This window comes from Peromyscus californicus, unplaced genomic scaffold (assembly GCF_007827085.1).
Source record: "Peromyscus californicus insignis strain IS unplaced genomic scaffold, ASM782708v3 Scaffold_16__1_contigs__length_79575227, whole genome shotgun sequence".
Classification (NCBI taxonomy): domain Eukaryota; kingdom Metazoa; phylum Chordata; class Mammalia; order Rodentia; family Cricetidae; genus Peromyscus; species Peromyscus californicus.
In genome coordinates, this window is record NW_026294458.1 from 10582329 (window position 1) to 10724941 (window position 142613).

Sequence of the window (142613 nt, forward strand, 5' to 3'; positions counted from 1 at the left end):
AAAGCTTGCTGAGGGAAACTGGTCCTAAGTCTCAGGATCGCAATTCCTAAGGTGGCAGCAGGGTAGCAGGCAGAGATAATGATGTCATAGACCTCAGGACAGAAGTTAGGAATGGCATCAGGGCCTCAATGTGTCACCAGAGAGTCATTAGACTAGGTGATATGTTTGAATCATTCCAATACAGAGTTTAGCATTTAAACTAGGCCTGGTGACCCAAGTCTGTTCATCTTAATCTTAGCTACTAGAGATGTTGAGGAAGGAGAATCACACATTCAAGGTCAGCCTGGGCTACAGAGTGAGTTAAATGCCGCCCTGGTCAGCTTAATGTGATTCTCAGGGGAGAGAGAAAGGAGGGAGGCAGGGCACTGAATCCAGTGATAGAGCATTTGCTTAGCATGCACAAGATCCTGGGTTCAGTCCTTCGTTGATAGAAGAGAGAGAGGAGGGAAGGGAAGAAGCGCGGGGAGGTGGGGGAGGATGGATGGATGAGAACTCAGTATTTCCAGCTGTGAAATGTGACCCAGGCCAATATAAATTCGGGGCCAGAGTTTTCAGAGGCGGGCACTCTCTGTGGCCCTGCCAGGGGCCTCAGTATAGAAGGGTAGCACTAGAAAGGGGTGAAATCCCAAGTGAGGCAGGAATGATAGTTAGAAATACAGCTCCTCACAGACCAGAGCAGGAATGTGCGCATGCCAGCAAAAGCCAGAAGCAAATTGGCTGCTGTGGGGGAAGAAGAGCCTCAGCGTTAGGTTAATCACAGCCAGCTGCCTGACTCCACCCTTACGGCTCCTAAAGGGCCAAAGCCCCGTGAAGGCAGGCATTTAACTTCTGATTTATTAACTCCATTCCTATGTTCAGAGAACAAACATTTTGGGGGGCATCTACCATCTGTGTAGTTAGGTGCCTGGACACAGAGAGAGGAAAAGACATCATGGGTCCTGAGGGGTCTCTCTCTCTCTCATACTGGGCTCAGCAACATCTGATCTGCTAGAAACCACAGATTATTGTACAAAACCATCATGCCGTTAGTGTACACATTGTCACAACACCTGTGGAGGGAGAGTGGGTTTTAGTTCTCCAACAGAAAACATCAACCAACAGAATGCCAGTTCGCCTTCATCCCATAGAGGCAGAAATCAGCCAGCTTGGGAAGGTAATTCCGCATCAGTTGCCCCAGAAGACACTGCCCGGTTATGTGAAGAACCCTTTACACTCAGTGCCCGTACACCACAGTTGGATGACGGGCCTGACCACAGAAGCAAAGAGATTAAAGCCAGTGACCTGGTCCTAGTGATCACAGGCTGGTTCTGCAGCTCTAAACCCAAAAGAAGGTGACATGCGGACATGTGAGGGGAAGAGCAGGGTCAGACTGAGCTGAGGCAAGGGAGACGTGAAGGTGCCAGGTTTAAGGAGGTGCCACCTCTGGGCTTGCCCCCGCTCAGTTCTGAGCTGTAGGCTCTTCCTTCCTGTCTGGCCTTGGTGAAGAGGCAGGAGGTGCACACAGAACAGCAAGAAACCCCTGTGGCTCTCAGCAGATCTTCCTTCTTTTTCTCTCTTCTTTCCTCTTTTTCAAGGGACATTGTCATTGTCTCCACACTGCTGCTGTCTTTATCCTTTGAGCTGGTGAGATGGGCCCCGGGAATACCGCGTTTTGTGCAGCTGATTGTACTTGACCTCAGAAGAAACGATAGGAAGCCTCCATTCTCCTTTGTTTGGAAGAAGGCTTTCTATTCCGTGCTTCTCAGTGTAGCCTTGAGGTCTAGCACATGCTCTGACTCGTAGGGAAAAAAATCAGTTTAGGGTCAAAGAAATGAGGCAGGTGGCTGCGGAGGCTGGACTCTCACCTCCACAGGCAGCCAGCATCCTCTCTTTCCTAGTCTAGGAGATGCAGGAGCGCTGCATTGTTCGGAAGCGGAGAGGCTCAGCGAGGTTCTGGAACCTGACCTTGATGACACAGAGCCTAGATTTAGCCCATTCATGTTGCTTCTCTATTGATCCCAAGCCAGAAGGCTCTAGAGCCCAAAGGAAGCTAGAACTTTGGCTCCTGGTCACTACTGATCAGCTAGCAACTTGTTAGCCTGGCTCTTTTGGGGGATTGGGGAGGCTAAAGGAATATAAATGTGTAATGAGTTTGGTTAACAGTGAAAAAGAGCTTGGGTTTGCCAGCATAATTTGAGTCAGTTAAAAAAAATACTTAGAAATCATTTTTTTTTTTTCGAGACAGGGTTTCTCTGTGTAGCTTTGTGCCTTTCCTGGGACTCACTTGGTAGCCCAGGCTGGCCTCGAACTCACAGAGATCCGCCTGGCTCTGCCTCCCAAGTGCTGGGATTAAAGGTGTGCGCCACCACCGCCCGGCTAGAAATCATTTTTTTTTCCCTCTGACAAAAACAGCCTCTATAAACTTTAGTGATGACTTGGGGGATATTGATGTTATCTCAAATGCAGGTTAAAAAGGTAAATAAAAGGTGAATGATTACACTGTTTCTAGTTACATGTTTCTTGGGAACTTTCTAGCCAGTGAGGAGCATCACACCCACCTCTCCTGCTGGCTTCTTCACCACCCTTTTTGCCATCTTCCAGGTGAATGTCACTCTTCAACCGAAGAGAGGTGCCAACGAGCCATGTCATGGGCTTGCTGGGGGTTGACATGAAGACTTCCGGAAGAGCCATGGCCACTGGCGCCAAGTCACCCATGGCACCCTGTTAAGTCTGGACATTCAACGGTACTTCCTGTGGACAGTTGAGGTTGCCATGGGGCTGTTCGCCAGGGAGTCGATACTAAGGTTCTGTGAATCTGCTTACTGATGTGCAGAGGACATTCTCTGGACACACACTAACTGACGTCAGAACTCTTTTTTGCCCTACTCTGATGTGCTGTGTGCCAAGGAGCCACAGCTGGAAGGTGTGACCCTTTCTTCCAGTTGTTCCCTGCTGTGTGCGACAGCAAGGCTCTCTGACGCTGCTTGGGAGCCCACAGAGAACGGGTTCCCGCCCTCAGCCTGAAACCCAGAAAAGCACAGCCCCGGAGTGGGCAGAGTTCGCTCTCCTATCCACTCTTGCAACCACACAACCTGCCTGGTACCCAGCACAGAGGGGCTGCAGAACAGCCTCCCACCCAGGAGTTCCCTCCGGTGCCCAGACTCCGCTGGAGAATGTTCAGACACAGGCGCGTCTCTTCCTCTCTGGTAGCCCTTTCTGTTCTGTTCCTAGCTGTGAACAAACAGCTTTTCCTTTCACACCAGCCTGATTTCAAGCCTCACCAGGGCACTCACATTTTCTCCCTCAGCAATTATGCATACTAAATGCCTGGCCTCTACATCGGGCTCTAGAAGATCCATGCTACACCCTGTTCGCCTTTCTAGGCTCCATTATCTCTCTTTTCAGTCACTGTTCACCTAAATGTGTGTTGAGACAATCTAATCATTGGCAATCCAGACTGACAGCAATGGTTAACGGTGAGATAAGTCATCTTGTGGTTATGAATCAACGAGTTACGTAGCTGAGTGGACATGCTGTGTCTTTTGAAGTGCATTGTTCAATAATTAGTGCATGGAAGCTGGTCAATCGCCATCCCAGAAAGGTCTCTCCTAGAGCCCAGAGCTTTACCTGGACTCTCAAAAGCATTAACAATGAAGTCAAAACATAGGCATCCCTCTGCATGGATTGCCTTGGTTGGGCTGGCTTCTTAAACACGTACAGGGGAAGTAGAGACGGCAATGCTAGAGTTGTAAGGTGGAGGGGGCCTCCATTGGTCTTTAATCTAGCAAGGCTCTAGGCTGATAGTCTTTTTTTCGTGTTGTCTGATCTCTTGACTACACGTAGGAAGGTGGGCCATCATTGTGGCATGTGTTCTTATCAAACGCTGAACAGCAGCAGGACTCTGGAGAGACAACTTGTAGTGAAGGAGCAGATCATGGGGCCAGGGTAGCTTTCTCGCGTGCCGAGACTGTCCAACCAGAAGCCCAGTGGTTTGGTGGGCTCCGTGGCAGGCTGAACCTCAGGACCTAGATTCTGACAGGGCCTCGGGCTGTGGCAGGAGCGGGAAGGTGAGGGTGATAGGGTGGAGAGGGGTTAGCTGTGAGAGGCGTGGCTAGGGGGCAGCTGAGCAGGATCACGCGAGCCTCCACGAGGAGTCAAAGGCCCACCAAAATCTAAACCCTTCTGCCACTACTTGTCAACTGAGCAAGATTAAGTCTTGCTAAGCCCCACTTTCTCCATCAGTTAAACGTGGCACTAAAACCAGGCTAGGAAAGATAACCCGAGGAGTCTGCGAGATAATATTAGCAGCGTGTTCATTGTGAAGCCTGGCGCAGGGTTGGCTACCAATAAACAGCTCTTAATTGTCCCAGGGCTCCAGTATGGAGAGCGCACAGAGAACATGTGCGGAATGCTAAAGGCAGGAGGTGGCCTTTGCCTTCCTGTAGCCCCTGTCTGAAGCAGGGTGGGCAATGACTACAGGTAAAGGCTCTCTGTGTTTTATCCCCTTGGGGTCAAGTTGCTCAAACTAAGAGTCTCACTTTACCCATCTGTAAAAGGGGGTGATTACAGTAGCATTGTAGAAAAGAGATGGTTTTCACAGCACTAAAAAACAAGTATACACTTAATACTCGTGGGAAGTACCATCTATATTACCAATAGCACAGAAGGCATGGATATAATAGGCAAAAGTGATAGGTACTACATACGTGTTTTGTTGTTGTATCCATATGCTGTTCCAGAAGGGCCTTGTGTTGGTAACTTCAGGCATTGGAAGAATCAGAAGAAAATAGGAAGACAGCGGTTTTACAAGAAAATAGTTGTTTTCCCACCCGAGGATGTCAGCAAAAATGTGTGCAATAGGTACAAATGGCTGGTGCGGAGGCCAGAGAAGCAGGTATTTAGTGCCAGAGCCCAGAAACAAGGCATTGTAGGGCCTCCCCTGGGAGGGCTTCCACTGGGCACCTGAAAGATGGTTGGCCTGGTAGTGACCTCTGTTTCCCCTTGGAATCCACAAGTGCACTCAGGTCTGACCTTTCCAGCTGTCTGTCCACTCCTGGGCACCAGGTCCTGCATTTAGAAGCAATCTGTGCTTGGTGGAATAATACTGCATTTTGGATGTCTTGAAATTTCAAACATTCTTTTTTTCTAACAAGGGAACCTGGGTTTTTTCATTTTCATGGGACACGCAAAGCATGTTGTAGCCCTGCCGATCTCAAGTAGTACATATAAGGAACTGAGTGCTTCAGGCATCCGCAGAGAAGGAGAGACTCATTTCTAGCAAAGAGAAGCAGGCGAGGGGAGGAGAATGAGGGGTTAGGATCAGACAAGTGGAGGTCTGCCTGAGTTACTCACAGCTTGGGTCCTCCATGCTCAGCTGGCCTTTTGAGGGGCATTTTTTTTTCCCATGCGCTTTCTTTTTTTTTTTTTTTTTTTTTTCAAGACAGGGTTTCTCCATGTAGCTTTGGTGCCTGTCCTGGATCTCGCTCTGTAGTCCAGGCTGGCCTCGAACTCACAGAGATCCTCCTGGCTCTGCCTCCCAAGTGCTGGGATTAAAGGTGTGTGCTGCTGCCACAACCTCCCATGCGCTTTCTTAGTCCTTTCCTCCAGATGCCATCTGCTAGCTGCCTGCCCAACTAATAAATCAGTTCTGACCATGTTATTCAAAGCCATCTCCAAAGTAAGTGCCAACAGGGGGAGAGAATTTCAAAAGCCAACAGATTCTTAGTGAAAAATATGGTTACTGAAATAAAAACTAAAAATAATCACAGAAGGGCTAGGAATGTAGCTCATTTGTAGAGTTGCTTATCAAGAGTGATGTGCTGAGTCCCATCTCCAGCACTATAAAAAGTTAGGTTAGTCAAAGAATGGATCAGGCACAGACCAATAGGCAAGAGCCTCCATCCTCTAACTTGGTGTCTCGGCTCCTTTCATGGCAATGGTTCCGTGTGGGGATTGGCACAGCAGCCAGGTGATAACGGCAGAATTTTGACCGAGCTCTGTGTCCTCTGCCCCACACCGACACGGTTCCACTTCATGCCAAGGTGATGCATTTCCCACACAGAAACCTGGGGTGACCCAGCGGACAGTGCGTGTGTCAGCACATTCACAGTGCCCGAAGCCATCCCCAGAGACTCGGTGAGAGAGAACAGAGATGAGGCAGTTTTCGTGAGAAAAACCTCACCATCCCCATTTTCAACACCTCTGTCCTGATATTTGCATTTCAAGTACTGTTTGTGTGAAGCCGATCCAGACTCCATCGTTTCTGGTGTTATGACTTGTGACAAATGACAAGCCATCGGCATTTTGTTCTTTCCATTTGATCTACACAATCATTCAACTTCAGTTATTCTACAAACGTGGGGTTTTTTCTTGTCCTGTGACTTGTCAAGATTTGAGCTTTCCCCGCAGTGGGCCAGTGGTATAGATAGCTTGACGTTTTCTGTGCTCTCGGGCCTCTGCCTTGTCTGTTCTCTGTAGACAATAATCATATCTCAGGTGTCATAGGAGTGAGTTTATTAAGCACGCAGCAAGCAGGTGTAAAATAATAAAACAGCAAGCAGCAAAACCATGGTAGAGCCCCAGATCAGACCCTCACACCATCAGCAAAAACTGACCTGAAGAGCTCTGGGGGACCAGAACAGCCAGCTGGAGCTTTTGATGGCTCCAGGGTCCCAGACAGAACAACCTTTCCCGTGTATGAGTTCTAAGTGAAAAAAAAAGCAAATGGCTACAGATAGAGACCCCACCATCAAAGCCGGTGCTCCCAGCATCCAGCAGAAACTGATGGGGAAGTTTAGGTAATGGTTTGGGCTTTGGGGTTGAGCTTTCTCTCCACAGATGAGTCTCCTGAGGCCGAGCTTTCAACTTCCCCTGCAGGTGCTTCCAGCCACAGGATGAACGGTAGTACCCTCTGCTGGGAGTGGCTCTCCAGGGCATGGCTGTTTTTCTGTATTCTCCTATCACAGGAACTGCGAGGACCAGCCTACCCTCGGGTAAGGGATGTTGAGGGACATTTTAAGACAAATATGCTTGGGTCTGAAATAGGGGTAACCGGGGAAGCCCTGCTCCTGGAGCCAGCTTTTCAGTGAGATCAAACAGGACATGACAACTTAACCAATATAGTGTACATGGCACTCACCCCAGGCAGCATGGCTCCTTTCTGAGGACCAATGGAACAGACCACCTAATGGAAGGGGGGAGGAGTTGTGGTGGTTTGAATGAGAAGGGTCCCCACAGGTTCATATTTTTGAATGCTCGGTCACCAGGGAGTGGCACTACTTGGGAGGGATTGGAAGGTGTGGTCTTGTTGGAGTAGATATGGCCTTGTTGGAGGAAGTGTGTCACTGGGGGTGGCTTTGAGGTTTCAGAAGCCCAAGCTCGGCCCAGCGCTCTCTCTTTCTTCCTGCTGCCTGTGGGTCCAGACGTAGAACTCTCAGCTTCTCCAGGAGGCTCCCTTCTTGGGTAGAATATATCTCCTTGGACTCACAAGCTTATCCTGGTACTGGAGGCTCTGTAAACAACCGGAAAAACACAACAGTACATGTCACTTGGATTCGTCTTCTGACCAAATATTTGTGTTCTGTTGTAAGAACTGAAGGGACACTGTCTTTAGTGGGCTTCAGAAGTCCAAACACCTTTCTTTTGGTGCGCATTGGCAGCTTGGGACAAAGGAAAACAAAGAGGCATTATGGTACTGTCTGACAATGTTGTGCGGCTCTGGCGTTCACAACCGCAGCTGGAAGCGGAGCAGGCAAAGCTTCAGGATAGTGCCTAGGGCAAAGGCCGGCAGGGCTCGGGGTAGGCAGCATGCCCAACAGCGTGCAGTGGCTGTTCAGCACCAGGCAGCAGTGTCCAGAGGCAGGCAGTTGTGCTATGAAGAGGGGAAGCGCCTAGTTACGGGCAACAGTGCCCCCAGCCAAGCAGTGATGTTTATGGCAGGCAGGCAGCAGAAAGTGTTCCTCAAGAGAAAGTGGTACCCAGGGCAGGCAGTAGTGCCCAGGAGATGACAGCCATGGCCAAGGTAGGCCAAAGTACTTTAAAGAGAACAAGCAGGGTCCCAGGGCAAGCCAAGTGTCCAGAATCAGGCAGTGGTACCCAGGGGAATGCTTTGGTCCCCTATAGGAAGGAGTAGTCCCTAAAACCAAGCAGCAGTCACAGAGGACAATGTCAGGCAGCGGTCCCTGGGTGCAGATAGTGGCACCCAAGGGACTGAGAAGTGTCCTGAGATAAGCCGTGATATCCACGACGAGGCACCAGTCTCCAAACTAAGGAAGAAGTATCTTGGAGAAGGGCAGAGAGCCGAGGGGTGGGTAGCTCTCTGCAGGGGCAGGTAGCAACATCCAGCAATAAGCCGTGGTGGCCAGGGACAGAGAACAATTCCTTCAAAAAGGGCATGGTACTCACACGGACCCTGTGTGACTAGATCACTTTTAAATATTGTCTACTCATGTAAGTAGCTACTATGTAGCACATTTTGAGAAAGGAGCAGATTATAGGACATTTAACTAAAGAAGTTTGGGAACATTACGTTTCAGAAGGGACAGGAAATGGTTACTGGGGCCATTTGAAACCCAGAAACTACATGTAGCAAGGGGGGTGGCTGCATTATCTCTTCTAGACAGTCCAAACTAACAGTTCAAGGCTAATTTACTTTGTGATGCAATGGAGTGCAAGTCCACAGTCAGCTTGTTATTCATGTGTCCTCAAACACAAGGCCAGGGAAAAACTATTGACGAGGGAATCTTGGCAGGAAGTGAGGGGAACAGGTGACCCCAGTGGGTGGGCAGAGGTCAGCACTCTCTTCCTTTCACTGTGAGTGAGTAATGTTCTCTCCATCCCATGTGAAATGTACCTTCACCACATCAGCTGTTAACCCATTTCCGTCTCCTGTGTCTTGTCAGGATAGAGATAACCCAGCAGTATCTCCAAGCCTATGCTTTCCTCCACCGAGTTCTGAGTCTCCCTCCACAGTGAGAACATCTATACTCACTGTGAGAGAACACCCCCTTCCCCCAGACCCCCACATGCTTTTCCTTTACAGGGAGGACCATCTTGGGATCCAGAAAAACAGCACCAGGAGACCCGATACCCTGGAAATGGGCAACCGCCTTTGTTATGCCCTAATGAAGGCCAGATGCCAAGCCCAGAACCACAGAACCAAACATACACATCAGCTGCTCCATGTGCAAGGGTTTCTGTGGTTCTTGGTCTCTAGACAGGAAAATTCAAAGTATACTATGCTAGGCTCTGGCTCAGGTCTTGTCAAGGTCTATCTAGATGACCCTGTCCCTAGATCACACACACACACACACACACACACACACACACACACACACACACACAAGGCCAATGTTGGTTATCAGACCTGCATTTTTCACTACTCAACTGCTCATATTTTTCCTCAGCAAAAAGCATTTATTTTTGTTATTTTTTTGTTTTTGTTTTTGTTTTTTTAAGACGGGGTTTCTCTGTGTAGCTTTGCGCCTTTCCTGGATCTCACTCTGTAGCCCAGGCTGGCCTCAAACTCACAGAGATCTGCCTGGCTCTGCCTCCCTAGTGCTGGGATTAAAGGCGTGCGCCACCACTGCCCGGCCACAAAAAGCATTTTGTTAACTATTTAAATAAGCGTGTTTTATAGCTGATTCCATTCTTATGCTTTCTATTCTGATAAATAAACGGAGCTGGGGGTGGGGGTAATCATCTTTCAGAACTCATGTGATGTGTTGCAGCAGCCCAGCTGGCACAGGACCTGCTTTTCCTGTCCTGAATGAAGGAGCCGGGATCTGGCTTGGGGCTATATATACCCAGGGGAGGTGCTGTGGACATTGCCAGAGAAGAAGGTGTGTGGAGGAGGAAGAAGGGGAGGAGGGAGGAAATGATAGGATACAGACTCCAGGGGAGGCACACGACCTAACAACAGACCCAGCATGCCGGCGCCGGACCAGAGTCATCTTCAGCAAGGACTGGACCACATGGCCACATGGATCGGAAAGCCCCCACCCAACTCCATGAGCTGTCCTCTGGGAAGGTGTCCGAGTCCAGAGACCAGTTGTGAAGGGCATGGTGGAGTAAGGCTGCCCTCCACCACTCACTGGCTGGTCTCTGGACATCCTTGGTTCCCTGGTGCCTCTCAGTGATTCACCCAGCAGCAGCTTCAAAATGCTCCGTGGGTCACTAGAGTATAATGTTTTCGTGCCAATTTCCCCATTGAGAAAGGTGTTCTTAGATTTTCATACTAAAGCTCTAAAACCGGCTGTGCAAGAGAGAGTTCACACACTCACCTTGTCGTGTTTGGACATCCCCCTCCCCCCACCCCGTGTGTGTGTGTGTGTGTGTGTGTGTGTGTGTGTGTGTGTGTGTGTGTGTGTGTATGCCTGAGACCATGGGCTTTCATCTGCTAGAAAGAATACAGAGAACCCCTATCCAAGTCAAGAGGAAGGCAGGCACACAGACCTGGCTAGCAGAATTGACTTAATAAACATGGGAATGGACTCAAAGCCAGACAAGGAAAGTTCCTACCTGAGACTGTATCTGCCAGAGTGTGTTAGTCCCTGTCCCCTAACCCTGCCATAGGCACCCCGCCTCCCCCGCCCTGCTCTCAGGAGGGTGGTCTTCATGGCCTAGGAGATGCTTCACTCTTCCAAGTCTCAGCTCCTTTTCCCAGGCTATGGGCTATGTGGCTTTCCCATTGTTGCCCTGATGTCCTGCTTGCACCATCACCTGTCGCGTCCGCCTCGACCAGCAAGGAAGACGCAACACCAGGCTCTTCTCCAAGCAGTTTATTCAGGAACCTTGAGACAATTTTCTGACCCCGGGGAAAGCCATCTTCTGACCCTGACTCTGGGGAAAGCCAGCCCACGCCCTTTATAGCCACTGGGCAACCAACCCCGTAGTGCCACGTGGACAATGCCGATAGGGTCAGACATATGCAAGCAAGCCAGATCCTAGCCTTAGCCAAACAAGGAGTTGTTTATCCCAGAGAACACCTGCCATCGGGAAGGCGGAAGCCGGATGCCAGCGCCATCTTTGAGGCGCGGCCGTGCACGACTCTCTACAATCACCTCCTGGGAGAACCTCGGATTAATTTTCTTTTCAAACATGGCCACAGCTTATGCCTGCAACTGTACATACTCTTTCACGATTTAAAGGTTTTGGTTTTGTTTTGGTCAAAAGATCAAGCCAAATTTCTCTCCTCTGGCAGCCTCTGTGGCAGGATTGTAGCAGAGGAGGTCGCTGTGGGGTTGTGAAGCCAGATCATGGAAAGGGACAAGGCCACCACCCTGGTCTCTCTTCCTTTCGGGGCATGTGTCTTGAGACTGATTCACAGGAACTTTGTTCTAGAATCAGTGGTTGGACATATGAGAAGAGGGCCTTTAGATGACTCCAGTCCCTTGCTCCTGAGCTGCCACACTGACACCCAAGTAGAACAAGGCAGTCTCCATGAAGCCCAGCTGTAGTACGGGCTTGAGGGGGGAAAAGGTTGCTATTTTGAACCACTGTGGTGAGTAATTGGGTCCATAGTAACAGCAAGGGGACACAACCCTTATAGTCTCATCCGCATGCCACCTGGCTCCCTGGGAGACCCTGACCTCTCTTCTATGGCAGCTGTGGAGCAGACTGTGTCCTCTGCTCCAGAGTCAACATTCCTTTACCAAACCACAAAACATGTGTGAGTGTGTGTGTGGTTTATTATAATGTGAAGCCTTACAGCTTCTTGTAGCCCCTGATGTTAGACCTTTTATTCCTCTGGCTCCTCTGTTAGTCTGCCCACCCACACAGGACAAGCTCGCCTTTAACTGTGTCAACAGACATCGATCCGGGTGAAAACTTGACATCGTTGTTAAGCCATGCCTCTTCTTGCCAAAGTCGTTTCTCTGCCCTGAAACATCAGACAAGCTTCCCTGGTGGGTGTTGATGGGCTCTGCCTTTCCCTGAGCTCTTTGGACCGGCAAGAGTTGTGAGAGCTCCACCCCTTGCGTGTGCGGTAGGCATTAAGCTCTCTTGCTGAGATACTCAGCACCAATAACAATATTGAGCAGATCAGAACACGGCCCCTTTGTGCCGACAGACCCTGCCTTCCTTCTGTGTTGGCTGAGCCAGGCACTTACCACAGCAGGTGCCACTGCAATTAGCAAGGTAGGACTCCAACCATATGCCTCCCCAGAAATAGCCCAAGATGGATCTTCACACGCTTCACAGAAAACTTGTCTGTTACATGCATTCCCTGTCCTCCCAGTTTATTTTAATGAGCTACCTCAAAGAGGAGGCCACAGCTTTAACTAGTTACCTGCCTGTTCTTGACAACACACTCCAGGCCTTGGCAGCGGTCCCCAGGACTGTCATTCATCCGTTCTCAGAAGTCAAATGTGCTTTTAATATTATTGTTTTTATATTGGGCAGAATCAGCTCCAAATACAAACCCAGGCCATGTTGGGTCAGCAAGATGTGGAAGGCCCTTGCTGCCAAGCCTCATGGCCTGTTCGATCTCTGGGACCCACACTGTGGAAGGAGAGAACAGACTCCCACAGGTGGTGCTCTGACCTCCCCACATGTACTGTGGCACTCACACATGCACACAGCATGCACACATAGAAAAATGTATAAATAAATGTAACAACAAAAAAACCCAACCCACGTGGCATCTACCTTCTCTACATTAGCATTAAGGATGGTGAAGGGGAGGGCAGGCACAGTCAGAGCGCTTCATGTATTTGAATTTGCATTTAGATTATTATTTGCTTTGCTGAATAGCTTGATCTTTATTGGCAATCATCGGAAAATGACTTGTAAAAAGATCTATTGCCCCAGGGCTGATTTTACAGAGCTCACGCCACTATTTTAGCGCCATCTAGGGACAAACATTGCTTATTGCAGTGGGAAGAAACAGGAAAAACAAAACAAAACAAAACAAAACCCCCTTCCCCAAAACAAAAACCAAACTAAACCCTCCAAACCTTTGATAAACAGATACAGACTTACTTCTTTTTGCCTATCTGTCCCAAGGAAGGGACTCCAGTTGCGAATGTCTAAGTGTTCAGTAATTCTATGAAATGGATGTTGTTAAGACCACCACTCACGCTACGATGGAGAAGTCAGGGTAGTTTTCCATAAAACTGGAGTGTGAACATACTGAATGTGAGTCTGGATACACACTTTCCCGTGATGGCATGAAAACTTCCCATTTTACTTCCATCTTCTGTCAAAAACGAACCGTGTTAGAAACACCCTCACAGAATGAACAGCAGTAGGGAGAGATGCAGACTGGGGACGCAGTGATCGGTAAGATAGTAGTACCTAACACGTGGAAGAAAACCGTGTCTTCGGATGAGATCAGCTGTGTTCAGGGTGGAACGGTTGTCGACAAAGCATGTTGAGAATGTTGCTAAACATGTCTGTGGCTTAAAGACATTCTGAAGAGAGGGCTGAAGACTGGAGGTGGCTAATCTCTCCCGATCACCAGAAATTGTGAAGTCCTGGCCCCAAGGCCCAACGCAAGCTCCAGGAGAGTAAGCAGCTCAACCAGGCTCATCTCTAGACAGTCTTGTGGTAATGGGATCACAGTGAGCTTTCCCCCACATCACTGACATCAGTGAAGGCGTGACAGAAAAATGGCTGGCTGGAAATGACTTATTTTCATGGAAACATTCTAGTGCTTGTCAATCTGGAGAATTTCCCTGACAAAATCCGTGAGTTGGTTTCAGTTCTTTGGCAGCAATTTCTTTGGTTTTAGATGAAAGTCTCTGCCCCAGCCAATACAGTATTCAGATTACAGTGCGGATGCAGAGATAAAATAATGGATTGCCCAGTTGGAGGACCCTAACAGTGTAACAGCCTGGAATAAGAGCCTCTAGATGTAAGTCCTTACCTACAGCTCTTTCCTCCCCCGTTGACCTGGACAGCCTGGGTACAGACCCACTGTCAACAGAAATAGAGTGTGAACTACAAATGCACTTTACCAATTGTAAGAGTCATATTTTGAAAAGTTTTAAAAGAATCTTGAGGGAATTTTAATATTGTATTCTTTTTCATACTGTGTTTTACTTTACCTAATATATTCAAAACAGTATTATTGTAGTATAATTATAATATAAAAGTGGAGATGTTTTACATCTTACAGTTAAATCTTCCAAATCCAGTGCGAAGAAGCAGGGCATGTGGCTCAGCTGGCAGAGTTCTGTAGCATGCCCAGAGCCTGGGTTGACTTCCAGCACTAGTAACCTGAGCACAGTGGCACACGCTTGGAATCCTAACACTTGGGAGGTGGAAACCAGAGGTTCTTGTTCAAGGCCAGCCTGGGCTACATGGTGAGTTGGATGTCAGCTGGGCTACATGAGACCCGGTCTCCAAAACAAAACAAAAAATCCAGTGCACATGTTGTACCTCGTCATGGCACCTCTTGAACCACACATGACTCAGGCCTCCAGTTACATCATTCTTAGGCAGGCTGCTTTACTAGGGGGGATGTGCATATTCAGAAGAATTTTGTCTTTCAGTGGTCTAGGGCATCTGCTTATGTTGTGGGGGAGGGGTGTATGCAAGGCTCTGTTGTGATCAGAGGACAACTCGGAGGAACTGGTCTCTCCTTCCACGGTGTGGAGCTCAGGGATCGAACCCATGTTGTCAGGCTTGGCAGCAGGTGACCATTACCCACTGAGCCATCCTTCTGGCTCGGTCTGGGCTTTTGACATGTAACATCCACACAGGAACTGGACTGATGCTCACTGTAGGCGACTTTATTCAGTCCTTGATCACACGTGCTGGGGTAGTTATGGTGGGGGAAGTACTAGAAGCTAAGGAAGTGAACATTAGGGTATTTTTTTTCTTGCTTATTTCCTGGAGTCGTTGAACATATTTGCTTTTCAGGTCATCACTAGAACTAGAACCTAAAAAAACAAACAAAAAAAAAAAAAAAACACCTTTCTATTCCCATTTGTGGTAACACTAAAAACTTTTCAATTGGGGCTTAACTTTTAAAAACATTGATTATAATTACTTTATGGCGTGTGTGTGTGTGTGTGTGTGTGTGTGTGTGTGTGTGTGTGTGTGTGTGTGTCTGTCTGTCTGTGCGTGTGTTTGTGTGTTTGTACATCTGTGTGTGCCATGGCACAGGTGTTGAGATCAGAGGGCAACTTTTTAAAGTCCACTCTCCTTCCATTTTGTTCTGTCCTGCTTCATTTTCCAGGGTAGCTGAGCTGCAGCCTTCCCTGGGTGATTCTCCAGTCTCGCCTCCCACCTTGCGGTAGGCGTGTGTGAATACAAGCGACAAGCCCCAGCACCTGGCTTTGGAGGTGGGCTTTGGTGGGCTCCGGAGGTGGAACTCAGGTCATGGGGACTGTGCAGAAGCCCTTTTACCCATCGAGCTATCCCCATGACCTCTGAGCACTAACACCCACTTACATTAGGAATCTAACAGCTTAGCCAGTAATTGAGGAGCAGGGAAGAAGTGTCTGAATAGCCAAACTATATGCTAAGAAATGCACAGAAGCTCGTTAAAAACTCATACTTTTGCCGGGCAGTGGTGGCTTTAATCCCAGCACTCAGGAGGCAGGGACAGGCGGATCTTAGTGAGTTCAAGGCCAGCCTGGGCTACAAAGTGAGTTCCAGGACAGCCAGGGCTACACCGAGAAACCCTGTCTCAAAAAACAAAAACAAAACAAACACCTCACCCTTCTTTCCCTTCATTGTACAGATTACAAGGCTCAAAGGGGTTAGCCGCCGGCTTCCAGCGTCCGTCCAAGGCAGTCTGTTTCCAGGCTCGGCATCCATTCTGCATTCTCGAGCCCCCTCGAATGCCATTTTTCCCTGCAGATCTCAAGACAGTAGCTCTCTCCCACCGTCTTTACCTGGCATGCGTTTCCTGTTCCGGATTTATGATTGTTTATTTGTTGTCTGTGTGTGTGTATGCACACATGCAACACAGTGCTCATGTGGAGGTCAGAAGACCACCTGCAGAAGTCTGTTCTCTCCTTCCACATGGGACCCAGGGACTGAATTCAGGTTGTGGGCTTGGTGGTGCCTTTATCCACTGAGCTGACTCTCCGGCCTCTATCACCTGTTTTCTTTTTCTTTTTTTTTTTTTTTTTTTTTGGTTTTTCGAGACAGGGTTTCTCTGTGTAGCTTTGCGCCTTTCCTGGAACTCGCTTTGGAGACCAGGCTGGCCTCGAACTCACAGAGATCCACCTGGCTCTGCCTCCCGAGTGTTGGGATTAAAGGCGTGCGCCACCACCGCCCGGCCTATCACCTGTTTTCTAACAACATTCCTGCACTCACAGAGCCACTGTACTAAGTACACTTTCAGGAGCAAATTGCCTTGGTTCAGATTCTCTCCCAATTTAAAGCCAAGTCTATCCATATAAAACACTTGGAACACAGTAGGCCCTTAACAGGCCTTTCGTCTGTGTCAAATGAACAGAACAAGTTTGCACTGTTCATAAACTGTAGCCGGCAGTAGAGCAGCTTCTCTCACTGGTCCCTCCTCCAGAACCCAGGACTCCAGATAAACAAAAGGCAGGCGTCGTCGAAACTTGCAAACACCTCTCCCGCCTGAGGAGTAAACAGCTGCTGGCTGGGATGAGAGGCAGACAGCCTCAGGGTTCTTCCTCGGTCAAACCATCTGGTCAAGCTGTCTTCTGCAGGTTGCACAGGCCTGGGGTTGCAGCCCTCGTGAACTGTCACGGGTGCTGGGACAGGCTTCTGGTTATGCAGCTGGCTTTTTGAGTCACCCCTGGTGCCGTACCTCCTTACCCACATCCCTTAACAACACCAGTAAGAACTCAGGGGTTCACTAAGCTGGACTTTTGGTGCAATCATTATTTTGGACTGTTCTCTTTCTGGGGTGAGTAGACGCGTTGGTCTCCACAGGAAAGATCTCCCACAGAAGCACATGGAAATTTCTGGTGAAGGAAATTTCCATGTTGACTATTGAAAGGATGGGTCTCGGCTCAGGACCCCCAAGACCAAGTTCTCAGCACAAAGGAAATTTACTTGCCCCAGGGGGACAGAGGGCAGGAATAAGGGACAAAGACAGGAGATAGAGGAAGAGGGAGAAGGGAAAAGGAACAAGGGAGAGGGGGAGGGGTATTTATTCCGGAGGCACAAAGGACCGACTCTGGATAGAGGGGAGACAGACGTGGCCCATAGGAAAATGGCGGTTTATAAAGATACAACGGGAAACCCCATGTTAGGATGAGGTGTTTAATTTTGATTAGGCATGTTAATTAGGTGAGCCAAAGGGGGCTTTTGATTGCTGAACTTCATTACTTTGACAGCTGGACCTTGAATTCAGCCTCAGGAGGAGGAAGTGGCCAAATAAGGGAAGAGACCTTGGGAGCTAGCCTTGAGAATGTAATCTAACAGCTTTTTAACAAGGCAGAGGGAATGGGGGAGAAGAGCAAGGCCTGCCAGAGCCCTGGTTGTCAGGCTTGGGCCAGCTAGAGTCCCTTCAGCTACTACAATCTTCTAGGCCTGGAGATCCCCTGCAATCTTGAGTAGATGGGTATCTTCAGTATGCGGTGGGAGCTTGCTGTCTCAGAGACCACAATGCCTTTGGAGGCTGGCATTATGATCTTTTCCACCATTCCCACATGACATATCACTATAGTTTAACATAAAGTCTACAGACCTTTGACATAAACCTTTCCAAAGCACTTAAAGTGACCTAAAGCTCGGAGCCCAGTGATGGAAGGAACTCCCTAAATCACAAGTCTAGGCAATGAATAAAAAGTGACAAAGACCCCAGCGACATTTCTTCACAGTGAGAGCAAGAGCTGGGTGGGATCTTCTGGCTGAAACCAGTACCTCAGCTCTGGGTGGACTGACTCCTGGAAAAAGTGCCCTTGTAAGTACAAATACGACCGGGGTTCTCCTGGGTTATCACAGGCAGCCTTTGACAGAAAAAGTAAAGATACCCTCCCAAACGGGCACGGGTGTATAAATGCTTGTATAAACGGTGGAAGCCCACTGACCTGAACATGTGCTTACAAATGTGCAAAAAGCACCCTGAACCAGAGCATGTGTGTACGGTGTACAGAAAGGCAGACTGTCCACGCATGTCTCTGTGGTCTGCTGCACAACTGAGGGCAGTGAGATGAACTACATGTGGTTCAAAAGCAGCTCCCACACACTGCAACAGCAACCGCCCCACTGCCCTGAAACAGAGCAGCTGTGGCAAGAAGTCCCAAGTCCTGGAGAAATGGGGGAGATTCAAAAGTCAAGTACGCTCAAGCCAGGTAGCATCTGAATCGGGTGCCACTAGAAGAAAACCACTTGCGGTTCTCATATTTATTTTCTAGAGCCGGCCATCTTAGTTCCTAAACTAACAGGTTTCTGGTCATAAGGCCAACTGGGATGGATAGACGAAAGTACTTTCTAAACAGTAAAATGCTCATATCAGATTTTATTATTATCGAAGAAAACGAGAAACTGTGTTCTCTCAGACAGTAGGTCTTTGTGTGACTTGAATTCGTGTAGCTCAGTCTCTGATCTCTTAGGTTTCTTCTAGCTCGTTGCTATGAGACAGACACTGTGTGTGTTTAGTGGGGCCTGGGGCTGAACCCTCCTCATTCCTCATATGCTGTGTGTCCATCTTGCTTGATGGGAAGAACACCCATCCACTCACAGGAAAAAGAAACAGGAGTCCAGGAAAAAAATAACAAGATGTATTTAAAAACAGACTTCTCCAGTTTGCATTCTGAAATAGCTAACAATTATCTCTAACCCCTCATCTGGTTTCCTGCGCTCTGGCATCCTCTGAGAGGTTTCTCCTCGGACCTCGGGCAGCAGCACCAGACATTATATCCCCAGAGGGAGAGGTATTAGTTAACCTTCTGTCGGTCATTCTTGTCTGAATGCAATAGACAGATTCTCAAACCTCTTATTCACGACATGACGATCATCAGTGAAAAAAAAAATTAAGCCGAACTTGCATATTGAAAATAATGAAACACACACAAAAACCCCTGCAGATAATAAATATCGCTGATCCACCTATTTCAACCAAAGTCCGATTTCTTTCACTCCTAATAGCCCTGCAGTCCATTGTACACCTTCTGCACGGATCCTTGCTTGAGCAGCTGCTTGACACCTGCAGAAGAATGAGTGAGTGACTAGTTAACAACAATGTGACTTCCCCAGGGTCTGCACAGGTGTCACGGAGAGGCCACACGGCTGGATGACAACCCCCATTTCCAACTTCACATGTGCCCATCTCAAAACACACACACGCACACGCACACGCACACGCACACGCACACGCACACGCACACGCACACGCACACACACACACGATCACTTGTTTCTCAAGGGCCACCCCCTAATCTCCTGAAGCTCTAGGAAAGGAGAACATGTAAAACAAGGGGACGAAATCCCTCCAGCTACTCTTTAGCTCCTTCTCTCCCGCTCTTCTGTCAGTTTCACCCTTTACACTTACAGCAGGTGCAGTTTTCAGTGAGCACAGAGAAGATCACCCCTGAGCCTCCAATCCTCCTACATCTATCTCAGATTCCCTTTTAGTTAGCTCAAGCTTTTTCACCTAAGTGACTGCCTACTTCCTTATTACTCCTTCCGTGCATAGCCTTTAGCGAACAGTGACAGCAGGCTTTCTTAGAGCCTTTACAGAGCAAGGCCTCCATCCACGTCTCATGCCTCCAAAGGGGGTTGCTATTCTGCTTTCATATATTCAACCCACATGCATATGTGTGTACACACACACACACACACACACACACACACGCTATACCTTCTTTTGCTTCCTCTGTCAGCTGTTCTTTTGGAAAATCCACATCGAAAGTAATTATCAAAGAGCCCTTGATGTTGTTGTTGTCAAAGTTGGGAAGCCCTTCCCCTTTCTTCCAGAGCTTGGCTCCTGGCCTGGTAATCTTATCCCGGGAAATATGTACCTGGAAAGCAGAACGGAACCAAGTAGAGTGGGACAGGCACATCCTTAGTCCATCACATAACTTCTAGTGAGCACTGGCCACAAGCTAATGTCACAGCTCAGCAGAGAGGGAAGGACGAAAGGTAAGGGAACCTTAGGCTGACAGGCACAGAGAGACAAAAAACACAGATGCTGCTGCTGACTGTTCAGTAGCAGGGCCAGGGGACAGTGGCAGAAAGGAGCCTCTGGTTCCAGGTAACCTAAACCCACTACATGACTGCAAAGCTGGAAGGCTGGGTGTTTACCTTGTGCCCATCCAAGTGAGTGATGTCCATTTCAAAGCCGACCAGAGCCTCAACTAGTGAGAGTGTCACATTTGTGTACAGATCATCCCCTCTCCTCTCAAATATACGGTGCCTGAAACGGGAAAAGGGAAAAAGTGCTCGAAAAACCTTGCAAAAAGGTGCACACCATTCTTTCAAACACAGTCAACATTTGACATGCCTTTGAGATTAGAGAGTTGTGGAAGTCATATGAACTCAACTTCTAAGGAGTGTACAATCAGCAGAAGTACATAAAGGTGAGGAAAACCATCAACCATTAGGTTACAGAAAAGAAAGACAATGCTTGGCTGGGAACCCAGTGGAAACAATGTTTTAGTCAAGCCTTAAACACAGACCTATCACTGGTTTCCAAATAGTTAATGAGACAATAATAAACAAGAAAGCCTGAATCCTGGGCAAAATTCCTGTTTAAGCAGCAGCACTCCACACAGGAGAGAAGCCTGTGAAAGGGAACACTGAATATTAATGTGACCGCAGGGCCTTTTTACGGAAAACAATTGCTGTACTCCTTGACTCCTACTGCCGAATGCCTCTCATTTACAGCTCCTCTCATCTCTTGTTTTGAGACAAGACCTCACGTGCCCCAGGCTGGAGGACTCTGAAATCCTGATCTGCCTCTCTACCACCTGAACACTGGATTACAGGCATGTGCCACCCAGCCTGGTTTATTCAGTGCCAGGACCAAACCAGGGCTCTGTGCATGCTAGGCAAGTAGTCTACCAATGCCCAGCTCTCTTTCAACTCTTACCAAGTCTTTCTCCCAGCATCTTTTGACTTTTTAAGTCCTAAGGAAACAACTGGGGCTCAAGGCCAGCCCTCCCCTCCTATCTTCAGGACTGTTGCAGAGTCAGAAATAATTACTTAGGGGACAGGACGCAGAAAACAGAAGAAAAAGTGTAGACACATCATCTCATAATCACTCAGGGGAGAAGCAGGGGGAGAGGTGCCTCTCCCTGTGGATACCTACTTGACAACTTTGATTCGGAATCGTAAGTCTCCGGGTTCTCCGTCCACATGAGGCTCACCTGGTCAGAAGAGTTCAGAGAAGACCAGAAGTTACGCAAACTGAACATGTATTTATGTGGCACTTGAGTAGTTTTTAAATCCACTGCCTCAGGCAGTGCTCTGTGAGTCTGTCTGAGAAGGCAGTGTCTCCCTCCTCCCACATTCCAGGTAGCCACTAAGATATGAGCTAAGGCAGAAGTGAGTTAAGACGATAAACACCAGCGTCTCACCTTCTCCAATAAAGGGGTACTCCATGCCATCTCTCACGCCGGGCTCTATTTCTACTTCTAGTGTCCGTTCTTCATTCACTAATCTGAGACAGACAGAATTATAAAGGGAAAAGAAAATATTATCGAAGCCCCAGATGTAATCAGCTTTACCACTGTGCTGGGAGCCTTTTCTTGGACAGCCGCACTGTGCTGTTGGCCAAAGCTCTCTGGGCCTGTTTAGGGCTCCCAGATGCCAGCACTCAGAGCAGAGAGTCTGCGTCACACAGACATCAGGGTTGCTCTCAGTCAGAGCTGGAGGGAAGCAAACATCTGCCACAGGTAGCTCAGACATGAAAGGTGCTGCCTCTAACTTCGAGACGCACTGCTCTCTCTTGGTGGAACGTGGCGGGGGAGGGGACAGCCAGGTGGAGACAGTCAGAACATTCCCGTGTTTCCAGGAGACCCTCACTTACTTGACATTAGGGCACTCGTCACAAACCACCTCCTGGGTCATTTGGAAGCGCCCCGGTCCCAGCTGTGTGGTTCGCATCTCCTGCCGACAGTTGCATTTCCGTTTGCCAGGAGCCTGCCTGGCTACAGGCTTGTTTCTAACTACCTAAGAATGCATGAAACAGCCTTTAGTTTCCTCAGGGGAGCAGTGCTCTGCACACATGCCTTCTCAGCCAGCTATCCCTCACAGAATCTGGAAGTTCACAGATTTGTTGTACTCTGGGGGTACAAATCAAACCCAACACAAGAACGAAGCAAACATATATTTAACGACTCTAATCTCAACCCAGAGTTGTAGGAGTAGAGAGAGGGGAATAAGAAGAGACTCCAAAACAAGGTAAAATACCAGCATTTCCAAAGCACACCCAGGGCCACTGAATGAAAGCAGCTCATAGGATTACTATGTTATCAAGAAATCTGAGTTGTGTAAAACATAACCCCCCTAAAGAACAATCACAGTGTTCAAACACTGCTGTGTGGCCACCATCCAGTTCTACCATTAATCTCCCCAAACCACCTTTTTCTGTTTTAGGCAACCTAGTCCAAGACTAACCCCCAGTGCTATCACCACAGACACCAACATACAAGAGACGACAATCATCTCTATGTAGCTGTTTTCACACGTCATTTCTTTTCTTTTTCTTTTTTTCTTTTTCGAGACAGGGTTTCTCTGTGTAGCTTTGCGCCTTTCCTGGGTCTCTCTCTGTAGACCAGGCTGGCCTCGAACTCACAAAGATCCACCTGCCTCTGCCTCCCAAGTGCTGGGATTAAAGGCGTGCGCCACCACCGCCCGGCCAAACATGTCAGGGCTGGAGAGATAGCTCAGCCATTAAAGGCTAGGCTCACAACCAAACATGTCATTTCTATGTAGCTGTTTTCAAACATCAATCATGTATATAAATAATGTATGTATATCTATGAAATTTATATATCTATATCTCCTTAACTACATAGGGAATTTGTGACCTTGTGACCAATATGGACTGTGATACTTGTCCCCCCCCACCCAAAACAAAACCAAAAGGAACATATTTTGGGGCTGGAGAGATGGTTCAGCAGTTAAAAGCACATAGTTTCTGTAGAGTCTGATTTCCAGCATCTATATCTGATGCCTTGAACACCTATACTTGTGTGCACAGAGCCCCACACAGACATACACAAAACTAAAAACAAACTTAAAAAAAAAGTCCCGCACTCTTGTATCTGTGTAATTGCACGGCACTGTGCTCATGTAGCGAGGTGACAGACGTCTGGAGAAACGCCCCCAGCAGTGGCGCAGACCCCTCTAGACATGTGCACACTCATCCCATCCCACAGCTCTGCAGGTAGCTTGTCTTCTCACGCACAGTGAGGAAAGAGCAGCACCATGGTTAAGTAAATGACAGGGTTTCAAAGTATGCAGTCCAGCTGCAAAGTCCTTTCCAAACTTTAAAGGAAGACAACCCCAGGATAAAGATGGCAAACTTTACTAGAGAACATAGAACAGCTTTCTCATTTTAGAGTAGATTTTTAAAATAGAAGACTCAAAAATTAACAAGATCAGATTTTTTCACATTAAACAAACACTTGTAGTAATTAAAATAAATCGTAAGTATCGTGCAGAGACAAGTTCCACTATAAGTGGGTAGATAAGTCTGTACTATGGCTAACAGAGACAGTAGCAAATCAACACAAGAAAGAGAAGCAGGGCATACGCAAAGGGGCGCTGCCAGGAGGGACAGCCAGGGCCACGAGGAGACGCTTGTCCCGGCAGGTAGCTAAGAAGCACAGACCACAAGGAGAAAACATGCCAGACCCATTCTAATAATTCCAAACATTAGAGAGGAAGCAGGGACTATCCCACACAGGTAGGGTACCTGCCTAGCATGTGGGAAGCCTTAGGTTCAAGTCCCACAGCTCCAGAACTGGGGGGCGGGGGAGCAAATCTATGGAGCCTCATGAACTGCCATGGCATGCTGAGTGCTGACACAATTTCAAACATACTACGGCATTTTCTTGTAAAGCATGAACATGTGCTAACACAGCCCAGTCTACTCTTACACTTATCTATGTAAGAGACGTCCTTGCTTACGTGTAACTAGACTATGTACTACAGGAATGTCCACGTACAGGACTCAGGGAGTTAAAAACCAAAGCCAAGCAAACCCTCCTGTTGCTGGTCACAATGAGATTGTACTCAGAGCCTGACAGCTGTAAGCAAAGACGACTCACGGTGACAAAAGTCTGTCTAGAAACGGATGGCATGCCATCTTTACAGACTCACAGACAACAGAAACACACTGGTGAGGTTCTCATGTGTGTAACAGACCAGAAGAACAACGGTAAAGTTAATCCCGCAGTGAGGTAGGGGATGGGATACGGAAGCAGCACACAGGCACGTAAAGCACGGTGCTGTGTCGCTGAGTTCTTGGGCTAGAAAGTGAGTTCAGTTTGTGACCGTTAGGAATTAAGGATGATGATACTCAACTGTGTGTCAGTCACTCCCTCTTGTCCTCTAAAAGACAGAAAGGACACTAAAATCTCTGACTTTTGGTCAAAAGTACAAGTTCTGCACATCAGTCTGAGTAGGTGTGTTGTGTGAACTTACTTCCACAAAGTTTCCTGCGTAGACTTCTTCTAAAGTGACTTCTAGATCTACGATGATGTCACTTCCTCTTGGAATATTTCTGTCCTGCTGACGAGGGGTTCCTCCAAACATGAAGCCAAAATCTCCAAAGAAGCTGTAGATACAAAATTCGTCAGCAAAAAGAACTCAAATCTTATGTCTCAAAATTATTTATTTTCTTTACATTAATAAAATACTGCTTCCTACCAGCACACTATATAAAACAGACATTTTTAATACATCGGAGTCAAATATCATAAAAAATTTTAATTTACATAGTATTAGGTTGCCTCCTGCTATAAAAAACACTTACTCTCAATACAATATGATCCCTACATAAGAGCCATATAGGAACACACAGTATGTCAGTGGATTCAATGTTGGGCTCAATGAAATAATCCATTCAATACTGAGGAAAATCCACACATGACAGACTTAATGAAAAAAAGGGTTAATATATAAAATCCTGTGCAATTTGAACTTTCTGATTAATTTAAGGATTTCTTTTCTTTTCTTTCTCAAGACAGGATTTCACTGTGTAGCCCTGGATGTCCTGGAATTCGCTTTGCAGACCAGGCTGGCCTCAAACTCAGAGATCCACCTGCCTCTGCCTGGGATTAAAGGTGTGCACACTACACCTGGCCTAATTTAAGGAATTCTTTAAGGGTAATCCGGAACATTTTGCATATTGCATGTGTTCACTCCACGTGCTCTTAAGAGATTAACCTTGACAAAGAAGCTACCACTCTGTACAAAAGCCTTGGGCACTTGTTTAAAGTTGAAAAGCAAAGCCTCCGCAGGAAGTCCTGGCCCGTACAAGGTCAAAACTAGTGTTTGGAGGTAAGAAGAACTACTTTGAGTTGGATAAAACAGTGTTTTTGAGTTGTTCTGTGCGTGCACTCCTAAGCCTTCAGCTGAAGAGGAAGGACTGAGTAGGAGAGAGAAGCTTCTCTTTCTGACATCTCCAGCATCACTTCAGTGGTCAGGGGGAAGAGGCGCTTCCCTGCCAGGCTCAACAGACAAGCTACCATCTGTAACTATTCTTACTTGAGGGGCAGGGTCACAGAATCTGAAGAAATGAACTTCACTCCATGCGAGTGCAGACTCAAACATTTTTCTGTTTATAATTACAGAGCTGAACTTGGATTAGATCTCCGAGTATAAAACATCATGGAGATTCAAATGTCAACAAGGAGGGTTCAGTGAAGAGAAAGTATGTGTTAGCATTCCAGGTATCCTGAATTCCCAGAAAGCCGAGTGCAATAGGAGATCAAGAGACCCTATGAATTCCTTCTCTGACGACAATCATAGCCACCCCTCTGTTGTCCACAGGATGAAACAGAGGCAACTCTGCCCTCTGCTTCCAAGAATAATTCATTTAGTGCCTAAGTGGTCCAGTTTCAGAATGTAATACTTTGCAAATGGGCAAATAACTTACTGTGAAAAAATGTCCCCATGGGAGCTCTGGTGACCATCTTTCAAGCCTTCTTCACCATAAGTATCATACTGTTTTCGTTTTTCACTATCTGACAGAACCTGGGGATAAAGGCCAGTGGGGAAAGTGTTATACTCTGTACGTCAGTTAAGGTATATTCATGTTTATGGCTGTTTTCCACTCTGACCTGGAGTTCCTAAATCTTTCCAGTGAGTGTGATTTTCATTATGTATGCTACTAAGGCATATTTCAAGTTGTTATTTTTTGTCTGTTTTGGAATTTTGAGATAAGGTCTTGCTATGTGTCTCAGGCTGCCTAGACTTCCAAATGTAGCCCAGGCTGGCCTCAAACTCATGCTCAACCTGCCTCAGTCCCTTGAGTTGGATTGTAGACATGTAGCACCACGTCTGGTAAGCTGTTTCAACAGACTGAATACTTTGGTGCACTGTCTAGTCCACATTGCTCAGTTCATGCTTTTGATCCCACGTTATCAAATCTGATTTAGTACTTTAAAAACTGTATTTAAGAAATGTGACTGTGAAGGTCGAGAAGATACCAGGAAAGAGGGGAGATGGACTGCTCAGGCTAATTTTCTAGGCAATTTAATTCCAAGGCTTATTCTGTAAGCTCTGTGCTACATTGTATCGCTAAACTGTAAACCAGAATATAACTATGACAGATTATCATGAGTGATAGATGCACTAAATTAGTAGTCTTAAAAACACTACCCTACTCCTGCAACGCACACTGCATATTAGAAGACCGACATGCCAAGAGAATTGAATCATAGGCTCTGAAGTTAAAATCCAGAGCTATATTTTCTTTTTTTTTCATGCTTTGGTATGTGTAGAAATGCATTTGTAGAAGAATGCTGTCTGCCTTAACGTGTGTGTGTAAGTTTGTGACATCTTCAGGTCAAGAAAATATTATTTGTTGAGAAATATATTGTTGAGAAAGTATTAATGAACACTACTCTATGTTCCTTAGAGTCAATTTCACTGCCTGAAAGAACTTTGCTTAATGTTTGTATGATCCAAAGGATGTAAGATAAAAAATTGGTTTCTACTAAGCATGTAAAAATTTGCCTTTAACATGCAAGAAGAAAAAATGTATATAGGGGATTGATGAAAACTAAGTATAAATATATGAAATTCCCACAATCAAATCCATTACTTTGTATGTTAATTTTAAAAAGGGCTGGAAAGATGGCTCAGAAGTTAATAGCATCTTTTGCTCCTGTAGAGGGCCTGGATTTGGTTCCCAGCACCCACATGGTGGTTCATAGCTACCTGTAACTCCATTTCCAGGGGATTCAATGCCCTCTTCTGATTTCCACGGACAACGGGCATGCACAAAGTGTACCTACAGACAAGCAGGCAAGACATCCACCCACATACTTTTTTTTTTAAAGCTTATTAATTAAAAAAAGTAAAAAAGAGGGGGTGCTGAATAGGTAGATGGCTTATGGTTAAGAGCACATGCTGCTCTTGCAGAGGACCCACGTTTGATTCTTAGCAGCCATGCTGGGTGGCTCACAACTGTCACCACAGCTCCAGGGGCATCTGACGCCTCTGGCCTCTGTGAGCATCTTCTGTACTCATACGCACATACACATGTACAAATAATAAAAATAAAGGTTGAAAACAGAATATAAAAAAGTTCTTTCGTTTTAGAAACCCGAAGCATATAAACACTTATGTACATTTGAAATCTCTTTGGACACTGTAAACTGCTCACTATATTGCTCAGGCTGGGCTTACCACCTGAGCTCAAGCGATACATTTGGCTCAGTTTCTAGGTAGCTAGAGTCACAGGTGCTTTTCACTATACTCAGCCTATTTTAAGGGAAGGGGGCTGGGGGGAGTAGTTGATAAGTCAACTAATATTCAGACTCTCAACTAGCTAAAATGCTAATGGTAATCAATCTTACCTCAGCAGAAGGGAAAAAAAAAAACCCTTTGTTTGCTAATCAGTCTTTGAACTGTATTAACGTTCTGATTTGTGCACACTAATTTACCTGGGGGAAAGGCAAACAGGTATGAATGATACAGAGAAAAGGGGAAATCTGCAGTAATACCACAAAGGTTGTTAGGGTCAAATAAACTTGAATTTCACAAGTGAGATATGTACGGCCTGCTCAGGTCATGGATAAAGAACACTGCAGCTTCATTATCAAGAGTAGCACACGAAGCCAGGTGTGGTGAGGCCAGCCTGGTTTACAAAGTTCCAGGATAGCCTGAGCTACATAGCTAGACCTTATTGCAGAAAAAAAAAAAAAAAAAAAAAAAAAAAAAAAAGGTGTAAATCCAGCTTTCCTAGGAAGTATTTTTGAGTACTGGGTTCCTAGCAAATAATGATACTATTCCTGGGAGACAGTACAAAATGTGAAGTCTGTGTCTCACAAGAAACAAAACATTATGGGTCATTTTAGGGGTCACCAACCCTTTCAAATTTACACATGGGCCCAGGTTAAGAATTTCTGTCAGAGGGGCTGGCAAGATGGTTCAGCCATTAAGAACATTTGCTGTCCTTGCAGAGGACCCGGGTTTGGTTCCTAGTACTCACGTTGGGCAGCTCACAATCACCTGTAACTCCAGGACAGGAGATCTGATACCTCTTCCAGCCTCTATGGGCACTCACACATACCTGGCATACGTACACACAAACGTATACACATACATAAAAACAAACCTCTAAAGAGGCAGGAAACAGAATCTGTAGATAATGACTACAATCTGGGAGCACACACTATTTTCACTTCTATGTCCCACCTGTTTTCAGACAGAAATGACCTAGGGAGGCCTCTCTGCGTTCTGGTCTTCCCCATCCACGGGTTCTGTTCCTATTTTTGCTTTCATGACTCACCTCATAAGCAGCACCCAGATCCTGGAATTTCTCCTGGGCTTGGGGGTCATCAGGGTTCCGGTCAGGATGAAGCTGCAGGGCCAGTTTTCTGTAGGCCTTCTTAATGTCCTTTATGGAGGCACTTCGAGGCACCCCCAAGATCTTATAGAAATCTCGCCTGAGAGGATGGGCAGATAAGACGTCATTAGCTCTATCTTACATTAAAAAATTATGTGTATGTGTGTGTACCTATCTGTCTATATGTGTACCACATGGAGGTGATGGTAGAGTGCAGAACCTTCACAGTTGTGAGCTGCCTGATGTGGGTGCTGGGAACTGAAACCCAGTCCTCTGTAAGAACAGAACAGCTCTTAATCACTGAATTATCTTTCTAGGCCCAGGGTGTCTTACATTTTTAAAAGTGAAAGTATTTTTTCTCCCTTTATAGTATGGTCTACTTATAGAAGTATGTAAATATAAAGATAATGGTATATGTGATATATGCACATATACAAAAAGAATGAATATAAAAGGAATATGCTAGACTTTATAGTCTCAGACACTGAAGTAATCGTAATGAGAGCCTATGATTTGAGGCAGCTTGAAAACATGCAAAAGCACTGGTAACAACATCCTTCTTTTAGAATTACCTTCAGCAGAGAAACTATTTGTGTGTTTTATGGCTCCATGTTACTTCCAGCTAAAAAACCAAACAACCCAATTAATTCTCTTTATTCCCTACAATGGCTCCAAATGATTGTTTTTAAAGAATTTACTTTATTTTTAATTATGAACATCTGTGTGTGTTCACATGTGGGTGTGAGTGCAGGTACCCTGGGAGTTGAGAAAAGCTAGATCCCCTGGATCTGGAGTTACAGGTGCCTGTGAACCACCACGTGGGCGCTGGGGTCCTCTGTAGGAGCAGCAAGTGCCCTTAACTGCTGAGCCATCTCTCCAGCCCCACCTCAGCGACTGTTTCCAAAGGTCAAATAATATCAAAAGAGAGTTATCTTTATTCACAAAGATTATGTCATATAAAAGTCTAAACAGTAGCACTTTGGGAACATTAAAGATGGACTGACTTAAGGAGTTAAAATAAAAGGCTAAGCAAAGTCTAAATAATAACTCTGAAGGAAGAATAACACTCATCTGTATGTAAGGATTATAGTGTATTTTGCTGGAAATATATACATTTCATACATTCATTGCCAGTAACTACACTAATTTGCTGAGATCAAGTCTTTACGTCAGACAGCCTCTAAAGTTCACACACAGGAGCCTCTATATCCTGGTAGTTGAGAATACGCACATAATATGAATTGGGACATAAAGTAGAGAACATTTCCAGGGAGTACACTGGAATCAGCCATAAAAGGGTTCTCTGTAGGAAGTGTTAATGGAAAGCTAGAGTAAGACTATAAAAGACATTCCAGGGAAGGGCCATATCCAGCTCACCAAAGAGACCAGTAAATACTCCCTGAATGAGCTGAATGCATACAAATGCTCACAGCATCTTTTTTTTTTTTTTTTTTGCCAGAATTTTAGCTACTAGAATTTATTCTGGAAACATTATCTCAATAATGGGGCTAGAAAAGTCACATAATGGACACTAACACAGTGTGGATTGTAATCTTAAAATATGTGGGCAAAATGAACTGGGGAACCAAGACATAAGACGGAATATTAAAAAATGTATTTTATGGCCTGGCATGTGGCTCAGTCACTAGAGTGCTTGCCTCTAATTCATGAAGCCCTGAATTCATGATGGCATACACCTATAACCCAGGCATTCAGGAGCCTGCGACTGGTTTATACTCTTAGTCACACTGCTTGAAAAGTAATTTAGTTATTTTAATCATTTGGTCAGGGTCTTGGGTTGGTTTTTATAGACAGGGTTTCATGTAGCCTTGAACTCACTATGTATCTGAAGGCAGTCTTGAACTCCTGATCCTCCTGCCTCTACCTCCCAATGCCAAGTTTACAGGCATATAAGCCACGTCCAGCTCAACTATATAACTCTGTTTTTCAAGACTAGGTCTTCCTGTAGCCCTGGCTGTCCTGGAACTCACTCTGTAGAGCAGGCTGGTCTCGAACTCACAGAGATCTGCCTGCCTTTGCCTCCCGAGTGCTGGGAAAAAGATGTGTGCCACCAGGCTCAGCTCAACTTTATCATTTTTAAAACTTATAACACACAGGAATTCCCTACCTCATCTGTAAAGACTTGACATTTTATGAGAAAGGAACCAGCTATTTAATAATGAAAAGGCTAACTATATAGAGAGTGAGGCTTACTTAAGTAATATTCTTAAGAATATACTTCTGGGGGGGTGGGGTAAACAAAACTAAGGATGTTAAAAAAAAACAAACCATGGAAAGCCACTGCTTTGTTAGCTCAGTCAAAAAGCATATAAAGCCCCCTCCCCCCATGATCTTAAAGTGTGTATTACTCTTACAGAGGAGTTGAGTTCAGTTTTCAGCACCCCAATGGGTGATTTACACCCACCTTTAACTCCAGCTCTGAGGAATTCAACACCCTTTTCTTGCTTCCGTGGGCACCTGTACTTACATGTTCATGCATGTACATGTACTTAAAAATCAAATCTTAGAGACAGACAGATGGAGGATTCTGAACATAGGTACCCTGCATGAGTGGACAACGTTTTGCTAAGATGAAGTGAAAAGTCTCAGTGCCGGGTGTGGGAAATTTCCCTAGGAGTTATGAGTCAGGGAGGCCCCCCAAACAAGAGGCGATCGCCATTGCTCTTGGTTGCCCATTAGATGCCCTAAATGGAAGACCCTACTGTTGATGACACACACACTTTGGTTACAGGACATAGAGAAATCAGGCTGGAGACGACATGAAAACTTCCTCCCTCCTGGCCAGCTTTCATGACACCAGAAGGTTATTTGGCTGTGTGAGGAGAAAACTTACCAATACTGACCACAAAGGCAAGATGTACCCACATCTGGTACAATAGTGACGTGAAGATTATGGGGTTAACCTACTGCTTTCTGATTGGATTCGAGGCCTGCTCCACAGAAGGGAACTCATATCTGGTAGGGTAAAGCTGTTTGAAGGCCTATGGCTGGGGAGGTTATAATTGGTCAAAGCGTGGAGAATAGGTAACTGACTGTTGAGTGCTCAGTCTTAAATGGAACATCTATTTCAACCCTCCCCGCCTCTCCCCAAGTCCCCAAGGTTCAGGGAAGACTGTGGGAGGTGGGGCAGACAGAATGTAAAAGCAGGGGGAGGGGAGGAGTGTTGTCAAAGCCTGTCTTCTGGAAATGGCACTCATGAATTCACTCAAGTTATGGCTGCCTGAACAGGACTTTCACAGAGAGCAGCACCAACTAACTGGACTCAGTCAGTCACACGATGGCAGGAAGGGGGCATGTTGGGGTGTGCCCTTAGCTACATATTGAGTTGGAGACCAGCATACCTCAACTCCCAACTCCAAAATTTTATGCTGATGTTTTCTTAAATACTTTGGGTACTCACGGCTTAATCAAACGAAGGGAAAACAATAAAGCACATGTAAGAGATGTTAACTTTTAGAAATTTAAAGTATTTCACAAGAAAAAAAATGACAAAATTTAGGCATATATGCAAAGAGCAAAAAACATAAAGAAAATAACTTTCAAAGCTATTTGAAGTAATGCAACAACTTACACATTATCAGAATCTGACACCTACTAGTTTGGGGTGTGTTTTTATTTTTGTGCTTCCTTATTTACTTGAGATAGGGTGTGATGTAGGCCAGGCAAGCCTGGAACTCACTCCGTAGCTGAAGATGACCTCGAATTCCGATCCACCTGTTTTCACCCTCCAAAAGCTGGGATTAAGGATGCAGGCATTCTAAACACAAGTCTTATATACCACATCCTGAGTCATCAGAACTATAGGGTCGTGTGTTTTTAAATGTTGGGAGAACCTCAAAGTCTGCTCTTTCTGCCTGAACGGAGGCACAATGTTTTCCCCGGTTTCAGAGCATTGATAAAGTTCTTTCAAGCCTGTGTGATTCATAGGAGTGGCGTGAGGCTAGAATCCCAGTTTTTATTACCTGTTAGTGAACTGCTCTTCCGAGTCATACCTAACCCAGCTCAAGGAGGAACCATGGAGAGGGACAGTGAGGCAAGTTGACAGGTCAGGCTCGCTAGCCCGAGAAGGTGGGAAGGACGAAAGTTCTCTAAAGAGGGTTGTTGCTCCCCCAAGCCAGTTTCCTTCGGTCTGAGCTTGGCCTCCTGACGTGCATCTGACTTGGCACCACGGTCCACCCACTTCAGTGTCAGCCCCTCAGAGGCTTGTTGCAAGCTGGGTAACCCACCGTCGTCCCACCCTCGAGTCCCGCGCGGGTCAAAGCCCTGGCTGTAGCCTCAGCCCCAGCTCGGCACTCACTACCTTCATTTCCATCGGGAGCCCCCTTCCGTCCCCAGAGTCCCGTGACCCTACTTCTGCTCACAGCCACGGAACTCCCCGCAATGCCCAACGTAGTAATGTTGGCTCTGCAACCAACTCCCGCTCTTCTGGGAAATCTGGCTCCGCAGGGCCAGCCTGGCCCGCACTAGCCCTCCTCCGTCCCTCGGCCGGGCAGTGCCGCTCCCTCACTGCCCCGCTTCCTCGATGCCACCCGCGTCCCTCTCCGCAGAGGCCGCCCCTCGGGCCCCGCGCCGCGCGGAGCCCCTTCCTCACCCGGCCATCACAGCCCCGATGAGGTACAGCAGCAACAGGCAGAAGGTGCTCAGGTTCTGCGGGGCCATGGTGTCGCCCGGTCCCCGCACTCTCAGCCTCCCACGCCGCTGCGTCGGCCGACCAGCCCTTCCGGCCCAGAGAGGCCGCCTCAAGGCCGGGTCTCTTGCCCGGCCACCGAGACAGCTAGCGCGCCCCCTCCTCAGCTGCCACTTCCCGGGAGCCCCAGAGCCGGCGAGCAGCCAGGCGTGGGCCAATCGCCGCCGGGGACATCACACGCGGCCGCCAGCCCGCAGCCAATCGGCGCGGTACACTTCACCGCCGAGGCGGCGCGGGCAGCCAATCAGACCACGGAACCGCGGCCGCCGCTGCCGGCCAATGGGGAGCGGGGACGTCAGAGGCGCGCGCCGCCCGGAAGTGCCTGCGACTAGGAGAAACTTACGGGCGGAGAGGGGCGCGCCGCGAGGGAACCCCGAGGGTCCAACCAATCGCGAGACGCCTTTCTAAGTCTGACCAATTGCTTGCGAGAGGTCTTAACTTGGTTACCCAGGTCTGGAAACTACGTCGTGTGCGCACGGGACGCGCGCGATTGCCGAGTCGCAACCACCGTTGGGTGGGCGGCTGCTCGGTGCCGAAGTATGTATGTGAGGCGCCTTGCCTAGGGATAGGATCGCACAGTACAAACTTGTTACCAAATAGTCTCGATTCCGTAGAAAAGAGGCCTGGTACCTTATAGAGAAGCCGCCGCGGAGACGGACTTAAGTTCAGATTCGGCTTCCAGCACTTCGTAGCGGTGAGACAACCCCATCCCCACCCCACTTCTGCACCTGTTTTCGACAAAACTAAGGCAAAACGTTCACTGGCGGTGTTGGGAATTTTCGGTTGTGAGCCTAGCCTTTAACGGCTGAGCCATCTTCTCCAGCCCGGTGTTGGGAGTTTTTAATTGAGATATTTTCTGTAAGTTTCCCAACAGAGTTGCACGTAGTAAGCATGCAGTCAATAAAAGCCGTTATTATAGTTCGGAGTAGAGCTTGTTCGTTGGTTGTTCTTTTCTCCAGTTTTGTTTACCGCAGAAAACTAGTTGTTGAGCAAAGCTGCTCTGCTTAGCTTTGCTCCCTCCCTGCATAAGTTATCCAGATCTTTACCAATGAACGGTATCTTGATTGTGTCCACTACAGCTCCACTTCTTGTACAAGTCACAGTTATCTCTTGCTTGCAAAGGTCTCCTAACCGATCTTCTCCCTCCAAACTTTATGTCTCGATACAATATTTTAAAATACTCCTGCTCTCCACCCTATGATTGTGTGCACGCACGAGCGCACTAGGGACCTGGCGATCACAGATTAGGCTGGTGGACCCGGGAGCCCAAGGTTCCATCTCTGTCTCCCCAGCGCTGGGATTTCAGGCCATTGTTGGCCGCAGTTGCTACTGCGGGTGGAATTCAAGGCCTCCTGTTTGTACAACAAGTAACTGGCAAGCTTTCTGACTGAACTGTCTCCCCTACACCCTCGTGATTTTTTAAAAGTATGTCAGATCGTGTCACTCTCCGGCGTAAAAGTCTCTAATGACTTTTCATTGCACTCAAAGTAAAATGCCAACTGTATGGTAACTTACAAAGCTGTCTAATTTAATGATCAGTATCCTCACTCCCCTGTTAAAATCTTAAAAATCTTTCAGAATAATCGGCTCCCTTCTTTTTAAAAATTTTCATTGTATATATTAATTGTATATGATACTTTCTTGCATAAGCAAATTATACAAGTATACAATGCACATGGAGCATATTCTCCCTCTTATACGCCCTCTTGCCTTTCTTCTTCCCTCCGTCCTGTTATTCCCTTTGTTTCTCTAGACAGTTTTGCCTCTACTCTCATGCCGTCTATATGTATGTCATTTTTAAGTACCTATATAAATCCAGGAACCACAGCTGAGAGAAAACATGTATTTGTCTCTCTGAGATTGGCTTATGTCCCTTAAGACGAATACTTACAGTAGTATCCATTTCCCTGTAGACAGCATAACTGCATTCTTTATGATTAGACAAATGAACAAACAAAACCATTGTGTACATAACGCACATTTTCTTTATTCTGCTGTTGTTGAACTCCTGGGTTAGTTCTGTAACTTAGCGGTTGTGAATAGTGCCGGAACAAACATGGATGTTTTGTCAACACACTCTTCTTCATTAATAAGAAAAAGGCTTATTTTATGTGCATGGGTGCTTTGCCTGATGTAAGTCAGTGCATGCCTGCTGTTGCTCAGGGAGGCCTGAAGAAGGTGGAGGGTCCCCTGGAACTGGACTTGGAGATGGATGTGAGCAGCCATGTTGGTGCTAGGAATCAAATCCAGGTCCCCTGGAAGAACAGTAAATGTTCTTAATCCCTGAGCCATCTCTCCAGCCTGGCTTGCAAGTGCTGTATTGAGAATTTTTATGTCTGTGTTCATTAGAGAGATAGGTCTATAATTTTCTTTTCTTTGTAGTGTCTTTGGCGCTAGTAGTAGGGCAAACTGGCTTTATTTTTAAAAAGTTATTTTATGGAATACTTTGAGAAATGTTGGAGTTTTTCCTTAAGGTTTGGTAGAATTTTCCAGTGAATCCATCTGGGATCTGGGTTTGAGCTTGTGTTAGTCACTGTCTCTTGCTGTGAAGAGAAACCATGACCAAAGCATCTCTTACAAAATAAAGCACTTAACTGGGGCTTGCTGACAGTTTTAGAGGCTTAGTTCATTACCATAGTGGCCGAGAGCATGGCGGCATGCAGGCAGATGCAGGAGCTGTAGCTGAGAGTGCTACATCCTGCTTCACAAGCCCAGGCCTGTCACTCCCTAGTGACACTCTTCCACCAACAAGACCACACCTGCTCCAACAAGGACATACTTAATCTTTCCAGTCCATTGGAAAGAGTTCCATTCCTTGTTGACTAAGCATTCACATATATGAGCCTATGGGGCCATTCTTCAAACCACCAGAGGACTCTTTAGTTGGGAGAGTTTTGTTGTTGTTTTTAATTATTTTTACTGCTTCAGTATTGATGCTTGTTACATAGTTGTTTAAATTATTTATCTCCTCTTCATGTAACTGGCAGGTTGTATACTTCTAGAAAGTTATCCATTTCTTTTATGTTTTGCTGGTGATGGGAATGTAATTGATATCTTGTAATGGTTCCTTTTTGTCTCTGATATTGTTGATTGAGGGTTTCTCTCAGTGTGTTGGTTAGTTTGGGTAAGGATTTGTTGATCCTGTCATTTCATGGATTCTTTATATTTTTTTTCATTTCAATTTATTCATTTCTGTGCCCCTTCCATTTCATTTTATTTATTGTGTGTGTGTGTGTGTGCGCGCGCGCGCGCGCACATGCCTGTGCCACAGTGTGCATATGGAGGTCAGAGGACAAACTTGTAGTCTGTTCTTCCACCATGCCAGTCCTAAGTGTTGAATTTGGGTGATCAAGCTTGGCAGCAAGTGCCTTTACCTGCTGAGCTGTGTCCTGGTTCCATTTCTGTTGCTATGATAAAAATATCCTGAAGAAGGATGACATTCTTTGGCTTACAATTCCAGGTTACATAAAAGGTCCAGTCATTTCAGAGAAGTCTCAGGGCAGGAGTTTGAAATAGCTGGTCACACCACATCCACAATCGGGGCAGAAACCAAAGTACTGTAAGTGTTACGGTTCTGAAGGGAAAGGGATCCTGGCTGTTGGAAAAGCCAAGCGATACCTATAGCTCTGTTCTGGTTGGGGGATGGTTTCCCCACAGGAATGTAGCACTCCTGCCCCTCTCAGAGAGAGCCGCTATAGCTCACCTCTGCTCCACTCTGCTAAGAGACTTTCGCTGCAGAGATGTCCATTGCTTCTCTGCTCTAGGAAAAGTTATTTCTCTGCTTCACTCTGCTAAGGGAGAAACCCCTGCAGAAATGTAGCGATTTTCTCCTGCTGGTTGAAAATTGTTACTTCGCTGGTTCACTTTTAGGAAAGAAGGTCTTCACCCAGAACTCATTCAAGAGATTTATTGGGAGGGAAGTATCCAGGGTGGAAAAAGGCAGCTCCCAACTGAACAGGTACAGGGTTTATATAGGGCTTTTTAGGGGCAAAGATTTTCAGGGTGGGAATTGGTCAGATTTCAATCCCTGAGCTTGAACAAGCGTAGAGGTTGGCTGGTTTCATGCTCAGGAATTGGTTGGTTTTCCTGCTCAGGGATTGGTTGGTTTTCATGCTGAGTTGGTCAGGGGCAGAGTGTGTTTCTTTAGCTCAGGTTTCAGCACCAAAGTGTGTTTCTTTTGCTGGCCGTTTTTAACATTTTGGTTCTGGTTTCAGGGCCAGGGTTTGTTTCTTTCACTTGCTCTGGTTTTAGGCCAAAGTGTGGTTTTTTGGCTCTGGTTTCAGGGTCAGGGTGTGTTTCTTTGGCTCTGTTTTGAGGGCCAAAGTGTGTTTCTTTCACTTACTTTCTACCCAGTTATCTGAGGTTTGTCTTATTCTTGTTTTTCCAAGACCCTAAGGTGAACTTTAAAATTCTTTGTGATGTCTCTGATTTTTTAAAATGTAGGTGTGCAGTTCCCTCTTAGAACTGATTTCATGGTTACAGGGAGATGATGGCTCAGTAAGGAAATGCACTTACCATGCAAACCTAACGACCTGAGTTCAATTCTTGAAACCCTCATCAAAAGCTAGGTGTGGTAGTTCACATCTGTAATCTCGACATTCCCACTTCAAGATGGGGGGCTGAGAAAGGGAATCAGGCAAAGCTTGAAGGCCAGCTAGCCTGTAACACAAAACAGAGACACCAACGGGAGGAGAGGCTCGGTGAGATGGCCCAGCGAGGAAAGAGGATGCTGTCAGTTTGAGTACCCGAGTTCAGTCTTTGCACCCAAAAGGTGGAAAGAGAGAACTGACTCCCTCATGCTGTCCTCTGGCTTCGACATGCTTGCATGGCATGTGCGCACACACACACACACACACACACACACACACACACACACATACACACACACACACACACACATACACACACACACACACATACACACACACACACACACACACACACACACACACACACACACCATAATGTACATTTTCAAATTTTCGAATCAGTAAGAGAGGCTGCCTCAACAAGGTGGAAGGAGAATACTGACTCCTGGTGGTTACTCGGCCCCCACCCCCACCTTGACAAGGCCGTCATCACGTGTCATAGGTTTGGGTATGTTGTATTTGTGTTATTCTAGTCTAGTAATTCAAAAAGTTGGTTTAGGTTTATGATTTTTAAGCTGTGTCTGTATGTGTGTGTCTCTGTGGGTATGTGAATGCGTAGGTACAGGTCCCTCAGAGGTCAGAAGAGGCTGTTGGAGCCACCCCGCATGGGTGCTGGGAACCAAACTTCGGTGCTCTGCAAGCGCAGTAAGTGCTCTAGTCAGCTGAGCCATAGCTCCAGGCCGGGCTCCTCCCATTGTTGTTCAGTCTCCTTCAGTTAGTGTGTGCTCTGTGGTTTCTCTTGCTGTTGGTTCTAGTTTTATCCAACGATGACAGGTGATATACAGGAGATTATTTCAGTTTCCCTGTATCTGTTAAGACTTGCTTTGTGTCCTATGATGTGATTAGAGAAAGTTCTGTGGGATGTTGAGAAGACTGTGTTTGGATGAGATGCTTTGTAGATGTCGGTTAGGTCTGTTTGATCTAGGATGCTGTTTAATTCGGGTGTTTATTTGTTGTCAGGGTAGCCTGTGTGTTGGTGGGGGTTGGAGTATTGAAGGTACCAGTTATGGTACTGGGGCTAACCTGTGTCTGTGTCTGTTTCTAGAGGTATCTGTTTTATATGATTGGGTGACTTGTGTTTGGGGAATACATGATTTGGAATAGTGACATCTTCCTGATTGGTTGTTCCCTTAATCAGTGTGAAGTGACCTTGTCTTTTCTGAATAGATTTGGTTTGAAGTGTATTTGTCAGCTATTAGAACAGCAACACTCATTTGCTTCCTAGGTTAATTTTCTTGGAATAGCCATACCCTGTTCCATTCTTTCACCCCAAGCTAGTTAGTATCTGTCCTTGATGGTGAGGTACATTGCTTGGAGGCAACAAAAAAAGGTAAATCTTTATATATATATATATATATATATATATATATATATATATATATATATATATATATTTTATCCAGTCTGCTAGTCCGTGTCTTTTGATTGTGGAATTAAGATAATTAAGATTTGCTCTGGAACAGGACATGGTGGCCCACACTTTTAATCCTAGCACTCAGGAGGCAGAGGCAGGTGGATCTCTGTGAGTTCGAAGCTAGCCTGGTTTACAAAGTGAGTTTCAGGACAGCCAGGGCTACGTAGAAAAGCCCTGTCTCAAAAACCAAAACCAAAAAAAAAAACCCTGAAAAACAACCCCCCCCCCCCCATCAAAAAAAGATAAAGATTCAATTGTGAATGAGAAGCAGGCATTAGTCCCGTCAGTTTGTTGATCTGTAGTGTTAGGAGTCTCTGCTCTTGCTTACTTAGTTTCTGTTCCATCGTGATTATTCTTCCCTTTGGCCTTGTGGATGTTTCTCTTTCTCTCCATTGTGAAGGAGTCCTTCAGATATCTTCTGTAGAACTAGCCTATTGGTCAGGAGTTCCGTTAGTCTTTTTTTAAATCATAGAAAGGCCTGCCTCCTTTCTCCTTCAGTTAGACAGATAGCTTGGGTATGGTAGTGTGGGCTGGAAGTTGTTATCTTTCAGACTTTAAAATGATTCCAAGCCTTCTTGGCCTTTGAAGTGTATGTTCAGAAATTTGTTTTTATTCTGATAGCCTGCTTTTATACGCAGCTTGGTCTCTTTGCGACTTCCAGTATACGTTCTTTGTTCTGTATACTTAGTGCTTTAACTGTGATATCACGTGCTGTGACTGACTGCAGGTCAGGTTCAGGTCCTGGGATGGGGAAGGGGCACTGGTGCAAATAAATGTTGTGTCTGACCACTGGATGAATTTCACCCAAGTGGCCCTCGAGCTGTCTTTATTTATCCTACTAAAACAAGCCTGTTTTTTCATATTTACAGACATGCTTTTCCTACCCCCCAGTGTTAACCTCTGGCAAAAACAAATATGTCAAATACTTTTTTTCTCAACTTTTACATCAAAACATTTTTAAACCAAAAACAACACTTATCATTTTGGCCAAATATCCAGCCAGGTACATTCTGTCTTTACAAAACTAAAAGGTTTTAAACATAGCACCCATCTTCAAGAACAACAGTCTTGTTCAAAACATACTTACAGAAACAGAGGTGATGTGCCTCTGATCTTATCAGCACCGAGTCAGAACAGCTCCAGGGGTCTGGAGTGACAGCTAGCCTTCCTAGACAAGAAACCTGACAAGCGTCAGCTCCCAGAGAATTTTAGGGGAAGATATTTGAGAAAAAAAGGGGTTTCCGGGAATGATCATATCTGTCCCACGCGTGACTGACAAAGTGACACTAAAAACCGCCAAGAGAATCATCAGTATTATGAGAGAGAAGGGCGGGTGCAGGCCGCACCGTCCCAGCAGTATTCTGCGCTGTCCCGAAGTCCACTGGTCCTTGCCGAGTCAGACTGTCCCCGTGGGCTTTGCCTCATCTGGAGACCATTGACAAGTACTCATATACTGGTCCAAAACTAGGCCGCACAGCTCCCAACAATCAGTGAGTTCTTTTCTAGTCTCTTTTTATCATTGAAAATGTTGGGAGAACTTCACACATGAGCAGTATGTCTGCATCACTCCCACCCCACCCTCTTCTCAAACTCCTTTCATTGCCCCTGTTTACCGCTCAAAGGCAGTTAGACCTGGGAGAGTAGAGCCTAAACATGAGGCGGACTAAAGTCTCAGGCAGTGACCAACTTTATTCAGAGCATCAGACAATTTATACTCTGAGGGTTAAGAATCACGTGAGTCCTCCCTCCAGTCACCACCAGGGTATGGAAAAAAAAATCCACGAAGGTGGCGAGGGCTTAGGAAAAATTCTTACCTATCTGAGGGTTAGACCTTTTCTATTTGAGGGGGAAAATAAGGAAACACACACGCTTTCTGATGATAACTTTCTCTTTTACTTCATTAAAAAAAAAAATCCTCTTTGAAAATCTTTCTTGCTCTCTCTCCTGCCTAACTACTCATCCTCTCTTCTCAGCTCCCTCTGCACACCCACACCCACACCCTGACACACACTCACAGCTAGTTCTTTACACAGCTCCTCTACATAGCAGCAGCTCCTTCACGCAGAGCTTCCCCCCACCCCACTCCCACATTTATTCTACAACATTCACTCACTCTTTACTCAATCTCTCACTCACCTTACTCGCCTATGTCTCCATATTCAACTACATCTCCCTTTCAGCACACGTGCGCGCGCGCGCGCGCGCACACACACACACACACACACACACACACGCTCACTCACACACTCTCACACTCCTTCTCTTCTCATAGCTGAACTCTGGACAGTTCCATGTTACATTTTCAGAGTTGGACTCATTCTACTAACACATGATAAGTCACACAGTTTTTCTCAGGCTAGCGATGTCACACTGACCGGCCAGTGAGTAACGCTTCGCTGTGCGTGTAGTTCTTTCCCAGACAGAGAATGACATTGAAATTCAGGACTTAACAACAGCAGTGGTTGGCAGAACCTTGAGTGGTTGGGGTATGTGAAGAGAGAGAATTATTGCAGAGGGTTATGTCTGCCAAAGCTGCTCCCGTTCTGACCTTGATTTAGCCACAAACACCTGGAACTTACGTTTGTGTATTCTCTGCAGGGGCAGCTAGTCTGTATTGAATTTGTTCTGAAATTTAAAATTAGCTCTCTTTGTGGCTGAGAATGCTGTTGGTTTCCTGTGTCAGTTATGACAAACATTCTAGTATTATTTCTAATCACCAGAATTACACAGCTTAAGCAGAAATCATCTTCCTGACCGCCCACAGCTATAAGTGTGCCCAAAGATGGAATATTTTTCTGAGATAAACACACAAGCAGTGGGGAAGAAACCCATAACTGTTATTAGAAAAGAAATAAAGTGGCACATGAGAAAAATTACAGACAAACAACGGGTCAGGGACTCCACAGCCTTGCCAGGTAGAGCTCCCCATCAAGTGGGTCTGGTGGGTTGACCTGTTAAATACTAGTTGTCACCTGCTGTATACTCCCACAACCTCCTGCATTCACTCTTATTGGAGACCTTACTATTAATTAATAATTTTTGGAGGAATCCTGTTCACCATTTTCTTATGTTTCTTATGTTGGCATTAGGACTTGGTATTGGAGTTAGGTTCATTGGTTGCCCCCCTCCCATTCTATCAGTAGAAGCATTTGCACGGTTCCAGAAGGACAAGGTTGTAGTAGGGTTAAGGTGTCATTTTTCTCTGCCATACTGGGGTCCTACATTGGAAGTTAGACCCTTGGCCCATTGGCCCATATGTTTGGGGTACTAGGTACAATACCCAAACTCCCCTGAGAATAGAGTGGTGTCTGTAAAAACAATCACTATTAAAGTGTAGGTCCACTATGAAAATACAGAAATAGTCAAAAACAAAACGAAACCCAGATCATCCCTTGAGCTCCAGTCATTCTGGGTGCAAAGGAACACTCATAGTACTGTGTTCATTCTGTGGGTATGGATGGAAAGAAAAAAAGCCGAGTAAGATTAGTGTTGTGTGAGGTTTATCTGGGGGTCCTTTCACCCCACCAAAGGATCAATTCTGTCCAAGTCTAGCTTTTAATTCGAATTACTTATAGGCTCATGGGCAATTTAGCAACTGCAACACCTAAGGAAAGTTTCTCCTAGCAGTATTTATTGCCTACAGATCCTCTGGGAGGCACACAGCCTTGTGAGGCCTTCCACTAGCAACTGTTAACTGCCTGTGTCCTCAGAGGGGCCGCCTCCTGAGCCCCTGCTCCGTAACTGAACACTAATGGGCAAGTGTGTGACAGATAATCACAGTTGTCCAGAGTTCAAGAGCTCAGTGGCCATGTCATGCCTGGAAGACAGCATTCCACAACATAATGGCCCTTCCCTCCTCTCTTACAGTCTTCTCCCTCGTCTGCGTTCTTGGGTGAATGAGTAGGTGATATAGATGGTATAGATATAGGTAATAGAGATGGCCCATTTAGGGTTGAGCATACAGATACAGATATAGGTAATAGAGATGGCCCATTTAGGGTTGAGCATACAGATACAGATATAGGTAGTAGAGATGGCCCATTTAGGGTTGAGCATACAGATATAGATATAGGTAGTAGAGATGGCCCATTTAGGGCTGAGCTTACAGCAGTCACACTTTTCTACTTTGGCCCTTTTTAAGTTCCTACAGAACTATTGCCCACAGCTAAAAGAAGCTTTGTGGTCCAAAGATGAGAGCAGCAATAATCTGAAAATAAACAAACATGTAAAAGGTGGTTTGACCAGCACATCGTGTTCATTTAGTAAACCAAGCCCAGTGGCTTCCCTGCTAGGGCCCATGATCTCCCTGCCACAAACTTTTGCCAGCCTTTAAGCACTGGGTTTATAGCATCAGACATGAGTGTCTTCCTTTTCTTTCTGTGGAGCAGGCTTAAATCTAATGACAAGTGGTTGGTTTTATCTACAACAGTCATGCTACTACTCTACCAGAAGGCGTGTTGATAGGTAAGACAGTTGGTAGTAATTTTAAGCTTAACACAGCACCTTTCAGCACTGTGAAAACTAGCCAACGAGGAGGAAGCTTCCAGCTTAGTCCCAGCTTGTTTTCTCCATGTCCTGCAACCACAGTGATGTCTTCTCCAATAGGGTTTTTACGTCTAGTTCTGCAGGCAACCGATGGCAGTGGTGATAGCTTGTATTGTTTGTGGGGGTCCTCCGGGGCTCCTTGGCCAACATCTCTTAGGAAGGTGGTCTATCCCTGGTTTTAGAATTTTCATTGATAACACTATGGCATCTGGGGATATCTTTTCCCACCAATATTATTCAAACTCTTTATTGCCTTAACACAGGCACAGGCTTGTTGGAGAATTCTCTCATTCACTTGTGTGTCCTCTCTAACTTCATCCAATTGTAAAGTTCCCAAGAATTGCACAGCTATGTCTAGCCTGGCATCCTATGTGAACTCATTTCCTACCCTCCTCTCAGTGTGCATGTGTCTTTCAGGTTCTTTTCTAAGTTGGTAAACACTCAGAGGCTAGCATTGAATTACCTGTGAAATGAAATCTTTTTGCAGAGGGTAGTCAGGATCACTGAAGGCCCACCACCCATGATCCAAGCAAATGCCTGTTGATTTCAGGGGTCAGCAGCTAAGGGGACACTAGAGAAAAGTGTTAGCAAGGTCCAATACAGCATGAAAATAGTTCAATATTTATACTAATTCTTTCCTCAAGATATTGGGTACAGTAGTCTGGATGGGAAGTCATGCTTCAGTTTGTCCCCCACAATCCACATTCATACTCCACGAGCCCTCTGTCCTCATCCTGGTGCACTGTCTTAGACCACCATGCATCTCCCTACCTCCTGCAGGCATGGGGGGGGCGGGGTTCAGACTGGCTCTAAGGCCAAGGGGGAGTATGGTCATATTCCCTCTTGGTGTGATGGCAATTCTTGGTTGTCAACTTGGCTGTGTCTGGAATTAATTTAAAACTCAAGCAGCTGGGCACCTCTAGGGATTTTTTTTCCCTTGATTGGATCATTTGAAGTAGGAAAACCTATTCTAAAGCTAGGCTACATCTAGTGGCACCCTATATAAAAGACATGGAAAGAAGTTTTGCCTTTTGCCTGCTTGCCCTCATTCTCACTGGCAAGTTCCTATGACCTGCTGAGGCATTCCTTCATGGCATTAGAGCAACGGTTCTCAACATGTGGGTCGTGACCCCTGGGGGGGTCTTATATAAGATGTCCCTAATATCAGATACTTACATTATGATTCAAAACAGTGGCAAAATTAGTTATGAAGTAGCAACAAAAATAATTTTAAGGTTGGGGAATGACCAGAACATGAGGAAGTATATTAAAGGGTCACAGCATATTAGGAAGGTTGAGAACTATTGCACTGGAGCCTGTTTCTTCAAGATTCCAACATATACTAAAGACCAGCTGAGACATCCATCTTCATGGACTGAATAACTGTGAGATTCTTGGACTTTGAGTCAGGAGACAGCCATTGTTGTAGTAGAACGCTTTTCTCCAGACTGCACATTTCATTCCTTCAGCCCCACTTGTTTTTTATTACAGGCCCATCTGAGTAATCAGTAATAACCACGCAACAGGTTCCGTGTTACGCTGTCTTGAAGTTTTAGTCTATTTTAGAGTCAGGCTTACTCAAATTCTTAGGAAAGGAGCAGAAGGCAGCCAGGGTCGGTGGCAAACCATCGCACTAGCGGCCCCTAGTCCAGGTCCTGATAGACGCGTTCTCTCACTGTTCCCTCATGAGCGTCACGAACAAGGCTCCACTGTCTTGATCTCTCAGCCTTGCTGTCTTCCGGCCTCCACTCGAATGACTTACTCCATTCTGTTTCCAGCATTCAGCGCTTTTCCAGCCTGGAGTTCTGAAACTGTAACATTCCACAAAACGAAAGCCTAAAGGCCACGTGGCCAGGTGGACCACAGCAATGACTACAATCCCTCCATGTAGCATGTATGGGACAGGGCTTTAAGCAAACTATAGCCTAGCCCCTTATCTAAATAGAATGAGTGAGCAGTGGGTACAAGAGGGGAGAGGATGCTGTTTAGGCTAAAGATGGAATGAAAAGAGAGAGGTAGAGAAATGTAGTCACATAACCTTAAATAGTCTGCACTCTCAGGAGATTCAGAGACCCCACCATCAGGCCAGCCTGTGTCCTTTGAGAAAGCGTATCAAAATAAAAGTGGGAAAGGAAGAGAGAGAGAGAGAGAGAGAGAGAGAGAGACAGAGACAGAGACAGAGACAGACAGAGACAGAGACAGAGAGACAGAGAAGACAGGACGGGAACAAAGAGCACTGGGTATTGAATAAAGTGACAAATGTAAATGGGGAGGGGAGCTGGGCGACGTGCCCACCTCATGTAGTCTCTTGACTGTTGCTGTTGTCAGCCTGGACCCTGTGTCCCTTCCTAGGTTCTCAGATGCCAGGCACACTTGCAGACGGTCATTTGCAAGGTTGGGCCACAGCTGATCCTGTCAGTTGGCTGTCTGTCCTTCCCAGGAGGAGTCACAAATGTGGGCAGACTTCTGGGCAGTCCCGAATTCAGGGGTCAGGTTGTGAATGCTGTTCTTAATCACAGAGCTGAGTCTGTCCTCACGAAGCAAGGGGCAGACACTGGCAGGTCCCTCCTGATGCTGCACACTGCTTGAAACCAGGCCGACTCCGGCTCCGCCTAAGTTTGCCACTTGCTGAATAGGCTTTGTTGCAGAGTTCCTTCCCAGCAGTCTAGAGGAACTCTGCTGTTGAGGTTTCAGCATAGTCTTAGGGCATTTGTTCCAGGTTCTCAGAGTGTTTGGGGCAGAGTTGCTTTGGTAAATAAACACTATGACTTAAGACAACTCGGGGAGGGAAGGGCTTATATGACTTAAAGGTAAAGGTCCATTTTATGGATGGAACACACCGGATAATGCAAGCCAGGAACCAAAGCAGAGACCATGGAGGACGCTTACAGGCTTGCTTCCAATGGTTTGCTCAGCCTGCTTTCTTATACCATCCAGGTCCACCTGTCCAGGGATGGCACCGCTCAAATTGGGCTGGACCCTCATGTATCAGTCATTAGTCAAGAAAATGCCCCCATGGACATGTCCAGTGTGATGGAGGCAGTTCTTCAATTTAGATTCCCTCTTCCCAGATGGCCTCAGTTTGTGTCAAGTTGACAAAAATTAACTACCACACATGGTATATCGTTTCCCCTTAAAAAAATGTTTGCTTCTATTACTATTACTCTTTATGGTCTACTATCACACCTAGAGAAGCTGCAAACAACTAGGAAAGCGGGAATATTGAAAGCCAAGTAAGAGGAAGTTTTCTTCCTTGCTTGTCTTCTGGGTGGAATCTAAAAAGCTTCCTGAAGGCTGTAGCTTGGCTGGAAGGTTAGCAGAATTAAGGAGTTGAAGCCATGGCTCTCACTTCATTCCCAAAGGATCTGACTCTCCTTAAGCTTCTTGCTGGGGAAGACTGCTGAGTTGTCCTTTCCACGCCTCGATTCAGTTTACGGGAGCGCTTGAGAGGACACCTCCCCGCCCCTGGGTAGCTCAAAGTGCCCTAAGCGTTGTAATTACCCATCACAGCGCGTTAACTTCACCAGCCGCAGGGGAGGACCACAGTTCCCACCCCCGGGCTCAAGGGCGCAGCGCCAGAAAGTTCCCAGCCCCGGGGGAACAGGTTTGCCTCGGTCGCTCTAGCCGCGGTCCGCCAGGGCTCTGTGGTGGGAGGCCTGGCGCTTGCGCACTGCGCGGCGGTGGCGGCGGGGCGCGGAGAGGGGTGGTGGTGAGTGCTGCGCGGGTAAAACTGTCCAGCGGCCTCCGGGGAGGGTGGGCTGGCTGCCCCGGAGCCCGACTCGGTCTGCGCCCTTGGCTCTTCCTCCTCCACGCGGGACCTCGGCGCGGGCGGCGGACCTCGGGGAGCGTCCCGGGCCCTTGCCCCGCCCGCCCGAGGCAGCACCGCCCAGGTAGCAGTCCCCCACCCCCACCCCCCACTCCCCCACCCCCCGAGTTTGTGCCTACCAGCTGCCCCTGGTGAGCCGAGTCACGGTAATGGGTCGACAACATCAGGCACCTGTTGCCTCGAAGACACCCTGTTAACGTTCGGGAGAAAACCCAGGGTTTCCTCATAATGCTGTCCTCAGTCATTCCTGGATTGGACCGGACCGCCATAGACGTTACCTCCCCATAGCCATCGTTTGAGTGGACCTTTTTGTGGTGTTTAAAGGCCTCCTGTCTAAGGGCTGTCGTTCTCTTCTAGACTAATTTTTAGAATTTCTCCCTGTACGACTTCCCAAAGTTGTAGCCGTGAAGTTCTCAAAGCAGACCAGAACCCTAAACCAGAGTGTGCCAACTAAACATGATTCTTGACGAATCTCCTAACTTGTCAATGATTCTTGTCTGAAGTGAGGGAAATGCAGGTGATTGTGTAAATGAAAGGAGGTGAAAGATGCTGCTTTTGGCATCCTGCTTCCCACATAAACTCCCTGCAGGGTACATAAGTGCTCCGTCAAACATATATATCCACACACACACACACACACACACACACGTTTATTTTATGTGTATGGATGTTTTGTCTGCGTGTATTACTAGGCACTATGTGACCATGTGCGTGTAGTGCCCACAGAGGAGGGTGTTGGATCCTCTAGGACTGGAGTTACAGATGGTTGTGAGCCGCCATATGGATGCTGGGAATTGAACCCAGGTCCTTTGGAAGAGCAGTCAGTGCTCTTCACCACTGAGCCATTTCTGCTGCCCAGTTACTTCTTTTTTTAAAGCAATAATACACCGTTTTTCATTGGTCACAAGGAAGTTCTTTTCAGGCGATGTTGATGCCAAGGAGTGCACAGTGAGATGAATGTTTTGGCTAGATGATGAGGTAGTTTGATAGTTGCCCTGGGAAGGGCTATATGTCAGAAATTCCAGAAATGCCATTTTTAATGCACATCTAAAAATCCCTGGGAAGCAATTTCTAGTGCGTAATATGCAGAAAGGGATAGATAATCAGGACATTATATGTAATAGTTGAAACGTCTGAACTTTTTAAAGTAGGAATTTTAAAAATAAAGGAGAGTAAGAGGTAGATGGGCCCTCTGTCCATCACTGTCAGCAGTCATCAGTATTTTGCCATCCTTTATGAAAATTGGAAACTGTTAACTGTTGAAAAGTAAACTGGAGTACATTTGGAATGTTGAGATACCTTGAAAATACTTCAGAATTGTATATATGTACCACAACCATGAACATTCAAAACCAAAGTAGCATGCAATCCAGAAAAAAGACAAGGAAGCACCATAAGACATCAGCTAATTTCCCTTTAGTGGTGGGAATCTGAGTGACCCCCACTGGTGGTATATTGCTGTGTTTAACAACTCTGGAAGCGCTGTGGCTGGACTGCACTTCAGCATGGCAGAGAATTCATTCATTAATGCTTTCACTTACCTTGACTGTGTTTGCAGCCACGTTCTTGTCTGCACCTGGTATTAATGTTTGGTGTTGGGCCTTATGGTCAATCTTCATATTCAGATCTTTAAGGATAATTTTTAATTTTAATTACTTTTATTTAGTTAGTTGGAGTGTGGGGAGCCGTGGAGATTAGAAGATAAACTTCAGAAATGGGTTTCCCTCTTCAACATGTGAGTCCTGGGGGTTGAGCTTAGGTCACCAGGCTTGGTGGCAAGAGCCTTTGTCCCTGAGCCATCTTGCTGGCCCTGTATATCCAAATCGGTATTAGCCAACTGTCTTCGAGGTGTAATTGATATTTCTGTAAACATTCATTCCGCTTATTTCTACCGATGTGTCCCAGCAGGGTACAGCATAGTACCCTATGACAGGATGACTCCCCCCCCCACCCCCCACATCATTCCTTTTCCCCATTCTCCAGGCAGGAATATAACCCAGACTGTATGCATTTACATACTTTGCTAAAACAACCATTTCAAACAATTGAAATGATGATGAACTCAGTTTTGTTTTTTTTCTCAAATAGATTGCAATGGAATTTGACCAAAAGTCCATTTTGCTTTTGGTGAGGGCCAGAGCTGCTGTTAAACTGAGGATACAACACATTTAAAGATGGTTAAGGGGGGAATCACTTTCCAAGAAAAGGGGTGAATGAGCTTTGTTTCATGTCTGTAAAGAAACTTTGTTTTGTAGGTATGCAAAGAAGCCGCTTTGTCCTGATGTCTTCCGAGATACTATGGATCAGTCCGGAGTTCTCCTCTGGGTAAAAGCAGAACCGTTTATAGTGGGTGCCTTGCAAGCCCCACCCCCCTCCAAATTCAGCCTTCACTACCTCAGGAAGATAGCCTCCTATGTGCGGACTCGGGCCACAGAAGGCGCCTACCCACGCCTGTACTGGTCTACGTGGAGGCACATAGCATGCGGAAAGCTGCAGCTGGCCAAGGAGCTAGCATGGCTTTACTTTGAGATATTCGATAATCTTTCGGTGAGGACACCCGAGGAGCGCCTGGAGTGGTCTGAAGTTTTGTCCAACTGCACGACCGGAGAAGAAGTGGAAAAGAAAAGAAATCAGGTATGGCTGATGTGTGTGTAGTTACTCTGAGAAAGAGTCCATTCTTAAATCAGGTATGGGCTGATGTGTGTGTAGCTACTCTGAGAAAGAATCCATTCTTAAATCAGGTATGGCTGATGTGTGTGTAGCTACTCTGAGAAAGAGTCCATTCTTAAATCAGGTATGGGCTGATGTGTGTGTAGCTACTCTGAGAAAGAATCCATTCTTAAATCAGGTATGGCTGATGTGTGTGTAGCTACTCTGAGAAAGAATCCATTCTTAAATCAGGTATGGCTGATGTGTGTGTAGTTACTCTGAGAAAGAATCCATTCTTAAATCAGGTATGGGCTGATGTGTGTGTAGCTACTCTGAGAAAGAGTCCATTCTTAAATCAGGTATGACTGATGTGTGTGTAGCTACTCTGAGAAAGAATCCATTCTTAAATCAGGTATGGGCTGATGTGTGTGTAGTTACTCTGAGAAAGAATCCATTCTTAAATCAGGTATTGCTGATGTGTGTGTAGCTACTCTGAGAAAGAATCCATTCTTAAATCAGGTATGACTGATGTGTGTGTAGCTACTCTGAGAAAGAATCCATTCCTAACTTTTGCACTGACAGTCTAGTTTGAGGTTTTAGGTTGTTAGCCATTGTGATTTTAAAGTCCCATTTGAATGTTAGCATTTCCAGCTGTGATCAGTGAATTAGTCCTTTTACTTACTAGTCCATAGTTACCCACTCCGAAGGAACCATGAATTGGCAGCTCTTCCATTAACTTTAAACGTATTTTGGGCCAGTGAACTGCTGCTGTTACAGGTAGAGGCCCCTGAGTCTTAGTCAGCCACCTCATTCTATCTTGTTTTAAAATAACATCTGCTATATACAAGAATTAAATAATTATAATGAATCTGTATTTATTAATTCACCCACTTTCTGTTGCTAATATGGTAATGCCATATTAGCATTTTATGGGGCTGTTTTAAAAGAGCTTTATTGTGGCTCATAGTTCTGGAGATCCAAGGTCAAGAGGCCACATAGATGACTACAGCAGTGGTTCTCAACCTGTGGGTCTCAACCCCTTTGGAGTCAGATAATCCTTTAACAGGGATCGTCTAAGATCATTGGGAAACACAGATACGATTCATACAGTAGCAAAATTACAGTTATGATGTAATAATTTTCTGGTTGTGGGTCACCGTAACATGAGGAACTGTATTAAAGGGTCGCAGCATCAGGAAGGTTGAGAACTACTGGGCTGTACCATTCTTGCTGATAGAGACCTGAAGTAGGACAGCAGGGCATCCCATGGTGAGAGACACTGTTTCCCTGTGTGTATCCAATGGTCTCTCTTCCTCTTACAAAGCTTCCAGTATTGAACCGCAGGGCTCTGATCTGATCTTTGTTTAATCCTAATCACCTCCTAAGCTCCTCCCGACACTATAGTAACATTGTTTTTACCCTCTTAGTGCCTCACCATGAGGGTGAGATTTCAACATGAATTTTCAGAATGGACAAATGATATTCAAGCTGTAGCATTCTGCTCTGTCTCTTGCTCCACACAGCTCATATGCTCACAGAATCATCTTCCGTAAATAGTCCCACAGTCTTAACTTATTCCAGCCTCAGTTAAGAACTCTAGTGTCTCATTTGAGATTCAAGGCAAACTCTTCAGTTGTGAGGCTATAAAATCAAGTTATCTACTCAGAATATATAGTGGGACAGGCTGTGGAGTGGGTAAATACTTCCATCCCAAAGGGAAAGTAGTAACTGGCCAGGCGTGGTAGCACAGGCCTTTAATTAATTCCAGCACTCAGGAGGCAGAGGCAGGTGATCTCTTTAAGTTCGAGGCCAGCCAGGTCGACAGAGCAAGTTTCAGGACAGCCAGGACTGTTAATATAGAGAAACCCTATCTTGAAAAGCCAAAAAAAAAAAAAGAAAGAAAAGTAGTATTGGCCCAGAGCACATCCTTACACCAGCAGAGCAGACACAAGTTGTTACACTCCAAACTCTCTTGTCTTGGGTTCGAGTTGTACCCCTAAAGCCTCATGTAGCTCTACCTCTATGTCTTTGCTAGGCTCAGCCTATACTTCAGCTCTCAGTTTAGGCTCTCATGACTGCAGCTTTCCCAAGTTGGCATTGTAGACCGTTAGTTCCCAGTTACAGAGTCCTGGTGGTAGTCTCATGCTTCCGGTTTCATTGGGCATTGACCCTCTCTAGCAGGACCCCAAAGACAGGCCTCTATGTGGCCTCTTAAGTTTTGCTTTGAAATCTGGGTGGAAGCTGCCATGCCTTCATAGCTCTTGCATTGTACATGCCTACAGTATATGTTACACTAAGAGCTGACATTAATGTTATCAGCTGTACCTGGGCGTCCTTGAACATAGCTGAGGTGGCCAATGAGTGCTCTTAGTGGAAAGCAGGGAGCAGAAAGTGAGAACTTAGGGAGCATTCTCTGAAACAGTTCTTTCCTGTAAGCCCCTGGCCTGTGTTGGAGAAGTAGCCCCACAGACTTCTGGGTCCCTTTCCTTTTGTCCTGATGCTTCTGGCCTCACTTTATCCAGGCTGATCTCTTTTGCAAGGTTACTGGATGCACCCCTGCATGATTTTTCTTTGCTCTTTTGCGGATGACCTGCAAATCTTTCACATCCTTTTGCTTTGTTTCCTTTGAAGTTTTGCATTCTGTTCTTAGATGGTGCTTCTACACCCGTCTTGGTGCAGTTAAAAGGTAACCCGGGAACAGCTTGACTGCTTTGTTGTGTCAGTATTTCTTCTGCTTGGCACCCCAGTTTATCACTTGTAAATTCTGCCATCCATAAATCTCTAGGTGGGTACGGACACAGCCCTCTCGTAAGAGCTAACTCGAGTCCTGGGAGAACTGTGTCTCCTCCAAGGACAGTACTGTCAGCAAGGCCTCCTACTAGACCCCATCTCCTACAGGTCCTCCATCACCTCACATTTCCACCCTTGGGGTCCAGCTTCAATTCACAACTCACTGAAGGACAAACTACATCCAAACCATAGCAACATCTCTGCCGCCAGGGACTCCATAAGCTAGTAGGAACGACTGGTGTGTATAACGGCCACATGTTAAAGTTCAGAAATGGACTTGAGCGTGATTCATTCTTGTGGTAGGAATGACTTCACAGACTATATTAGTTATATACAGCAGTTTAATTATAGTAACAGTGGCTTAGGCCAGTAACAGCTTGTTTCTCATTTGTCCCACACTCCTACACAACTGCACTTCATAGGATGAATCTCTGGGCTCTTGTCCAAGCAATGACGCAAGAAACCATGTTTCTATATTTTGGAGTCACTTAGTGTTAAATGGCTTTGCTGAGGGGGAACGATGAAATGAAACAATGAAATGCAATGGCCTAGGGTCACAGCAGTTGACTTCTTGCTTGTTTTCACAGAGGCCACGTGAGCTACGGCTCTCTTCCAGGTTGTGGTTGGCAGTGGGAAGAATTGCTTCTTTGTAGACCATGCCTGTTCTTAGCACAGATGGGAAGAACAACAGAGTGGGAGGAAATGGATGCCTTTTCCCCTCAGGATGAGATTGAGAATAGGTCTTTACTGTGAAGAAGTCACCACTGTAAAGGCCACAGACATATCTGCCACCTTCCTAAATCCCTCCTACATCCATTATTAGTATTTTACTACTGCATATATTAAGCACACATAAGTTCTAACTTTTTAGAAAACTGTGTATTTATTGCAGTATTGTTAGCTGGAGGCATGGTGTTGTGTTACAGACCTGAAGAACTAATTTGCCTGTGTAATTGAGACTTGGTTAGCTTTTGACCATTGTCTGGTCCCCTCTTCTAGCATTTGGCAGTCACTGTGCTTCTGGGCTTCTGTAGACTTCACTCGTTAGATTTCGTGTGTGCTGTGGTTTGGGTGTGGTTGGAGTTCTTCCACAGTACCCCATGTTGGTGTTAATGCTCATCGTGGGAGATTGAGAGGGTACAGACTTGGTCTGAGCGAGATTTGATGGCACAGGCCTGTTATCCCAGCTGTTAAATAGGCAGGAGGACCACAGGTTCAGGGCAGCCTGGGCTACAGAGTGAGTTTAAGTCTAGCCTGGGCAGCTTAGTCTCAAAATAAAAAAATGAATAAAATACATATATAGTTTATATAAAAAGATCCTAATGACTCCACCAGACAAACATTCTCAGAAAAGTAGCAAGATAGAGGAACAGTGTATACAAATCAATAGTTCTTCTCTATACTAAGAACAAGCTTGCTGAGAAAGAAGTAAGGGGAAAACCCAAGCAAACAACCTTGGAGTAAACTTACCAGAGGAAGTAAAAGACTTCTACAGTGACCATTTTTGACACTGAGAAAGGAAATTGAAGAAGACACAGAAAATAGAAAGGACACCAACGCTCACAGATTGACAGGAGTAATATTGTAAAAAGTGGCAACATTACCAAAAGGGATCTACAAGTTCTATACACTCAAAGTTTTGTGACGTTCTTTATAATACTAGGAAAAAACCTTAGAATTCATACAGAAGCACAAAAGACCCTGACTAGCTGAAGCAGTTCTGTGGGAACGAGCAAGGCTGGAGATGCCCCAATGGCTGATCTCAAATTCTAGTAAGGAACCATAGTAACACGAACAAACATGTACACTGAAAGACGGACAGAGGACCCAGAGAAAAACCAAGCACGGCTACAAAGGTGTCAAAACCACAGGGAGAGATGGTATCGTCTTCAACAAGTGGTACCGGGAAACTGGATATCCGTGTGAGGAAAAATAACAGTGGGCCCTCTTTTCTGAGTAAAACCAGTGAAAAATGCATCAAATGCCTGAAACTCTAGGAGTGTTAGAGGAGACCAGCGTAAGGTGCAGACACAGACAAGGACTTGCTGAAAAGGACTCAGAGCACAGGACATGAGCTCAAGAATTGATGCTTGTGTGAGATTTAACACTACACAGTAGGGAAGGAAATACTCAGAAGAGTGAGGAGACCATCACAGAATGAGAGAAATGCAGCCTACACAGTTAAGAGGGTTGATTTCTAGAATCTATAGAGGACTGAGGAAATTCAACAAAATGAACAACACAGCCAATAAATGAGTAAATGAGTTGGATAACAAGTCCCAAAAAAATGTAAGTGGCAATAAATATATGAGGAAAATGTTAAATATTTTTAGCCTTTGGGGAAATGCAAATTGAAAGTGCTTTGAGAATCCAGCTTACCACAGTCAGAATGGCTGTAGTAATGACAAGTGACAAGGAGCACTGATGAGGACGTGGGAAAAGAGGAATCCTCACGTCCTGCTGATGGAATGGAAACAGCCGCCATGGACACCTGCAGGAAAGTGCATACCGAAGGGTGTCTTAAGTGAGCACACCAAGAGGGTTGACATCCATGTTTATTGAAACACTACTTAGTAGTCAGAACACAGAATCAATCTAGTCCACCAATAGATAAATGAATAAAGAAAATGTATTTATACCTAATGGAATTTTATTCAACTGTAAAAGAATGAAAGTGTATAGCTGTTACTAGTACGTATGATTCATGTGTAAGATAGTGTCATAACAAAGTCTGTTGCTTCATATAATGAGTATGCGCTAATAAAATTAAAAAATCACACTCTAAAACCTAATCTAACTACAGTGTTTGGAGATGGGGGCCTTTGGAAAGTGATTAGGATTAGATAAGATCATTAGTGTAGACTTAATAGTGATGGATTTGTGAGAGAGATAGAACAGACAGATAATATTCCACTTCCACTCTGGCCATCTGATACTCCCAGGCCACTTTGTGACTCTGGCCGAAGAAGACCACTACCAGATGGATTCCTTGTACTTGCAGAACTGTGAGCCAAAGTAACTTCTCTTTTTACAAAGTAGCCTGCCGTGCATATTTCATTATACTACCAAAAGTAGACTAATATTCCATACAAAGGAAGTCATATTTATCTTTCTGTGTCTGCCTTACTTTGCATGTGTTTTGTTCCCATCCATGGGTAGGGCTCTATAGGTCTCTGGAAAGATGGGACTTAACAGTTAGAGAGAAGAACAGTTGCCCTGGCCCTGCCAAATAGGACCTGAATCTTTGGTTTCTGTTTCTTCAGTTTTGTGGGCCAGTCTTGAAGTGGCAAGTATGAATTCATCTTCATTCCATGGACTGTTAACTCATAGTAACTCCTAATATTACCCGCAGCAGAGACTGGGAAATGAATGGCACCTGTATGTGTGCCCTGGGAGCAGAGAAGGACTTAGCATCTATCCAGTCTCGGCTCCTTGGGGCTAATAGCTAAAGAAAGTTTTGGAAACTGAAGTTTTCCCCACAACCACTAGGTGGAGGTACTGCAGTGGTTAGATGCTAGGTAGAGTAGTGCCTGGATATGAAGATGAAGAAAATGTTAGGAACCATCCACATTTTCTGAGTGCTTCTTGTGTAACATAGTTTTTGCTGGTTGCTATGGATATTAAAGTAGAAAAAGAAGACTCTTTACTGTCTTATGGGAGACTGCCTGAAGCAGTAATGATTGTTAAACTAGATGTATAAAATCAAGGAATATATGCTGTGAAGAAGCCAATCCATCAAAAATAATGGTTAGTTAGCCTATTGTTACTAGTGATCAGGGCCCAGCTTGGGTGTTTCTTTATCCAAGAATTGAAAATAAGGGCTCCTGCAGGTTTACAAAAGAAGCAAGGTAATTTTATTTGGAGCAGAGCGGGAGTGCAGATCAGGAGGGATACATTGTCAAGACTGACAGCAGGCCACAGGACTGAAGACATTGAACGGCCTTGGGCTGTAGCCTAGGCTCTTCTTATGGAGTATGAGAGAAGGAAGGGCTGGAGATAGGGTGGGTCTCCGTTTTGATTGATAGATTGGATCATGTATTCATTTTTCCTACTGCATATGTACCTCCCCATAGTGCATCTTATTTTAATCCAATGCATCTGATTTACTATCCAGTTACGCATAGGCATAAGATGGTAAATAGAGGATTCTCCCTAAAGGGTTTCTAGAGATCACAATTTTACCTTATTCTGCATACATCCAAAACCAGTTCAGGCTGGATCAGCCCTTCTAGTCCTTACACCTTTATACACTGGGGCCATGCTTGAACAGAAACTGTAAATTTTGTTGTTACCGGGGCAGGGAAGCACACAGTATTGTTCAGATATGGGAGTGTGAGTAACCTGGCACAGGTGGGAGTTGAGTCCTGAGCTTGCTAGGTGCAGTGTTTGGAGAAGGTGGTGTGTGCATAGCATGTGAGGTGAAGGAATGTTTGGAGAAGGTGGTGTGTGCATAGCATGTGAGGTGAAGGAATGTTTGGAGAAGGTGGTGTGTGCATAGCATGTGAGGTGAAGGAATGTTTGGAGAAGGTGGTGTGTGCATAGCATGTGAGGTGAAGGAATGTTTGGAGAAGGTGGTGTGTGCATAGCATGTCAGGTGAAGGAATTAGGCTCTGAGTTAGGCTGTTACTTGGTGGGGGTGCCCACAACCTCATGGAGGCCCCAAGCTACGCTAGCTCCTGTGCTTGCCTGCCTCAGTGTGATTCCTTGTGTGTAGTATTCTTAAAACACTGAGATGAAGAATTGGTAAATGGATCCCAAGAGGCAGGGGAGAGGTGAAAGGTGGTAAGAAGGAGATCTTCTGGTTGATGGGAATGTTCTCTTTCTGCACAGTTTCAGTATAGAGATCCTAGCTGGGATCCTGGTCTAGTTTTAAAGATAGGGAGCTGGGTGAAGCATGTGGGGGATCGGCGTTATTTCTTACATCTCTGCAGAAAATTTAAGAATGTAAAGAAAGGGGTAGTTTAGTGGGTAGAGTGCTTGCCTGGCATTGCCACATCCCTGGGTTCACTCCCTGACATTGAATAAACTGGATGTGGTAGTACATGCCTCTAACCCCAGCACCAAGGAGGTGGGGGCAGGAGGGTCAGAAGTTCAAGATCATCTTTGGCTACATAGCAAATTAGAGGCCAGCCTTGGATACATAAAAACCTTTCTAACTTTTTAAAATGTATGAGTTCACAGTTGACACTTGATTGACTGGATTTGGGTGATCTGGGAATCTGTGTTTTTCACCTTCTTGGGTATGGGTTGCTCTCTATTGCTATGTTAAAACACAGACCAAAACCGATTTGGAGAGGAAAGGGTTTGTTGGCTTAGACGTTACAGTCCATCCAGGAAAGCCAGGGCAGGACCTCAAGCAGGCACCTAGAGACAGGAGCTGAAGCAGGGACCAGAGAGGGTGTTGCTTGCTGACTTGCCTCCTTGAGCTTGCTCAGCGTGTGCGTTCATATTCAACCTAGGACCACCTTCCCAGGGCTGACGTGACTCAGGGTGGGCTGGGCCGTCTTCTATCAATCATGAATCAAAAAGATGCCCCACAGACATGGCCACCAGTCACAATCTCAGGGTCCTCCAGCTTGTGTCAAGTTGACAAAGACTAACTAGCACACTGGGTTAGAAATTCTTAGCCAGAGATTGCGGTGGATCTAAGTGTGGACCCAGGTATGTCACTTCACTGTTTCACTCCTGTGTGTATATTGGGATGGGAATGTGAAAATCATGAGCTTCAAACCACACCCTTCCTCAAATAGGATGACAGAGAATAGTAGTGACTTTTGGTTTTGGTTGTATGTAGTTTTGTTTATTTTAAACGGTCTCACTGTGTAGCTCAGGATGGACACAGACTCACGATCCTTCCTCTTGAGCTTGCTGAGTGCCAGGATTATAGAAGTGCAGCCAGACCAGCATTTTCTTTAAGTCAAACGTTTTAAGAATTTTACAACAGCCTGAGGCCCATTTGCCTCCAAAATGCACATGCATAAGGAACTGCACAGCTCTGGTGGCCACACGGATACCCACTTCAGTTACTAGATTGGTGTCCTGGATTTTCTTGGTCAGCCTACGAACCTTCATGCTTTATTGAACTTCCTTCTTTTCTCCTTTCAATTGTTCATTTACTGTTGGAATTACTGAGGCTGCTTTTTCACCTGTAATATACTTTTGAAAAGGACATTGGTTTTCAGAAAGATTTCCCATAGCTTTTTAGGAAGTGACTCCAGTTATGTAGTTTAGAAATTCCTCTGTCTGGGCATCAAATGGTAGCCATTTCTAAGTTTGATGTTTTTAAGATCAAGAAGCCATGTAGCCCTAGTTCACTGTATACTGAATTGTAAGTGATAGGTGTATTTTAAGGTGTGTTCATCTTTTATTTCCTGAACAGCTTTCAGTGGACACCCTGCAGTTTCTGCTCTTCTTGTACATCCAGCAGTTAAACAGAATCTCCCTGCGGACATCGTTGATTGGGGAGGAGTGGCCCAGTCCCAGAAGCAGACCTCAGTCTCCTAGCCTAACTGAAAGGACCAGTTGTCACAGTAAGGTAAAGGAAATGCTTCCCCTTCACTGAGAAGTATTTTGGATGAAGCCAGGCATCGTAGAGTATGCTTGTAACTCTAGCTCCTGGGAGGCTGAGCCAGGAGGGTTATGAGTTCAAGGCCAACCTGGGCTATTCAATAAGACTCTAGCTCAAAAACATACAAACAAACAAATAAACAAAAACAACTTTTTCCCCCTCAACCCCGTTAATTGCTTAAGTAATTTTTATGTGTTTTAACAAGTGTCTCACATAATTAACTGTTACATATAATGAATCTTCGAAAGGTCTTACTGCTTTTTCTTTTCCATTTTAAAGAAAAACAAGTATTTCCATCTGCTTTCTTGGTGTGGGAAGTGTGTTGAAAAGCTATAAAATGTAAACCATAGAACCATATGAAGGCTCTTTTTTAGTGTGGATGTGCCACAGCGTGGCTGGAGGTCAGACAACTTACAAAGGTCAGTTCTCCTCTTTCGCCATGTGGCTCCCAGGGCCTGAACTTGGGTCACCAGGCTTGGCAGCAAGCACCTTTATCTGTGTGGTCATCTTGCCGGCCCCAGACACATCTTGCCTAGCTAATCAGTATTTCAATATTGAGGGTTGGGTTCATTGAAGTCTTTTCTTTCCCAGCAGCCTACTCAGTTCCTTCAGGCACTTAAAGCCAGCCATCAGGGGGGCAGTTTCCGGGTCAGTTTGAGATGGGTTTCTCTGTTGCTTAGCCAGAGTCCAGTGTCTTCAGCAATTGGGTCTTCCCATGTAGTTATGGTGAGTAACCAGCGTCAAGGACAATAGCTTGTGTTGCTTGGGGGGCTTCTGAGGCCTCCGTGACCTATATCTCACAGGAACTATCCTGTACCCCTCTCTAGTTGCCTGGCTTCCACTGGAGCACCAAGTTGCACACAAAAACAAATGATTTGAAGCTAGGATCCAACTATGAGAGAGAACATGCGGTATTTGTCATTCTGGACCTAGGTTACCTCACTCAGGGTGATTTTTCCCAGTTCTATCCATTTATCTGCAGACTTCATTATTCCATTTTTCTTTACAACTGACTAAAATTCCATTGTGTATATGTAGTACATTTTTCTTATCTATTCGTATTTTGATGGATATCTAGGTTGATCTCTTTTCCTGGCTGTTGTGAATAGAGCAGCTAGCTAAGAACCTGGATGGGCAGTGTCTCCAGTAGGATGTGAAGTCCATTGGGTATGTGCCCAGGAGCAGTATGGCTGACTCACTCTGTAGATCTTTTTCTAGTTTGCTTCTTTGTTTGTTTGTTTTGAGATAGGGTTTCACCTTGTAGCCCCAGCTGGCTTAGAACTTGCTATATAGGCCAGGCTGGCCTCCAACTCAGCAAGATCTGCCTGGCTCTCCTTCCCAAATGCTGGGATTAAAGGTGTGCACCACCATGCCTGGCCCTCTTTCTAGTTTTTTGAGAAACTCCAGTAGTCTGCAAGTCCATGCTCCCACCAACAGAGTGTAAGGAAGTCTCTCTCTGCCACATCCACACATTCTTATTTGTGCCCTTCTGATTGAGGTGAGAGGAAATCTTCATGTAGTTCTCATCTGAATTCCCTTATGACTTTTTAAGTGTTTCCTAGCCATTTTCCTATCTCTTTGGAACTGTTTTGTTGAATCCCATTACCCGTTTTTAATTGGGTTCTTTATTTTCTTAATATTTAATTTTTTGATTTCTCAGTATACTGTCGACCTTAATCCTTTGTCAGGTAAGTAGCTGGCAAAGGTCTCCTCCCGTTCTGAGAGGAGGAGGTCTTTGCTTTCCTGACAGTTTCCTTTGCTAGACAGAAACTTTAGTTTCCTGGGATCCTGTTTGTTGATGGTTGGTCTTATTTCCTGGGCTATGGTAGTAGTATGCAACTTTAATTTAATCTTTAATAAACAGTAAAATTACATGTATTCTGAAGGATTGTTTTAAAATTTATTTTTTATCAAGGCAACCCATTTTTTTTCCACAAAAAAATTGTATATTTGCTAATAATACCTTCATTTTTAAGTTTGACAGTTCCTTAAAAGGGAGGATTTTGTCAAACATTTCTTCCACTCTTGAAAATGGGAAGCGAGCATAACAGTGTCCGTCAGTCACTTCCCTCTGTGTCCTCCAGCATGGCAGGCGCAGGCAGGCCAGGCCGGCATAGTGTACACCCCAGAGAACTGGAGACTTCACAAAGCAGCCTTCAGTAAATTCTACAAAGTACTTAGTAGTTAGTTTTTCAGAAACAAAGCTATTATTATTACCCTCATTCCACAGAACTCTTGAAAACAGTAGAAAAGAAGGAAAATGTCGTATGAATAGGAAGGAAATCAGTTCCTAGCATTTGCTTCTGAACTTTCTCATTCTTTTTTTCTTAATAGTAATAATGTTTGGAATTCAAATTTCTGTCTGTCTGTCTGTCTGTCTGTCTCTGTGTCTGTATTTAAGGGGTACACCATCTACACAGGGCTTCCCATTGAGCCTAGAGCTTACTGCTTTGGGACTAGACTGGCAGCCAGAAAGCCACAGACCCTCCCATCTGCCCTGCTCACCCCTTCCAGGGGCTCTGCACTTCACACTGTGAGCGCTGGGGGCCACATTCAGGCCCTCATGGTGTAAAGCAAGCCTCCTTTCACGCTGGGCCATCTCCACAGCCCTCTTTGTGGTTCTCACGTGTGTGGGTCTGCGTGGCTTCTTCTGTATCGGAGTATGCTGTGTCTCCAGCACTAGACTTCTGTTTTTGTTTTTGTTTTTTTTTTTAACTCAAGTTTATTTTTTATTTAAGATTTTTCGAGACAGTGTTTCTCTGTATAACAGCCCAGGTTGTTCTGGAATTTGTTTTTTTTTGTTTTTTTTTTTTAAAGATACAGAAGAGGGTGCCAGATCTCATTTCAGATGGTTGTAAGCCACCATGTGGGTGCTGGGAATTGAACTCAGGACCTCTGAAAGAGCAGTCAGTGCTCTTAACCTCTGAGCCATCTCTCCAGCCCTAGACTTCTGTTTTTCTGCTTTCTTGGTACTGATTTTGCTTTCAAACCTCCATTCATTTCCACGGCACAAAGTCCAATGCCGTCATCCTTGCTTCCTCTGGCTTTAGTCTTGGTGAAAGAATATTGCGTACATTTTGATGAAGATTGTTTTCAATATTAATTTCACAGTTTCCATTTACTCAGCAATTTCATCTTGCTTAGCCCCCCGCCCCCACCTTCGAAAACATTTCTCCATCAAACCTGTAATGTTTTCCCTCTATCTAAGCTTGGGATTTCTTAATGTAGTTAGGATTTTTAAGTTCTCCTTCTAAGGAAGGTGTAGCAGCCACTGGAGCATGTGATAACCCATCTCGATGGGCCACACCATTGTGTGGGCCAACACTTGTGAGGGCAAGAGTGTATCACAGCAGCTTCGTATTATCTGAAGTCCATCTGGACAGTACCAGGAAGCAAGGCCATATTGTACCAAATAGACCTGCCAAAATTCTGGGTGTTCAGAATGGTTGAGGCCCTGCTATCCCTCAACACTTGTGGAGATATCCCAGAATACCCAGAATTCTTAGGCTTAATTGAAGAGTGGTTCTGTTTCATATATTTTCTGAAGATCATTTTTTTTTTTCCCAAGCCAGAGTTTCTCTGTGTAGCCATCCTGGAAGTTCTGAAACTTTCTTTGTAGACCAGGTTGGCCTCGAACTCACAGAGATCTGCCTGAGTTCTGGGATTAAAGGCATGCACCACCACCGCCTGACTCTGAAGATCATTCTTAAAGGGATCCTTTATTATAAACCTGTAACTTTTTCCATTTTTGGTGTAGGTCAGACCATCTAATACTTAAGATCCAAATACTTCACTTTATGGGAACAAATCTATTTCTGAATTTGTTCAGGTTCAACAGCTCACTGGTAGAACCATTCAGTAGAAGGAAGTCCATTGTTACTGGGTTCCACTTTACAACACAAGGTGTGTGTATTAGTCAGGGTTCTCAAGGAACAGTACCGATATTAAAAGGGATTTATTAGACTGCTTACCAGATGTAGTCCAGGTAGTCCAGCAATGGCTGTCTCACAGTGGAAAGGCCTAGAATCTGGTAGTTGTTGAGTCCATAAGGCTGCATGTCTCTGCAGTCCCAATCTGGTGCTGTATCCTGGAGGATTCCTGGAGAGCTGCTGGTCTTTAGTCTGTGCTGGAATCCTGAAGAAGTTATACTTAATCCCAGCCTCAGCCAGGGTCGAGTGAGGGTAAGCAGGCACAAAGCAAAGCTTCCTTCTTCCAGGTCCTCTATTCAGATTGCCGCCAGAAGGAGTGGCCCAGATTTAGGGTGGGCCTTCCTACTGCAAATAATTAGATTAAGACAATCCCTTAGAGACGTGCCCAACAGCTTGGGTTATAGTTGATTCCAGATGTAGTCAGGCTGATTCCAGATGTTGTTAAGTAGCTATGATAGTATGCCATTGCCATGCAATTTGGAAGAATTTCTATCAGTAAGATGTTATAGCCTTGCCCAGTTGGCAACCCTAGTTTCTATACCATTTTTGATACATTGTTTATTCTCTCCAGCTGCAAATTGTTCTGCAAGATGTTTGCTTGCAGAGCTGTCTTTCAGTCTCCGCTACTTTTAAAGAGATGTTCTTCACATAAGTAGCTGACCCTCCATCTTCTGCCCAGTGCAAACTTCTGCTTTCACCTTAAAGTAAATTTCTTACTTCTGTATTGTCAGTAAATGTTTGATTGAGCACCTAAGTTTATATACCTACATATCTGGGGTTATGTAAAAATTTCTCAGGCAAACAAGCAGGAATAGAAAAAGTTTAAGAAGCACTGTGTTAGGGAGAGATGGCTCAGCAGTTAAGAGCACTGGCTTCTCTTGCAGAGGACCTGGGTTTGTTTTCTAGCACCCACATGACAGCTCATCACTGTCTATAAATAACTTGAGTTCTATAGCATCCAACACTCTTCTTCTGGCCTCCACAGGCACCCGGCATGCACACGATGCACAGACATACATGCAGGCAAATAGCCATACACATAAAATAATAATTTTTATAAAAAGAAGAAGAGAAAGGTCCTTTGCTGAACTGTTGGCTTGCTGGCTTCCAGCCTAGCTGAGGAAATAGTGAGCTCCAGGTTCACAGAGAGTTGCTGCCGCAAAACAAATGGATAGAAAGTGATAGAGGACATCTGGCGCGCTCTTTGGACCAGCACACACACACGTACACTCATGCACAAAGACATATATACATGAATAGATAAGTAAGTAAGTCCTTTTTTAAAGTCCTATGTTATAGCATGAGTGGGCTTTTAAAATTTAATTGTCTTTCCTTTTTTTGAGAATTTTATACACGAGTACTATATTTACATGAGTTCCACCTCTCCCTCTTGTTCCCCAACTCCTCCCACCATACCCCTTTGGATTGATGGTCTCTTCGTAATTATTGTTGTTACATATGTATGTGTGTGTATCCATTTAGTGTTGTTCATACACACACACACACACACACACACACACACACACGTGTCTGTGTGCACATACATTGTGTGTGTGTGTTTAGGGCTGACTACTTAGGGTTGGATAACCTCTCTCAAGAGGGCTTGTCTCTAGAGAAAAATGATTCTGAGCAGCTCTTGATTACCTGTACCTTTTTTTTTTTTTTTTTTTGGATCCATGTGGAGAGTTTATTATAATGGAGAAATGAAGAGAAAGATATGAAAGAGAGAGACAGAAAGAAAGAGAGAAAAGAAGAGAGAGAGAGGTCTAGGGTGTGTACCTCATGGAAGGAAAAGTGGAAGAGAGAGACTGCCTGTACCTTTTTAATCAATGAGTGAGGCCTTGTGAAATTTTCTCCATCCACATTGGCATGTCAACTGGTATCATTTTGCAGGCCTTTTTTGTGTTGTTTTTTTTGAGACAAGGTTTCTCTATGTAACAACCCCGCTATCCTGGAACTTACTCTGTAAACCAGGCTGGCCTCGAACTCATAAAGGTCCACTTGCCTCTGCCTCCCGAGTGCTGAGTTTAAAGACGTGCGCCACCACCATGTGGCTGCAGGTCTTTTTTAATGCAACCATGCTGTTAATATTTCACAGATAAAACTTCTCTATCATGTCTAGAAGATAATATCTTGCAACAGGCATCCTGGTCCTCTGAATTACAATCGTTCCGCTCATTTTGCCAGAATGTAAAGCCTACAAACCACAACAGTGATTGGCCTGGCAGGGTATCTCCAGTGGTACGATAGTGGCACTAATCTAGGAGGAAACCAGCAACTGGATTAAGGGCAAGAATTCCGGCTTGGTACTGTAAACCTGGCCAACTAACTCCCTGTGGCTCGAGCAGTCACAGACCGTACAGGAGAGCCTACCACTGCCATTATCCTAATCGGGATAGTTTAACTGTGTTCTCAACACGAATCTTGGTATTCTCAGGTAAGTGTATCTCTTACCCCCCATCAAAGCAGCTTCTCTGTGCAGCAAATGCAGGCTATTGCAGAAACTCGTCAGTGGTGAGAATATAGGGGTAAGTGATTATGGAGAACCCAGCCTCAGATGGGACATCTGTGACATAGTCCCTACACCTAAGGCCCAAGGGACATCGAAAAATGGACTCTTGAGCAGAGTAGCTTCTTCACTGTTACACCATTGACTTTGTTTGTTGAAACAGAATCTCATTAATAAAGTTGGTCCCAAGCTCCTAGGTATATGTGATCCTCCAGCCTGAGTGTCCCAAGAAATTGAAATGACAACCTGTACTTCCATGCCTGACTCTTATTGGTCTGATTTGAAATGATGACTTAGAGCTATCAGTCCTTTAGATTGAAGAACTTGCTAGCTGATGGTGGATACTTATGCAGTATTGGGGCCTATTAGAATAGCCATGAGGCCCACGAGTGACCTGCAGATTAGAAACTTAAAGTGCAGACCTTTTATACAAGGACCAGGTGTATGGGGAGACTGTGGCCTCTGAAAGAGGAGCAGATGACTTGCCAGTTCCTGCTCTGTAATGAGCTGGTTCTGCTTTGGCTTGGGAGATGAACGTGTGTCCCCACAGTCCAGTCTACCTTTCTTTGTTCCCCGTAGGCCGGGGGAAGCTACAGCCTGCCCTGTGAGCGTACTCTAGTTGTAGCTGTATCTGGTATCTGTCAGCTCTCACTCCCTGCCTCAGAAGAGCACTCTACATCCTGCTTGCTCCCCTCTGACCTACGTACGCTTCCTTTTTTTTTTTTTGGTTTTTTGAGACAAGGTTTCTCTGTGTAGCTTTGCATCTTTCCTGGAATTTGCTTTGGAGACCAGGCTGGCCTTGAACTCAGAGATCCGCCTGTCTCTGCCTCCTGAGTGCTGGGATTAAAGGCATGCGCCACCACCCGCCCGCTTGGATTCCATCCTCAGATCCTAGCTGGTCATGCTGCTTTTAGTCTACAGTCGGCGTGGACTCTTGTGGACTTGAGAAGAACTCTGTCAATGATTCCTTATTATCATGGTTTTCATATTGCTTGCCATGGGCATAATAATTAGAATGAGAATTATCGATTGAACTTTAAAACAGCTCTTCCTTGACCTGTTTTCATTGGAATCCAAAGGAGAATTTTTTTAAAAGAAAAAACATGTTAATCAGCTGTAGGAGTTCAACATCCTTAGCCATCAGGGAAATGTAAATCAAAACAACGCTGAGATTCCATCTTATACCTGTTAGAATGGCTAAGATCAAAACCACTAATAACATGTTTATAATACTGATAACTAATAATAATATGTTGGAGAGGGTGTGAAGTAAGGGGAAACACTCCTTCACTGCTGGTGGGAGTACAAACTTGTACAGCCACTTTGGAAATTAATACAATGGTTTCTCAGAAAATTGGGAATCAATCTACCTCAAGACCCAGGTATACCAATTTGGGGCATATACCCCATATCTAAAGGATGCTCAATCATACCACAAGGACACTTGCTCAGCTATGTTCATAGCAGCATTATTCGTCATAGTCAGAACCTGGAAACAACCTAGATGTCCCTCAACCAAAGAATGGATAAAGAAAATGTGGTACATTTACACAATAGAGTATTACTTAGCTGTTAAAAACAATGACTTCAGGAAATTTGAAGGCAAATGAATGGAACTAGAAAAAAATCATCCTGAGTGAGATAATCCAGACCTAGAAAAACAAAACATGGTGTGTACTCACTCATAAGTGGGTATTAGCTGTAAAGAATAACCATGCTACAATCTACAGCCCCAGAGAGGCTAGGTAACAAGGAGGACCCAAAGAGGGACACATGGATTTCTCTGGGAAGAGGAAATAGAAGAAATCTCCTGGGTAAACTAGGGATGGGTGGGGGATGGGAACATGAGGGATCAGGTTGAGGACTGGATAGAGGGAGGAGTAATGAAAGAGGTATCTTGATGGGGGCGCATTTTGGGGTCAGGTAGAAACCTGGTGTAAGGGAAACTCCTACCAATCTACAAGGACTCCAGGCTAAGACTCCTAGCAATAGTGGAGAGGGTGCCTGAGCTGGCCTTCTCCTGTAATCAGATTGTTGACTACCTTAATTGTCATCAGAGAGCCTTTGTCCGGTAACTGATGGAAGCAGATACAGAGATCTACAGCCAAGCACTGGGCCAAGCTTGGGGAATCCTGCTGAAGAGAGGGAAGAAGGATGGTACAAGTCAGGAGTGGGGTCAAGGGGGACAAGGGAACCCACAGAAACAACTAACTTAGGCTCATAGGAGCTCACAGACACTGGACCAACAGCCAGGGAGCCTTCATGGGACCAACCTAGGCCCTCTACATATGTGTGACAGTTGTATATCTTGGTCTACCCGTGGACTCCTAGCAGTGGGATTGGCACCTGATGCTTTGGCAGGCTTTTGGGAACCTAGTCCTCATACTGGGTTGCCTTACCAAGTCTTAACATGAGGGGAGGAGCTTGGTCCTACCTCAACTTGATAGGCCATACTTTGCTGACACCCATGGGAGGCCTGCCCCTTTCTGAATAGAAACAGAACAGGAGTGGATTGGGCAAGGGGGGGTGCGGAGAGGAGGGAGAGGGAATGAGAGGAGAGGAGGGAGGGGAGACTATGGTGGGGATGTAAAATAAATGAATAAATTTAATTAAAAAAAATTAAAAAACGAAAAGAAATGTATAGTTCAGATGTCTCTGACCTGGCAAGCACAGTCAGTCCACATGTTTTAGTAGCTGTCCGAGGCCCTCTGTGATTGGCCCTGCCTGCCATTGTAGTTCCTGTTCCCAGCTGGCTCCTGTACCCCAGCCAGAACTTCCTTCTCTCGACAGAGCTGTAGTCTTGGCCTTTTGTTCATAGTTGTTCCCTTCACTGCCAGCATCCATCAGGAATTTACTCCAGTAACACTCCGCTGCCATGATTTTTTCCCTCAGATGAGGGAGTTCTCTCATGCTTGTAGAATGCTCTTACAGATGTCTGTAACAGCTCTTACGCAGATGTCTGTTATATCTCTATTGTCTTCTCACCATGGACTCCTGAGTTCCTTGAGGACAGAACTGTCTTACTCGGTTTACATATTCATCGCACAGTCCAGGCCAGACAGAGGTTCCAAACAAATGTATTTCACACAGATGAGGCAGATAACAGGGATACTCGCCAACTCAAACCTTATTCCCAAGGTGGTCATTTCTGTTAAATCTAGGTGCCATAAAACTGTAACTGTAAATCAAGAAACCCAGTGGTTTGTGGGAAGAGTGCCCACCATATTTACTTTTATGTTTAATCAGATTGCAGCCAAATGTATACTAAAAATGCTGTGTAAAACTACCTTTGGGCTGTGTGTAAGGTGTGATGATTTGGTCTCACCCTTAAGATAGCTCCTTGGGTAAAAATGTAAATTTTACAAAGTCTGAAAAAATCCAAAACAGTCTGGTCTCAGCCTGTTTTATGAGGGGTTGTGGAATCTGTAGTGCTTTTGCATTAGTTAACAAATACTCTAACACAAAGGTCACTTCTACCTAGCTACCTACATTCTTTTGAGAGAATGAGACAGCATATAAACACAATATAATTAAAATACCAAGTTTTTTCTTACAGAATGTCTTTGTTCTGTTCAGTGGTTTTTCTTTGTTTGTTTTAGAATTGGAATGACTATAGTCACCAGGCTTTTGTCTGTGACCATCTGTCGGATATCCTCGAGCTGCTTCTAGACCCAGGACAACTTACTGCATCCTTCCACTCAACCCACAGTAGTGTGCTCTCTCGAGATGCCATCCTGGCGCTCAGCTTCCTCATCGAAGGCACTGTGAGCAGAACCAGGAAGGTCTATCCCCTTCATGAACTTGCACTGTGGCAGCCGCTGCACGCAGAAAGTGGCTTCTCGAAGATCTCAAAGACGTTCTCTTTGTACAAGCTGGAAACCTGGTTGAGAGCCTGTTTGACTGCAAATCCATATGGCCCATCTGCTTGCCTCAAGTCTGGAAAGAAATTGGCTTGGGCTCACCAAGGTATTTTTTCAAGTGTATTTTATCTAATATTAAATTGACCAACCAAGAAACCTACTGTTTTCTGCTGTATGAACGGTCAGATGTCTGCTAGCCTGGTGCAGTGGCACATACCTGTAATCTAGCATTTGGAAGACAGGGCAGAAGAATCACAAGTATAAGACTAAATTGGGCTACATGGTGAACCCTGTCTCTGCACTGCATGCATGTGGTACACAGCATACATGCAGGCAAAACACCCATACACATAAGATAAACATTAAGGGAAAAAAACCAATTAAGTAAGTAAATAAGAAATACCCCGTATAAAAGAGGACCCACTGTAAGAATGATAAGCGGCACTGGTTACCGCAAAAGGTCATGACAAACCCAGTGTCAGTATCAGAGCTTTATTAGGAGGAAGAGGGGTAGGGTGGGGGGACAAGAGAACCAGGCCTGGGGAAGGAGCACGTGCAGAGAGAGAGAGAAAGATGGTGGGGGGAAGAGAGAACAGAACAGAGAGGAGGTGGGGGCTCTGAGTCATGGCTTTTTAAGGCGCAGGTGGGCTTACAGAGCTACGCCACGCATGCGCAGATTGCTGACCACACTGCACGCATGTAATCAACAGCGTGCACTGATGATGTAAGACGCAAGACCCCTTGTCAAGCTCCTGAGCTGTTCGGCATGTGCGATCATGCAGCTGGAACACGGCAGAATCCCGACACCCACCTTGTGTATGTGACTTGTACTGTGTTGCAGGACCCTCAGTGTTGACTGGGGTTTGTCAGGATTCACATGACTGTAATCTGTCCTCCCTGGATTCTCCTTCCCCCTTGCAGCCAGGTGCTTATTTGCTTGAGGCTTTTTTATTTCCTACTTAGCAGCAGAATTTGGCCAGCCAGTAGACATTGCCTCAGAGTTGGCATAGAGATGAGGGGCTTTTAGCTGCATAGACACAGGCAAGGAATGTATTTCTAAAGTAGAAATCGTATGAGCAATAGCGAGAGTCCAGTGTTTTTTGTCAGTGTCTATCCCTGGCTGTCCATTGTGCCTAACAGATAGGTTCTAGTGTTGTGGACTCTTGAGAAGAACCAGGAAAACATGTCTGCAGATACCTGTGCTACTAAGCCAGGTGCCAGGCCAAGTTGTTGAGAAAAAACAATATAGTAAGCTATGTTTCCACACTCTCAGAATTTCAAAGATAGGCACACAAATAGCTTCCTTATAGATGTTTAAAATATATTAGCCAGGCATGATGGCACACGCCTTTAATCCCTGCACTCGGGAGGCAGAGGCAGGTGGATCTCTGTGAGTTCGAGGCCAACACAGACCATATTGAAATGCTAACAGAGGTAGTAGGATAACAACATTTTTAAAAACTTTTTCACTGCTATTTTTCTACATAACCACGTCATGTATATGGTATATGTGCAATTAAAAACTAAGTCTTTTAAAAGAAGAATTTTAGCATATTTGTATATCATTTCCACATTGGCCCAGTATAGGCTGATTTCATAAAATGTTGGAGGTACAGGCAGAGACGCAAATCTCAAACTGATGTGTCAGAAGGGACCCTGTGAGGTAAGATGTGCTCTCAAGTAGTAGTGATCTTGGGGTGAAGACAGGAACTCAAGTAGAATTTGTGGAATGATGCTGTTGGTAAGTTCAGAGGACTGCGGACCTGATATTAGGACATTCTGAGAAGTCCATTGTGATTGGGAGGACACAGTGAGGCATCCTGGAGGGAAAGCTGTGCGGATCTGTCGCTAGTTTAGGACCTCGGGCACATTACTTAACTTAAAAGGTAACCAAGAAAACGCATCTTAGCTTTATTAGAAATCTTGAATGTATTATAGGTTTACATTTTTAATACGAATTTTGAAAGATTACAGATATATAGAAAAGAACAGTAAACACCACTTTGCCATTAACTCTTAAATCTAATATATTTTCTTTGCATATATTTTGAGTTTAGGCATGAATACATGTAAACATGTATAATCTCATGGTCACATGTTTTTGTTGTTTGATTTTTTTTTGATTTGCAACCATCTTATTATTTGTGTGTTTCCTTAAATAGTTGAAGGTGCGACCAGAAGAGCGAAGATTGCTTGCAATGCTCACGTGGCCCCTCGAATGCACCGCCTGGTCGTGATGAGCCAGGTATACAGGCAAACACTGGCCAAGAGCTCAGACACCCTAGTAGGAGCACACGTCAGGGTTCATCGCTGCAATGAGTCTTTCATATATTTGCTCTCCCCCTTGCGGTAAGCATTTTCATATTTTCTTTGGACAGGGTTCATGTTTTTTAAAAAAAAGATTTGTTTTATTTATTATACAGTGTTCTGTCTGCATGTTTGCCTACATGACAGAAGAGGGCACCAGATCTGATTATAGATGGTTGTGAGCCACCATGTGGTTGCTGGGAATTGAACTCAGGACCTCTCAAAGAGCAGTCAGTGCTCTTAACCTCTGAGTCATCTCTCCAGCCCCAGGATTCTTTTTTTTTTTTTTTTTTTTTTAAGTCAGAATTTTACTCTAGGTAATTCATTCAGAAGAATTTAACTCCTTTAACATTTTTCAGATCCGTGACAATTGAAAAATGCAGGAATAGCACCTTTGTGCTGGGTCCTGTGGAGACGTCTCTTCACCTCCATGACTGTGAGAATCTAAAGGTCATTGCTGTCTGCCACCGGCTGTCCATCTCCTCTACAACTAGCTGCACCTTCCACATTATGACACCGTCACGCCCACTCATTCTCTCTGGGAACCAGAGAGTCACTGTGGCCCCATTTCATACCCATTACCCAATGCTAGAGGACCATATGGCCAGGACTGGCCTTGCTACGGTCCCCAACTACTGGGATGACCCGATGGTTGTGTGCAGAGAAAGCAGTGACACAAGAGTCTTCCGGCTCTTGCCGCCTTGTGAGTTCTACGTGTTTGTTATTCCCTTTGAGATGGAAGGGGACACGGTGGAGATCCCCGGGGGTCTCCCCTCGGAGTACCAGAAAGCGCTGGCTCAGCGAGAACAGAAGATTCAGACCTGGCAGAAAACTGTGCAGGAGGCTCGTCTGACCAAGTGAGTGTTTTCTCGAGTCAGTGTTGGCCGGGCGTGTGAAACTGGGTGGGACTTCACAGTCGCCAGCCAGCCACACCCATTAAATGGCATGTGCATCTTTTCTCAGGACTTGAATCCCAGGTTAGTATTTTATGCGCGACGTTACTGGGCGGGTTGGTATTCTCGGCGCTGTGTTACTGGAGGATGGGAATGAGCAGGTTAGTATTCTCGCCTCGTGATTTTATCTGTAAGACAGTTGCGATGGGTGGATCCAAAGCAACAGAGCGGCAGCAGCCACTCGTCCGGGAGAGGAGGGGCCATTTTTATGGTCTCACCACATTTATTTCCCTTTGGACTTCAGTGGGACTGTGGAGTGTCTGGTTCTTGTTCATTCCCGAGTGCCCTGTCTGCTGTTGGTGTCCTGTGGGACTGTGTCCTGCAGAAACACAACACAGCCAGGCTGATGTGTGAGCTGTCCCCAGCTGTGGTCTGCTCTTGTCTTTCTTACCCACATCAGGCTGTCACGTGAGGCCTTTATCATTTCCGTTTCTTCTGTCTGGTAGTCGGTCCACATCCTTTTGCTCCTTCCATCATTTCATGTCGACATCTGTCAAGTGTCTTACTGGACAGACATCTTCTGTCCACCCTCTGTCTACAGCAGCCCTCCGGGTAATGCTGCACTGTCATCTGATGTCCCACCGTGCTCCAACAAGCAGTTCTTAGAAGTACTTGACTGCATGCTGTGTGTTTATCTTGCCTCTTTCCCGTATTCCCTACGAGGGTATACAGTTGACAGGGACGTATACACAGATCACAGCTGCCATCCTGGACAGGGCCAGTCTCTGTTCTTTATGATCTATTCCCATCAGTCAGAACACTGCCTCGTTCATTTTGTCCTCAGTAGGAATCTGCCAGCAAACGCACCTGTAGACACTGTCTTTCCCTGTGCTCTAACTATCTAGACTGTCTAGAAATAGTCGTTCAGTTGTGTTGAGATCTTAGGTATCGTGGGAGTCAATCTGTTGGGGTTGTCTTCTTAAATGCTTTCGCTCTCAATCGCCACTTCAGGGAGCAGAGGAAGCAGTTCCAGGTCCTTGTGGAGAACAAGTTCTACGAATGGCTGGTTAAGACAGGACATCGGCACCAGCTGGACAGCCTCGTTCCACACGCAGCGGCCTCCAAGCAAGTGCCCAGATAGGACCCCACACGGAACCACTGGTAGGCGTTTAGAACTCAGAGCACTTGAGGAACGCTTGGGAAATCTTCCATGGCATACAGAACAGAAAAGGAAAGACTTTAGAGTGTGTTCTCCTTGCCAGTGTTCTCTTCTACCCCACCTGCCTGTAGACACATACTCACATTTTATTTGATGAGAAAACTAAACTATTCAAGTGGTGCCTAGAGAAATTTGGACAAATATAATGGCCAGGTTTTATCTTTTTTTACAATTTCTGTAGCATCAAAATATTGTTTTTCTATTAATAGCATTAGGTTTTTGTTTTGCCTTTTGTTTTTAATATTTATTTTATTTTACTTTTAAGTATGGGTATGTGTGTATGTCTGTGTGTAGGTGGGTGAAGGTGCCCAGAGAAGGTCAAAGGTGTCGGATCCCGTGGAGCCACAGTCCCAGGTGATTGTGAGCTGACTGACGTTGGTTTTGGAAGTTGAACTCAGGTCCTCTGGGAAGGCAGTGTATGATCTTAACTGCCGAGCTGTCACTCCAAGCCCAGGCGTTAAGTTCTGTTTCTTCTCTCTACTCTATATTTTCCCATCCCCCCAAACTATTTCATAAAACTGGTCTTTAATGATCACACACAGTGCATTATTAATAGGTTAGTTAGAATTAATCCAAATAAATATTTTATTACTGAACACTGGAAGAAAGTCATGAATTAAATATGTAGATGAGACTATAGATAGGAATAAATTTATTGAGAATTACTTAAATTCTGTTTTTTCAGTATTTTTTTAGACTTTTTTAAAACTTTATTTTTCCTTCATGTCATTCACATCATGCACCTTGGTCACATTCATTTACCTGTCCCTTTGTATCTGCTCTCTGCCCTTGCACCCCCCACCCCAATAAAATTTAAGAGAAAAAAATAAAGGAAAAATTTCGTCATGGAAGCAGTAGTATGACACAGTCACGCAGGAAACTTTTATCTGTACATTTTTACATGCAAGTGTTCATTGCAAAGAGTCATTGGTCTGGTTCCAGGCCTCTGGTTTCTGCAACACTATCCGTGCTGGGCCCTCACTGGAACTCCTCCTGGTTATCCTGTGGCTGCCCTGTGTCACGGAAATCTTGCAGCTTTGGGTCTTCAGAATCTGCCCCTTCACATGCTTCCACAGATCATAGGGCGGGCAGGTGTTGGGGTGGGCCCACTCATAACCCTGGTCCTGGGTAGTTGTAGGGTCGGTCAGCCCACCGGCTCTTTCCCACCCTCCATCCTCCCCACCAGGGTGAGCTCTCCAGCATTGCCCAGAGTTCACCTCTTGTAGCAGTGAGCAAGGGTGGGGCTGTTCTCCTGCTTTCACGACCTCAGGGTTGGCTCTCCCACACTTAGACCATCAGGGCCAGCTCTACTGTGTTGCCCAGGTGAGGTGCAGGGGCCACTCTGCCAAGTGCTGCAGCTGGTGAGGGGCAGGGAGAGCTCTCTTGGTCGTACTGGGCCAGCTTTCTCACCTGCCATGGGGGTAGGGGTGGGGAAGGATAGGGGTGGGGGTGTGGGGAGGGGTGGGGGTGGGGTGTGGAGGGGTGGAGGGCATCTCTCCCTGGCCCACACCACCAAATGGCAGATGAGGGGCAGAGCCAGATCTCCTAAGCTCACATTCTCAGGGCCATTCACTTGTACACCTGTGAATAGGGTCAGCACTGCTGTGCTGCCCAGGCAGGGTGCAGGGCCCACTTTCCTGAGTGCTGCAGCCAGTGAGGGGCAGGGTCAGTTCTCCTAGTGCTGCAGCCAGTGAGGGGCAGGGCCCACTTTCCTAGTGCTGCAGCCAGTCAGGTCCAGGACCAGGACCAGGACCAGGACCAGGACCAGTTCTCCTAGTGCTGCAGACAGTGAGGGGCAGGACCAGTTCTCCTAGTGCTGCAGACAGTGAGGGGCGGGACCAGTTCTCCTAGTGCTGCAGACAGACAGTGAAGGGTGGGGCCAACTCTGCACAGCCCTAGCCTCTCGACTTTTGGTGGTATCAGGAGCCATGGACGTCAACAGAGACCATGGCTGCATCAGAGCCATGAACCCAGACATGGGCTCCAGCAGCAGCCCAGGGTCACCCAGGCCAGCCTGCTCCTCATCTCTTTCACCTCTTTAGATAGGCCTCTGTCTCTAGGATATGAACCATTTTGTCTCTCTCTCCCAAACCACACCATACATTTGCTCACCATACCGTGTTTTCTCCTTGGAGCCCCGGACAGACCGCCCCAGGCCTGCCTTGTCCTACCCAGTCCATCATGGCGCTGGGCAGGACCATGCCTCCTCATCACAAAGAGATCGTAATAGTTCCCAAAGGTGCCGGGTGGGCTCCTGGTTGGTGTGTGACTGTTGCTGGAGTCCTCTTGTGGGCCAGGGCTAGAAAGCCCAGGCTGTGTTTGGTTGAGTCCTGTCCACCCCAGCTGCATGGTATGGGGCCGAGCTGTTCCTGGAAGCCTCTCACAGGTCAGGGCTCTTTTTAGATTTTTTAAAAAATTATTTTATGTATATGAGTAGTTTGCCTTCATATGCTGGACCACAGGTGTGCCCAGAGAGCAGAAGAGGGCATCAGATCTCCTGGGCCTGGAGTCACAGTTGTGAGCTACCATGTGGGTGCTGGGAATCGAACCTGGGCCCTCTACAAGAGCAACACATGCTCTTAACTGCTGAGCTACTGTCCAACTATTTAAAATAGAAATGAACTTGCAAATTTCAAGTTTTTAAAGACTAAAAGTGGAAAAATAGACATAGGATGTGGATAGGTGGTTCATAGGAAAGAATACAGAAATGGAAATGCTCACTTAAAAATAAAGACATGTGGGTGGTGAGGTGCTTCAGAGGGGAAGGGCTCCACCCTGGCGACCTGAGTTTGAGCTCTAGAACCCATGTAAAGATGAAAGGAAAAAAGTAATCTCCACAAAGGTGGCCTCTGTCCTCCACAGGCACACTGTGGCCTGGATGTGTGTGCGCACAAACCCACATCATGAACCCTTGCATTATAATGAGTAAGGATTCATTTTCCTCCCTTCCTGTGGGTCTGTGGGCAGCTCATGGAGGGTGTCACTTTCTTCAGTGATCTAGCTGCTGATAAGCTGCATCTGTGGCAGTTAATAGCCATCTGTGCTCCAGAACAAGACCTCTCCTCATAGTGCAGTAACTGGAAAATAAGGGGAGGAAATTGGGTGTTGGCTGCCCATTTAAATAATCATTCCCATTAGAAATCCAGCCAGAACAGTGAGATTTATTTACACACTTAAAGAATTAAAGAATTTCTCAAAGAGTATAAAAGTGTAAACAGCATTTGTCTTTCAGAGATGAAACTAGGGATCCAAGATAGGAGAAAGCTTATTTTTAGAGAGACAATTCACACAACCCGAGATTCACCTCTCTGTTTGTTTTTTAGAGAGACAATTCACATAACACGGGATTCACCTCTCTGTTCGTTTTTTTTTTTTTTTTTTTTTTTTTTTTTTTGGTTTTTCGAGACAGGTTTTCTCTGTGTAGCTTTGCGCCTTTCCTGGAACTCGCTTTGGAGACCAGGCTGGCCTCGAACTCACAGAGATCCGCCTGGCTCTGCCTCCCGAGTGCTGGGATTAAAGGCGTGCGCCACCACCGCCCGGCTCTGTTCGTTTTTTTTAGAGAGACAATTCACGTAACACGGGATTCACCTCTCTGTTCGTTTTTTAGAGAGACAATTCACACAACCCGAGGTTCACCTCTCTGTTTGTTTTTTAGAGAGAGAATTCACATAACACGAGATTCACCTCTCTGTTTTTTAGAGAGACAATTCACACAACACGGGATTCACCTCTCTGTTCGTTTACAGCCTTCTTTTCTTTTTCTTTTTTTTCTCTTTCTTTTGGAGGTACAGAGGGTGGAAGCCAGGGCCTCACACATGCTGTATAATCATTCTACCACTGAGCTCTATCTACAGCTCTCTTTGTACTTACTTGTTTGTGAGACCAGATCTTGCTAAATTGCTTAGGTTGGCCTTGAACTTGCTCTATAACCCAAGCAGACCTTGAGTTTGCAATTCTCTTGCCTTCCCTTCCCAAAGAGCTGGAGTTGTAGGTGTGTACCATCTAGCCTGGCAACTCACCTTTCTAAGGTGAAGAATTCATTGCATTTTACTGAGTTTGCACATTTATGCAACTGCCACCTTTTAAAAACAGAACGTTTCAAAGCACCTAGTTAGAATGCCCTCTCCCCGTTAGCAGTCATCTCCTTTGCCGTTAACCCCTCAGCTTCTCTTACCTCCAGGCCCCAGCAAACAAGCATTTGCCTTGTTTATTCTGGACAATCTTATAAATGGAAGCAGTCAGCTTGTCAAGGTTCATCCCTGCTGTATCAAGAGTGTTCCTTCTTACAGTAGGGTAGCAGTCCATCGAGAGGACTTGAAGATTCTTTCCACTTCTTCAAATCACACTGCTTCATGTTTATAGCGTGTGCTTCTGTCTCATGCATTTATACCCAGGAGTGGGCTGCACCACATGTGCTCACCTATTTAGGGGATCGCAGTTTTCCAAACAAAGCTGCAAACAAAATGATTCCCTTTCCAAAGTGTGTCTTCCTTTCTTTTGTTTTGTTCATGACACAGAGTCTTTCTACGTAGTCCAGGCTGGCTTTGAACTTGGAGCAGCCCTCCTGCCTTGGCATCCCGAGTGCTGGGATTGTAGGTATGTGCCACCATAGCCACCTAGACTAGTCTTTTTAAGAAGCATGACTTGGGCTGAAGAGATGGCTCAGTGGTTTAGAGCACTTGCTGCTCTTTTAGAGGACCTGGGTTCAATTCCCAGTACTTACAGGGAAATTCTTAACTGTCTGTAATAACAGTTCCAAAGGATCTGATGCCCTCTTCTGGCCCCCAAGGGCACTGTTTGCATGTGGGTGCATATACACACATGCAGGCAAAATATCCAGGCACATAAATAAAAATAAATCTCAAAAAAAGAAGTCCATGCCTTTGATCCCAGCACTCAGGAGGCAGAAGCAGGTGTATCTCTGTGAATTTGAGGCCAATCTGGTCTACAGAGTGAGTTCCAGGACAGCCAGGGCTGTTACACAGAGAAACTCTGTCTCAAAAAAAAAGAAAGAAAGAAAGAAAGAATTTTACAATATGTAGTTAATAAATGCTGGGTTGAGATTGGAGATTGTACAAAGAAACAGGAACTGGAAGGCGTAGGGATTGGCACTCCCGTTAGTCTCCAGGTGGAATTGTATGTCAGGCATAGGGATTGGTGTTCCTGTTTACCTCCTGTCTACCAATTTTGAGTTCGTAGTATTTTCTTTCTGTTATAAAGTAACTATACAAAGATAATTTTCTCATGATAAATTGTCATGCTCTTCCTAATTTATATGAGTTTATAAATGAAAGTAGTTTTCATATTTGCATGGACTGTGAAAATTGATTTCTATACATTACATTCTCTTTGCTCACCTGCAGGGCTCTGGAAACGTGAGGAAGGATGGAGGCTGGTGCCCACTGAAGACACCCTTGCTGCCCACGAGACCTCAGGCTTTCCCTCCAGTTCACTCCTTTGTTGGTTCCTGTCTGTACTCACTTGGGTTGAATTTGAGCTTCTGACTTTGATAAAAACGTCTTCCCTGTCGAAGGTTAGAAGACCCATATGTGTCATGCCAAAATGGAACACTGGGCAAGGCAGATGGATGTATGCGTTAGTGTCTAAGTGACTGGGTGCAGGCTCACAAGCTGACTTCATATTTTAATCTGTATGATGGAAGGGTTTTGTCCTAGCTGAAAAAGTTAGCCAGGTGTGGTGGCACATGCCTGATGCCAGGGCTCAGGAGGCAGAGTCAGGTAGAGCTCTATGAGTTCCAGTCTAGCCTGGTCTACATGGTGAGGACCCAGTATCTCAAAAAACAAAACAAAACAAAACAAAAAGAGTTGTGTGGTTCTTTGTAACTATTTAAAAGGAAATTGCTACTCCTTTTTTAAAAAGAGTGACAGTATGGTCAGTTGGTGTATAAGTTCAGCAGAGATAGTTTTATAAAATGGTATTTTAGGCCTTAAAGTATAAAACACATGAAATTGTGTAAAATTTTTTATTTTTATTTTCTGCTTCAAATTTCAATAAACAAACTCTAAAAAGTAATTTTCTCCTTTTGTTAAGAAGATAAGTTTTAATTTTAATAAAAGGTTTTTGTTTTTACTCTGTTATTGTACCGCATGGGTTTACATGTGGCTAAGAAGCCCTGTTCTTCCAGACAAGTGAGTGACATGATTCTCATCACTAACCCGGGTTATTTAATGGATAGTTACCATCACGGAGAGCCATTCTTAGAGTTCTCAAATAAAATTAGCCCTCTTCATGCTTGTGAAGTCTTTGAAGCCTTGATAATTTTTACTTTAACATGAAATTCGAGTAGGCACAGGATGACGGAATGAAGAAGCATTGGCCTGACACTAACGGACCCTGTGGGTTGATCTGATGCTTTGAAGTGCTGAAAGTTGAGACGCAAATATGTTCTGTGGTCTGTTAGTTGCTTCTTGGTGATCTGCATATCAAGGCACATCTGCCACATTCTTTTTTTTTTTTTTTTTTTTTTGGTTTTTTCGAGACAGGGTTTCTCTGTGTAGCTTTGCGCCTTTTCCTGGAACTCACTTGGTAGCCCAGGCTGGCCTCGAACTCACAGAGATCCGCCTGGCTCTGCCTCCCGAGTGCTGGGATTAAAGGCGTGCGCCACCACCGCCCGGCTCATCTGCCACATTCTTAAAGATGTATTTTTATTATGATGAATGTGTGTATGTCTGTCTCTGGGTATGCACGTGTGAGTGCAGGTACTGGAGGAGACCAGATGAGTCAGTTCCCAGAGCCGCTCTTGTGAACCGCTCTGTGTGGCTGCTGGGAACTGAAGTCCAGGCTTCTGAAGAAGCAGCAAATGCCTCTCCAGCCCCTACATTTCCCTTTTAAGTTGAATGCTGTTGTGGGGATCCCATTTATAAAGGTATTTGTTGGACATAGTAGAAAGATGAAATTGGACTTTGAGGAAGACTGTGCTCTGCTGGGAAAATTAAAGGGAGAAGGATTGGCTTATTGTTTCTCTGAGTTTGTAGAAAGTATTAATCCCATTCCTAACATTAGAGGCAGATTGCAGTGTAAAGGGCAGAGAGAGCATCTAGCTTGGAAAATTCTGGAGTCTCAAGGCAGCTTTCTCTCCCTATGTACTTAACACTCCTCTCGTGAGTAACAGCTCTTTTTAATTTGTGTCTGGGAAAAAATTCAAACCTGAATGACATTTGCAAGAATAGGTGAGCTGACCTTGCTATGGCATGCTGGTAATTCCTGAACTTGGGAAACGGGATTGCCAAGCCCTTGAAGCCAGCCTCAACTACCCAGTGAATTCCAGGCCAGCCAGAGATATATAACATAGTAAGGCTCTGAAAAAAAAGCGAAAGGTCACTGAATCCCTATATACTCTCTGACTAGAGTACCTAGATGTTAACATTTTGCCGCATTGACTCATCTATTCTCTGTTATTAATTTTAAAGCTGGTGAGTAGATTGCAGACATCATTCTATCCCAAACACATTAGCATACATTACCAAAATCAATGACATTTTCCTACCTACTTATAGGGCAGAATCAAATTGAAGAACCAAACATATATAACATATAGTTATTATATCTAACATATAGTCCATATTAAAAGCTTTTAGATTGCCAATGTTTTTTTGTAATGACTCCCAACACCCCAAAGACAAGAGCATTCATGACTTTTAGGTACACGTTTGTTTGCCTTTGAAACCTCACCTTTGCCCTGAAGTAGAGGATGGTCTTCGGATTCTTCTGTGTGCTCTCTGTTGAAGAACAAAAAGACATTAGGAATGTCCAGTAGGTCATTGGATGAAACAAACTGCACAGAAAAAACTTGTTTTGAAGTTTTAAAACTTTGGCTGGGTTTTGGTGCCTTGATTCAGCAAAGTCTACAATGCAGCAGGGCTATGTGAGCATTGGACGGGCAATAAAGCCTGCCTTTATTTCATAATCCCAATTGTTTATTTAGCAAACATCCATAGACTGTAAACGACTGACTCAAATTTTGGATTCAGTTCTCACTACTAAGCAAATTGATTTGAAACCAGCCTGGTATAAATGTCCCTGTGCCTGTAGCCCCGGAAGCCGCTCTGGATTTCTTTCAGTGGTGCGGAATCAACCTCTGCACTTACAATGTCTAAAACTGGAGCCAAGGTAAGTAAAGGCCATGCAGACGTCTCAGCTCCCCTGCTTTTCTTCTAAAGATACATGGAAAGAGGAATACAGAAAGGCTCCTGCTTCTTTGCCTGGAGGGGAATAACCTAGTGCTTGAAGGACAAGGATGGGGAGGGGGTGAAGGAGGGCTTGTTTTCTAGTCTAACAGCATCATCTAACACAACACTGAAGATTTACATTTAGCAATGGCGCTGTGCTAAGTACTATATGGGTAAGCAATACCGAAACCATCACGATGGCTGCCGTCCAGCAACATGGATGATTCAGTCTCACAGGAATAGGACATGATGGAGACTGTAATAGACAACTTAAGTAGTCAACGTTCTCTTGTGTGTAATTTAGCCTCAGTCCTTATTGTTCCAGAAGGCCAGTGGCCAGGCCAGGCCAGTGAACTCAGTCAGACAGTACTTCTTCATTTGAGGCAGGGTCCTCACTAACCTTTGACTCGACTGCCTGTCTGGAGGTGAATGCTCAGGCAAGGCTTGGGGAAGGAAGGGATTCTCTGGTTAGTTAGCTTTTGTAGCCCTCAGCGAGGCTAAAGGGTGGAGTCAGTGTGTGGTCCCTGATCCCTCCCTCCTCCGACTCTTTGAAAACTTTCAGACTTACTAATGTTGAAAGAATAAGAAAGATGTGCAGCAAATTCTTGCTTTTCACCGATGCTCTCCAATTGTTAACATTTGGTTATATTTGCTCTCTTTATTATGCCATTGAAGAGTACCTAACTGCATTGCGCTGTTGATTGGGGTATTTAGATATATATCTCCTAAAAACAATTTTTTTTTTTTACCGTGAATAAACACACCTCTAAAATTCATCCTAAATCTAACACCCAACATTCAGACCATACTTAGTTTCTCCAGTTGACCCCAGACATGATAGGGCATGTTAATGTCATGGGATACATTAGTTATTTGATTATTTTTCTTTGCTTACATTCTCTGCCCCCCTCCTCTTCTCCTCTCCCTCCCTCCCACTCTCTCTGTGCCTGTAGAGCAGTTCCTTCAGTTTTTGTTGTTGTTATTTTTATTGAGACATGGACAGTTTTCAAAGCTCAGGCCAGGTATATTGAAGAAACTCCATTTGGATTCACATCACAGTTTCTTCATCTTTAGACTGAGACTAGCAAGAAGTTAGGCAGACAATAGCATATGCTTACCAGTGTATGTTATCTGGAGGTAGCTGCTAGCTTGTTCTGTCATTGGTTAGATGCCCTTTCTCCTCATTTGACAAATAGAATTAACAACCATCCAGATGTTGCAGGGGAAAGACTGTCTAGTGTAAAATATACACCACTTAAATCCCACTGAAAATCTGAAGAGCCTGGAGGGAAGCTATTACATAAACATCATGTAAATAGATACCTAGTCTTTCTCCCTTCCGTTCTCACTATCTGTTACCGGTTAATTAAGAGGCACATTGACTCAGCAAGAGCAACAGATTTTATTAAGCATGTTTTCTGTTAACATAATCTTGCTTAGACTGGTAGGCTATTTTTCAAAAATAAACTCCAATGTGACAGGAATTTTGTAGTGATTTCTAGGAAATCCAGCACTATTTTCTCTACAAGTTTTATGTCCAAAGGCCACAATCTCTCCATTAGCAATAGAGTGGTTAAATTTCACATTTCCAGCCTACATTCACTCAACAGATAGATAGGGCTGGAGCTCCATGAAAAACTAATGCATCCTTGGTTCAACGTGGGATGACTGACTGGCCTCTGAGGGCAGACAACATGGTGACCCCATGTATAGATGTACTTCTCAGATACTGCTATAAGGCAAATGTGCAGAGGACTGTAAATGTGAGAACCAATGAATTAAAATATACAAGCAGTATTCCCCATAGCATAGCTCCCATAAAGTCATTTTTGCTAAGTCATGGCTCAAAAGTAAAATCAGCATATGAATGAAGGCGGGTGGAACCTGTCCATTATGGAAGTTACTCGATTTTCCTGAAGATCTCATCACAGGTCACAATAAAAAGGCTCTGGGGTGCAGGGTCAGTCCTGCTGAGTGTTTAGAGTGTAAATGCTGCTATGTAAGTAAGTCATGTGGGGGTAGGAAGATGGAGTGAAAAGAAAATGGCCCACATAAGAAGCAAGGGGTCTATACTGCAGCCCACGGGCTTCTAGCTATCCTTGAATAGCCAGTGATCTTTGGAAGTCATCTCCTAGTCCATAACAACAAAAGCAGCTTACTCTTAACTATCTTTAACGATTTCTCTTCGGCTGCCTAACCTGCACAAGGATGACAATGATGGGCATGCTAAGGTGCAAAGAGGGAAGCTCCTGAAACTTCAGCCTTGCACAAAGAGCTACAGGCAACTAAGGCAGGCTGCATTGTGGGACAAGTAGTCCTCCCCGGGGAAGATCACACCAATTGGCTACCAAATACCAAATGGTCAGCCCTGAACTTACACACAAGTACCATGCAGACTGAGCCAGTTGTATTTTTAAAATGTGCTTATCAGTTTTACACATGTATATAAGGTACTTTGATCATATTCATCCCCATTATTCTCCCATTTCCCTCCCACTACACCAGCCCCCTTCCCTGTAACCCCCTTGCTAGTCCTGTGGAGGGTGTGTGTGTGTGTGTGTGTGTGTGTGTGTGTGTGTGTGTGTGTGGTGTGTCCCATTGTATTTAATTGGGGTTGCTTGCTTGAGCTTGGGTGTGGGCTATTTGAGCAGGACAGCTTAGAGCAGCAGTTCTCAACCTGTGGGTCTGAACCCCACTGTGGGTCACATATCAGACATTTACATTACGATTCCTAACAGCAAAATTACAGTTATGAAGTGGTAGCAAAATAATGTTATGGTTGGGGTCCCCACGGCATGAGCTGTATTAAAGGGTTGCAGCATTAGGAAGGTTGGGAGTGACTGCTTTTCGAGTGTCTACACCACCAAGGAATATGAGACTCACTCTCCCAACAACTTCTAATTGCCTATGGCTTCTCAGGCTGGGGTGGGGCCCCTTCTACTTCACTGGCAATTTTGAGTCAAGTATCAAACTTTCTACTTGATTACCATTATTTCCATTTTACCCTCAGTCCACCCCTCTGTAGGACACACTTTCACCCTGAGCTCTGAAGGAAGGCTCAATGCTCATTCGTCACATGGCTAGCTAGTAAGCTGTGCTGGATTTTTTCCCTCTCGTCTGTAAACAGGCACTTCTAGATCTGCTATGCTGAAATAAGAGAGGGATCAGACAAACAAATTTGAAGAGGAAGGAATGAAATAAATGATTTGTGTGTATGTGTAAGAAAAAATAGGGAACAGGAAATAGAGGTGAGAGAATTAGGATGCGGGTGCATTAAGGCAGAATGGAACAGGGTGTGTCATCTGGGGAAGAGTCTGAAAGAGAAAGGCTCTTTGTGTGAGTCCATTCTCTCCATCTAATGAGTCGCCAAAACCTGACGGAACCTGTTCAGGGTGCTTTCCTGTCGCAGCTACCCGTGTTACCTCCTTGCTCTTGCTCACAGTCACTGAGGGAACCAACTCCAGCTCGGTCACACTCACTGTACACTCACTCACTACACACGAGTTCCTGTGACAGGCTGTGCTCTTCACCAGCTTTATTCGTTTGGACAGGCTTGTCCCCTTTCCTTTCCTTCTAGAAAACTACTCACCCTTCTACCCTCACTCAAAAAAACGAAGACTCCCCGCCTCGGCTCCCTTATGACAGCGCTTTTCTGTTAATAAGTCCGATCAGCCACAAGGTGGCGGCACACTGCCAAGAAATTAACCACCTCAACCACGACTCTCCGTAGTTTCCTTATAACCCAGCGTTTTTCTGGTTGTGAAATAACTGTGCACAAGGTGTGTGTGTGTGTGTGTGTGTGTGTGTGTGTGTGTGTGTGTGTGTGTGTGTGTGTGTGTGTGTGTGTGTGTGTGTGTGTGTGTGTGTGTGTGTGTGTCTATTTTGGGGTTTCACGGTGATAGAAACAATTGATGAACTCCCAGAGTTCCTATCAGGTGTTCCCTATTTCAACCAGAGAAACTGAGGTCCGCTTTGCATCATCACTTCCGGTCTGTTTGCGTAGAGGGCTGTAGAAACGTAAATACGCGGTTTGGTCTTGGTCGGAGACTGCTGTCCTCCATTAGAACGTTCTTTTATTGTGCTCCACTTTAAGAAAGTCCCGATCGCATTTGTTGACAAAATCCCCAGAAGTCAACGTGAGGTCAAGTAGAGGAGTGCGTTTCTCTTCACAGTGGAAGGGAAGGCCGTCCTAATGTGACAGTGAGCTTTTCTCTCTCATCTGTGTGCAAAGCCGCCCAGTCCCTCAGCTCTCTAACTGCTCTGTGCTTCAGATTAGTTTCTATGAAGACAAAAATTTTCAAGGCCGCCGCTATGACTGCGACTGTGACTGTGCCGACTTCTACTCGTACCTCAGTCGCTGCAACTCCATCAGAGTAGAAGGAGGCACCTGGGCTGTGTACGAAAGGCCCAACTTCGCGGGGCACATGTACATCTTACCTCAGGGCGAGTACCCTGAGTACCAGCGTTGGATGGGCCTCAATGACCGCCTGGGCTCTTGCAGAGCTGTTCATCTGGTGAGTCTGGGAGCTTGCTGTGGCCACAACCCCACATCTTTTCCAAGATTTTATTTTTATGAGTGTGTGTGTGTGTGTGTGTGTGTGTGTGTGTGTGTGTGTGTGTGCATGTGTGCGTGTGAGCACATTTGCATGCAGGTGCCTTCAGGGGCCAGAAGAGGGTGTTGGGTCCCCGAGAGCTGGAGTTCCAGGTGGATATGAGCTGCCTGATACAGATTTTGGGAACTGAACTGACTCCTTTGGGAGAGCAGCAAGCACTCTAATCAGCTGAGCCGTCTCTCCAGCCCCCTCTCCCCCACACACCTTTTCCTAAGTCTTTCTAGAGGTTTTGTTGACTGAAATAAAAATCATAGTTTACTTCCTCACTAGACTAAATGACATCACTTCCCAGCCTTTTGGCTGAGATCAAGTGAAGACTAATTGTTCTATGACCCTCTTTCTACCTCATATATATTTATAGAAATTATACTTTAAAAAACGAAGACAGCCTTTTCAGTATTCCACGGTGGAGACAGTTCTGGTGGCCCTCCTTTCAGGGTGATAGGCTGTGAACGTGCTGTCCTCTGAGTTCCTGAAGCGCTAATGATTTCTCTAATGATGGCTGTCCATTGCTGTTTGTTGCTGTTGTCCACAGTCTAGTGGAGGCCAGTATAAGATCCAGATCTTCGAGAAGGATGATTTTAATGGCCAGATGTATGAAACCACAGAAGACTGCCCTTCCACCATGGAGCAGTTCCACATGCGAGAGATCCACTCCTGTAAGGTACTAGACGGCACCTGGGTTTTCTACGAGCTGCCCAACTACCGCGGCAGGCAGTATCTTCTGGACAAGAAGGAGTACCGGAAGCCCATCGACTGGGGGGCAACGTCCCCCGCGGTCCAATCACTGCGCCGCATCGTAGAGTGACGACGTGAACGGGCCATAGAGTTCTCCCTGAGGGCTGAATGCTGGCTGGCTTGTGCTCCACATAGCATCATAAATAAAAGAATTGGCATGCATCCCACTGCCGACTGTAGTGCCTCTTAATTGCTTTTAGGGAGCAACAATCTAGAACCCACCACGGTGGGCAGTTACGCAGAGCAGTTCAGCTATCTGATAACTAGTCTAGACCTTTGTGCAAAGCCAAGTAAGAGTGCATTGAAGGCTGGGAAATAGCATTCTCGCGGAGTGACTCTTTCTGCTTGTGTTTTGCATCAGAAACAATCAGAGCTGCCATTTGCGGGAGTTCCTGTACTCATGGTTTGTTTCTTCCCAACCCACTCTATAAGAGTAGTGCTCTGTCTACACTTTGCAAGTAAGAAAACCCACATGTCAGAAAAACATTTTAAATGGACCACGTTGACAGGTGGTGAATAGAAGAGGTAGAATTTTCCAAGGACATTTAAGCTTCTGAAAGCCATCGTTCGATTTCCAGCTCATCCCTTCAGCTCATCATAGCTGGAGATCTGTGTGCAGTGTGAGTACAGGACCCTGAAAGACGTAGAAAGCAGGAGAAGTAGGGTTCCACTGCAAGTTCTCTCAGGAGACAGGATCCACTTGCTGGTAGCCAAGCTACCTGGGGCCTAATGCCCTCACTTAAGATCTACACGTTCCGGGTTCGCGTGAGAAGGACACGTTGCGGCTTGTCTCTACTCTCTCACGGTATTTGAAAGGGAGTTGGATGGAGTCTTGATGCTCTGAATAGCCCTTAAGGCTTCACTTAGTTCATTCTGATGAAGACACAGCATCACTGAGAATGGTAGGGGGTATCTGGGAATTTGGGGAAATGCTAAAAGCACCTGTCTTTAAAAGAGGTGGCAAAGCTCTTGTCTCCTAGGGTCTTTCCCCCAAGATGATACATAAGAATGCTAAATTCCAATGCCTACTACATGCCTATAATTCATTTAATTTATTTTATTATCTCCCCCCCCTTTTTTTTTTCATTTTGTCAGTGAGGACTATGAGGAAAGTGGGAGGAACTAAGGGAGACCCACACTGAGAAAAGGGGTAGTATGTTGCCCAGGGAGCTGCAGAGGGAGACCCACACTGAGAAAAGGGGTAGTATGTTGCCCAGGGAGCTGCAGAGGGAGACCCACACTGAGAAAAGGGGTAGTATGTTGCCCAGGGAGCTGCAGAGGGAGACCCACACTGAGAAAAGGGGTAGTATGTTGCCCAGGGAGCTGCAGAGGGAGACCCACACTGAGAAAAGGGGTAGTATGTTGCCCAGGGAGCTGCAGAGGGAGACCCACACTGAGAAAAGGGGTAGTATGTTGCCCAGGGAGCTGCAGAGGGAGACCCACACTGAGAAAAGGGGTAGTATGTTGCCCAGGGAGCTGCAGAGGGAGACCCACACTGAGAAAAGGGGTAGTATGTTGCCCATGGAGCTTCAGAGGGAGACCCACACTGAGAAAAGGGGTAGTATGTTGCCCATGGAGCTGCAGAGGGAGACCCACACTGAGAAAAGGGGTAGTATGTTGCCATGGAGCTGCAGAGGGAGGGCCCAGCCCAGGAGCTGCCAGTGCCATCAGTTCTGGACCTTACCACCCTGCCAAGAAGCTAACTTGCCTCCTCTCCAGCACAAGAGTCCCAAAGCAAGTGTTCTCCATTGAACACAGGAGAATTTTCCAAGGGCCAGAAAGGACATGGGAAAAAGGGGCCAATCCCCAAGATCATTGACAAGGCTTTTAAAAGCGCAATTTCTTGACGTGACCTCAGAGATCTTTCCAGTCATGTTCCACTGGGGAAACTGAGGCTGTGTTCACAGTGAGTTACCGACAGCCTCTCCTCTCGTAGCAGCTCCTGCTTTGCTCCTTAGGCGTTCGTCACAGTGTGTGCAAGGCCACCAGAAAGGCAGTTCTGGCAGCAACACAGGACAGCGGTGTCAGGATGGCTATGCACTGTCTGCCAGAGGCAAACAATGGCTGCTGAAACAGGCTTGTCAGTTTCTGCCCTGGTTCAGAAAGGCCGCTGCCACTCTCCAGGCCACACGTGCACCTCTTAGCTCTGCTTAAAAGGAGTTTCTCAGGCATTGAATATGAAAGGCAAGAACTCTTTTGTCCTCCATTCATAAATTCCAGACCTCCAGGGGTGGAGGAGATGGTTCGCTCTGCTGTTAGAGCCAAGGGCTGGCATCCCACCTGTCAGCCACACTCCAAACATCAAGGTTATTATTCTGAGTTTACTCTCTCTACTCTTCATTGTTTTCTCTGAAACAGCATCTCAGGAAAGCAAAGGCCAAGGTATACTAAAACCATGTTAGCTTTTTTTTCTATCCTAAGCATTCCTCTGAGTACTTCCCAGATGTGGAGCCCACTTTGTCAACATGCTAGGTCAAAGGATTCCATGTCAAGCCTCCAGGGTGAAGCTGAAAGATGAAACACAGAACAGTATTAGTAAACACCAAATGCTGGGATATAAATATAAATGTGACCTAAGTTCTACATGGGACATGCTAGAAATGATCATCTGTCTGAAATCGTGACTTCATCCTTATCTGCATTTGCTGTACCCAGCCGCTCTATTACAAGAGTAAGGTAAATCACAACACATTATGTTGGGCTGAAAGCACATGGGATGCTGCAGGCTTCTGAAACAGCGGTGCAGGCTCCACAAAGGACATTTAAATTCATTGTTTTAAGAAAGGGTAGTAAACTTGTGCCCCCAGTGGATGGACCCGTGGACCACTGGCTTCCAATCTTGGCTATCAAAGGGCTCTGAATGCCACAAAACCTCCCTTACACAAATCCAGCATGTATGTCCCTAGTTTCCAGTCTGCAGTCTGGGCTCTGATCCATCTGAGTCTCCATCCACAAGACTTAAGGATGCCTCTGTTTCCCTTCACACTGTCGTTTCCACACCCAGCAGCTCCTTTTCTTCCACTATCCTCTTGGTGTGTGCCAAATGCAATTGTCTCTTCCCCGTGTCTTTCCTGTGGTTTGACCCACACAAACTACATCTGGATGGTTGTGTTCTGTTTTTGTTTGTTTCATTTGACTCTGGGTTTAAATATGGTGTGTGTGGTGGAAAGGGTTGTATATGTTTTGTTTCGACTAAGTGTCTTAGTTACTTTTCTGTTGTGGTGATAAAACACTGTGATTAAGACAATTTAGAAAAGGAAGGGTGCCAGGCAGTGGTGGCGCACGCCTTTAATCCCAGCGCTCGGGAGGCAGAGCCAGGCGGATCCCTGTGAGTTCGAGGCCAGCCTGGTCTACAGAGCGAGATTCAGGACAGGCACCAAAACTACACAGAGAAACCCTGAATCAAAAAGGAAAAGAAAAAAAAAAAGGAAGGAAGGAAGGGTTTGTCTGTATGGTTCCAGAGGGTTGAGTCCGTGATGGAAGGAAAAGGAAGCTGAAAACTCACCCCTTGGAGCACAATCACAAAGCAGAGACAGAAAACTAGAAATGTCAGAGTCTTTAGACTCTTGAAGCCTGCTGCCAGGGACATACGTCCTCCAGCAAGACCACACCTCCTAAACCTCCCCAAACAGTGCTACCAACTGGGGACCAAGCGTTCAAACACCTGAGCCGCCGAGGGACAGTTATCGTTCGAACCATCACACTAAGGCTGCCCCTCCTGTCAGAGAGCTCTGAAGACCACAGTCTCTCCTTCACACAAAGTCGGCATCTGCCCCTTCAGCTTCCAGTCTGCTGTCTTAGCGCTGACCCACCTAAGTCTCCATCTACAAGACTTGATCCCTCTTGATAATCTATCAGTTCTGCTATGGGATCACCTACATTTTCCTAAGAACTAGCAGTCTGGTACAAAAGCTAGAGTCCTGTTCCTCTCTGGGAGTGGATTCAAATCCTGCCAACTGACACCATCAGTTTAGAGTCACATAGTCTAACATGGATAACTTCAACTCTCTCACCCATAGGGCAGCACTATATAAAAACATATAACATGCATGCCTTGTTATCATCGTCTTCAGTAGCTGCAAAGATACCACAAGCACTGAACGGCACGAGCTGAATTGTTGCTGTGAGAGGAGATGTAAGGTTAGGTTCCTGTGAGCCTCTGGCACAAGTATTTTTGTCAATGAGCAACACTAAACCTCTCCTCTTGGGTGCCTCTGTTTCAAGACACTTTAAGCATATTGTTGACTCAGGAACATGGAGCTCATAGCCAGGGGCTCTAGAACTCATGCCAGATGGATGATTTTTTTCTGGGAAGGTCTGTCACAGCCTTCTCATGCTTTAGATACCATGTTGGTACTATCATTAGGGGGCATTTGAAAACAGTGAAACAATCGACGAAAAGCAGGAATGCAAAGAGTACGACGTTAGGTGTGCCTGGAACGATGTGTGAGAGTTTGTTCCTCTCCGGCTGGGATCACATGCACTGGGTCACTGGTCTTGGCTCCTCTTTGCTCACCTCCATGAGTTAGTCTCAAAACCACGGTGATTTGTGCTGGATGATTCCGAAGGGACTAGGGGTTAGGAATTGCAAATGCAGACTCTGACACAGTGAGGATAACCTGACTGCAGTGGTTACTGTGTTTCCACTCTTTTCTAGTACTAAGGATCTGTTGCCAAGTTATTTGGATTTCTCCCATAGTCTTCTACATGGTTAGCCAGCTTTAGACCTTTTTACTTTATCCCATAAATTTCCAGAAGTGTGCCTATGACATGTGGGTACAGATGTGTGTTCATATGTGTGGGTGCATGTATACATGTATGTGCATGTATGGAGGCTCTAGATTGATGTCCCCTTTCCACCTGATATATTTTGGAACAGGGTCTTTTGCTCACCATTTATCTAGCTAGTAAGCTTGGCCCAGAGAGTCCCTGTCTCTGCCCCCTTGAGTGCTGAGATCATAGGCAGGCTGCCCAAACCACCTGGCTTTTATGTGGGTTCTGGGAATCTAAAGTCTGGCCCCCATGCCTGCATGGCATCACCTTACCCAAGAGCCACCTTCACGGTCAATGTCTGCAATTTTGGCAGATGCTTCGTTGTTGGGAACTATGTCGAATCATCTAATCCAGTCCATAACCTTGACAAAAGCCATACTTCGTTGTTACAGGAGTCCGGCCTTCTCTTGGCTGTCCCATTAGTCTCCTTCCATTAGTCTAGCTCCCCGAAGTTTCCTAAGCCAACTAGGTTGTCTCTAGAGTTCACACAGGTTAGAGGTTTTCAAACTTGTCCTTTCCCCTCATATTCAACACGACACAAAGTTCTGTTGATTTTAGATGTGACAATAAGGAGAAAAACCTTGAGTCTATAACTCGAAGGGCATATGCTGAATAAAGGCAGCTACACTGAAACCTAAAACCTTCCAAATATGAGGTCCCCAAAGGACAGGCAGAGGAGGAGGAGCCCTTTGGTAGTGACGGGATTCAGAACCCTTGGACTTCAGTGATACTGGCTCAGCTGTCTACTGGGGATTTTATGAGATCCTTTCTGGAGTGGAGGAGGCAAGAAGGGGAAGTAGGGGAGCCTGGTGAAAGGAGGAGCCAAGGGGGTAGAGGGGAGTTTGGAGGGCTCTGGTCACATGACAGGGTGACTGCTTGCTCAGAAAGGGGAAGTTAATCTCCCTCATTTTTTTTTTTCCTGCCAGGCTCTGAAGGACCCCCTTGGCCTCACCTTGGTTCTTTCTACTTTAGTCCCATTTTCCCAGCACCTGCGGTCTCCTTTGTGAGCCAGCAGCCATAACACAGTTGGGTGACTGTGGAATGACTAGCTTCCTGGGAGAATCCCACCAGCATTTGTCTCTTGGGAGCAGAGTACACAGCAGGCCGGATTTGTCCCCATTGTTCAGCGAACAGCCACATCGGCCTGCACACTGAACCATGGGGCCAGAACAATGGTGGGTCCCACCGGGAATGCTGACCAGGATGGTTTCCTAATACACCCTGGCTGGTTTGCCCAGACTCACAGCAAGCCTGGTGGCCCTGGCCAGGCTGGTACGACAGGGCCCAGTGCTAAGTACAGAAAGATAAATCTTTATGCTATGTTCCTATGAGAGGGAGTGGGGGCGGGGGGAAGAGCCAGGAGGGTGCTGCCTGTGAGGGGATTATGAACCAGACTCACTGACAGCTCCTGAAGACTCCTCTAAAGGCCAGGTGCCCCGGCAGTTGTGAGGGAGACACAGGTTCCTGCCTGCTCAGTGTCCCATGGTTCCTTGGCAACAGTACACTCACACTGTCTTGGTGATGCTCTCGACACACAGGGCTTTGGCTCTTACCATGGTTATGTGAAAAGAAAAGACAGCTACGATTCCCACTTAATGAGTGAATAGGCTGAGTCACCTGTAGAGGTGACTTCAGACTTCCTAGACCCCAGAACCAAGAAGAGCCCTTTGATGTGACTAGTGTCACGCCAACTGGTTCCCTGTGTATGAGAAGGAACTTTAAGAAGACTGTTATCCTCGTGTTTGTTATAATCATAACCATGATTTCAGTTGTCGATGACTCTTAAGATATAAGTGAATGTAAGTGGGAATTAGCGTGCTGGCCTCGGAGGGAATTGGGAGAGTGAGCATGTGCTGGACAGGCAAGCTAATGCATTGTCGGTTATATTATATCTCCCCCTGTCCTCTGCCCACCACTTCTCTGGTTTCTTGTCCTGTTCTTCCATAATGAAAAGAAACACAGCAGATCTGCCTGAAAAAGAAGGGACTTGATGGCCTGGCTTTGGGGTGTATCCTCTTTTCAGAAAACAAATCTCAAAATTGGAAAACAAGAAAAGTAGGAGGAAATATTTGCTTTGAAATGACTACCTATGGGGCTCTTTAAAAGGTAACACTTAGAATTCGGACAAAAATTCAACATTCCTAAAATTCTCCATCTCAAGGAGCTATAAAAGCAAGAGAACATTTCCAGGATGTGAGAGCTTGGACTCGAATCAGATTGTCAGTCTGTGACCTTCTCATGCAGGTCTTAGGTCCCAGAGAGAAGACCCCTTTGCTTGAAAGGGGTCCTGTGCCATCATGAGCCACAGTGGGAAAGCACCCTCACCCTCACCCCACGCACCCCACCTGTGCTCAACTGAGTAAAGACAAATGAGGAATTAGAGAGGACTTAGCACAATTTTAAACTTACCCCTTCCCTCTGAAGATTTGATCACTTTAGTCTATGAAGTAAATTTACTGGAGACAGGTAACAGGAAAAGGACAGACACTTCAAACCATGCCCAAGGCACAGGAGTATTTGGCTCAAAGTGGGAAGTAGTTGACATATAGGACTTAAAGAGATGAGGTCCAGACGTTAGAGAGGATGTGCTTGGAAAGTGTTACCTCAGCCACATGGGTTCCCCAGGCAACAGGGACTCTGTAATCTGTCAGACCCGCTATCTCGTCTTCTGTTCAAAGTTTCTCTCAGGCAGAGCAGAGACATCAGAAACACCATGGTTGGTTACTAACACTGAAAAAAGGTATCTATTTCTTTGTTTAAAAAGATAGCTTTCCGAGCCAGTCTCAGGTCTACAAAGATCTACGGAGTTTCTGAAAAGCCAGAGGAACATTTAGGGTGGGCTAGTCCACTCTCTCACACAGGCAGCTCGTGCAGGAACGGTCCCGGGACTAGTGAATGTGGGAGGGATCACGGAGAAAGTCATGGTCTTTGCCTAGGAATCAAGGAGGTTCTGATTAATGGCTTTGGAGGGTGAGTTCATCCAGACATCCTTCAAACATCCTAAAACCCAATTTTTAAAGTGTTTGATATGATGACTCTTTACAAATACATAGTTGGGTAAACACCAACAAAATTAGGACCGAGCATTGTCATGCCCAATCCAATTCCTCTGTGTCCCCTGGGGGTCACTGCTTGAAGCCTGTGCTGACATATCCCTCTTGGGCTGGAGCCACTGGCCTTCCCTTGGCTCACCTTCTCCAGATGTCCTGGAGTGGGGTCGGGCAGTGTGGTGGTTTGTGCCTGTCTTCTTCCACACAGATGATGCTTGGGGATGCATCTGTGGTGTACCACACATCAGTATTTCTTTTCTGTTGTGAGTAACCATCTATTTTATAGATGTATCCTTTTTATTTTTAATAATTCAGGAGGGAAGGAAATGGGCTTGTTTCCAGACACTCGGCTTTTGTTTATAGTATCTTTAAAGTCTCCAGAACCATGTGTCTAGGTGGTCTAATTTCCACAAAATAACTATGCTTTCCCCCTCTCTCTTTTAGGGTAACACACTTAGACCTGCCTGGAGATCTTGAGGTGGTGACCTGACACATTTGTACCCTTCTGCCTTGTTTCATAAAGAGCTTGCTAGCTGTATCCCTGTCCTGGGTTCAGAGGGCAGCAGCTAGGAGCCCTAGCCTAGATCTAGCCTCCCTCCCCATCTTGTCCCAGCAGATCTGAATACTCCTAGGGGCACAGGTGGCCAGGCTGGTGAGAGAGAGAGAGAGAGAGAGAGAGAGAGAGAGAGAGAGAGAGAGAGAGAGGAGAGCGCTAAACTCCTGGAGCCCTGGGTTGTGAGGTGATCCTGGAAAGGTAGGATCCTGTGGATAGTAGGACACCAGCTGGGAATACAGGCCGCCAGTGAGAGCATCTCAGTTTATAATGCTCAAATGTTTAGACATCTGATCTATGGATCTCCATTTTTCCTCTCTTTCCCCAGAGCCACATTATAAAGAGGCTTGCCCTGGCTGTCACTGGGGAAAGCATCTGAGTTTCTTTTCATGTTCCCATGAACAAATCACTCCATCAGCACCAATGGCTCTCTGCTGGTTCAGAAGAATAATTCTTTTGGTACCTAGAGGTACCTGCTTCATTAATAGGGTGTGGTTTCTGTGCTGGGAGAGTCTTACCTCATCCTTCCATCTGGTCCCCTGACTGATGACAGCTGTCAGTGCAGAAGAAAACAATCTGTGCTTGGCAGTCCTTCTCTGTGTCCCCAGTCAACTCCTTCATGCACTCCCCACAAGCAACTGTTTCCGCCTCAAAACCCCATCACATGACCTGGTCTCTACAGATACCTCCTACTCAACAGAGAAGATGGAGGGCAGTATTCGTTTGCACAGCTGCCTCCCCATTTCTGTCTCTAAGGCATCAGAGTTCACTGACATTTTGTTCTCAGTTCTCTTCATAGTCCATCCTCACCTCTATGACTCCAGAGTCTCCCTGTCTCTCCTCCTTTGCTCTCCCCTCTCTTCCTTCTCTTATTCTTCCCTCCCCTCCCCTCCCCTCTCCTCTCCTTTCCTCTCCCTTCTCTTCCCACTCTCCTCCTCCTCCTCCTCCTCCTCCTCCTCCTCCTCCTCCTCCTCCTCCTCTTCTTCTTCTTCTTCTTCTTCTTCTTCTTCTTCTTCTTCTTCTTCTTCTTCTTCTACGGTTTTCTACTTTTATTTTATGTGCATTGGTGTTTTGCCATGAGTGTCAGGTCCCCTGGAACTAGAGCTACAGAAAGTTGTGAATTGCCATGTGTGTGCTGGGAATTGAACCTGGGTCCTCTGGAAGAGCAGTCAGTGCTCTTAACCACTAAGCCATCTCTCCAGGCCTGCCAAGTCTTCTTGACTCTTCATGCAACTTACTTGTCTCATTCACCTAGCACAGGACTGGGCACACCACAGATGATAGACAGGTAGTCTTCGGATAAGTGAAAAATGCTCAGAGCCTGGGCTGGTGAGAAGGCTCAGTGGGGGAAGGGTGCCTGCGGCTAAGTTTGATAACCTGAGTTCGATCCTCAGGACTCAGGCACAGGCTGGAAGGAGAAACTGAGTCCCAAAAGCTGTCCTCCCACCTCCACATGGCACCCTGGCATACTCAGGCTCAAGCCCAAGCACATATACACGAAATAAATAATTTTGTGTAATTAAAAAAAATTTAAAACCTCTCAGAGCTAGACACGAGGGCATATGCCAATAGTCCTCAGCTCTTGGGAAGCTGAGGCAGGAGGAGCAGTTTAAGGTCAGCCTGAGCTACAATGGAAAAGCCTTGTCTTAAAAAAGGAAAAGATCTAGGCATAGTGGTGGTACACGTCATTAATCTCAGCACTTGGGAGGCAGAGGCAGGAAGATCTCTGTGCGTTCAAGACATCATGGGTTCCAGGCTAGCTAGGACTGCATAGTGAGACCCTGTCTCGAAAGGAAAAGGAAAAGGACGAGGAGCCTTTCTGAGGCCCCGTGGATCCAGTTTTACAATTTAAAACAACAACAACAACAAAAAAGTTGAGTCTCAGAGTAGTTAATAAATTGTCACAGGTCATACAGTCGATAAGTCAAGAGTCAGAAGCCAAACCTAATCTGTCTGGTTCCACAGCTTCTACCTGCAACAGCCTGCCTCTGTGTGCTAGGTCACTGAGTGAATTACCCCTCCACAGCCTGCTACGGGGTGGTCTCTGCTTGCACAGCTCCGGCACCTGGGGCACAGGCCTTCTGAAGGCCCTCCTACCCGCAGGAGCTGTGCCCACTGGGAAGCTGGGGTATCTCATCAGATCCCACCAGGATGCTGGGTGAATGAATGAGAGCACTCATCTGGTAGATGACAATTCATTCATTCATTCAACATATATTTGCTGAGCACTGACTGTGTCGGGCCCAGTTGTAATCTGCAAGATATACTGATGGTGGGTAAACTGAGGCACAGCCACACTTTCCTGCAAGTTGCATGGAATAGTCACACAGATAAATGTCTAACCACAGACAGTGTTTTGAGAACCGGTAATGAGGAACTGGTCTCTGAGAATTCAGGGTGACTGAAAACAGGGCCACTCCTCTAGAGTGCGTGGCGGAAAGGGACCCAACCCTGATTTTCGTTGAGGGTGGGATGTAAGCAGAGCTCCAGGATAAACCCCGAGAGACCTAGAAATGCCAGAACTCAGACCCGGGTCCGCAGAGATCTTCAGGTCTCCTAGGTTTAGTGGCCTGCAGAGTCCAAAGTTACAGCTAATGCTGCAAACAATATTGGTTGACTTTAGTCTTGGCTCTGTATAACAGAAAACCCTGAGGAGGGTGGGTTTAAAAAGACAAGATTGGTTTTCTTGTCTTTTCACATAAAGTATAACAAGAGTTCGGGGCTTCCTGGTCCTCTGGGCCCCTGAGCTTCTCTTCCGGTCACAGCTTCCTCTTCACCATCCTCAGAGTAACCTCATGGTCTAAGCTGTGGCTGCAGCCATGCAGCAGCACACCAGGAGCCTCTATAGGGAGGGTGAAGGCCAGGGAGTACTTCAGCATTGCCATGCATGCTTAGCATGCAAAAGACCCTGGGTTCATCCCCAGCCACACACACACACACACACACACACACACACACACACACACACACACACACACACACACGTCCTATCTAGCTTACACGTTAGTAGTCAGAATTCGGCCACTTGGTCAGAACTAGCTGCAAGCCAGGCTGGAGAATGTAGGCTACAACAGCTTTCTGGGTGCTGGGGCTGTAGCTCAGGTGGTAGAGCCTACTTTTCCTAGCTATGCACAAAGCCCTGGTTCGATCCCTCACACTACATAAAATGATGCACACCTGTAACCTCTGCACTGGGAAGGTAGAAGCAAGAGAATCAGAAGTTCAAGGTTACCCTTGGCTACATAGTGAGTTCCAGACCAACGTGGGATACATGAAACCTGCCTCAAAAAAAAATTTAGAGAATTCTGTTAAGAACATTGCCTATCCCAGTTTGCTCAAGATAGAGGCGTTTCACAAGATATAGGATTTTTAGTTTAAATTCAATAAAGTCCTGAGCAGACCTGTAGTAATAGGTCCTGTTATTAAGGACGCTGGTGTTGGCAAGTAGTGTGCCTTATCTACACTATCGTTAACATTGGCACTACATTTGCCTCCCTAAGCCTGTGTGCACATAGACCAGTCCATAGCCAACCTGACTTGGCTGAGGAGAGCAAAATCACACGAAGGACACATTTGTTGAGCTTGCTGTGTGCCGTAAAGCACGCCATTGACTTTTGTCGGGACCTATGTGGCTAGTTATCTATTTCAAAGGCTCTATGACCTGAAGTGCTTGACAAATGTTAGTTCCTGTCATTTTCACAATGACACCAGTCTTCAGCCTCCCATTTTACAGATGGAAAAGCTGAGGACTAGGGAAACAGCGTTTAGCATTGCAGGGATCAATGAGCTACGAGCACAAGTAAGCTGGGATGTGAACTCAGGAGTCTGCACCCTTGCCAAGTCTCTAGACCCAGCACTTGGGAGGTGAAAGCCAAAGGATCTGAAGTTCAAAGCCCGCTTCAGTTACATAGTGAGTTTGAGGCTAGCCTGGGCAACATGAGACCATGGCTCAAGCAACAAGCAGAAGGAGTACACAGGCTTGTCCAGGAAGCTGTGCTGTCCTGTATATAATAATAGAAAGTGATTCTGAAACAAGTTAAAAACCAAGCGAGGTGGGAGCCCAGGCTAGACATCTTATTTTAAAAGCAGTTAATAAAGAGAACTTCCTTCATGGGACTGGGGGTGCACCTGAGTTGAGAGTGTTTGCCTAGCACATCAGAAGCCCTGGTTCCAATCCCCATCATCGCATAATCCAGGTTTGGTAGTTCATGCCTGTAATCCCAGCATTTGGGATGTAGAGGCAGGAGGATCAAAAGTTCAAGGCTAATTTTAGCTACATAGAGAGTCTAAGGCCAGTCTAGGATATGTGAGACCCTGTCAAAAACAAAACAGGCTGGGCGGTGGTGGCGCACGCCTTTAATCCCAGCACTCGGGAGGCAGAGGCAGGCAGATCTCTGTGAGTTCGAGGCCAGCCTGGTCTACAAAGTGAGTTCCAGGAAAGGCGCAAAGCTACACAGAGAAACCCTGTCTCGAAAAACAAAAAAACAAAACAAAACAAAACAGAACAAAAAAAAGAACCCTCCACGATGAGCCCGGCAGCCTGGTTTACAGAAAGGACGAAAGGAGAAAGCAAGAGCCACACAATTTAGCACAAGATTCAGCCAGCATTGATGATACCACACTGAAGAGAAGCTTCCTGGTCTATGGGAGTCAGAAGGAGACCTTATTTAGGAACCAGAAGGGCTTCCCAAAACTGATGATAGTTGAGCTAGGGATAAAAGGGACAGGGCATCCACACAGAGAATGAATACAGCCACGCAGGAACAGCAAGGACTCAGAACAAGCAGGTAGGGACCCTGTGACTGTAACACCAGATATGAGAGAGAAAGTGAGGAGGAGAGAGGATTCCAGGGAACATCATGAGCAAAGGCCCAGGATGAGGTAAGGAAGGCAGTGTGATCTGAGTTCTGAGAGCAGGAGAAGGCTTGAAAGGTTGCTGGGCCTCATGAAGAGTCTTGGAGGGAAAGATGAGGCCTAGGATGGGGCTTTGAGCACTGGTACATAGGACCAACCAACTTTAAGGAAAAGAACACAGGTTGATGAGGGTCTTGTCCTCTTGTCTCTACAGCAATGGCTCCCAGGACACATTTGAAGCATGTTACAGTGGTGCATCCACCCCGTCTTTCCATGGCTCCCACTGCAGCAGTATTGACCACAGCAGCTGGGCCTTCAAGCAGCTACAGGATTACATGGTCACAGTGAGTGGGGTGGCAGTGCTCCGCAGCAAGCACAGTGCATTGCAGGAATCTTATGTGACAGCTCAGAGGCCAGGGAGGGAGATGCGATGGGGAGAGGCCACCTTAGAAAAGCCTTGGCTGACATCAGCCAGCACTGAATGTCCCAAGCCTTTTTGGACATCTTGTCTTTTATCTTTTCAACAACCCCAAGGAGGTGGGAGATCCCTTCTCACCACAGGGGCAGAGGAGGAAGGCAAGGATCAGAGAGGGAGTGACCTCCTGACACCACAGAGGTGGTCACCAAAGGATTGGGCTTAGGAAGCTGGACCCACATCCCATTCCTAGATGCAGAGGACCAGATATTCCCCCAGTGGGCAATGGAAGGTTTGGGAGGCAGACTAGGCCAGGCAGAGTGTCGGAGAGAACCCCAGCATTTTTAGCAGGAAGTGAGTTTTATTGCACTCTGGGACTGGTCTCCAAGAACGTCCCTGTAGACAGATTTTTCTTTGGGCTGCCAGTTCCCAAAAAACAACACAGAGACTTATTATTAATTGTGAAAGCTCGGCCTATAGCTTAGGCTTGTTTCTAACTAGCTCTTATAACTTAAGTTAACCCACTTCTATTAATTTACTTTCTGCCTCCTGGCTTTATTACCTCATCTCCATACTGCCCATCCTGCTTGCTCTGCATCTCCTAGTATCTCCACCTTCTTCTTCCCAGCATCCTCTCTGCCTGGAAATCCTGCCTGGCTATTATTGGCCAGTTCAGCTTTTTATTAAACCAGTCAGAGTGACACATCTTCACAGTGCACAAAAAGATCATTCCACAACACATTCCTTGTTCTCACAGCTGCGGAGTAAGCTGGGTCCTTCTGAGATCCAGCAGTTCGCAATACTGCTACGGGACTATCGCCTGGGGCTGCCTATCCAGGACTTCTGTGCAGGCCTGCAGAAACTCTATGGGGACCGTCGCAAGTTCCTTCTCATTGGTAAGCCCCGGCTCCCCTTGGCTCCTGGCATCCCTAGTCGGGCACCACCTGGGAGCGCTTTGTTCTTCCAGCCCCTAAGGCCAAGACCTTGAGACCCTGAACAGAGAAGGAAGGCAAGAGTATGGAGAAGGAAAAGGAATTGCCAGGAAACAGCTGACATGAACAAAGCCCTCGGGTAGCAAAGCTGGGTCAGGTTGTGACCCACCCCTACACACACAGCCTGGGGGAGGGGGGGGCTCAGCCTCAGAGAGGCAAAGGAACTTGTCGAGAGTCACACAGCTAGTGTGTTAGTTAGGGTTAATAAGCACCAGAGGAATAACGCCAGCAGCACACAAGCACATGTTTGGCAGTTATCACAAGCCAAACATGATCTCATAGACTGTCCCCACCTCTGGGAAGTAAATACAGTTATTTTGTGCCCATTTGCATGCAAAGAAACTGAGACTCAGAGTAGCAAAGTAAAGGAAGAAAGTCAAAGAGCTAAAAGGGGACAGAGGCAAAACTAACTTTTAATGGGGCTCAGCATGGGAAGTAGCTTGTTATTACATTTGCACCAAAACAGGTAAAAAGATCTACTTTTACAGGTGAGGAAAGTGAAGTTTGAGTAGCTATTTAATATAGGTTGTATAGCTAATAAGTGGGAATATAACCCTAAGAATATACTAAGCTAACAAACATGTGGGGAGCCTTGGGTCATCTGCTGTTCTGTGAGGTTAAAAAAAGAAAGAAAGAAAAGAAAAGAAATCTTGGGTAAAGCCACACTGGCAGAGACAGGATTTGAACTCAGACTTCCAGAGAGTTCACTGCGAAGGAGTACACGCCTTTGCAGACTGGCCGAATGAGGGAATCACCTTGCCCTGTGTCCTGTAGGGATGCGGCCCTTTATTCCGGACCAGGACATCGGCTTCTTCGAGAGTTTCCTGGTGAGGGTGGCATCCTCACCGACAGCTTCGGCCGCATCAAGCGCAGCATGAGCTCCACGTCTGCCTCTGCAGTGCGCAGCTACGACGGGGCAGCCCAGCGGCCCGAGGCGCAGACCTTCCACCAGCTGCTGGCCGACATCACACACGACATCGAGGCTCTGGCCCCCGACGACGATGTCTACGAGGATGTCTCCCCAAGCGGAGGCGATCAGGGTGAAGACAACCACCTATAGCCCCGCTGCCCGCCTCTGGTCTCGCACACTTGCTGGTGGGACACCATCCTCTGACTGCCTAGACATCCTGGGTTCCCATCTGTGCCTTCTGGGCTTCTGTTCCTACAGATGGGTTTCCAGGGCTTCAGTTCCTGCAATACCAAGAACGTCCTGCAGATGGCTTTACTCTAGGGAGACCCAGACCCTAGAGTTCTCTACAGGATGAAGAATCGCTCCACCTACTGGCGGACAGAAAAGATTTCCAATTCAAGCCCCAGCTTTCTGCACACCTGACCCAAACTCAAAACAAAACCATTTTCAGAGCCCCGAGACCTCTCTTCAATTTTACAGGCTGAGAAACTGAGAAGTTTTTGTTGTTGTTGTTGTTGTTGTTTTGTTTTGTTTTTTAAGGAATGAATATGAGGGAATGACCCTGTTCTTCTTGGATATCGCTGCCTATTTCCACATCTGTACAGTAATTTCACCTCTTTTCACAAGTGGTCATCGGGATGAATGGAGGTCAAGACTTTAGTATTGAGGTCAAGACCTTAGCCTAGCATGCTGTAGATGCTCAATAAATGCTGTTTCCTTCCACTTGGAATGTTTCCTGACTCAGTTTACCTACCGTTCCTGGGAGCAGTGGGTGGAATGAGATGTCACAAAGACTGAAGGAGTTTACAGCCTGAAGAAGAAACAAGACTGGCCTTCACAGTGGTCTCATAGCCTGGCCTTGTGCCCAAGCCCCACACACACACTCCGGACTCTGCAGACGCTTGCCCTGGGGCTGGGCAAGTCAAAGAACTGTGCAGATTGGTTCTGCTGTGAGCTATGGATGTTACGACAAGGCCAGCCCGTGGCACAGCCTGAGTGAGGATGGTGAGCCTTGAGAGGAGGCCAGACAGATACTTCTAGAAGAGAAAAAATGTGTCTGCAAAACCTTGCTAAGCCTTCCATGGCCAAATATTTTCAAATCACGTGATCACTGGGACTTAGTGTTCCAGATTCCCACTTGGGTTTTTGTGGCCGATGACTGTCCCTTCATCACTGGGTCATGCAAGGCTCTCCTGGTGCTCTGTTTCATTCCTCCCCTGTCCATATTCTTCTCCACACCACAAACCCCAGCCCCACATGTCAAAAACTCATCCCTGTCCATGAAACACACAATGCCGGGCTGGGAAGATCATGCCGTGAGTGAAATGCCTACCTCGAAATTATGATGGCCTGAGTTTGAATCCCCAGCACCCATGTAAAAAGCTAGCGTGGTCACATATGTCTTTAACCCTAGCTGGGGTCAGGGGTACAGAGAGAGTGGCCAGCTAATCAGTAAGTGTGGGTGAGAGACCCTCAGCTCAGTGAGACGGCTCAGATCGTAAAGCACTTGTTGCATAAGCCTGGCCACCTGAGTTCGAGCCCCAGAACCCATATAAAGGTGGGGGGAGAAACCAGCTGCACAAAGTTATCTTCTGACCCCCACACATGAGCACGGTGGTGTCAGTCATCACCACCACCCTGCATGTATGCATGCACAGACACTAATAATAATAATTTTTGGTTAACAAAGAGAGACCCTTTCTTAAAAGGTAAGGCACCGAGAGACTGAGGAAGACGCTCAGCATTGACCTCTGACCTCCGCACGCACGCAGCAAACCAGGACATGTACACACGCACGTACACTAGGCAATGCTGTGTGCACAGGAACACGGCATAAGTGACGTCGGAATGGGTTCTAATTCTTCGACTCCCTTTCACAAATGTGTTGTTTTGCCATTTGGGTTGGATGGTCAGTGGTGTGATACTTTGTGTTGTTCTTGTTTTTTGATGGGATCTTGCTGTGCAGCCAAGGCTGCACCCAACTCAGGATCCTCCTGACTCAGTCACTTGAGTGCTTGGATAATAGGTGTGCAGCACCATGCCTAGCCCACTCTGTAGTGTTTTTAAGGTCCGGACACATTATTATGGGAAAACACAGCTTATTGCTGTAGCTAGAGTTTTCCTGCCTGGCCCACAGTCAGGACAAATCTCTCTCACCTGCCAGTCCCACAGCCGTTCAAACCCGACCAAGTAAACACAGAGACTTATATTGGTTACAAACTGTATGACCATGGCAGGCTTCTTGCTAACTGTTCTTACAGCTTAAATTAATCCATCTCCATTAATCTATACCTTGCCACTTGGCTCGTGGCTTACCGGCATCTTCATATGGGGCTTGTCATCATGGCGGCTGGCAGTGTCTCCCTGACTCAGCCTTCCACTTCCCAGTTCTATTCTCCTCCTTGTCCCGCCTATACTTCCTGCCTGGCCACGGGCCAATCAGTGATTTATTTATTGACCAATCAGCAACACATTTGACATACAGACCATCCCACAGCATATTGCATTCAACAGCTGCCAGATATTCCAAGTTAAGTATTCCCTCTCTTTTTCCAGTCCCGATGATGGAAAGTTTGCTTTCAACCCTCTCATACCACAAACACTGCTGTGAGGAACATCTTTGGCCCCTGTGGACCCATGTGAAGATTCCTTTGAGCTCTGTCAGGAGTGGAATTAGTAGATCCCAGACACACGTGTGTAAATTTCACAAAACCCTTCCAGAATGGCCTATCCACAGCTTTCAAACAATGCTGTTGCCTTGCGCATCCATCTGTTTTCTCTAGTGCTTGGCTATAATATTTGTCTATCAGTTTGGATGTGGCATCTAAGCAGGACTCAGCCTCAAAATAAAAAAGCCTAAGAAATACTGGGATATAGCTCAATAGTAGAATGTTTGCCTAGTATGTATGTGACCCTAAATTCAATTCCCAGTAACAAACACAAACACACACACACAGAGACAAATACACATATACCATGCACTCTTGCATTTCTGTGTTAATCCTGAGTTCTGTGTTGTTGTTGTTGTTGTTGTTTTGCTGTTGAGATAGTGCCTCATGTAACCCAGGCTGGCTTCAAACTTCTGATCTTCCTAAGTTCTAGGATTAAAGATGTGCACTGCATGCCTGGCTTGTGGAACGCTGAGCATCGTGAATGCCAGGTGAGCACTCTCCGAACTACGCTACATCCCTAGCCAGCTCCTGAGATCTGAGGCCTCCTTCTGTACCTATTGGGCACTGGGCTTTCCCTGCTATGAACTGCTCCTTTACTGTTTGCTCACTTCCACTGGGTTTCGTGTGTTTTTTACATTCATTTGCAAGAATAGCATTCAAATTTTAGATATCACTCCGGTGTCGGATGTTGGTGTTCCACATATCGTCTCCCAACATGTTGCCCATCTGTTAAGTTTCTCCGTAGCCTTGATTGACTAACTCCAGTGTGCCCTGGAGCCTCCAGGAAGGCTTGCTGGAACAGACTATTTAGCCACTTACCCAGGGTTCTTGACTTTGTAGGGCAGAGTTGGGACTGGAAGTTTACCCGGCCAACATGAACTCTAGTGGGGCAGTGACCTGGAAAACTCACGTGGAGAGCAGCTAGTCCACGGTGCCTGCTGTGGAGCAAATGTGTTCTCTTGAACATGCTCTTTAATTCTGATGTTGCCAGGTGTCTTTCCTTAGCTTGTGAGGAGTGGCCTGGAGACCAAGGAGGAGACCTCAAGAAGGAAGCCATGTTGCACAGTGAACTGCAACATGGACTTAATAACAGAGTTCATTTTTCAGCCTCCCTCCTGCCTTGCCTCCTACCCTAAAGGATGTGGCAAGGCTAGCTAGGTCACACTGGGATCTGAGGCCCTAGGAGTCTTAGGAAGATACTGAGGGAGGCAGCCTCTCTTAAAGTCTTCAGCTTCTAAGAACTCAGATTTTGCCCACAGTCCTAGCCAGGGTACCATGGCAGCACTTTGAGAGGCACTAGAATGGTTCTTACCCCATATCCCTGAGGATGGGGCAATTTCCTTCACAGGCAGGGAAGTTCATGCTTGCCCCAGAACTATCGTATTACTAAAGTCATGTGACCACTTGCTGTCAGAAGGCCTACAGGTCTGGCTGGGGTAGCCTAATCCATGAGCCTAGGAACTCTGGCGACACTTCCTCCTGTGACAGGACACGCAGACACCCTGCCAGGGTCACTTCCCACCATGGTTCAGTTCCTGGCATCGTAAGAGGGGGAAATCCCCTAGGGTAGGCAGTTGACTCCCAAAGACCTCTGGGGTCATGCAAGTGTGGAACTTCATCACCAGCTGGCCCCTCTGGGGAGTTTGATCCAGTGGTAAGATCAGTAAAACTGTCTCTCAGAAAGTGTCCCCTACATGGAGATCTCTCCTACCTGAGGACTCTACAGGTCCCACTGTCTCTGATCCCGGGCCAGGGGGTGAGTAGACACAGAACCAACGGCACAGGCTCTGGGAGGTTGTAAACAATCTCATTTATTAAACAAAGTATTAATAAATAAACTGAGGTACTTATGTGTGTACTTTTTGGCGGGCTCTGCTCCAGCTGCCGTGATGTTTCCTGGTTGGCTCTGGGCCGTATGTCAGCAGTGGTCATCTTGGGGTCCGGTTTCAGGGTCATCTGGGTCAGGATACTACTGTGCATGTCAGAGTTCTTTGTTTGCTTAAGGCATGGCCCAGAGCTTTCGGCCTTACCTGCCTCAAGTTTCCACAATGTGTGTGGCTTTCCACCATCATAATGTAAACACACAAACAAAAGCGGTAGCCCTGTCTAGCCAATGTGGGTATGTTGAGGTAGGGATGGAGATCTGAGGACTTCCAATCACATCACAATATATATATATTCTGGCACACACACATACATGGATGTGTACTTACGCATGTATGTGTGTATGTGTGAGTGCGTCTCCTGCAGGTCTTTGACTAGTGGGTGTAGGCATCAGAAGGCTTGGGTTTAGGACAAGCCCATGTGAATTACTGGAACTTTCCCTAGTGTTAGCGATGGTGTCGCCATGTTCTGAAATCTAGCAACTACTATAGACGTTTCTGGAGCTACACTATGCTTCCTCTGGCACCTGTGAAGTCTCATAAGGCATGGACATGCTTATCTGTATATAATCATATTTGCGAAAAATATGATACAAGGCGACTTTTGATTAAGGCAATTAGAGATATTTATTTTCATATTTCTAAACAGATGCCCATGCTTTGCTGGTCCCTGTCCTCAGGGACTCTGATGCTCAGGGCATTTCTATTCCCCTTCAGAAAATTCCTTAGGGAAAATTCATTCTTACCTGAAAGAATTCTACCCTGGGAACATCTTCATTCTCAACATGCTGCCTGGATCTGCTCCGGGCGGGGTGGGAGTGGGGTGACCAGCAGAGGATGCCAAACTTCTCAGTCTCGCCAGAGCCGTCCAGTGTCATAGACTGTGGGCACTGGCACATCAGCCTTTCCCACTTTATTTGTTCATGGATTCTGTGTGGCTTTGTTTTTACTAATGTGTAATCAATGCAGGGGTCTTTCAATTATATCTCTTAAAGAAAATCATAAAACATACCCACTTTTGCTTTTCTCCTGAGTCTGTTGCTAAGGAGAGGAAAACGACCCAAGCATTTCCTTATCATTGTCAGGTCCAAAAGAAACTCAGAGGCTGAGCGAGCCTGGAGGTGAGCATGCGCTATGGTGTGCTAACAAGCACCCCAGAGTCAGCTGCCCTAAGTACAGGTGGCTCCCCTCAGCTCTCACCCCACCCCCACCCCAAATGTCTCCTGCTCGCTCCCTGGCTCGCTCGTGGGCTTCCCTCCCCAGCTTCTCAACCCCTTGTAGTCAGTCATCTCTGCCACTCTCTCTCTTGTCTTCCTCTCCTGCCCCTCACTCTTGGGCTCCTTTGCCCTCTCCCCGCCACCCGCCATTACCCAGTACGCTGGCCATTCTCAGTCTACCACCTTCCCCTCTGCTCTGGACCCTTCCAGATGCCTGTCTGTACTCCCTCAGATCTCTAATAAAAACCTTCCCTTCAGCCAGACTGTGGAGCAACCATGTCTTCAGTTCTTCAGTTTCTGTACTCACTGCTCTTTGTAACGATGGTTGACGCATGAGCAGGAGGATGCTTTAGCCTGCCTCGACTATCCAAATGGTCACTCAAAGTGGCTAAGGAGAGTTTGTCGTACAGGTCTGGGTGTTTTCTTTGAAACGGGGTCACACACTAGGTATCTCAGGTTGGCCTTGGATTCCTGCCTCGTTCTCCAGCGGGCTGGGGTGCAGCAGTGTACCGCCATGCTCTCAGTTTGGAGGAAGTTCTTTTTTTTTTTTCCTTTGTGTTTTTATGATGCACATGCATTATGTGTGTGCACCTATGTGTGTACTCACAAGCCCATTTGTGTGTGTGAGTGTGGGTGTGCACGTGCCACTGCATGCACGTGGAGGTCAGAGGTCAACCTCAGATGTTGGTTTTTCATCTCTTTCTTGCTAGCTGCTTCAGATCCCAGGCTGGCTGGCCTGAGAACGTCTTAGGATTCTCTTGCCTGGACCTTCCAGCTCCCGTAGGAGCACTGGGTCACAGGTGTGAGCTGCTGTGCCCAGCTTTTACCTATGTTCCAGGGACCAAACTCAGGTCCCCATGCTTGTATAAAAACTGCTTTAGCCGGTAGGCTGTCTTCCTGGCCCTGGATGGTTCTCTGTAGCGTTTTTTAGTTAACCCGTGAAAGAAGAGCAGTAAAAGGAACAAGCGGGTTGGACAGTGAGCGTCCGTCACCAAGATGCCTCTTAGGATGGAAGGGCCCATGTCCTGGTGACCTGTGTGCTGATTCCACGCTCTTCCTCCACACAGGCCCCTCTCCTAGCTCAATTACCAACCCAGACACCACAACTGCACTGCCCTTCTGGACCCTTTTCTAAGTGCCACCCTGTAAGACCCCCAGGAGCTCCTCGAATCCCTTCCCCCAGGGTCTCATGTTTGAGTCACTGGCAACATGTCCATTCATTTAGTTCTGTTTCCTGTTGAATTTGGAAGATGTGTGCATAGCTCACATTTCAGAACCCCACAGCCAGGAGTCAGGAGTCCTCTTGATCCTGAAGCAGAGATCCTAAAGTCTTTGCAGTACTGGGTAGTGTGTCCTGACACTCTGGGAACCCGCCCTCCCCACCCACTCTCTGGCTCAGGCTCAGAAGGTTCCCTGCATTCCTTCTGCACATTCACCTCCTTTAAGCTTCCTTTTCCAGGCCCCTCTTGGTTACAGCATTCAGTCACTTGTTTCATTTGTCAGATATCAGAGGATAGTAATGTGACAGACAGAAACAACAACAGAGAGACAGACGTATAGACAGTGAAAGAGTGTGAATGTGAATCTGGGCTGCTTCTCCCCAGTCTCAGGGAATCACAGTGACCCCAGCCACTGTGGGGTCCCAATGAGATCCTAATGAGAGTAGCCAAGAATTCCCTCACTCGTGTATTCATTACTCATTCCCGCCTGTCTTCCCACCTAGAGTGTCTATCACACACACACAGAGACTCCAGCCAGCTGGGAATTTGCAGACTAGTGTAAGAGTCTTGCTAAATAAAGCCAGAGCTGTGAGGCAGGTGCTAACTGTAACTAGGAAAACAGGCTGTCTGCCCACTGGAGGGAGGTAACAACTGCAGAGCGGCCAGGAAATGGTTGTCCAAGGAGGGGGAGGTGAGATCGCTGGGGAGCCTTGCATCCCTGCAGAGGGAGGACACAGTCCAGGGACAGGAAATCCTCCCAGTGCAAACAGGTTAAGCGAAGGTTTGGAGGCGCCCAAGCGTACCAGGCACCTGATCAGTGGCAGTTAGCTGAACAGGGCAGAAATGGACTGCGCAGCTGGAAGGGACTTTCAGCACAAGCTCTGACCAGCCTCCAAGGGCTGGATGATGAGGAACCTGAATTCTGTCCCTCCAATCTGTGCTCTTTTCATACACCATATGCAGTTGCTGGGGGTCTGAGCTGAGATAAACCACAACTGTAAAATATATATTGGATTTCAAAGATTAAGTACCAAAGAAAAAACAATGCTCATACGTGCCTGTGATATTGGTTGCTCATTAAAATGATTATATTTGGGACATGTTGTGTTAAATAAAATACATCTTAGAAACCATTTTTCCTGTTTCTTCTTACTTTTTTATTATTGTTTTAAAACTATTTTTCAGAGATGGGAAGTCTCACTTTGTCCCAGGCTAAAAACCCCTGGACTGAAGTGATCTCCTGCCTCAAGCTACCAAGTAGCGGGGACTACAGACCATGCCAATGCACATGGTCACTTTATTTGAATGTAGCCACTAGAAGTTGGGGACTGCGGATGTGGCTTGCCTCGTGCCTTAGAATACAGGAAGCAGTCAGTAGGTAAAGTGAAGGCGGGTCTGGACAAAGGGATGGTAAGGACAGAGGACAAGGCAAGGCTAAGGCAGAGTGAGCAGTAGGAAGCCCAGTGGAGGTTGGGTGAGACACAACTCAGATAAAAGGTAGATAATTACACGACATGAAGGAAGAACAGGCCACACCCATGACAGGCAAAGCTAGTTAAGCATTTCACGTAAATTAGTCAGTGTTAGGCCGTCAAGAGGGTTCAGCTCAGCAGGTGAAGGCGTTTGCTGCCAAGTCTTAGGACCAGATTTGACCCCTCAGGCACACATGATGGGAAAGAGAAACGACCCCCTCAAGTTGTCCTCTGACCGTCTCTCATGTGCCATGGCACGTGGGCATCCATCCACACACACAAACATGATAAATAAAGTAATAATAAATACAAATATTTCCCTTTCCATATAAAGGAAGCACTGGGCTTCAGGCCAGACTCAGGTAGGTCTTTGCTCTGGCAAGCCAACTCTAAGATGTCATCTTCCTTGGAGCTGGTGGGATAGGAGGAACCAGACGGTGGAGGAGGCCAAGCCTCCCCTGCTGCCTGGATTCCTTGTTACAGCTGGAACCTCAGACGGTGAGAAACAAGAGCGGAAGACCACTAACTGTCCTTGAAAATCGTGCTCCCAGAATCCTTTCCACAGGGTGAAGGCCACACGCAAAGAACTTGGTGATCTGAGGCATGGAAGCAGAGGGTGCCAGAGCATGACATAAGCCGGGCATGGAAGCCAGAGGGTGCCAGAGCATGACATAAGCTGAGGCCATTGTTTCACAGATCGGGAGAGTCATGGGCCTCAGGAGGCACTTCCCAGGAGGGGACCCTTGGGATCATATAGCAGTGGTAAACAGGTGTTCTCAACCATGTCTGAAGCCACAAAGGACACCATTGGCCTGGCACCTCCCTGAGGCAAAGCATGTCCATACGGCACAGACGCCTCACATACAGACTCTCACTCTTAGGGCACATTCTAGACTGCCTCCCTGAAGTCCCAGGCACCACACTGTGGCCCGGACTCTGTGAACTCTCCCATCCCTCTGCAGCCAACAAGCCTAGTGTGGCTTCAGTGGACCATGCACCTCATGTTTCAAGGTCGCTCCACAGGCCATGACTCGGAACCCAAAAGCTGAGGAGGCCCCTAATGACACCCCAAGCAGGGATTGCTGAAACCCAGGAAGGAGCTGATGAGGACCACATCCTGCCCTGCCCAGCCTGCTCCTCTCAATTAGCTTTGCTGGCAGCCGCGTTGGTCATTCACCCATTGCCTGAGGCTGCTGCTTTGCTCCAAAGATAGAACTGGGTATTTCAACAGTCATATGGTCCACACCGACAAGGCTGGTAACAATCTGGCCTTTGAGAAAATGCCGGCTGGCCTATAACTCCCCTGCACCAAAGGTAGATGTAGCTCACCCTGGGGACCTTCACTGATATCTGGATCCATCTGGGGTTGTCATCACTGACAGTGGGGGGCATGTGCTGTGTACTGCATCTGGTAGCAGAGGCCAGAGAAGTTGCTCAACACCCACAACACAAAGGCAGCTCCATGACAAGGCAGCCCCATCCCAAAACATCACTAGTACCAAGGAGCAGAACCTGCTCTAAGCCTGTCACTTGACATCTGCTCTCCCCCAAAGTAGAGGGCCAATGATGGTGTTTCCTAAACTTTCCTCTGTGACTGTGAGGGTGACAATAGAAGACGCTGTCCCTGGCAAGGAGGTCCCCCTCCAAGGTGTTTCTGTCATCCACTGACCCATGATCATAATGAGTATGCTGTTCATGGTGCCTGGCCCATCTGAGAATGACTAGTCAGGTTCTGGGGACTGGCCAGTTATGACATTGGTTCTGATATCACAAACCAGCCAAGCCAAACTCAGAAAAACAGCTTTAATTCTATAATCCAGCCTCCAGTGGGGCTCACAGCAACATTGCAAGACATGGAAAAGCTGAATGGCTCCATCTTCTTGGCTCTGTGAAGCCCCAATGCTCTACCCCTTCTCCCTATATCAGCCTAACTGAGCAAAGCAAACGGCACCTTCAGTTTAGGGTCTGAATGTCTCCAGAGCCTGGGATTCCGAATCTGTAAACTACTTTTCTCCTCCTCTCTCCCTCTCCATCCAGTTCTCCTTTTCCTGGCTCCGGAGCCCCATGGCCCAGTAATACACAGCCTCGTCCTCGGGCTGCAGTTCAGAGATCCTCAGATACCCCAGGTTCCTGGCCACGTCTTTGGATCCGGAGAAGCGAGGGGGTATCTTGGGACCCTGGTGCTTGTCTGAGCGTGAGAAATATCTCAGCAGGAACCTGGGAGGGTGGCCTGGATGCTGCTGGTACCAGTAAATGCTGTAAATGTTGATGTTATGGTTGCTGCTCAGGGCACAGGAGAGGCGGATGGTGGTTCCAAGCGAGGAAAAGGCAGACGGTGGCTGATGCAGCATGGGCTGAGGGCCACAACCTGAGAAGACAGAACCGTGGCCATCACCGGGGCAGAGCAAGGCAAGAGGAGGGGCCAGGAGGCTCTGGGCCCCAAGAAAGCCTTACCTGCCAGGTGGGCCACCAGCATGAGCAGGACTGAAGTCCAGGCCATGGCTGAAGACCGGCAGCACTCTGCTTCCCACGGCCACTGCTCCTGGGGCCCGTGCCAGCTGGGAAATGCTCTCCTCCCTGCTTTGAGAAGAGGGTCCTTGCACCGCTGGTCCCTGCTCACCACCCTCCCAGGCTTTCTGGGCTCTGCAGGCCACTTACCAGAATGGTCTGATGGCAGCCTTGGTGGCTGTGCCTTTGTCCCGTAGAAGCATACTGCAAGGAAGCACCTGCTAGAAACTTGTGGACCAGAACCCAGGAGCTGGCTGGTGGACTCATCTCCCTGAGGGAGAGTGACCTCAACTCCCCTGAGAAGCTGAGCCTCTCCAAAAAAGATTTCTTGTTCACTTTTAAATGCCTAGTGAACTGGGACGAGAGCATGCATCCTCAGGGCATAAAAGCACCTCTTCACACAGCAGGAAACCAGGGTCTCAGAGGGAGTGGGGTGCTCTGATGCCTTCTAAGCTCTGAAGAGCCTTCAACTTGGGTCTTTCTGTCCTAGAACAAAGCAGCTTTAAAAAGAAAAAGTAGCAGGGGGCGTATCTTCCTGCCCTCTCTGCTCTCTGCCCACTGCACGTGTGCCTGCTACCGAGTAAACTACACCTCACTCACACGCTGGAGCTGTGTTCTCCTATGGGCCTCTATGTCCAGACAGGAGTTATCAGGAGGTAATTAAGCTTAAATGAGACCAGGGATGGGACCCTGAGCCAGTAAATTGGTGTCCTTGTGAAAATGGAAAAATTGAACAGACGCTGTTGATGAGGGACGTCAAGAAAAGGCCTCCATCTCTATGCCAAGGCATCTTGTGTCAGGTCCTCCTCTAGAATCCTTAGGAAGAGCCTGGTGATAACCTGCCTTTGGACTTTCAGCTTCAGAGACATGAGAGGACCAGTTCTATTGTTTCAGCCACTCAGCATGCAGGACCTTATCCCCTGCAGCCTTAGGCAATGAATCCAGAAGCATCTTACTCTGGTGGGCTACAGTACAAGATGCCATCCTTTGGGTGTCTAATAACAACAGAAATTCCTATTTTACACATTCCAAAACTGCAGAGTCCAAGGGCTCCGACCAGTTCTGCCTGCTGAAGGCTCGTTTCCTGGCTCACAGACAGTGCCGTCTCCTTCTGACCTCACGTGGCAAAAGGTAAACGGAGCTCTCTGAAGCCCTTTCATAAAGAACTTATAGTCCCCAAAGGCCCCACCTCCCCACATCACCTGGGGAGTTAGTATCTCAGCCTGTGAATAGTACATGACACTCATATCCAAACCGTAGCCAGAAGGGACTCCAGGGTGACCCAAGAGCCGTTCCCACATGCTCATTCTCCTACAAAAAGCTGGAAGTTTCCTGGCCCTTGAATCCCATGCACTGGGTAACACTGAGCAAGTCACCTTGTCTGCAAGTCACAAATGATGGTGGGCACCCACATCTCAAATGAGCCCATGCCCCTTCTCTCCCTAACGTGGAACAGACGTCACCAGTCCTAATCAGCTGGGCAGAGGCTGGAACTTAATCTTTCCCCCACCTCATTGACCAACATCGTCCTCTGCCAAAGGGGTGGGGCAGGCCTCTGTGGACACAGGCACTTTTACCAGCCTTGTCCAGCCATGGCTGTAGCCATGTCTAGGACCTGTTGTTGTTGCTCCTTCCTCCTCATCCATCCTGGGAGACAGGGGATGAACCACTGGGTACTGAGTCCCAGGATGAGGGGGAATGTTGTTCACTCATCGACTCATTCCTGCCTCCAGCAGCCCACCCGTGTGTTGGGCTTGTAAAGGTCCTGTTATCAGAGCTAGAGACAGTCCCACTAGTGAACACCGACACTTCACCAGCCCTCTGAGCCCTCTCACCACTGACACAATTGGAGCTTTCTGATCCCTGATGATTCTCAGAGAGGACCTGTGGTTGTCCTTGTCCTTGAGACAAAAGAGGAGCCAAGAACCACACTCAGCCACCGGGAAGCCCTCGTCTCAACTTTATTTTTACAGACTTAACCTCATTCTAGGACCCTCTGTGGTAGTTTGAAAGAAAATAACCCCCAAAGAGAACGGTACTACTAGGAGGCAGGTCCTTGTTTGAGGAAGTGTGTCACTGTGGAGGTGGACTTGGAGATCCCATATATGCTCAAGCCACACCCCGTGAAACAGACCACTTCCTGTTCCCTGAAAGATGTAGAACTCTCAGCTCCTCTCCAGCACTACGTCTGCCTGCATCCTGCCATGTCCCACCATGATAATGGACTGAACCTCTGAACTGTAAGCAAGCCACTCCAATTAAATGTTTTCCTTTTTAAGAGTTGCTGGGGTCATGGTGTCTCTTCACAGCAATAGAAACCCTAACTGAGACAGAAGTTGATACTAGGGACTGGGGTATGCTATGATAGACCTGACCATGTTTTTGTTTAGAGTAATATGGACCTTGGGACTGTGGATTAGAAAAGCAGTTGAATGCTTTAAGTGCTGCCTAATGGGCCATCCTAATAGGAACATGGAAGACAGTAGTGCTGAGTGTGATTTAATGAACTGTGGGGGCTGGCTCAAGAGGTTTCAAAGGGGAAGAATTTTAGTATGTTGCCAGAGATCATTCTTGTGATATTTTGGTGAAGAATGTGGCTGCTTTTTGTCCTTATCTGAAGAGTCTGCCTGAGGCTAAAGTGAAGGGTTTTGGATTAATTCTACTGGCAATCGCTTCTCGGCCTTTTGGCTAAGATCAAGTGTAATTCCACTGGCAGAGGAAATCTCAAAACAACCTAGTAGACTCTGTCATGTGGTTATTAGTGTTAACTCTAATGAAGATTTATGAAAAGCAGCAAGCTGAGCAAATAAAAATATAAAATGTAGAGACTGAGAAAGGGAACACCAGGAAGTGGAATGGAGCAAAGTCCTGTGTTCAAGGAGATAAACGGATTAAGAAATGGAATAAAGGGAGTGGGCAAGATTCCACCCAGCTGTTTCCAACTTGTGAAAAGGAACTAAAGAAAAGTTTAGAGCTGGGTGTGGTGGTGCACACCTTTGATCCCAACACTCAGAAGGCATAGACTGGCGGATCTCTGAGTTAGAGCCCATCCTGGTCTAGAGATCCAGTTTCAGGACAGCAAAGCTTAGGCAGTGAAGGACAGAAAGCTGGTGAAGATGTAATTGAAGGGGGGCCATGTTCCAGCCCCAATAAGCAGCAGAATTTGGCAGCTTTGGCCTCATGGTTCTGACTTTCGAGTCAAGAATAGAAGAAAGGGGCTATGGAATAAAGCTGCTGAGGCCAGGCAGGTGTCAGGGTGTCCCTGAATGGAGGCTAGAGAGGCCATTGTGTGAAGATGCGAAGTTGAAGCCTGGATTGCCTTGGAGACCCCAAGATACTGGAGAGCCATGGGACACCCGCCAAGGAGAGCTGCTAACAGGGAGTGGAACCAGCCTGAGAGAGAAGTGTGTTGCAGTCAACAAAGCTGAAAGGAGTTGGAGATCTGAAGAGCATTTTGGCGTCAGACATGGAGAGGCAGAGTTTAGAGTTTGCCCAGCTGGGTTTTGGTCTTGCATTGATCCAGTATTTCCTCACTATGCTCCCTTCCTATGTTTTGCAATGGTTTTGTATATCCTGTGCCATTATAAGTTGGAAGTATGTGATGGGTTTGTTTTATTTTATTTTATAGGAGATTACAGTTAAAGACATTGCATAAATCTCAGAAGAGACTTTGAACTTTAGACTTTTAAATAAGTCTGAGACTGTGATAGATTACAGGGACTTTTGTTTTTGTTTTTGTTTTTTGTTTTTCGAGACAGGGTTTCTCTGTGTAGCTTTGCGCCTTTCCTGGATCTCGCTCTGTAGACCAGGCTGGCCTCGATCACAGAGATCCACCTGGCTCTGCCTCCCGAGTGCTGGGATTAAAGGCATGTGCCACCTCCACCCGGCTGATTATGGGGACTTTTGAAGTTGGATTGAATACATTTTTGCATTATGATATGGCTACAAGCCTTTGGGGGCCAGGGAGTAGAATTTGGTGGTTTGAAAGAAAATAGCCTTCAAAGAGAATGGCACTATTAGTAGATGTGGTCTTGTTTGAGGAAGTGTGTCACTGTGGAGGCAGGCTTTGAGACCTCATATATGCTCAAGCTACACCTAATGAGAAAGACCACTTCCTGTTGCCTAAAAGACCTAGGACTCTCAGCTACTTCTCCAGCACCATGTCTACCTGCATGCTGCCATGTCCCATCGTGATAATACACTGAATCTCTGAATTGTAAGCAAGCCACCTCAATTACATGTTTTCCTTTATAAGAGTTGCCGTGGTCATGGTGTCTCTTCACAGCAATAGAAAACCTGACTAAGACAGCCTCACAACACCCACCTGGAAAAACTAGTTTCAAGTGGATACTATGTGTGAGAGGAAGTTTCTGGAGCCTCCTAGGCCCTACAGGAGATGGTTCCGGCCCCTGAAATATTTGGGTTGGGAAGGGGTCACACACTGTTGACTGATGCATTCTCTTGGCTTTGCAGCCTTACCCCACCTCTGTCCTCTCAGCCATGGCCTCACCCAGCAGCTAGACTCACAGACAGTCAGGTATGACATCTTGGTGGAGTGGATATATTCTATACTTCTCCCAGGCTATATACAACCTTTTTTTTTTTTTTTTTTTTTGGTATTTTCGAGACAGGGTTTCTCTGTGTAGTTTTGGTGCCTGTCTGGATCTTGCTCTGTAGACCAGGCTGGCCTCAAACTCACAGAGGTTCGCCTGGCTCTGCCTCCCATATACAACCCTTCTTTGGACCAAAACATGGTTATTGATACAGACTTCAAGGTCTACAGAACCCCAGGCTACCAGGACCCCATTCAACCCTGCTGCCCAGTTGCAGATACTTTGTAGACGGTTTTTATCATTGTTGTATAACAATACCTGTGAGTTGATACATTCCATCCTTCAGGGATGCTCCTTCAGTCACAGGATGTTTCAACGGGAGGCTCCTTAAGACTCCAGAAGTAAACGTGAGACCAAAACAGGAATAAGAACAATACACCTTGCAAGTTAATGTGAGACCAAAACAGGAAAAATAGACCTGGCAGGTTAAGGGTTCTGTTTGCAGTTAAGACAGTTAAGAATAAGTTCCTGTTTGTTCTGTGTGTGTTTGATCCCTCTGTACTGGATGTGCTTGATCACAAGTGGGTGGGAGGTATGTGGGCAGGAACTATGTCGGGATTATGCTTGCCCCTGATCGGATGGATGTAAACGGGAGGTATGCAGGCAGGAAATACGTATGAGTATATGATTGCCTCATTGGACCCAATTGGAAATATGGCAGCATTGTGATTGTGCCTTTGTAAGACTCAGCAAAAAGTGACTCGTTGCCATTTCTGGGAACCCGGAAATGGACCTGGCCTGAGTCCATCATCCTGGCCAGTATCTAATTAAAGCTTGCTTCAAATTTGGCTCAAAAATTTTGGAACTGGTCTTTCTCAATTTTCAGGATTAAGAATAAACAACTCAGAACCTTCAGGTAGTTCCTGAAACTAACCAGATTCACTAGGTCCCTCCATCCCCAATCTTGTATAAGCAGTGAGAACTGCTGAGAAACACACAGAGCTGCTTGGAAGAGGCCCAGACCAGTAGAAAGGACATTCTCCAATCTGTTGAGCTGCCTGCTAGTTGCTCCAGGTTTCCAGCTTTCCTGAGTTGTGATGGCTAACATTACATTTAAGGTTTATTTACTATGCTTAAGATATACATATATATGAAACAAAAATGTCGCAGTATGTAAAACCCTCGTTTGTATAGGCTGTACCTTGTCAGCCCACTAACCCTTTTCCCAAATGTTGAAGACTATTCTCAAAATTGACTGATCTTGAAAATTTTGCTGTTCTTGAAAGATAACAGGTCATAAGATTAGCCACTATTCCTACTTTGGTAATCAAGCTTGCTTACTTCAAGACATATATGTTAAAATTAACCTCTGCTGGGTGTGGTGCCACACACCTTTAATCCTAGCATTCTGGACGGAGGCAGAGGCAAATGGATCTCTGGGTTCAAGGCCAGCCTGGTCTACAGAGGGAGTTCCAAGACAGCCAGAGCTACACAGAGAAACCCTGTCTGGAAAAACCAAAAAATATGGCTCGGTGCTGCATCTTAGGAGTGCTTTTGGGTGTTGTCCTGGTGCTGGTATCTGAATAAAATGTCTCTTCTTATTGAAATGTATTCATGGTTATAGTGAATCTCTGAGCCACCCCAGACCCATAACATTTGGAGGTTCCAGTGAGATCTGGGTGTTCAGCCTGATTCGGGGTTTTCTTCTGACCAGTCTTGGGCCCTAGGGCTCCAGTGAACTGGGAGCCAAAAAATCAGACAGGCCCAGCATTTAGAGAGAGCCACCAGTTCCCAATCCCTATTATCCATACAAAGGCCTTGGGAGCCTGAGGGCTTCTGGCATACTAGGAGCTGAGAGAGCCTATGGGCCCAGCATTTGGAGGAGGCCACCTACATGTCCTCACCGTTCAGACTGAAAAGGAGGCATCTGAAAGCCTCTGGAGGTGTAGGTAATGATCCTTTCTGTCTGCAGTGCATCTGTGGGACTCATGGGAAGGCTGAACACAGTGTTGATTCCTGAGTCAGAGGGACCCTCAGGACACTGGAGGGCCCTGTTTGGGTTTGAAAGAATCAGTTCTGGAAATAGGAGGTGGCCACCAAATCATAGTTTTGTCTGTTTGTTTTATGTTGTATGGATTGTTTGCTATGTTATTTTTTATTTTTGAAAATAATTTTAAAACAATGGGTCAAAATCTTCAGTTCAGAAAACACCACCGATCTGTGTCCTGTGGTTGTGGCTTTGTTTTTGCTGTCTCCATTCCTTGTGTGTGTTTCTGTGCCCCCGTTAACCTTTTTCAGTTATGGGCATGGGAACCAGACCAAGCAAGGGACAGAGAGAGTGAGGACATGAGCAGCTCCTTACGAGTACTTCTCTCAGCTCTCTCCACTGTCCGCTGTCTGTAGCCAGGGCTGGAACTCTGGCTGCCACCAGCCCGCACCACCCACCAGCTGGCAATAGAGCCCCCACGCCCCGCCCCGCTGGCCACCCCATATATAACCCCCAACTCCTGCCTCACATGTCCCCAAATCCAAGGCTGGCCACGGCCTTGCTGGGAGCCTCCACGACGCTTTGTTTTAATTAAACAGATTCTTCTGGTCCATACCAGTTCTGCTAGGTGCCCTCTGAAAGCCGTGGCCCGACCGGGGCTGCCACTGGGGCCGCTGGGGCCATTACCGCTCTTTCCACCCTTTGTTAGCCAGGGCTCAGATTTTTCTCTCTCTAAGCCTTCTTTGTTCTCAGCTCGCTCTGGTCCTTCCTCCTGTCCCTGGACTCAGGTTTGCAGAGATGTAGGTGTCTTTTAGGTCATGATTGTGGTGAATCTCTGAGCAATCTCAGACCCATCACAGAGCTGTCACCCATGCTGCAGGGGGCTTTGGAGAAGCAACTGTCCTTGAGTCATTTTCGTTCCTGTAATAACCCAATGAAACTCACTGGGTTACTATTGCTGTTTGTCTTTGTTCTTTTGGGGGGGCTGCCACCCAGCTCCCAAATAAATCACACATGGAGGCTTATTCTTACTTCTGAATGCCTGGCCTTAGCCTGGCTTAATTTTCTTAACTTAAATGATCCCATCTACCTTTTGCCTCTGGGCTTTTCCTGTTCTCTTACTTCTGTAAATCTTACTCCATGACTTGCTGGTTGTGTAGCTGGGTGGCTGGCCCCTGGAGTCCTCCCTTCTCTGACTGCTAGATCCCTCTCTCAGATTTCTCCTTCTATATATACTTCCTGGCTGCCAGCCCTGCCTATCCTTTCTTCTGCCATTGGCCATTCAGCTCTTTATTAGACCATCAGGTGTTTTAGATAGGCACAGTAACACAGCTTCACAGAGTCAAACAAATGCAACATAAACAAAAGTAACACACCTTACAATAATATTCTACAACAGTTTACCAAGCTGGGCTGTGGGGGTGTCCTTGCTTTGGGCTGTTGTGGCTCTCCACAGTGTCACCTAACAATCACCTACATGGTCACCCAGGACACTACGGTTTCAAACAATGACGGACCAACTCTGTTGGTTGCAGAGCGGCCTTCTGGTTCCACCTGTGATCATGTGTGTGGTCAGTGGTGGCCGCAGCAAGTGGACTGCGAGGTCCCAAATGGTAGCTCATTCTTCTGTGGCTCAGATCTCAGCAAGAGCTTCCCACCCCATCAGGACCCCTTGGCCCCCAGTTCTCCTGTACACATTTCTGTTCCCTTTCCATTTCATGGAGGATCCCTACCACACCCCATCCTCTGAAGGGTTCGCCTCATATCTCCCTTCCCTTTCTGCTCCTCTCACACGGTGCTAAGCCACACCGGCTCCAGCCACACCGGCTTCAGCCATCTGCTACTGTTGGACCTTTGCCTACATTCTCCCGATCCTCCCAGAACAAGGCTTCCTCTTTCCAGTGTCACCTGCTCAGTGGTTAGCCTTCCGTTACATGACAAACTACAGTGACGAATAGCTGTAAACAAGGTTGTTTTTGGCTTCTGGTTTCAGAGCTTCCAGTCCACGGTTCCTGCTCCTGGAATGAGGCGGCACATCATAGCAGAAGTAGGTGCTGGAAGAAACCTGTTCACTGCATGACACCTGGAAACAAAGAAGGACCTGAGGTCCCAGCACCCATTTCAAAGGCATCTCACCAGTGACCTAACTTCCCTCCCTTAAGCCCCACATCTTAAAGGTCCGGTCTACCATCTCCCAATAATGCCACAGGCTAGCAAGCCAGCTTTTAACACAGCCATTGGAGGACATTTAAGATCCAAACCATAACAGCAGTCTTACCTGACTGTCTGAGGTAGATACACACAGCATACATGTTTTATTAATTTTGCTCAAGGTAGAGCACTTGCTTAGCATGCACAAGGCCCCAGGTTCAATCCCCAGTACCTTAAAAGATAGAAAAAAAGCCTTTGAGAAGCAGCAGTCACTCCAATGAGTTCTCACGGGTATGGGGAGTTTGGTTGTTTGTAGCTTAAACAATACTCTGTTTTATCTGTTCACAGATATCATGACCATGATCTTTTGTGTGTGTGTGTGTGTGTGTGTGTGTGTGTGTGTGTGTGTGTGTGTGTGTGAATTTATGATGCTCAGGGACTGGTCTTTATGAAATTGCTTATCTCCCCAGGAGCTAAGATCCAAGGCTAGCTGACATCCCAGCCTCCCTAGGCTAGCTGACATCCCAGCCTCCCTAGGCTAGCTGACATCCCAGCCTCCCTAGGCTAGCTGATATCCCAGCCTCCACAGGCTAGCTGACATCCCAGCCTCCCTAGGCTAGCTGACATCCCAGCCTCCCTAGGCTAGCTGACATCCCAGCCTCCCTAGGCTAGCTGACATCCCAGCCTCCCTAGGCTAGCTGACATCCCAGCCTCCCTAGGCTAGCTGACATCCCAGCCTCCACAGGCTAGCTGACATCCCAGCCTCCCTAGGCTAGCTGACATCCCAGCCTCCCTAGGCTAGCTGACATCCCAGCCTCCCTAGGCTAGCTGATATCCCAGCCTCCACAGGCTAGCTGACATCCCAGCCTCCCTAGGCTAGCTGACATCCCAGCCTCCCTAGGCTAGCTGACATCCCAGCCTCCCTAGGCTAGCTGATATCCCAGCCTCCACAGGCTAGCTGACATCCCAGCCTCCCTAGGCTAGCTGACATCCCAGCCTCCCTAGGCTAGCTGACATCCCAGCCTCCCTAGGCTAGCTGACATCCCAGCCTCCCTAGGCTAGCTGACATCCCAGCCTCCCTAGGCTAGCTGACATCCCAGCCTCCCTAGGCTAGCTGACATCCCAGCCTCCCTAGGCTAGCTGACATCCCAGCCTCCACAGGCTAGCTGACATCCCAGCCTCCCTAGGCTAGCTGACATCCCAGCCTCCCTAGGCTAGCTGACATCCCAGCCTCCCTAGGCTAGCTGACATCCCAGCCTCCCTAGGCTAGCTGATATCCCAGCCTCCCTAGGCTAGCTGATATCCCAGCCTCCCTAGGCTAGCTGACATCCCAGCCTCCCTAGGCTAGCTGACATCCCAGCCTCCACAGGCTAGCTGATATCCTGTGTGATGGCAGCCATTCCTCTTCAGCTCATATGACCCAGGGCAGAGCAACCCACTTAGAGCTCCCACCCCTCTCCTGCTCCACCCTCACTGGGGCCTCTTCAGAACCTTCATTATGCTATGCATGATGGCTATCTCTCTGAATGCCCACTTGAGAGTCTTATCAGTGGCTTTCTGTGGCCATGAGCCTATAATTCTACAAAATTCTGCTGGATGTAGTGGCACACACCTTTAGTCCCAGAACTAGGAGGCAGAGGCAAGTGGGTGTCTGAGTTCGAGGCCAGACTGGTCTATACAGTGAGTTCCAGGACAGCCAGGGCTACATAGACAGACCCTGTCTCAAAATAAATAAGCAAAACTCTTCTGAAGGGCAATTCACCTCTTTTCTAGAGACCTGCATTTTCTTAGATGTGATACTCTCCTCAGTCTCACTGACACATTGTCACTTCATTCTATTTGAAACAACCTGTTGGGTGACGGCATTTTTTTTTACACTTTGTGTGTGTGTGTGTGTGTGTGTGTGTGTGTGTGTGTGTGTGTGTGTGTGTGTTATGTACACTGTGGTCAGAAGAGGGCTTCAGCTCCACTGGAACTGGAGTCAAGGGTGTTTGTGAACTACCACGTGGGTTCTTCTCTGCAAGAGCGAGAAGCGCTCCCAACTGCTCAGCCATCTTTTCAACCCTAGGTGTTGCTGCTGTTGCTTAAGTGGTCCAATGACCTGAGTCAGCCCTGCCTGCCTCCCACCAGACCCAGAGCAAAGGTGGAAGTTCCCCCAAGACGACTCAAGGAGCCATGGGTCATTTTGAGATCATCGGGCTCGGGTGAGTCCCTGAGCCGCCCACTTGGGCTCCTTCTTAGGGCCATGTCTTACTCCCTCCTTCTTCACCAAGGGCTCTGTTACTGTCCTGGGCTTCCATCTGTGATCTGAGAATCCGGGCCAGGACAGGCCTTGGGGATGAGTGCCACTGTGTCCTCCCGCCCTTCAGGTGGTGCAGCCTGTGCCGCAGCCTCATTGAGTCATCAGGGATGAAGGACTTCCCGGGCGTCTGTTCATCACAGTTCTGTGCCCTGTCTTTTCTCACTGCCACCATCTGAGATGACAGCTCACCGAAGAGTGCAGGTGGAGCACCCATGCTGCCCTACAGGACCTGCCCTCCTTTGGCAGCCACTGGGAGCACCATGGCAACAAGTCCTGCAGCTCTGACTGAGCTATGCTCTGCACATCTGCAGTGTGCCAGTCTGCCTGCAAGGAGAGCCTGGCCGTGGGATCTGCCCCCTTTCCTCCCAGCTGCCTCTAACCAGCTCCTGCCAGCTGGTTGGCAGGCTACCAGATATCCCCAGCATGAGACTCGGGGGCCCAACGGGTGAAGTTTCAACTGATGCTGAGCTGGGGCGGAGTGCAGGGCAAGGGAATGCCTGGCAAGTTGGAAGGCATGGCTAACAGTAACCAGAACTGTGAGGCTGACACTGACGGCTTAACTGGCGCCCTCTATCTCGTTGCCACACCATTCCTTCCCTGAAATTAGAACCACCGTCCTAGGGATTCCGACAGACTGAAGGCCAGCTGCGCTCTGGGAACCTCCAGGCTTTCAGCACCAGATGGGACTGCTGAGATCACCATTCTCACAGATTTAGCAAATATTGGATTGTTGGCCTCTCTAGTGTGAGACAGCCATTGTTGGACTATCTGGACCGCGTCATGTGAGCCAATCTAATAAATCCCATGTACATAATTGCTCTATCTGTTCTGTTTCTTTGGAGAGCCTGACTAGTGCAAAGCCCCAGGCGCCCCCGCCGCCCCCCGCCGCCCCCCGCCGCCCAACAGTTACAAGGCTTTGTGAGGGCGCTGCCAGGAGAAGCAACAGATGCCTCCAGTCCATCCCCTTACTCCCCAGCTCCCCGCTTTTCTGGGCCTTTCAGGTTCAACTCAGCCCTGCCTTCAGATGTAGAGCAGGTTTGCCTTCATTCACAGAACCTGGGGCCTTGAGGGTGTGGCCTTGCTCCATCACTCGGAGGGAAACAACAGCCAGCCAGCAGCAGCAGAGCCACAGGGCTAGACTTCCTGTTCCGCTGCAAGTACCAGGTAGGGACCACTCAGGTTTTGGACTCCTCTTTGCTCACTCCTCCCTCCCAGTGAGTAAGTTTAGGACCCTCCACTCCCAGATCTGGCAGGGAGTGGATCCATCTGGCCCTTCCATGGGCCTTTTGGAAGCTAGAGGAGCTCTCTGCAAACGGAGCATCCGTCAGGGTGTTCCAGGGCCTCTCTCACCCTACTCTGTAATTCCAGTGTGTTCAGACAAATCAGCCAACGTCACAGCCTGTTCACATTCTTCTGAAACACCCTATTGTGGGGGGGCCCCAAACAGGGGACCACACAGCTGCCATGACAGGCTTACTGGCAGGTACCACCCGGTCCCCAGAAAAAGCCATAAGCTGACCCCACCCAGGGGAGGACCAGTATCTAAGGGAACATTCCAAACATTCACAGCACACATCTACACCCCTAGACAAATGTCAGCCAATCAGGGTCCTGAACCCTGGAAATCCCCTCAACCCAACCACTGCTATGACAAAAACCCTACCCCACCCAGGCTTGGAGTTCTCTGCTCACTGCTGCATTGGAGAGACAGAGAGACCAAGCTCTAAGCTTAAGAAAAAGGCTCTTTGCTTTTATATATGGGATTCAGTCTCCGTGGTGGTCTTTTGGGGGTCCCTGTGATCTGAGTGTAACAACTATCACTCTTCCAAGGGTCTTGATTGACCTTAATGAGACCCCTCTGCCTTCTTGCAACATTCTAGGGCACTGGTTCTCAACCTGTGGGTTGCAACCCCTTTGGGGAGGGTTGAACAATCCTTTCACAGGGGTAGCATATCAGATGTCCTTCATACCAGTGGCAAAATTACAGTTATGAAGTACCAACGGAAATGATTTTACAATTGGGGGTCACCACAATGTGAGGAACTATTAAATTAGGATGGCAGCATTAGGAAGGTTGAGAACCCCTGCCCTAGAGGTTTGCCAGCCTCCACCTCACTCAAGGAGACCTGCTTTGGTTTCAGTTAGCTGCTGCATGTGTTAAGCTAGCTGGCCTGAGAGCTTCCAAGGGTTTTTTGTTTTCTTTTTTGGTCTCTGCCTTCCATCTTAACCACAGAAGCACTGGGATCACAAGTAGACATATTAGGGGTAAGCCTCCTCAGATGGTCTAATGCACTGGATGTTTAATAGGAAGGAAGTCTCTGAGGCAAGACGGATTGATGGCTTATCCTCAAACACTTAACTGATGAGTGTGCACTAAGAGCTCACAGCTCACAAACCTGGCAGGAGAGATACCATGATCAAGCAGGTGGTTTCCCAAGGGCGAGGCTCACCCAGTGCATTTGGGGTGTGTTGACCCCTGCGATTTCCCCAAATTTGGGAAACTCAACTGCATAATCTATGGTAGTGGGGGACTGCGTTCGCGCTCTCCAAAAAACAAACAAATAAATAAATCAAAGAGTTCACATACTGAGACAAGAGTTTCTCCTGAAAGCCACCAAGGTTAACATCTGTTAATATCCTTGGTTTTAAGGATAAGGAAAAATCTAGTAATGACAGAGCCAAAGCTGTTTGGGGAAGTTCCAGGACACCCTGATCAAAAACTGGAGAAGAGGTATCCCACACCTGGCATTAGACCATTTCTTAACTGTGTTGTTTGTTAAATTATTAAAAATATGAGAGAATCGAGGCTGCAGAGGCTCCTGAGAGACCCACAGAGGCTTTGCAGGGAGATGAGGTGTTGAAGGAAGAGTCTGCAGAGCACGCAGAATCTCGAACTAAAACAACAGCAGGTTTTATGGGAAGACGCTTTTACAAAGTGGTTTCATGGAATTGGAAAAAAAGAAGATGGCAGAATGGAGCCGCGTGCAGGGACAAGTGTGGAAACATGGCTGTAAACGACGCAGGCATGTTGTTGCTGAGTGGGGCCCACCCTCAGGCTGCTGGCAGGCTCAGGCCACCACCACATCCCTGTCGACCTGTTCCAACCACAGGCCTGGCCCACTGCTTGGAGCCTCTGTGGCTGCAGCTGCATTCACTGCTCACAAGGCTGGGGGGAGGAAAGCACGCACAGGGCTATGGTACAGCCAGCAGGGGCCTGCAAACACAATGGTTTCGCCCGGAGTACCAACTAGCAGGGTGGCCAGTGCCAAGGGCAGGGTGGTGTGCCACAGCCTGGAGCTCTCCCGGTCCTGGCCCTGACACAGCCGCATGATCACCCTGACTTTGAGCAGCAGCAGCAGGATGTCTGAGATGAGGAATGGTTCATTTTCTGGATTGAGTCTCCTCTGAGGGACTTTTGTGGTCCCTGCTGCAGCCAGAGGCCATGTTGGTGTCTGTGACCCATGCTGCTGTGGGAAACCATGTTGATGTGTATGATCCGTGCTACTGCTGGAAGGCATGCTGATGTCCATGGTCTGGGCTGCTGCAGGAGACCATGCTGAGGTCCGTGGTCCATGTTGCCACTGGAGACCATGCTGATCCGGGCTGTGATCTGGCTGTGATCCGTGCTGCCTCTGGCTGCAATAGGCAAGAAAGCTTCTTTCGCATTGTTATCAATGACTGCAAACTCATAACTGAAAATGAGAGACATTGAAGGGTTCTGTAACAACCTCTCCCCTGACACACACACACACACACACACACACACACACACACACACACACACACACCAAGAACAAAAAGAAACAGTCCAGACAGGAAGCTGTTGAAGAGCGTCTTTGAAAACTGTAATAACGATGCTCAAGTGTAGCTCTTCACAGTGATGGCCTCTGGCAGGGTGCAGGTGGGGAAGGACTCAGTTTTCTCTAAGGGCCGGCCACTGGGAGTTGGACTCCAGTGAGTGTGTGAGCAACACAAATTGGAGTTGGTGGGGCTTTGGAGAGGGTGCAAATGTTGGAGTGTGGACCTGGGAGGAAAGGGAAGGGAGTGTGATCAGGGTTCATTGTACTAAATTCCCAAATAACTAATAAAAATTATTAAAATGTAGGTTCCTTGTATACTGAACATGAGTCATTAACCAACTACCTGATAAACATGTTTCCTCTCCATTTGTAGCTTGCTCTTCATGCTTCTAATGATAGTCTGTCTTAGTCTGCTCTATCAGATAAGGCTCAAGCCTAGGAGAGGCTAGGGATGTAGTTTTCACAGTTCTAGAACCTGCAAAATGCAAGTTCATGATACCAGCATGCTTATGCCTGTCAGGCCCAGTCTCCAGGACGCTGTCCCTGCTTCTGTTCCTCTTTTGGGGAAGAATGTTGTGTTCTTATGTAGAAGGGTGTAAAAACCCCAAGCTGCACCAACAAGCTTTTTTATAGTACACCTACAGGGATGTTGCTGGAGTTATTGCCAGTCCCGCCTGGGCCTGCAGCCACTCAGACCCAAATAAACACACAGATGCTTATATTATTTAAAATGTTTGGCCTAATGGCTCAGGCTTCTTGCTATCTGTTCTTATATCTTAAATTAACCCATTTCTATCAATCTATAAGTTGCCACGTGGCTTGTGGCTTACCAGTACTTTCACATCATGCTTCCTCCGTCTCTGGCTGGCAACTCCTGACTCAGCCTTCCTGTTACCAGAATTCTCCTCTCTGCTTATCCCGCCTATACTATACTTCCTGCCTTGCTACTGGCCAATCAGCATTTTATTGATCAATCAATCAGAGCAACACATTCACAGCATCCCCAACACACAGATAGTATCTTCACGACCCAAACAAATCCCCAAAATACCCCATCTCCCAACACTGCCATACTGAGGATTCTTTCCACATGAGTTTTGGAGGAGACAAAAAAAAAAAACAAAACTCTGAATGTACCCAATAGGGTACACACAGAAGGGCAAACAGTTTTGGTAGAGCTCAGCTTACCTGTTTATTCTCTGTGTTGGTGAGTTTTTGTCAATGTGACAGATTATAGTTGCCTGGAAAAAGGGAATATTAATTGAGAAATTGTCTTCATCAGATTGGCCTGTGGGCTTGTCTGTGGGGCATTTTCTTGATTAATGCTTGATATGGGAGGGCCCAGCTTCCTGTGAGGGGTGTCACCTCTGGGCTGGTGGGTCTGAGCTGTATAAAAGGCAAGCTGAGTCAGCCTTGGAAAATAAGCGGAAGGCAGTGTTCCTCCATGGCCTCTGCTTCAGCTCCTGCCTCCAGGTTCCTGCCTTGAGTTCCTGCCTGCCTGACTTCCTTCACGATGGTATAAAGCTGTGGACTGAAATAAACTCTCTCCTCGTCAGTCACTTCAGTGATGGTGTTTATCGCGGCAACAAAAAACAAACCAGAACATTTTCTAAGGCATTGGGAGTCCTCCGAGAACACTCAGTGTACCCCAAGGTCATGAGAAATTTTGAATTTTCTTTTGTAGTCTTGTTTATTGAAAAAACTGTCCATCTCTGTTGAATTTTATTTTATTTTATTGTCCTGCTGGGGGTTGAACCCAGGACCTTCACATATTAGGCAAATGCCCTCCCATGAAGTTACACTCTCACTCCCCAGTGAATCTTTGGTTTAAAAAATAATTACTTGCTGTGGTGGTTTGTATAGGAGTGGCCCCCATAGACTCATGTCTTTGAATGCTTGGCCCATAGAGAGTGGCACTATTAGGAGGTGTGGCCTTGTTGGAGGAAGTGTGTCACCGTGGGGGTGGGCTTTGAGGTCTGCTGTGCTCAAGCTACCCCCAGTGTGGTCTCCTTCTGCTGCCTGCAAGATCAAGATGTAAAACTCTCAGCTCCTTCTCCAGCACCATGTCTGCCTGTACACTGCCATGACAATAATGGACTGACCCTCTGAACTGTACACCAGTCTGCATTAAATATCTTCCTTTATAAGAGTTGCTGTATCACGGTGCCTCTTCACAGCAATAGAAACCCTAACAAAGACACTTGACCAAAACTATGAAGATTTATTTTGACTCTGCCTTCCTCCAATCCTTGATTTCTGAGGCTCACTGGGGTGTCTGTAGGAAGTGGCACTGGTACTTAGACTTTGTAGTTCTCAGAATAGGTTTGGGAATGAGGTGCTTTGGGTTTTCTCATAGATTTGAAGATTAATTTGTCAATTTCAACAAAAACCTGCTGAGGTTTGATAATATTTGCTGATGACTTTGGGAGTCGGGGGAGGGAATGGGAGGAGAGGAGGTAGGGGAAACTGGTCTGTATGTAAAATAAATGAAAAAATGTTAATTACATAAAATAATTTTTTAAATTAACTAAATAAAATTTAAAAATTTTTTAAAAAGAATTGCCATCTTGTTATATTAAGTCTTTTAGGCACTCACTGTCTCTAACTGGACTCTTCTTTTCACTTTTAAATATCATTTGTGTGTGTGTGTGCGTGTGTGTGTGTACATGTGTTTTGCTTGCATCTATGTCTGTGTGTGTACCACATGCCTGCCTGATTCCCTTGGAGGAGAGAAAAGTGTGTCAGATCCCTTGGAACTGGAGTTGTAAACAGTTGTGAACCACCATATGGCTGCTGAGAATCAAACCCAGGTCCTCTGCATGAACAGCCAGTGCTTTTAATGTCATTTGTTTTGGGAATCTCTGGAATATGCACTCCAACACCAATGAGAATGAGAGGAGAGCTATCACCAGTGGACTGAAGCCAGGTGTCTTAGTTAGGGTTTCTATTGCTGTGAGGAGACCATGACCACAGCAACTCTTACAAAGAAAACATTTAATTGAGGTGGCAGCTTACAGTGCAGATGTTCAGTCCATTATCATCATGGCGGGACATGGCAGCATGCAGGCAGACATGGTGCTGGCTAAATCTTGATCTGCAGGCAACAGGAAGTGGACTGTGACACTGGGAATGGCTTGAGCATAGGAGAACTCAAAGCCCGCCCCCACAGTGACACACTTCCTCCAACAAGGCCACACCTCCTAATGGTGCCACTCCCTTTGGGGGCCATTTTCTTTCAAACCACCACACCATGATAACTGAAAAGCTTCAGTCCCAAGTCCAGTCTGCATTCTCAATTTATTCTCTAAAACCACAAGGTGGGGTGAGCAAGCAAGCAAGGAGGACTTTTTCCAGAAGCATACATAGCAGTTAGCTTTTTGCTTTTCAAAGGCAGATGTTATAGTTGACAGGTGTGGGATTTTGTGGTCAGGTTGCTAAGAGCAAAGACTGCCTTGGGGCTGGGACTTCTCAGTTGCCTTGGCCCCTGTCATTCTGTTCCAGGTAGTGAAGTTAAGCTTGGCAGTGAGCAGTGCAAGCAATGCTTTAAGTACCTCACTAAACAAATCAATAAATCAGTATCTAATAGATGGTCTGAGGGTGACCCTATTGAGGACACCTAGTAATGGAGGATATGCAGCCTGAACTGGCCATCTTCTATAACTAGGCTAGGCTCCCAGTGGTGGGACTGGGAGACCAACCCAGCCACAAAACCTGTACCTACAATCTATCCCGTCTGCAAGATGTGCTGGGGCAACCAACGGTGGCTCTGAGCTTGTGGGTATTAGCAACCAATGGTTGATCTAACTTGAGGCTCACGCCACAAGAGGGAGCCTGTCCTAATTAGGGTTTCTATTACTGTGAAGAGACACCATGACCACAGCAACTTTTATAAAGGAAAACATTTAACTGGGTGGCCCACTTACAGTTTCAGAGGTTTTGTCCATTATCATCATGATGGGACATGGTAGCATGCAGGCAGACATGGTGCTGAAGAAGGAGCTGAGAGTGGAGAAGGAGCTACATCTATCCCACAGGCAACAGGAAGTGGTCTGAGACACTGGGCGTAGCTTGAGCATTTATGAGACCTCAAAGCCCACCCCCACAGTGACACACTTCCTCCAACAAGGCTATAGCTACTCTAATATAGCCACACCTCCTAATAGTACCACTCCCTATGTGCCTATGAGGGCCAATTACATTCAAACTACCACAGAGCCCATGCCTGACACTGCCTGGATGGCCAGGATTTGGAAGCTGGATGGCTCAGAGACCTAGGGTAGAAACAAACATAACTGACAAAAAAAAGTCAATGAAATGATTCCTAAAGATATTCTGCTATAATCATAGGGTCATTTGTTTTCTTGATGATAGCCATTCTGGTTGGTTTAAGACAGAATTCCAAAGTGGTTTTAATTTGCATTTCATTGATGACTAAGAATGTTGAACACTTCAAGTATATATTGGCCATTTGTATTTCTTCTTTTAAGAACTGTCTATTTAATTAATCAGTCCATTTATTGATTGGATAGTTTGGGGTTTTGTTGATTAACTTTTTATCTCTTTATATATTCTAGATTAAAACCCCTTTGTGATGTGTAGTTGGCAAAGGTTTTCCCCTATTTTGAAGCTGTCTCTTCAAGCTCTGGAGATTGTAGTTTGCTGTAGAAAACGTTTTAATTTTAATATGATCCCATTTCCTGCACTTTTGGAGTCCCTTTCAGAAAATCCTCACCCATGTCTGTACCTTGAAGTATTTTTATCTATGTTTTCCTGTAGTAGTTTCAAAATTTCAGATCTTAAAATTTTTGGTCCACTTTGAATGGTTTAGTGTATGCAGGAAAGGTGATTAAAGAGATTATCTCAGCTCTTGGTGCTCAGTAAGGATTGATTTGTGACTTAGGATGTGGTTTATCTTTGAGAAGCTTCCCATGTTTCCATTGTATGGAATATTCTGTACATACCTGTTGAGTCCATTTGATCTATGGTCATTTAACTCAGGTTTCTTTATTGATTTTTAGGTCAGGTGACTATCTAGAGGTGAGATTGGGTTATTGATGTCACCTACTATTATAATATCAAGAGTTGTCTGACCTTTTGGCCCATTATTATTTGTTGGGAAACCAAGCATTTGATGCAAATACATTTACAGTTGTATGTCTTCTTTCTATTACTGTCATTATTTTATTGTATGTGTATGGGTATTTTACCTACATGCATGTGTGTGCACCACGTATGTGCCTAGTGCCTGCGGAGTTCAGAAGAAGGCTTTGGATGCCCTGGAACTGTAGTTACAGATGGTTCTCAATCACCATGTGGGTTCTGGGAACTGAACTCAGGTCCTCTGCAAAAGCAGCCAGTGCTCTTAACCACTGAACCATTTTCCAGCCCCTGTGCATCTTCTTGATAAATCATCCTCTTTATTAATAATATATAGTGGCCTTTATCTCTTCTGATTAATTTTTACTTGAAGTTTCATTTATCAGATGTCAGAATAGCTATACCAGCTTGTTTTCAGTTTCCATTCACTTATTAGATTCTTTTCCATTTGTTGACTCTCCATCTATAGGTATCTTTACCAAGAAGATGTGTTTTTTTTTCTTTTCTTTTCTTTTCTTTTTCTTCTTTTTTTTTTGATTTTCTGAGACAGGGTTTCTCTGTGTAGTTTTGGTGCCTGTCCTGGATCTTGCTCTGTAGACCAGGCTGGCCTCCAACTCAGAGAGATCTGCCTGACTCAGCCTCCTGAGTGCTGGGATTAAAGGCATGAACCACCACCGCCCAGCAAGATGTGTTTCTTAACGCCAACAGAGAGCTGGGTACAATTTTTAAGGCAATTGGTAAGTATCTGACTCTTTATTGGTGTGTTGAGGTTATTTACTTTTAAAATTATTCTTGAGTGATGTTTATTAATTCTTGTAATTTTGTTGATGGTTGTCCTGGTTGTTTCTTTGTTCTTTACTTTATCTCCCATTAGCATGGAGTTTGTGGTTTGCTGTGTTGGGCAGGAAGGATTGCTTCCTCTCTCCTTTGTCCTGCTGTTCCTCTCATGGAACACATCTGCCCTGGGCTCTTGTAACTGTTCCTTTCCTCCTCCTTATGCAGCATCTTTCAAGTATCTCCTGGGGTGTTGGCTTTGTGGTCATGAACTGCCTTGGTCTGTGCTCGTCTTGAAATGTCATTGAACATGATAACACTTCCAACATTGTAGAAAATCTTATTTGACAACCCTGGTCTAGAATTTAAAACAGTACTTAATATAGAAATGTAGGATATAGATGTGATAGGATAAAAGGGTAGATTGCTGAATCTACTTTTAAAAAGCAACAACTCGTTTGAAATATTTTACATTGCTATGATTTTAGTTTATTGATACAAATTTAAAGATAATTTTGTTATACTGTATATATATTTCTACTCTTATTTAAGGTATTATGTTTATGCAACTCTGCTGTGGGATGGTCTGTATGTCAAATGTGTTGCTGATTGGTCAATGAATAAATCACTGATTGGCAGTGGCCAGGCAGGAAGTATAGGCGGGACTAACAGAGGAAAATTGAGAGAACAGGAAGCTGGAGGGGGAGACACTGCCAGCCGCCATCAGGACAAGGAAGATGTAAAGTACCGGTAAGCCACAAGCCACGTGGCAAGGTATAGATTAATAGAAATGGATTAATTTAAGCTGTAAGAACAGTTAACAAGAAGCCTGCCACGGCCATACAGTTTGTAACCAATATAAGTCTCGGTGTTTACTTGATCGGGTTTGAGCGGCTTGGGACTGGCGGGTGAGAGAGATTTGCCCTGACTGTGGGCCAGGCAGGAAAACTCTAGCAACAAATGGCGCCCAACGTGGGGCAAGAGTTTCCACCTAAAACCTGAGAAAAAAGATTCTAAAACGGAGCTAAAAACAGCTTCCTAATTGTCTCTCTCAAATGAGCGGCAGCTGCCGGTTTGAGCTACTGGCGAGTTGCTGGCGTGCGCGCTCAACCTACAGTATGGCGGGAATGAGGCCTCTACAAGTGGCACATTAAGCTGTGTGATGAATTTAGCCTTTGCTAGTACAAAACAAAACAAAACAAAAAAAAAGAGGTTTCTGGGCTACACACTGCTTTGATAAAAGCATAGACCCACTATTTCTGAGACTTGATGGTTCCCAGAGCTGGCGGAACCGCCATGTTGGAAAGCTAAAGTGGGCGGAGCCAGCAGACACAGTGCCGTTTCAGGCTTAGAAGGCTGCAATTTAAAGCAACAGGTTTACAATAAGACAGATTCAGATGTAATAATGTAAAATGTGTGTAAAATATACATAGGCTTGAAAGAGACAAAAAAGGTGATATATACAGTTATATAAACAAATACATGGTTTTAAAAAATAAAGTCTTTAAAGAGACAGTAAAATTAATATAAAAAATAAGCCACGTAGAGATGACTATTACACAGAGAGTCTGGATTGTGTTGTCTTTGGGATTCTTAACTACAGAGAGATGTTTGATTGTAAAGGAAGCTGAGTTAAACCAGTACGTATATTTTAAAGATACTTTGACTTCAAAATTTGGATGTAAGGATATGTTGCTTTGGAAAAGAGTCTCTTTTGTTTCCACAGAAAGCAAGAGGCTATGGATTTGTTCCAGATTAAGACACATCAGGTTTGACCAGCCAAGACCACCTGAAAGGTCTCCGATGACACCATGGCCCAGATGATCCAACATCCAGAACCGTTTCAAGGCAACTGGCTCAGACGATACAGCCTCACGGACTACTCCATGATCCTAAAATTTTCTTTGTTTCCCCAGAAGAAACAGCGCCCCCCTCCAGCAGGAAATAGTAAGAGAAGCTACGCCCAAATTCCCAAATACACCAAGCTGACTTTGGAGATGTGTAAAGGTTAAAACTTTCCTTTTTAAGAAAAGAAAAGGGGAGGTGCTGTGGGATGGTCTGTATGTCAAATGTGTTGCTGATTGGTCAATGAATAAATCACTGATTGGCAGTGGCCAGGCAGGAAGTATAGGCGGGACTAACAGAGGAAAATTGAGAGAACAGGAAGCTGGAGGGGGAGACACTGCCAGCCGCCATCAGGACAAGGAAGATGTAAAGTACCGGTAAGCCACAAGCCACGTGGCAAGGTATAGATTAATAGAAATGGATTAATTTAAGCTGTAAGAACAGTTAACAAGAAGCCTGCCACGGCCATACAGTTTGTAACCAATATAAGTCTCGGTGTTTACTTGATCGGGTTTGAGCGGCTTGGGACTGGCGGGTGAGAGAGATTTGTCCTGACTGTGGGCCAGGCAGGAAAACTCTAGCAACACAACTCATTTTAAATTGTAATGTATAATTAAAAATACAGATTAATAATTAATCATCCATGATAAACTTAGAGTCATGTTAGTTAGGTGTGCAGAGATATATGTCAGACAAATAGGTAATCCTCAAACACTTCAAAGACCTACAGAATATTGTAGCAGAATTCTTAAAAGTTTTTATTAACAAAATCAAACCTGAGGCCTGTCTTGGGTGAATGCTGGAAGATCAGAGAAGCAGAACAAGCCACAGCTTCCTCCCCTTGCCAATTCCTCTTTTTCTTTTTAGTGTAGATTCAGTGACCTACCCATTTATCCTATTATTTCTTTATCTTTTTTCTCAGAGTAGATTCGATGATCTACCTCATATCTATATTCTCTTTTTTCCTTTTCTTTCTTTCTTTCTCACAACCAAAAATATGAGTTTGGTTCTCAGCACCCACGGCTGTCCCTTCAGCTATTAAAAAAAAGAAAAAGAAAAAGAAAAAGAAAAAAGAAAAAAGAAAGAAAAACCCCAATAACAGGCCTCAGGTTTGATTTTATTAATAAGAACTTTTAATAATTCTGCTACAGAATATGGCATTTAAAATGCTTTAATAACTTAGACTTTTCTGGACAATGAGACACGTCTGCTCCTGGCAGCACCAATTACTTCAAAGAGGATGATGGGCAACGAAGAAACCCATTGTGGAGTCTGTTTTCTTTGTGGCAAAAGATAGCCATTGGGCAAAAAAGTGCCCTTGCCTCGACTGCTTGACATGATGCTGTATAACATGGACATGCAGGACCCATAGGAAGGTGACCACTGAACTTTGCAAGACGAGATGGTTCTTCAGGTTCCTGTTTCACAGAAGAAACGGTCAGACATTCTACAGGACATGGGGAGAAGCAACTGTTGAACTTTGCCAACAGGTGAGACAATCCTTCAAATTTCCTGCTTCATAAAAAGTCTGCCAGAGACTCTAGGCCTGTAGGCTGAAGATGGATGCCCCAACATTACAGAGGAACTGTGGATGACTGTCCAGGCAGTCAGATGCCTGTCATTTCCAGAATTTTGGAAGTTTCTTACAATGCAGTTCATGTTTACTTGGGTAATATTATATCCTTCTAGGTCTTTGATGTAGTTGAAGACTAGATAGTTATAATTATAGATTTCCTTAGTTATAATAAAAGGAAAATTAGATATAAAACTTTAGACTCACAAATATGGGATAGATGATAGAATATTTTCTTTAATTTTACCAAATACAAATAGGCTAAATACTATAATTGTAATTCTTGATTAATAGCTATTTTGTTATATATAACTTTACTATGTTAAAGTTAAAACCTTCCTTTTTGATTAGACAGAAAAGAGCAAGTGCTGTGAGATGTCTTTCTATACACTGTGAATGTATGTTGCTTTCATTGGCTAATAAATAAGCTACTTTGGCCTATGGTAAAGCAGCTTAGAGGCAGGCAGGAAATCCAAGCAGAGATACAGAGAGAAGAAGGGCAGAGTCAGGGGAGACGCCAGCTGCCATCAAAGGAGCAACAAGATGCCAGCAGACCGGTCACACCACAGCCATGTGACAGCATATAGATTAATAGGAATGGTCAATTTAAGACGAAAGAGCTAGCTATCAAGAAGCTGAAGCCATAGGCCATACAGTTGGTAATTAATATAAGCCTCTGAGTGATTATTTTATAAATGGTTGCAGGACTGCAGAGCCAGGCAGTACCGAGAAATTTCTGGCTACAGGTGGTTCTGTTGTAAATTGGATTGATGGTTCTAATACCAGCAAAGGAATGTTGATGAATACATCAGGACAGATGGACTTGCCAGAGAGAGTGAGGGCAAGTAGACAAAAGGCAAACTTCTTCCATGTGCTTGTACATGGGCTGCCACCAGAAGGCATGGCCAAGATTTAGGGTGGGTCTTCTGGCCTCAAATGATCCAATCAAGAAAACCCTTCATGTATGTGCCCAGCTGCTTGGGTTTTAATTGATTTCAGATACAGTCAGGCTGACAAGCAGATTAGCCATCACAGCTACTCTGACCATCAGGTGTGTGTGTGTGTGTGTGTGTGTGTGTGTGTGTGTGTGTGCGCGCGCGCGCGCGCGCGTGTGCGTGCGTGTTATGCTGGAGATGGAATTCAAGACCTTACACACAATAGACAAAAGTTGTACCCTCTTCTACGGCCCGGCGCCTGCGCTCCCTTCCGCTTCCGACGCGCTGTCCGCCACCGGGTGGATGTGCGGCAACAACAGGTCTGCCCCGCTGCCCGCCGTCGTGCCCACCGCCCAGAAGGCCACCGCTGCGGTTATTTTCCTTCATGGATTGGGAGATACTGGGCACGGATGGGCAGAAGCCTTTGCAGGTATCAGAAGTTCCCACATCAAATACATCTGTCCACATGCGCCCATTATGCCTGTTACATTAAATATGAATATGGCTATGCCTTCTTGGTTTGATATCATTGGACTTTCCCCAGATTCTCAGGAGGATGAATCTGGAATTAAACAGGCCGCAGAAAATGTAAAAGCTTTGATAGATCAAGAGGTAAAGAATGGCATTCCCTCTAACAGAATTATTTTGGGAGGATTTTCTCAGGGAGGCACTTTATCTTTATACACTGCTCTTACCACGCAGCAGAAACTGGCCGGCGTCACTGCGCTCAGTTGCTGGCTTCCACTTCGGGCTTCATTTCCACAGGGTCCTATCAATAGCACTAATAGAGATATTTCTGTTCTCCAGTGCCATGGAGATTGTGATCCTTTAGTTCCCCTAATGTTTGGTTCTCTTACTGTTGAAAAACTAAAAACACTGATAAATCCATCCAATGTAACCTTCAAAATCTATGAAGGCATGATGTATAGTTCACGTCAGCAGGAAATGATGGATGTCAAGCAGTTCATTGATAAACTCCTACCTCCAACTGATTGACGTCACTAAGAGACCTTGTGCAGACGTTCACCAGCATCACTGTAGTAGAGTATAAACCCTTTCCCATGCCTGATTGTAAAACTTCTAATGTTTGCAGTATTAAAATGTTTTGCAAATACAAACCAATGATACAGAAAAAAAAAAGTTGTACCCTGAGCCACACCCACAGGCCCTAACCTGTGACATTCTGTCATCTACTGACATGTTTGTCTGTCTTCCTGACTTCTGACTAGTGGGTTCTATTTGTCCCAGCTGTTTCTTGCTATTAGCAATGACAGTGTGACCATAGGAAACCCCACATCAAATCTGGGATGGTGGACACTACTGTTGCAGCAACACATGGCACACCATTGTTGTGACATTACTGTGACAACTCATTTGAGTCTGACTGATACAACCCATGAAAAAATAATTTCATAGCCAGAACTCTTTCTGTGTTTTGTCATCTGTGGACTGTATTGATTTCCTATCAGGAGCTTCTAGCCTCTGAGACATGTTATACATGGAGCTTTCCTCATGTAGAAACTATCTTTGATGTCTTCCTCCAGTGGAGAAAAAATAGTGTTGCCAATGAATGGTGTTAGATGACTGGATGTCAATATGCAAAACAGTGTCCTGGGTCCTGAGCTCACACCTTATACAAGAATCACCTCAAAATCCTTCATTGGCCTTAGATAAGAGCTAAAACTGGAAATTGTAAGGGGAGTCCTCTGACTTCAGAGTGGGCAATGGACTTTTAGAAGCAAAGTCAAGGCCATGGACAACAAAAATAAGTAAATTGGATTTAATCAAAATTTAAAACTCTTTTGGGACTAGAAAAATGGCTCAGTGGTTAAGAGCACTTGTTGCTCTTGCAGAGGACCCAGGATTGGTTCCCAGCACCCACATGGCAGCTCACAATCACCTGTAACTCCAGCTTCAGAAGATTTGATGCCCTCTTCTGACCTCTGCAGGCACCAGGTACACACGTGGTAATGTACATGCATTCAAACAAACACTCATGCACATAAATTAAGATAAATAACTCTAAAAATATCCTTTTTGTTTATCAAAATACATTGTCAGGGTGGCTGAATATATAAATTAATGGTAGGATTGTGCTGAGCAACAGAGGCATTTTTTCCAAAGAAGATACATATGAGGTCAACAAGCACAATTTCATCAGTCATCAGGGAAAAGCAAATCAAAGCCACAGTGATGATTTTGATCTGGAGATGATGAAACCAGAGAGATGCTCCATCAGTTAAGGGCACTTACTGAGGAAAAAGGCCAGGTAACATATAGGCAGACTTGTTAGAATTACACCTGACTTCTCAAGGGAGACGCTAAAAGATACAAGGTCCTGGACAGATACCTTGCAAACTGTAAGAGACCATGGATGTTAACTCAGACTACCATACTCAACAACATTTTCAATCACCATAGATGGAGAAAACAAGATATTTCATGAAAAGGCCAACTTAAACAATATCTACCCATAAATCCAGCTCTACGGAAGAAACAAGAAGGAAAAGTCAAACCCAAGGAGGCTAACTGCACCCATAAAAGCACAGGAAATAAATAATCTCACACCAGCAAAACCCAAAGAAGGGAAACACACACACACACACACACACTCTACCACCACCACCACCACTCCAACAACAACAAAATGACAGGAATTAAAAATCATTGGTCATTAATATCTCTCAATACCAATGGACACAATTCAACAATAAAAAGACACAGGCTAACAGAATGGCTATGAAAACAGTCCATCCTGCTGCATACAAAAAACACACCTCAACTTCAAA

The 142613-nt window shown here is 46.2% G+C and overlaps 5 protein-coding genes and 1 non-coding gene across 8 annotated transcripts; 4 read left to right on the forward strand and 2 right to left on the reverse strand.

Moving 5' to 3' along the window:
* Positions 1 to 18613: 18613 nt before the first annotated feature.
* Positions 18614 to 33748, reverse strand: Dnajb11 (DnaJ heat shock protein family (Hsp40) member B11). Its single transcript, XM_052740326.1, has 10 exons — positions 33495 to 33748; positions 28826 to 28982; positions 25964 to 26061; positions 24508 to 24640; positions 21884 to 22026; positions 21432 to 21514; positions 21164 to 21221; positions 20158 to 20269; positions 19715 to 19874; positions 18614 to 19060 (listed from the first exon to the last, which is right to left on the reverse strand). The coding sequence occupies exons 1-10, from the start codon at positions 33560 to 33562 to the stop codon at positions 18996 to 18998; spliced, it is 1077 nt and encodes a 358-aa protein (XP_052596286.1). The 5' UTR covers positions 33563 to 33748; the 3' UTR covers positions 18614 to 18995.
* Positions 33749 to 33948: 200 nt separating this feature from the next.
* Tbccd1 (TBCC domain containing 1) lies at positions 33949 to 80781 on the forward strand. 3 transcript variants are annotated; one of them, XM_052740327.1, is made up of 8 exons: positions 33949 to 34284; positions 50280 to 50658; positions 59843 to 59998; positions 70069 to 70435; positions 72492 to 72678; positions 72996 to 73493; positions 74541 to 74690; positions 80112 to 80781. In XM_052740327.1, exons 2-7 carry the CDS (start codon positions 50323 to 50325, stop codon positions 74668 to 74670), a joined length of 1674 nt encoding a protein of 557 aa, XP_052596287.1. In that variant the 5' UTR covers positions 33949 to 34284; positions 50280 to 50322; the 3' UTR covers positions 74671 to 74690; positions 80112 to 80781. The 3 variants fall into 3 exon arrangements, with proteins under 3 accessions (XP_052596287.1, XP_052596289.1, XP_052596288.1); XM_052740329.1 differs by lacking the exon at positions 33949 to 34284 and adding an exon at positions 47885 to 48091; XM_052740328.1 differs by lacking the exon at positions 33949 to 34284 and adding an exon at positions 47885 to 48088.
* Positions 76930 to 88455, forward strand: Crygs (crystallin gamma S). The gene is made up of 3 exons (XM_052739896.1): positions 76930 to 76994; positions 87139 to 87451; positions 88086 to 88455. The coding sequence occupies exons 1-3, from the start codon at positions 76930 to 76932 to the stop codon at positions 88356 to 88358; spliced, it is 651 nt and encodes a 216-aa protein (XP_052595856.1). The 3' UTR covers positions 88359 to 88455.
* Positions 88456 to 114302: 25847 nt separating this feature from the next.
* Positions 114303 to 114799, reverse strand: LOC128111485 (immunoglobulin omega chain-like). The gene is made up of 2 exons (XM_052739745.1): positions 114754 to 114799; positions 114303 to 114667 (listed from the first exon to the last, which is right to left on the reverse strand). The coding sequence occupies exons 1-2, from the start codon at positions 114797 to 114799 to the stop codon at positions 114303 to 114305; spliced, it is 411 nt and encodes a 136-aa protein (XP_052595705.1).
* Positions 114800 to 128188: 13389 nt separating this feature from the next.
* LOC128112317 (U1 spliceosomal RNA) lies at positions 128189 to 128350 on the forward strand. The gene has a single exon (XR_008218945.1). It is a non-coding gene; the product is annotated as a U1 spliceosomal RNA (small nuclear RNA).
* An 11722-nt stretch (positions 128351 to 140072) lies between these two features.
* On the forward strand, positions 140073 to 140964 carry LOC128111871 (acyl-protein thioesterase 1-like). The gene has a single exon (XM_052740332.1). It carries the CDS (start codon positions 140128 to 140130, stop codon positions 140818 to 140820), a length of 693 nt encoding a protein of 230 aa, XP_052596292.1. The 5' UTR covers positions 140073 to 140127; the 3' UTR covers positions 140821 to 140964.
* Positions 140965 to 142613: the final 1649 nt, after the last annotated feature.

Excerpts from the sequence above, each read along its gene's own strand:
- Dnajb11 (XM_052740326.1), bottom strand. The coding sequence starts at position 33,562 with ATGGCCCCGCAGAACCTGAGCACCTTCTGCCTGTTGCTGCTGTACCTC. Across the intron at positions 20,270-21,163 it reads TTCCGAATCAAAGTTGTCAA|GCACCGTATATTTGAGAGGA; the intron begins GTAGGTATCCAC and ends TTCCCGTTTCAG. Across the intron at positions 19,875-20,157 it reads CTCACTTGGATGGGCACAAG|GTACATATTTCCCGGGATAA; the intron begins GTAAACACCCAG and ends TCTGCTTTCCAG.
- Tbccd1 (XM_052740327.1), top strand. The coding sequence starts at position 50,323 with ATGGATCAGTCCGGAGTTCTCCTCTGGGTAAAAGCAGAACCGTTTATA. Across the intron at positions 59,999-70,068 it reads GGACCAGTTGTCACAGTAAG|AATTGGAATGACTATAGTCA; the intron begins GTAAAGGAAATG and ends TGTTTGTTTTAG. Across the intron at positions 70,436-72,491 it reads ATTGGCTTGGGCTCACCAAG|TTGAAGGTGCGACCAGAAGA; the intron begins GTATTTTTTCAA and ends TTCCTTAAATAG.
- Crygs (XM_052739896.1), top strand. The coding sequence starts at position 76,930 with ATGGCGCTGGGCAGGACCATGCCTCCTCATCACAAAGAGATCGTAATA. Across the intron at positions 76,995-87,138 it reads ATAGTTCCCAAAGGTGCCGG|TGAGCTTTTCTCTCTCATCT; the intron begins GTGGGCTCCTGG and ends CTAATGTGACAG. Across the intron at positions 87,452-88,085 it reads CTTGCAGAGCTGTTCATCTG|TCTAGTGGAGGCCAGTATAA; the intron begins GTGAGTCTGGGA and ends TGTTGTCCACAG.
- LOC128111485 (XM_052739745.1), bottom strand. The coding sequence starts at position 114,799 with ATGGCCTGGACTTCAGTCCTGCTCATGCTGGTGGCCCACCTGGCAG. Across the intron at positions 114,668-114,753 it reads GCTGGTGGCCCACCTGGCAG|GTTGTGGCCCTCAGCCCATG; the intron begins GTAAGGCTTTCT and ends CTGTCTTCTCAG.
- LOC128111871 (XM_052740332.1), top strand. The coding sequence starts at position 140,128 with ATGTGCGGCAACAACAGGTCTGCCCCGCTGCCCGCCGTCGTGCCCACC.